We start from the raw sequence: 144,179 nt of genomic DNA on the forward strand, positions 1-144,179 counted from the left end.
TGTGTGCAGTGCAAGGGGAGGCTATATTGTGGTGTATCAGTAGTGTTGGTTGTTGGGCTGCCTTTTAAGGCTTCCTGACAGGCTGGCATTGCTGTTTACCCACTGCTCCGCAAACTGATTTTTTAAAAGCAATCCAATCTCCCTTATCCTCTAGTCACTTTGGTCACAGCTGTGCCATCGAGCCTGTCACATAGCGCTCAGATATTCATTGGGCCTCACACAATCCAAAAGTGTCCAGTGTCCAAAAGTGTGTGCAGAGATTCAAAATCTCCCTTATCCTCTAGTCACTTAGGTCACAGCTGTGCCATCGAGCCTGTCTCATAGTGCTCAGATATTCATTGGGCCTCACACAATCCAAAAGTGTCCAGTGTCCAAAAGTGTGTGCAGAGATTCAAAATCTCCCTTATCCTCTAGTCACTTAGGTCACAGCTGTGCCATCGAGCCTGTCACATAGCGCTCAGATATTCATTGGGCCTCACACAATCCAAAAGTGTCCAGTGTCCAAAAGTGTGTGCAGAGATTCAAAATCTCACTTATCCTCTAGTCACTTAGGTCACAGCTGTGCCATCGAGCCTGTCACATAGCGCTCAGATATCAGTGGGACTCACACAATCCAAAAGTGTCCAGTGTCCAAAAGTGTGTGCAGAGATTCAAAATCTCACTTATCCTCTAGTCACTTAGGTCACAGCTGTGCCATCGAGCCTGTCTCATAGTGCTCAGATATTCATTGGGCCTCACACAATCCAAAAGTGTCCAGTGTCCAAAAGTGTGTGCAGAGATTCAAAATCTCCCTTATCCTCTAGTCACTTAGGTCACAGCTGTGCCATCGAGCCTGTCACATAGCGCTCAGATATTCATTGGGCCTCACACAATCCAAAAGTGTCCAGTGTCCAAAAGTGTGTGCAGAGATTCAAAATCTCACTTATCCTCTAGTCACTTAGGTCACAGCTGTGCCATCGAGCCTGTCACATAGCGCTCAGATATCAGTGGGACTCACACAATCCAAAAGTGTCCAGTGTCCAAAAGTGTGTGCAGAGATTCAAAATCTCACTTATCCTCTAGTCACTTAGGTAACAGCTGTGCCATCGAGTCTGTAACATAGCGCTCAGATATCAGTGGGCCTCACACAATCCAAAAGTGTCCAGTGTCCAAAAGTGTGTGCAGAGATTCAAAATCTCACTTATCCTCTAGTCACTTAGGTCACAGCTGTGCCATCGAGCCTGTCACATAGCGCTCAGATATCAGTGGGCCTCACACAATCCAAAAGTGTCCAGTGTCCAAAAGTGTGTGCAGAGATTCAAAATCTCACTTATCCTCTAGTCACTTAGGTCACAGCTGTGCCATCGAGCCTGTCACATAGCGCTCAGATATCAGTGGGCCTCACACAATCCAAAAGTGTCCAGTGTCCAAAAGTGTGTGCCGAGATTCAAAATCTCCCTTATCCTCTAGTCACTTAGGTCACAGCTGTGCCATCGAGCCTGTCACATAGCGCTCAGATATTCATTGGGCCTCACACAATCCAAAAGTGTCCAGTGTCCAAAAGTGTGTGCAGAGATTCAAAATCTCCCTTATCCTCTAGTCACTTAGGTCACAGCTGTGCCATCGAGCCTGTCTCATAGTGCTCAGATATTCATTGGGCCTCACACAATCCAAAAGTGTCCAGTGTCCAAAAGTGTGTGCAGAGATTCAAAATCTCCCTTATCCTCTAGTCACTTAGGTCACAGCTGTGCCATCGAGCCTGTCACATAGCGCTCAGATACTCATTGGGCCTCACCCAATCCAAAAGTGTCCAGTGTCCAAAAGTGTGTGCAGAGATTCAAAATCTCACTTATCCTCTAGTCACTTAGGTCACAGCTGTGCCATCGAGCCTGTCACATAGCGCTCAGATATCAGTGGGCCTCACACAATCTAAAAGTGTCCAGTGTCCAAAAGTGTGTGCAGAGATTCAAAATCTCACATATCCTCTAGTCACTTAGGTCACAGCTGTGCCATCGAGCCTGTCACATAGCGCTCAGATATCAGTGGGCCTCACACAATCCAAAAGTGTCCAGTGTCCAAAAGTGTGTGCAGAGATTCAAAATCTCACTTATCCTCTAGTCACTTAGGTCACAGCTGTGCCATCGAGCCTGTCACATAGCGCTCAGATATCAGTGGGCCTCACACAACCCAAAAGTGTCCAGTGTCCAAAAGTGTGTGCAGAGATTCAAAATATCACTTATCCTCTAGTCACTTAGGTCACAGCTGTGCCATCGAGCCTGTCACATAGCGCTCAGTTATCAGTGGGCCTCACACAATCCAAAAGTGTCCAGTGTCCAAAAGTGTGTGCAGAGATTCAAAATCTCACTTATCCTCTAGTCACTTAGGTCACAGCTGTGCCATCGAGCCTGTCACATAGCGCTCAGATATCAGTGGGCCTCACACAATCCAAAAGTGTCCAGTGTCCAAAAGTGTGTGCAGAGATTCAAAATCTCACTTATCCTCTAGTCACTTAGGTCACAGCTGTGCCATCGAGCCTGTCACATAGCGCTCAGATATCAGTGGGCCTCACACAATCCAAAAGTGTCCAGTGTCCAAAAGTGTGTGCCGAGATTCAAAATCTCCCTTATCCTCTAGTCACTTAGGTCACAGCTGTGCCATCGAGCCTGTCACATAGCGCTCAGATATTCATTGGGCCTCACACAATCCAAAAGTGTCCAGTGTCCAAAAGTGTGTGCAGGGATTCAAAATCTCCCTTATCCTCTAGTCACTTAGGTCACAGCTGTGCCATCGAGCCTGTCTCATAGTGCTCAGATATTCATTGGGCCTCACACAATCCAAAAGTGTCCAGTGTCCAAAAGTGTGTGCAGAGATTCAAAATCTCCCTTATCCTCTAGTCACTTAGGTCACAGCTGTGCCATCGAGCCTGTCACATAGCGCTCAGATATTCATTGGGCCTCACCCAATCCAAAAGTGTCCAGTGTCCAAAAGTGTGTGCAGAGATTCAAAATCTCACTTATCCTCTAGTCACTTAGGTCACAGCTATGCCATCGAGCCTGTCACATAGCGCTCAGATATCAGTGGGCCTCACACAATCTAAAAGTGTCCAGTGTCCAAAAGTGTGTGCAGAGATTCAAAATCTCACATATCCTCTAGTCACTTAGGTCACAGCTGTGCCATCGAGCCTGTCACATAGCGCTCAGATATCAGTGGGCCTCACACAATCCAAAAGTGTCCAGTGTCCAAAAGTGTGTGCAGAGATTCAAAATCTCACTTATCCTCTAGTCACTTAGGTCACAGCTGTGCCATCGAGCCTGTCACATAGCGCTCAGATATCAGTGGGCCTCACACAATCCAAAAGTGTCCAGTGTCCAAAAGTGTGTGCAGAGATTCAAAATATCACTTATCCTCTAGTCACTTAGGTCACAGCTGTGCCATCGAGCCTGTCACATAGCGCTCAGTTATCAGTGGGCCTCACACAATCCAAAAGTGTCCAGTGTCCAAAAGTGTGTGCAGAGATTCAAAATCTCACTTATCCTCTAGTCACTTAGGTCACAGCTGTGCCATCGAGCCTGTCACATAGCGCTCAGATATCAGTGGGCCTCACACAATCCAAAAGTGTCCAGTGTCCAAAAGTGTGTGCAGAGATTCAAAATCTCACTTATCCTCTAGTCACTTAGGTCACAGCTGTGCCATCGAGCCTGTCACATAGCGCTCAGATATCAGTGGGCCTCACACAATCCAAAAGTGTCCAGTGTCCAAAAGTGTGTGCAGAGATTCAAAATCTCCCTTATCCTCTAGTCACTTAGGTCACAGCTGTGCCATCGAGCCTGTCACATAGCGCTCAGATATTCATTGGGCCTCACACAATCCAAAAGTGTCCAGTGTCCAAAAGTGTGTGCAGAGATTCAAAATCTCACTTATCCTCTAGTCACTTAGGTCACAGCTGTGCCATCGAGCCTGTCTCATAGTGCTCAGATATTCATTGGGCCTCACACAATCCAAAAGTGTCCAGTGTCCAAAAGTGTGTGCAGAGATTCAAAATCTCCCTTATCCTCTAGTCACTTAGGTCACAGCTGTGCCATCGAGCCTGTCACATAGCGCTCAGATATTCATTGGGCCTCACACAATCCAAAAGTGTCCAGTGTCCAAAAGTGTGTGCAGAGATTCAAAATCTCACTTATCCTCTAGTCACTTAGGTCACAGCTGTGCCATCGAGCCTGTCACATAGCGCTCAGATATCAGTGGGCCTCACACAATCCAAAAGTGTCCAGTTTCCAAAAGTGTGTGCAGAGATTCAAAATCTCACTTATCCTCTAGTCACTTAGGTCACAGCTGTGCCATCGAGCCTGTCACATAGCGCTCAGATATCAGTGGGCCTCACACAATCCAAAAGTGTCCAGTGTCCAAAAGTGTGTGCAGAAATTCAAAATCTCCCCTGTCCTATAGACACCTTGTACCTTGTTTTACATACTATATAGTTTGTTGGATTTTGTCTACATTTCTACCAAAAATGAGGAAGGCTGGTGGAAGAGGCCATGGAATTGGGCGGGGGTTGGCAGCTGGTAATGATGGTGTTGGTGGTGGATCTGATGGTAGTGGCAAGAGCAAAATAGCACCGAATGCAGGAGGTGTTGAGCCTGCGTCATCGTCTGGCTACATAAGGCCTCGAACGCTTAGTTTTCTAGGAGTTGGCAAACCGCTTTTAAAGCCAGAGCATCAGGAAAAAGTTTTGTCTTACATTGCTGACTCAGCCTCCAGCTCTATTGCCTCCTCTTCTTCAGTTGTAAAAAGTAAAAGCACTGAGTCGTAATTGGAGGCTCATGTTCATGAACCACACCTTTCCTTGTGTCCTTCACCCCAACCAAGATTGAAGGATGACTCAGGCCATACTACTGATTACTCCATGGAGCTGTTTTCACATACCATGCCTGGATTATCAAGTCAAATGGTGAATTACCCAGGCCAAGATGAATCTGACATGGAGTGCACTGATGCACAGCCGCTGATGGATGATTCTGCTGGTACATTCACTCAGAGCACTACATTGTCCTCGCAGTGTACAGAGCCAGATTCTGACCCTGATGAGACTCAGGTGCCCCTTCCCGCACACTATACCACCATACACCGTGACACAGAGGAAGGTGCACATGACATAGAAGAGGAGGTGATGGATGACCCAGTTGTTGACCCAGATTGGCATCCATTGGGGGAAGAGGGTGCTGCTTCCAATAGCTCAGATGAGGAGCATCCACAGCAGACATCGACATCGCAACAGCTGTTATCTGGCAGGCCCGGAGCACTCCAAAGACAGGTTCCAAACATCAAAAGAGTTGCTGGACAGCTTGTCCAGAGGGTCAAAAGATCACAGCGTGCTAGGCCGCAAAATGTCTGCCAAAGTAGGAAGAGTGCAGTGTGGCACTTTTTTGAACAAAATCCTCATGATCAGGCCAAGGTTATCTGTAAGAAGTGCGCAAAGACCTTTAGCCGAGGGAAAAATCTGAAAAATTTGAATACCAGTTGCATGCTTAGACATTTAACCAGCATGCACTTGCAAGCGTGGACACAACACCAAACCTCAAGTGCCACATGTGCAACTGATCACAACGAAGGTAGTCAGCAACGCTACATTGTTTCCCCCACTGTAAGCCCACCGGTTAGCACAGCAGCAAATGTTGAGGTGTCGTTGCAAGGCCACAGCAGTCAGGGAATCCCACTGTTATATCAACGAAAGACTGATTCTAGGCCATCAGAAAGAACACCAACTCCATCACCATCATCAACCCTCTCTCAGTCCGCCCTGTCCACCGCTACTTTCACCATATGCAGCTCTCAAGTCCAGCTCACCCTCCCAGACACTATGAGTAGGTCAAGAAAGTACTCAGTCTCTCATCCGCGTACACTGGGTTTGAACGCCCACATTGCCAAACTAATCTCGTTTGAGATGATGCCCTTTCGGTTGGTGGAAAGCACAGCTTTCCGCGAACTCATGGCCTATGCAGTTCCACGCTATGACCTACCCAGTCGCCACTTCTTCTCTCGCAAAGCCATCCCAGCCCTCCACCATCATGTGAAAGACCGCATTGTCCATGCACTCAAGCAGTCAGTGAGCGGAAAGGTGCACCTCACTACTGATGCATGGTCCAGTCGGCATGGCCAGGGCCGTTACGTGTCCATCACTGCGCACTGGGTTAATGTGGTGGATGCAGGGTCCACAGGGGACAGCGGTGGTGGGACAGTGCTGCCTAGCCCACGGTATAGGAAACAGTTGGCTGTAGGCGTTCCACCCTCCTCCTCCTCCTCCAGAAGTGAAAGCTCGTCCACAGAGCGCAGTCGTACGAGCACTCCATCTGCAGCTGCCACTGTTGCACACGATGTGTCCCCCTATCGAGCAGCTAGTGGAAAGCGTCAGCAGGCTGTGTTGCAGATGATGTGTTTGGGCGACAGACATACCGCCGAGGTGCTGGCCGAGTACTTGAAGCGACAAACTGAGTCATGGTTGGGCAGTGTACATCTTGAGGCAGGCAAGGTAGTTAGTGATAACGGCCGTAATTTTGTGGCAGCCATAGCCCTTTCAAAACTCAGCCACATACCTTGCTTGGCTCACACCTTGAACCTGGTGGTGCAGTGCTTCCTCAAAAATTATCCGGAGTTAACAGCCCTGCTCCAGAAGGTGCGAAGACTGTGCGCGCACATCCGCCGGTCGCCTGTACACTCCGTTCGTATGCAGAAGCTGCAGCGATTGCTCCACCTTCCCAACCACCGCCTCATTATCGACATTGCAACAAGGTGGAACTCCACCCTGCACATGGTGGAGCGGCTGTGCGAGCAGAGGCAGGCCATAATGCATTTGTGGGAGGATACACGGCCAGGCACTTTGAGAGCAGACATGGAGTTGACAGGTGTGCAGTGGTCGAAGCTGAAAGACCTCTGTAAAGTCCTTCAGTGTTTTGAGGAATGCACACGGCTGGTAAGCGCAGACGACGCCATCCTAAGCATGAGCATCCAACTTATGCGTCTGCTCATGCAAACTTTGACGCACCTTAAGGAGCAGGCGTCTGCAGCCAATGTTGATGAGGAGGAAGAGGAGGAGGGAATCCTTGATGACATTCAGCCATTGTCTGCTCAGGGACCTCTCCTGGACGAGGTGGAGGAAGAAGAGGAAGAGGAGGATGATGATGGGGATGATTACTTAGGGGAGGAGGATGCATCTCGTGGGGCAAGTGAAAATGTTGGCATGGCAAGGTCTGGTACAGGGTTTGTGCGTGACTGGAGGGATGTGGATTTGCCAGAAAGTGCTCCTCCAACCAGCACTCGCAGTGCATCATTGACACCGGGAACATTGGCCCACATGTCAGATTATGCCTTGCGGATCCTAAAAAGGGACCCCGCATTGCCAAAATGATGAACGATGACGACTACTGGTTGGCCAGCATCCTGGATCCACGCTATAAAGGCAAATTACAAAACATCATGCCACAGGAGAACCTTGACCTAATATTGGCTAATAAACAAGCAACTCTGGTAAATCGGTTGCTTGAGGCATTCCCAGCACACAGCAGCGGTGATGGTTCTCACACGAGCCGTACGGGCCGGGGGCAGCTTGGCAGAGGTGTTCGTGGTGCACACAGCAGAAGTGGCGTTGGAGACAGGGGTTTCATGACAATGTTTTGGACTGATTTTTCAAATACCGCTCACACAACTGGTAATACTGCATCGATGGAAAGTGACAGGAGACAGCAGTTGTCAACCATGGTTACAAACTACTTTTCCTCCCATATCGATGTTCTCCCACACAGGTCATTCCCCTTTGACTATTGGGCCGCTAAACTGGACACCTGGCCTGAATTGGCCCAATATGCCTTACAGGAGCTCGCTTGCCCAGCTGCAAGTGTGCTATCTGAAAGAGTCTTCAGTGCAGCTGGATCAATCCTGACAGAAAAAAGGACCCGTCTGTCAACCCAAAATGTGGATGATCTAACCTTCATTAAAATGAACCATGCATGGTTTTCCAAGGATTTTGTCCCACCTTCCCCTGGTGACACATAGGGTGACAGAAAAATGGCTTGCTTTGGTCCACCTCTTCCTGGGACTTGACCTATTTCGCCTTTTGCATCAGCTGAATGTCCAACATCAACATATGCCACTTTCTAAAACTCCCTAACTGTGCTGCCTCCCCCCCATGGCCGGGGTCACCACCTAGCGCACGACACCGTGCGAGTGCCGTTGCCCTGGACAGGTGGGTAGGCCGACTCTTGGGCGCGGGCACTGGCACAGGGTCCCTCATAGTGCAATCAAGTGTCTCTGACGGTGGTGGTGCACACCCGCCGTCAGACACACCTCTGTACTATGAGGAACCCAGTGCCAGTACCGACGCCCACGAGTGGGCCCCCCTTGCTTGGGCAGGGCCCCAGCATTTGCAATCTTTACCTCTCCCTGCTCCTCCGCTGTGTAATCTGGGCCGTCAAATCCATACTGTGCCTGACACCGTCTGAGCCTGCCTCCTGAGACATATATTTTGAATGTGTACGCTATCCATACATGTTATCCGGGGATATGGTACCCTTTCTAACCTTTGTGCAATCACGTGCAATCCATACTGGGCCTAACACCGTCTGAGCCTGCCTCCTGAGACATATATTTTGAATGTGTACGCTATCCATACATGTTATCCGGGGATACGGTACCCTTTCTAACCTTTGTGCAATCACGTGCAATCCATACTGGGCCTAACACCATCTGAGCCTGCCTCCTGAGACATATATTTTGAATGTGTACGCTATCCATACATGTTATCCGGGGATACGGTACCCTTTCTAACCTTTGTACAATCACGTGCAATCCATACTGGGCCTAACACCGTCTGAGCCTGCCTCCTGAGACATATATTTTGAATGTGTACGCTATCCATACATGTTATCCGGGGATACGGTACCCTTTCTAACCTTTGTGCAATCACGTGCAATCCATACTGGGCCTAACACCGTCTGAGCCTGCCTCCTGAGACATATATTTTGAATGTGTACGCTATCCATACATGTTATCCGGGGATACGGTACCCTTTCTAACCTTTGTGCAATCACATGCAATCCATACTGGGCCTAACACCGTCTGAGCCTGCCTCCTGAGACATATATTTTGAATGTGTACGCTATCCATACATGTTATCCGGGGATACGGTACCCTTTCTAACCTTTGTGCAATCACGTGCAATCCATACTGGGCCTAACACCGTCTGAGCCTGCCTCCTGAGACATATATTTTGAATGTGTACGCTATCCATACATGTTATCCGGGGATACGGTACCCTTTCTAACCTTTGTGCAATCACGTGCAATCCATACTGGGCCTAACACCGTCTGAGCCTGCCTCCTGAGACATATATTTTGAATGTGTACGCTATCCATACATGTTATCCGGGGATACGGTACACTTTCTAACCTTTGTGCAATCACGTGCAATCCATACTGGGCCTAACACCGTCTGAGCCTGCCTCCTGAGACATATATTTTGAATTTGTACGCTATCCATACATGTTATCCGGGGATACGGTACCCTTTCTAACCTTTGTGCAATCACGTGCAATCCATACTGGGCCTAACACCGTCTGAGCCTGCCTCCTGAGACATATATTTTGAATGTGTACGCTATCCATACATGTTATCTGGGGATACGGTACCCTTTCTAACCTTTGTGCAATCACGTGTAATCCATACTGGGCATGAGAACGGCTGGCGAGCTGTTAAGCAAGCTACAGCACCTGTGGTTTGCACACGTAAGTTTTTCATTTTTTCAGGAATGACGGTTAGGCCTAATTCCGGAACTGCAGTTGACCTGCACTTACTGGGAAATCATTGTTCGCGGGTAATAATTGTAATCAGTGATCCCCATCACTAACGTTGTTCAGCGGGTTATCTGCACCTGTAAGCGACAAACGCTGGCCTTTTCAGTGTAGCGCACATGCAGCCACGGACATGTAAGGGCATGACACACCAGTTATTGGCCAATCTCATGTTCCAGAGCCTCACGTGTCCCTCTAGTAAGCCGGACTCGGACCGCGGGGCATGACGGAGTCTCGCTCGTTAACGGAATTATGCTTGCAATGTGTGCATCTGTTCTGTAGCTGGCATGGTTGAGGTTTCCCAGGTGGAGTCGAATTTAACCATAGGCAACACTCCTGGTTGTGCCCTTCTGGACATTCCTTTAAGGTTCAGCTTTGCAACCATACTGCCCACGTAAAACAAACAATTTGCCTTCATGAACGCTGTTTGGAGGGTCATGACTCGTGGGAATAACGCCGCCCAATCAGTTAACCTGCGAGAGAGATCCTTCGTTGCTCCCAAGCATGACATCACACTCCCTAGGAGGAAGGTAATGCCACTGTGGCGACCGTACTCCTGGGGGCGACACAAGTGCACTGATGCCCAGCCACTGCTCGATGAATCTGCTGGTACATTGACCCAGACCACTACATACCCCTCGCACGCTACACGGCCTGAATCTGACCCTGATGAAACTCAGGTTACCCTTCCCATATACAGTTCCATCTTACACGGTGACAAAGAGGAAGCTGCAGATGAAAGTGCAGGTTCGGCCCACCCGCCATCAGACACACCACCGTACTATCAGGGGCCCTGTGCCAGTGCCGTCGCCAACGAGTGGGCCCCCCCTGCTTGCTCAGGATCACAGCACTTGCAAGGTTGAAATACTGTGCAGTGAGATGGATGATGGGGACGACGAGGAGTCCAGACTAGTACAGGGATTCCCTAGCGAGGAGACTTATTTGATTGTTTTCAATGTTGGGACAGCAATTTTTGGGGAGCACGTTACTCTGGAGAATGATAGATGGGGCCCACCATACACTGGAACATTCCAAAGGTGGACATCAGACACTGGAGCAGCATTTACAGGGCCCATTATACACTAGAGCATTAGAAATGGGGCCCATTATGTTTGGAGCATTATTTGGGCCCATAAGACAGTGGAACTTCATCCATGGGGACCAACATATACTGTAGCATTATGTGGAGCTCATCATATACTGTTTCAAACATTATATGGGACCAATGATTCTGTATGGAGAAATAGATGGGCCTCGTCATGAGATGTAAAAAGTGAAGTATTTTTCATTGTACTATACCGCTATTTCTCTGCCGTATCGGAGCATGATGAGTTTTGGTATGTGTTAAAGGGGCGCTCTTTCGCCCAGGGCACATGAAAACCTGGAGCCAGCCCCCCCCCACAACTTTAGCCAAATAACCCCCATTTTTCAGTGCGTAACTTGTATTATGAAGTTAATTAAGGTTGACAAGCTTAAGTAAGAAGAATTGATGCTTTTGGCATTCAAATGGGCACTGTAGGTGTGTTTCCTGTCCTCCTCTCACTGCCGACTTTTATTCCCCATTGACTTACATTGGGTTTCGTGTTTCGGGACGGCCCCGACTTTTCCCTATAATCGGACGATCTTGCTCGACCCGACTTTTGGAAAAGTCAGGTTTCACGAAACGAAGCTCGCCCCTAAAAAAACAAAAGTCGCTCAACTCTAATAGTGAGGGATCACTTTACTAATTTAAATGAATTTCAATTTCCTGGTCCAGATGAATTACATCCTAGGGTAGTGAAGAAGTTAGCAGAGGGAATTGCAGAACCACTTCCCAGAATCTTTGAAAAATCTTGAAGAATAGGAGAAGTCCTAGAAGATTGGAGAAAGGAAAATGTTGTCCTTATCTTCAGAAAAGTTAAGTAGACAGAGCCAGGAATTTACACGCCAGTGAGTCTTACTTCTATACCAGGAAAGATCTTTGAGCAAATTATTAAACAGCATGCATGTAAGTACTTGGATAAAAATACAATAATTAACCAGAGTCAGAATGGGTATGTAGCAAGCAAGTCATGACAGACTAATCTAATTTCCTTCTATAATGGAATCACTGACTGGGTGCATGCAGTAGATTTAGTATATCTCGACTTCAGCAAAGCATTTGATAAAGTATCTCATACTACCCTTATTGAAAAAATGACCAAGTATCGCATTGACAAGGCTATGGTTAGGTACACTCTTAACTAGCTCATTGATCGTACTCAAAGAGTGGTAATACATGGTTGGAAATCCAATTGGAAGAGTGTTTCAAGTGGGGTACCACGAGATTCTGTCCTGGCCCCAGTGTTGTTCAACATTTTTATAAATGATCTAGGTAAGGGAACTGAAGGTAAATCAAAATTGCAGACAATGCACAGCTAGGAGGGATGGCTAACAGTTGAGAAGACAGAAAAAGGATTTAGAAGGATCTAAATAAGCTTGAACACTTGGCAGCAACAAATAAAATGATATTTAAGAGGGAGAAATGCAAGATTCAACAACTGTTCAAGAAAAAGAAAACTGCATCTACAGAATGGGAGGAATAGAATTAAGCTCAAGCACATGTGAAAAAGACTTGGGTATACTAATAGATCACAGACCACATATGAGTCAACAGGGAGATGCAGCAGCAAAAAATGTAAACGCAGTTGTATGATGTATTAAGAGAAGCATAGAGTTTAGATCACATCCCCCTCTACCCCTCCTTGTTCAGGCCTCATCTGGAATACTGCGCCCAGTTGTGGGCAACACATTTTAAAAAAGACTGGAAGAAGTTCAGAGAAGAGCTACCCTACCAGGATAGTGAGCGGACTGCAAAATATGTCCTACCAGGAATGGTTAAAGGATTCTGGAATGTTTAGCTTGCAAAAAAGAAGGCTTAGGCTACTTTCACACTTGCGTTTTTTTGCGCATCATGCATTTTTATGCCTTTCTTTGCGCATGTTTTTTTTTAAAAAAACGCATGCGTTTTTTTTGCGCTGACGTGCGCATTACCGTTTTTTTTGAGACAGGTCGGACGCACAAAAAATGCAACAGGATGCATTTTTTGCATCCGGGCGCACACTACAAAAAACGCATGCGCATACAAACGCGTACAAACGCATGTCTATGCGCACCCATGTTAAGTATAGGGGAAAAAAGCATGCTTTTTTTGCGCAAAAACAGCGCAAAAAAACGCAAGTGTGAAACCAGCCTAAGAGGAGACTTAATTGCTGTCTACAAATATCTGAAGGGATGTCACAATGTAGAGGGATCATCCTTATGCTCATTTGCACAGGAAAATATGAGAAGCAATGGAATGAAACTGAAAGGGAGAACATACAAATTAGATATTACAAAAAACTTTTTGTCAATGAGGGTGATTAATGAGTGGAACAGGCTACCATAAGAGGTGGTAAGTTCTCCTTCAATGGAAGTCTTCAAACAGAGGCTGTACAGACATCTGTCTGAGATGATTTAGTGAATCCTGCATTGAGCAGGGGGTTGGACATGGTGACCCTGTGGCTCCCTTCCAACTCTAACATTCTATGATTCTATGATATTTCAGTAAAAAGAGCATTGAAAAGGTTGTGCTAAAAAGTGAAAATGATCATGAGTCCAAGTGTATTCAGTCTCCTCCCACGAAGCCTGACTGACCGCTGCAGCTTGTATTGAACAGTGCAATATCTCAGCAACATCAGGGAGGAGGGACACAGAAGAGATGTCAATCAGGCTTGGTGGGTAGAGACTGAGTCTTTACTTTCAAAAAGGATTACACAAACAGTCTGACATGGATTTTCTCATTAGTTACACCAGCCTCGTCAGATCTCATATGCAGTTTGTATTGGGAAATCTGGTGACAGATCAGCTTCAACTTCTAAGAATACAGGGAATATTGTGTCCATTTACAAGTCCTTGCTAATATGGCTCTACGTTAATAAAGCAAAATTAGCGGCAGATATATAAGTACCGTAGTTATCTTCCTGCTGCATAACCTATTTGCAATACTTTGGGGAAGTAAATTTCATTTATCTTGCCTTTCTTACGAGAATGATAAATGGGATATGTAGCAGTTGTGACAGATGTATCTCTAATAATTGATCTGCTTTAGACTATTCTCTGCTCCAGCAGATGCTGAGTCGGCGATCAGCTATAAGTAGCTTTCATCTTATGCATCACTAAGCTTACTGCTATAAGCCAGATCAGTATTTGGGTCCCAAACAGCCAGAACAGGATTTCTCCCATTAACTTCCAGTAGTATCTCTTATGCTAAGATTAATGAGCTTTTTACATAGAGTGAAATTAGAAATAATCTGTCAAGGCCACATAAAATTCTTCTACTAGGGGAAAGAATCTAACCTTGAATTAACAGGCTATAGCTCAAGGTCTAGAGCAGTAGGGCACATGTTTTGGCATTTCATGCCATAGTCTTTATTACTATGAATGAATATAATAACGCAGATGGCGCATTACACTCTTTGTTGGGCATCTTAAAAGCAAGGACATACTGTAATTGGTGTAGGGGTTGTCCAATGAAAGGATACTTACTAAGTGGTGGGGGTCCGACTACTGGGATCCACCACGGTTGACAGATTGGGGGATTTTTATCTCTAATGGGGCACTTTTATCCCTGTTACAAAATGGAGAGGCAGGTCAGATGCTCAATTTATTCTCCACAGAGCTGCCGGAAAGAGACAAGCTTGGCGAGTATACTTGTTGCTTGGGTCTACCCAAGCATGCTCGGGTGGTGTCCGAGTATTTTGGAGTGCTGGGAGATTTAGTTTCTGTATGATTTGTGACTGCTAGACAGCTTGAATACATATGTGGAATGCCTGTTTGATAGGGAATTCCCACATGTATTCAGCCTGTCTACAAGTCGCAAATCATGCAGCTGAGACGATGAATGCTAAATCTCCGAGCACGCCAAAATACTCGGAGACCACCCGAGCAACTATGCTACTCGCCCATCACTACTGTCTACACATCAATTTTATCAACTGTAAAAAAATAAATTCAGCTGTATGTCACAGGCGCTTGTTATAGCTACAAGAGACTCCGGAACCAATGACCTTTTTCAGAAGTCACCACTGTCTTCCTAGTGGTGGCGTTGGCTCTGATGCAGGATGAAGTGCAGACCTGTGTGGATCTGTGATATAATGCAATGCAGCACCATAATAATAGCACCTTTTATTATTTTTACACACTGCAAAGAAGGAGGGCTGTTTTATACTTCTTGGTCTCAATTTTGCTTCGTTTGTAAAATCCAGAAGATTGTGTGTCCGAGAAACTGTGCGTCTTGGCTTGTGAGATGGGCAAGCCATAATATTCTGAAACTTTCCACATTCCAGAAATTTAATCACAGCTGTCTACCACAAAAAGCGTGTGTGTAGTAAAAAAAAGCAAAACATTTAACACTTACTTGTTGTTATATTACAATATTAGACCAATACATGCGACCCAGATACAGATGTTGGATTACAACAGTTACCATCCATTTTCCCCAAGCAGATATGTTGATGTCACTTGAATATTTGCATTGAAAAGCTCAAAACTGGCTAAATACAGTCCTAGGAGCCCATAAAGTGTTATACTTGTGTTTTCCAGGCAATGAGAGACTTTACAGCAGGTTTCCCCAACCTGTAGCTCACAATTTAATAAGCCATCATGTACCTGTAACAGTTGAGGGTGGAGCGGTGCTCCACCTTTGGCTGTTAACATGTTAAGTGCTGTTGTTAACCTCTGATTGCATCATTTAATGGGTTGTCATAATAGCTGGGGGTCTGCTGATGATCCTCATGCCTTCCATTACTATCCTGTGAAAGCCAGCCTGTGGCTGGCGTTCATTGGCGATTGTTATTTTCTCTATAGTGTTGAAGCACTGCTATATATAGCACAGGCAATCAGACAATTGCAGCTTTGAGTCCCCTGAGGGGATTATTCAATACAATGAAAAGTAAAAAAAAAGTTTTTACAAAACAGGCTGGTTTTGCTCCTCAGGCGACCAACCAGAAGCAATTATGTGGACCCCGGTTTAAAACCACATTCCTTTAAAGAGGATAAAAGGTGAATGCCTGGGTTTCACTTGAATCAGCCAGATGGAGTGGCTTGTGCCAAGTCTGTCTGAGATACCAAGGTAGCCTTCTTGTGCCTGTGGCATCTGGCATACATAACACCAAGTGGAGCGCCCCGCGGGGCCTGGGGGTACTCGGTACCGGGCCCGTCGACTTCCTTGGGAGACTGTCACGGCGGTGGCAACCCAGTCCATGGTCCAGAGGCGTCCAGTAATAAAAATAGGGGAAATTTGCATGGTATTTATGTGGTAAAAATAAAGATAATGTTTATAGATGGTGAAATACGTGACGCCACCTGTGGTATTCTGGTCAGAGGTGACCAGCGCTGCGGTGTTGCTTCTCTGGGTGGATGTTGGGTGCAGCTATGATGTTGTAGCCCTCCACAGGTAGGGCTGTAGTCCCAGGGCAAAGATGTTAAATAGTAAAAGTGGCTGTAAACGTTGGGGTGCAGATAAATGAGAGAAAGGCACAGAGAGGTGCAGTTTCTTTACCTTTTACTGGTAATTGGTTGTAGTCCGGAGTACCACATGCAAGTGGTGGAATGAGTCCGGCTCGCCTGGAGGCATTCAGGGGATCCACCTTGCCAGGTGGGGATTTAGGATCTTCCTTTCTGCGCTTTGTATGTGGGTCTCCGCTGTATATTACTATGCTGCGGCCCTCTATTCATGATGGTTTCACTCACCTGTACGGCTGTCAGCGTGAGCCTATTCCACGGGTACCGTCCTTTTCACCACGAGCCCCGGGCTCCTTATTCGCTGACGTGCCCTCAAGTGTTCAATGTGCACAGGAATTTACAATCCCCTGTACCTTCAGATTCGGCTATCAGGGCGTACAGCTCCTGTCAGTCTAGGACTCTGATGTCCCTTTTCTCTTTATTAGCGCTTCACTCAGGGGTCTGCTTTATGCAGTATTTTAGCTGCCCTAGAGTCTCTCAGTCTCTGCTCTTGTCCTTTCCCTCTTCACAGATCAGCTCTGCCTATCGAGCTCCTCTCAGATCAGCTCCTTGTCTTCATCTGACAGGATCTTCCAGAAAGATCTCTTTACCTCACGTCCTCATGTTAAAACTGTCATTTCTTCTCACAGCTCACAGCTGCTTTGTTTCCATGACAACCCCCTCAGCTCACCTCTAGCTGACTCACCAACCCCCTCTGCTGGACATAATTTATAAGGCATCTCTCTTTTCTGACCTGCAGCAGGAAATTGTCATTAAATCTATACTGCCTGGCATGGGGGTCTCTTTCTGCCTCCAAGCATGACTTTACCCATTAGAGGGAGGTAATGTCACTGTGACAACCGGACTCTGGGGTGTCACACAAGGGTCTCTGAGCCGATAGCCAGATCAGTGCATAGTGATAAAGGATGAAAGCCATGCTTCTCCTGGATTCTGCTCGAATGAGTGGACAGTCCATGGGATCCCACTCTTGAGTTCAGAGATTATGTACAAAGTCTTAGCAGAACTCTTATGAACATTTGAGGTCAGAGGGATTCTTCTGCAGTTATTTGGATAATCATAAAATAAATTCAGCAAATTGTAATGGTTTGCCTTATAAAAGAAAGACAAAATGCAAGTATTTATGGAACAGAAAGTCCTGAACGTTGTCTGCCCTCTTGATTAATGCAATATCTGAAATGTCAAAATTAGAAAAACCATTCCCAGCACATTTACGTACTTGTAAGAATGATATTAGCTGTTATGTACATTGTATCCAATTTACAATAGGTTTTTGTGGCCCCTTAATACATTCATTACATGATCCCACAAATTGTAATTTCTAATGACTAAACAAAGCGTAACATTGTGTCGTTCTCGCATATTTAGACCTAGTGAGACACTGGTCACATGCTCCATTCACAAGGCTCAGTCCCCTCTGTCTTCATAGACTTTCTCAGTGTAAGCACATATGATGGAGCTCACAGGCAGCAGGATCCAGCTATTATTTGCTGATATTTTGGAACATCAAAGACTATGATTTTACCCCTGGGTAATATGCCAGAAGCATTGTTTTATTCTTCATGTCAGGAGGAGTTTAGGAGGCTCCGTCAAAATTGACTTTTCATGGTTTTTAATGTAACGTGTGTGGTCTACAAGTTCATGATCCTTTATTTAGCTGTTGTAAATTTTAAGCTGTAAGAGAAATAGCTTTCTTAAATCAAAATAGAAAGAATTGATTTGTACCATGAAGATGAAGTTCATCCAAAGCTATAAGTCAACAACCCCATATCCTCCCTTGGATACTAGCTGTCAAGTACTCAAGACCCCTGATGCTACTGTTACACTGAAATTTACCACTTGTTGCAAAATTACTTTCCTGCTACAAGAATGTTGAATATTTTGCTAAAAAAACAAATTAAAAACGTGTTAAAGAAAATTACTGTGTTCCTGAGATGCAGCTATAAGGGCTTCTGAGGTATCAGTTGCCTCTAAGCCCAGTAGTTGGAGAATATCCCAATGTCCAAGAGTCCCAGAAATAATTTGCGTCCTTTACGAGTGAAGACTTGTTCAGACCAGCTGTTCATGGACAAATCAAGAGCCTGAATAATCAAAAGTTCCAAGGTCAGAAGCCAGGAGGGTACATCATTGACAAAGGAATGAGACAAAGAATAGTCAAGTCATGGTCCAGGGGTCAAAACTCCAGAAAGATAGCGGACCAAATATACTTTCCTATGTTAATAATTGCAATGTATCTATAAAAATTGGATGCAATATGGATAATTCATATTAGACCTATTTTTTCATCTGCACCCATAGATTTCATTTAGGTTCTTTTAATTACTGTAAAACAGTTACTTAATTTTGCATTGCAACATCAGTTTGACTAAAAACCTGCATAACAGTTACAATCAAATGGTTCTGTGGGTCAAAAAGCAGTTTCCCTGCAAAATCAAGTGATTGCATGTTAAACAAAAGCACAACATCTATTGACTGCTATATGAAACTATAGCAAAGGTGCTAATGGAAATCAGGTAGACAGAGATAGATAGTTAGAACATGTAAATGCAGCCGACAGCACACAGATTTCTCAGTAGGATGCACGCTCCAAAGTCCCGGGACCCAACAGGACCAACAGCTTAAGTATGAACATGAAAAAGGAACAGCATCCAATCCGGGTGAAAAAAAACTCCAAAGGTTCTTTTATTCTGCCATCAGTATATCAGTACAACGTTTCGACCATAGCGCATGAATGTCTCTGGTGAATGAGTCATCATTATGAAACCCCTACCCTTGGTACACATGTGTTGTTCAGCCTTGCCTGTTAGCGCCTAGGCTGAGGTGCAGGTAGGAGGCAGAGTCAGGGACTGGCATCAGCGCCAAGTTGTGGCTTTGTCTGTACGCCACTGTGCACTTGGTCTGCACTCCACGGTAGCCAGTGTCTATTAGTGGCATCCACAGGTGCGACAGGGGCGGAGTCTAGTGACCGTACTCTAAGCACTCACTTTGTCTAGCTCTGTGAGCGTTAACAGGCTATGGCATTTATGTTCCGCTGTAGTGCGGTTCTGTGAAGGAACAGAGTCCACCTCTGTACTCACCGGGTGACGTTAACCCGCATGTGCTCTTTATTATACCGCCATATAGCGTCCGCCATTACCAAGCATCAGTTTACATCTCTGCACGGTGGACCCCGGGCTGCGAACGCAATCTTGTACCACCTCTTTATTATTTGGTGCGTTCCGGCAACCCTAACATATAATGGCCAAAATATAGTGTTATTTCTCATCTACCCATGATAGATTATTCTATAAAGTAATCAGATATACTTTAACCCCTTTCTGTCATGTGACGTACTATCCCATCCATGTGCCCTGGGACTTAATTCCCAGGGACGGGATAGTATGTCACAGCGATGAGCGGCGCCCACGTGGTGAGCGCCGCTGATCGCGGCCGGGTGTCAGCTGATTATCACAGCTGACACCCGGCACAATGTGTCAGGGGTGGTCACAGACCGTCCCCGACACGTTAACCCCTTGCACACCGCGATCAAACACGATTGCGGTGTACCAGGGGTTAAAGGGAAGCATCGGCAGGGAGGGGGCTCCCTCCGTGCTTCCCTGAGCTCCCCACAGCAGCGCAATGTGCAGCGCAGCTGCCGGGGGCTCCATCCCTGCAGGTCCACGAATCCAAGATGGCGACGGGGACCTTCCGGGACCTGCAGGGAGATGGCTTCCTCATGCCTGCAAAGCGCAGGTAAGGAGGAAGCCTTGTGCAGTGCCTGTGAAAGATTGCTGATCACATGACAGCTATGTCCCCCCTGGGACAATGTAATAAAGTTAAAAAAAAAAGTGTAAAAATAATTTTTTAAAAATCGCTAAATAAGTAAAAAAATATTCCCTAATAAATTCATTTTTTGGAAATAAAAAAGAAACAAAACAATAAAAGTACACATATTTGGTATCGCCGCGTGCATAGCAACCCGCCCTATAAAACTATCTCATTAGTTAACCCCTTTAGCGAACCCCTTAAAAAATAAAAATAAAAAACAAAGCAAAAAATAATGATTTATTATCATACCGCCGAACAAAAAGTAAAATAACGCACGATCAAAAAGACGCATATAAATATCCATGGTACCGCTGAAAACATCATCTTGTCCCGCAAAAAACGAGCTGCCATACAGCATCATCAGCAAAAAATGTAAAAAGTTATAGCTCGCAGAATAAAGCGATGCAAAAATAATTATTTTTTATATAAAATTGTTTTCATTGCATAAAAGCGCCAAAACATAAAAAAAGACATAAATGAGGTATCAATGTAACCGTACTGACACGAGGATGAGGTATCAATGTAACCGTACTGACCCGAGGAATAAAAATGCTTTATCATTTTTACCACACGCGGAACGGTGTAAGCGCACCCCCCAAAAGAAATTCATAAAACGCTGGTTTTTGTTCATTCTGCGTCCCAAAAATCGGAATAAAAAGCGATCAAAAGATGTGACATGCCCAAAAATGATACTATTAAAAACGTCAACTCGTCCTGCAAAAAATAAGACCTCACATGACTCTGTGGGTCAAAATATGGAAAAATTATAGCTCTCAATATGTGGTGATACAAAAACTATTTTTACAATAAAAAGCGTCTTTTAGCGTGCGACAGCTGCCAAAAATAAAAACCCGCCATAAATAGTAAATCAAACCCCCATTTATCACCTCTTTAGTTAGGGAAAAATAATAAAATTAAAAGAAAATGTAATTATTTCCATTTTACCATTAGGGTTAGGGTTAGGGCTAGGGTTAGGGCTAGGGTTAGGGTTAGGGCTAGGGTTGGGGGTTTGTTGGGGTTAGGGTTGGAGTTATAATTGGGGGGTTTCCACTGTTTGGGCACATCAGGTGCTCTCCAAATGCAACATGGCGTCAGATCTCAATTCCAGCCAATTCTGCGTTGAAAAAGTCAAATGGTGCTCCTTCCCTTCCAAGCTCTGCCATGCGCCCAAACAGTGTTTTACCCCCACATATAGGGTATCAGCCTACTCAGGACATATTGCAAAACAACTTTTTGGGTCCAATTTCTCCTGTTACCCATAGGAAAATAAAAAATTGGGGGCAAAAATATCATTTTTGTGGAAAAAAATGATTTTATTTTCACGCCCGGGCATTATAAACTTCTGTGAAGCACTTGGGGGTTCAAAGTGCTCACCACACATCTAGATAAATTCCGTGGGGGGGGTCTAGTTTCCCAAATGGGGTCACTTGTGGGGAGTTTCAATAGTTTAGGTAAATCAGGGGCTCTCCAAAGGCAACATGACACCCACAGAGCATTCCATCAAAGTCTGCATTCCAAAACATCACTACTTCCCTTCCGAGCCCCGACGTGTGCCCATTAGGGTGACCGGATCTCATATGGGGGGAAAAAATGTCGGACTCTTGTTCATCTGGACCTCACAAAACGATTCCCCTTTCCAGATATTGAGATAGCCAAAATTTCAGCTCGATCAAATGACGTTAACCCGTGCCGCTTGTTGCTCAAAGTTTGAAAAAATCCAAATTGAGGTATTTTAAGATTTAGGTATTTTGCATAGTCTGTTAGACTATAAAGAATGTGACAACAACATTGCAGAAATAGCCCTGACCAAATTTTCGAACCATTTGTGGTATTTGAATGCAGAGTTGGTGGGATTATCGTTTTTTGATCCCACCATTACAGACAATGAAAAGTTGTTAATGGCTAATAAATTGCTCAGTAGCACAGATGAACCATCAGAGCACGCTAACCTACATGAGTTGATAATTTTACATAGTTATCTAATCTATTCTAGAGCTTTTGTTAAAGTAGTTTTTGAAACGTCAGAATATAATGCTCGGCATTTGCTTACAACTTGCAGGACATATTGCTTTTGTTCTTCATCTTTTGTCAGAAGGTCGTTAAAGTCGGTTACTTCCTACCTCTTTTAATTTTTCTTTCCTAACTTTTGGATTTACAACCCTAGCGTGCTCTGATGGTTCATCTGTGCTACTGAGCAATTTATTAGCCATTAACAACTTTTCATTGTCTGTAATGGTGGGATCAAAAAACGATAATCCCACCAACTCTGCATTCAAATACCACAAATGGTTCGAAAATTTGGTCAGGGCTATTTCTGCAATGTTGTTGTCACATTCTTTATAGTCTAACAGACTATGCAAAATACCTAAATCTTAAAATACCTCAATTTGGATTTTTTCAAACTTTGAGTGACGAGCGGCACGGGTTAACGTCATTTGATCGAGCTCAAATTTTGGCTATCTCAATATCTGGAAAGGGGAATCGTTTTGTGGGGTCCAGACGGACAAAATTGCGACATCGATTTTTTGCGGTCACCCTAGTGCCCATACAGTAGTTTTCTCCCACATATGAGGTATCAACGTACTCAGGACAAATTGGACAACAACTTTTTGGGTCCAATTTCTCCTGTTACCCTTGGGAAAATAAAAAAATTGGGGACTAAATGATCATGTTTGTGGAAAAAATACGATTTTTTTATTTTCATGCCCGGGCATTCTAAACTTCTGTGAAGCCCTTGGGGGTTCAAAGTGCTCACCACACATCTAGATAAGTTCCTTAGGGGGTCTAGTTTCCAAAATGGTGTCATTTGTGGGGGTTTTCCACTGTTTAGGTACATTAGGGGCTCTCCAAAGGCAACATGACACCCACAGAGCATTCCATCAAAGTCTGCATTCCAAAACGTCACTACTTCCCTTCCGAGCCCCAATGTGTGCCCATACAGTAGTTTTCTCCCACATATGGGGTATCAGCGTACTCAGGACAAATTGGACAACAACTTTTGGGGTCCAATTTCTCCTGTTACCTTTGGGAAAAAAAAAAAATGGGGACTAAAATATCATGTTTGTTGAAAAAATACGATTTTTTTATTTTCACGCCCGGTCGTTATAAACTTCTGTGAAGCACTGGAGGGTTCAAAGTGCTCACCACACATCTAGATAAGTTCCTTAGGGGGTCTAGTTGCCAAAATGGGGTCACTTGTGGAGGGTTTCCACTGTTTAGGTACATCAGGCGCTCTCCAAAAGCAACATGACACCCGCAGACCATTCCATCAAAGTCTGCATACCAAAGCGTCACTACTTCCCTTCCGAGCCCTGACGTGTGCCCATACAGTAGTTTTCTCCCACATATGGGGTATCAGCATACTCAGGACAAATTGGACAACAACAAGAACAAGGGGTGTGTTGGGTTAGGGTTGAAGTTATAATTGGGGGGTTTCCACAGTAAAACAGTGTTTTACCCCCACATATAGGGTATCAGCCTACTCAGGACAAATCGCAAAACAACTTTTGGGGTCCAATTTCTTCTGTTACCCTTAGGAAAATAAAAAATTGGGGGCAAAAATATAAGTTTTGTGGAAAAAAATGATTTTTTTATTTTCACGCCCGGGCGTTATAAACTTCTGTGAAGCACTGGGGGGGTTCAAAGTGCTCACCACACATCTAGATAAGCTCCTTGGGGGGTCTAGTTTCCAAAATGGTGTGGGGAGTTTTCACTGTTTCGGTACATCAGGGGCTTTCCAAACGCGACATGGTGTCCGATCTCAATTCCAGCCAAAAACGTCAAATGGCGCTGCTTCCCTTCCGAGCTCTGCCATGCGCCCAAATAGTGATTTACCCCCACATGTGGGGTATCAGAGTACTCAGGAAAAATTGCACAATAACTTTTAGGGTCCTGTTACCCTTGGAAAAATAAGAATTGAGGGTGAAAAGATCATTTTTGTGGAAAAAATATGATTTTTTAATTGTACGGCTGTACGTTATAAACTTCTGTGAAGCCCTTGGGGTTTCAAAGTTCTCACCACACATCTAGATAAGTTCCTTGGGGGGTCTAGTTTCCAAAAATTGTGTCATTTGTGGGGGTTTCCACTGTTTTGGTACATCAGGGGTTTTCCAATCGTGACATGGTGTCCGATCTTAATTCCAGCCAAAAAAGTCAAATGGCGCTGCTTCCCTTCTGAGCTCTGCCATGCGCCCAAATAGTCGTTTACACCCACATATGGGGTATCAGCGTACTCAGGAAAATTGCACAATAACCTTTAGGGTCCTGTTACCCTTGGGAAAATAAAAATTGGGGGTGAAAAGATCATTTTTGTGGAAAAAATATGATTTTTTAATTGTACCGCTGTACGTTATAAACTTCTGTGAAGCCCTTGTGGGTTCAAAGTTCTCACCACATATCTAGATAAGTTCCTTGGGGGGTCTAGTTTCCAAAATGGGGTCACTTGTGGGAGGTTTCCACTGTTTAGGTACATCAGGGGCTCTCCAAACGTGACATGGCATCCGATCTGAATTCCAGCCAATTTTGCATTGAAAAAGTCAAACGGCGCTCCTTCCCTTCTGAGCTCTGCCATGCGCCGAAACAGTGGTTCCCCCCCACATATCAGGTATCAGCATACTCAGGACAAACTGCACAATAACTTTTGCAGTCCAATTTCTCCTGCTACCCTTGGTAAAATAAAAAAAATTGAACCTGAAGTATTTTTTTGTGAAAAAAAGTTAAATGTTCATTTTTTTTTTAAATATTCAAAAAATTCCTGTGAAGCACCTGAAGGGTTAATAAACTTCTTGAATGTGGTTTTGAGCACCTTAAGGCGTGCAGTTTTTAGAATGGTGTCACTTTTGGGTATTTTCTATCATATAGACCCCTCAAAGTAGCTTCAAATGTGTTGTGGTCCGTAAAAATAAAATGGTGTTGCAAAAATGAGAAATCGCTGGTCAAATTTTAACCCTTATAACTTCCTAACAAAAAAAAAATTGGTTCCAAAATTGTGCTGATGTAAAGTAAACATGTGGGAAATGTTATTTATTAAGTTTTATGTGTGCCGTATCTCTGTGACTTAAGGGCATAAAAATTCAAAGCTGGAAAATTGAAAAATTTTCGCCAAATTTCCATTTTTTTCACAAATAAACGCAAGTTATATGAATTAAATTTTACCACTAGCATGAAGTACAATATGCCATGAGAAAACCGTGTCAGAATCACCGGGATCCATGGAAGCGTTTCAGAGTTATTACCTCATAAAGGGACAGTGGTCAGAATTGTAAAAATTGGCCCGGTCATGAACGTGCAAACCACCCTTGGGGGCTAAGGGGTTAAGACTTGCAGAAAATCAGACACGTTAAGGTTTGCAGCTAATCGAATCACGTTTTATGCAGACTAAATATTACCTATTGGTCTGTAAAACCTGAACTTTTCTTTCTCGCTAAAGTCTCTACACAATATCCATGGGTTAAAATCTAGATAAATAATAAAAATTCTTGTCTTCGTTTGTGCTTTGTGTAATTTTGGCCAGCAGCAGTTTTGGCATGACTGCTGAACAGACACTCCCAAGTTGTCTTTGTGAAGGCAGCTAATGAAGAAGGTTTATTTCTAGTACTGTGTGTTCTTCTAACCATACGAACATCTCTGGATTGTCCTAAACTGTGAGCTTAAGCCGTTGGGTTTTTAACCCCATAAATTGCTGCAAATAGACTATTGGTAAAACTGCAAAACATAATCCAAATCTGTCAAAAATGTTAAATATCTTCAATTACATGAGTTTCCCAGGATTAATCTTTATTGATACATAGGTTTGGATGATGAAAATAGCGAGTACAGCAATAGTCATGCTTCCCAAGTCCAAAGAGGCTTCTTTGGCAATTGTTCAGTGACTGCAGTGGTGACATTAAGACTCTACTGCATGCTGCAGCCAATTACTGGGCTCAGTGGTGATGCCAATGCAGATGGCACGAGTCACTGACACTTGTGATTGGCTGCAGCTGTAACATGCGCTTCAGCCAGTCAACAAAGTCTAGAGTAGCAGTGTTGAGAAATTGTTGAATCCAGGGAGAATGAGCATAATTGTAGATATTTTTATCTTCCTCAAGCTGTTACTCCAATAAAAATGTATCCTATAAAACCCCTTTAATATCCTAAATGGTCAGATTAAGGCTAGGGCTATAAGAAAACATTAGCTGCAACACTTGTGGCGCAACAATTTTTCAGCACAACACAAATGAATAGGGTTACATACAGTCATGGCCAAAAGTATTGACACCCCTGCAATTCTGTCAGATAATATTCAGTTTCTTCCTGAAAATGATTGCAAACACAAATTCTTTGGTATTATTATCTTCATTTAATTTTTCTTAAATGAAAAAACACAAAAGAGAATGAAGCAAAAAGCAAAACATTGATCATTTTACACAAAACTCCAAAAATGGGCCGGACAAAAGTATTGGCACCCTCAGCCTAATACTTGGTTGCACAACCTTTAGCCAAAATAACTGCGACCAACCGCTTCCGGTAACCATCAATGAGTTTCTTACAATGCTCTGCTGGAATTTTCGACCATTCTTCTTTGGCAAACTGCTCCAGGTCCCTGATATTAGAAGGGTGCCTTCTCCAAACTGCCATTTTTAGATCTCGTCACAGGTGTTCTATGGGATTCAGGTCTGGACTCATTGCTGGCCACCTTAGATGTCTCCAGTGCTTTCTCTCAAACCATTTTCTAGTGCTTTTTGAAGTGTGTTTTGGGTCATTGTCCTGCTGGAAGACCCATGACCTCTGAGGGAGACCCAGCTTTCTCACACTGGGCCCTACATTATGCTGCAAAATTTGTTGGTAGTCTTCAGACTTCATAATGCTATGCACACGGTCAAGCAGTCCAGTGCCAGAGGCAGCAAAGCAACCCCAAAACATCAGGGAACCTCCGCCATGTTTGACTGTAGGGACCCTGTACTTTTCTTTGAATGCCTCTTTTTTCTCCTGTAAACTCTATGTTGATGCTTTTGCCCTAAAAGCTCTACTTTTGTCTCATCTGACCAGAGAAAATTCTTCCAAAATGTTTTAGGCTTTTTCAGGTAAGTTTTGGCAAACTCCAGCCTGGCTTTTTTATGTCTCGGGGTAAGAAGTGGAGTCTTCCTGGGTCTCCTACCATACAGTCCCTTTTCATTCAGATGCCGACGGATTGTACGGGTTGACACCGTTGTACCCTCGGACTGCAGGGCAGCTTGAACTTGTTTGGATGTTAGTGGCGGTTCTTTATCCAACATCCGCACAATCTTGCGTTGAAATCTCTTGTCAATTTTTCTTTTCCGGCCACATCTAGGGAGGTTAGCCACAGTGCCATGGGCTTTAAACTTCTTGATGACACTGTGCACGGTAGACACAGGAACATTCAGGTCTTTGGAGATGGACTTGTAGCCTTGAAATTGCTTATGCTTCCTCACAATTTGGTTTCTCAAGTTCTCAGACAGTTCTTTGGTCTTCTTTCTTTTCTCCATGCTCAATGTGGTACACACAAGGACACAGGACAGAGGTTGAGTCAACTTTAATCCATGTTAACTGGCTGCAAGTGTGATTTAGTTATTGCCAACACCTGTTAGGTGCCACAGGTAAGTTACAGGTGCTGTTAATTACATAAATTAGAGAAGCATCACATGATTTTTCAAACAGTGCCAATACTTTTGTCCACCCTCTTTGTTATGTTTGGTGTGGAATTATATCCAATTTGGCTTTAGGACAATTCTTTTTGTGTTTTTTCATTTAAGACAAATTAAATGAAGATAATAATACCAAAGAATTTGTGTTTGCAATCATTTTCAGGAAGAAACTGAGTATTATCTGACAGAATTGCAGGGGTGTCAATACTTTTGGCCATGACTGTAGCTACCCATAGCCTACTGCGACAAGCAAGTAGCAAAAAGTCCAACCTCGTTGGGTATTTTCCACGGTCGCAGTAGCCTCAGGGCTGCAATGTGGCCTTTTCACTTGTGTTGTGATGCAATGTAGCAGAGACACCTACCAAACTTTGACTGAGTGATATATGTTGCGGCCAAAGTCACAGTGGGGCCAGTACTGCAAGCCACAGGCTGTAGAGGGGAGGGCCTCATGACCAGGATGTATGCCAGGCCCTAATAGGGGTTAAGCAGAAGTAAGCTAAAATGGAGTTTTGGGCGGGGAAGTGGGGGAGTTATGATCTAAAATGGTGGAACAAGGGAAGGTAGGAGGGGTTTCGGTTCAAATTATGGTGGGAGTTAGTAAAAGGGGTTGTGAATGGGGCCATTTGATTGGTTAAGGGGACTAGGTATATAAGGGTGGATTGGAAGGGGCAGGGACAGTTTGTTAGTATATCTGAGTCAGGGACACCATACCATGATGGAGGTTCTATTCCAGGACTTTACAAAGCTGGAAGCAACAAAGAGCACAGCGTGGCTACAGGAGCAGTTGCGGCTTTTGAGTGGCAGCAGCAAGAGGTTAGCGGTGGACCCAAAGCCCCCAAAACACTCTTGGAGGTCGTGGCCTCCTGAGAGACCGAGCCCTGAACTGCCATCAAGTGGCGGAGGAAGGCGGGGAGCCCATCCAGGGACCATCCGAGTCGGGATGCGAGCAGTTGGGAGATGCAGGAGGCCTTGAATCTGCGCTGGAAGTCTGCTATGATTGCAAGTATGCGTAGGAGCCAGGAGGTGACGTCATCTTCCTGCGTGGAGGTGCCGACGTCATACACAGAGTTGAGGTCAAGAGGCACCGGAAGGAGGAACAGGGAAGTGGCTGGAGTATCTGGGGAGCGAGGACCTGAGTGGGCAGTCCAGCTCTCTGCCTCCTTGGGAGGACGGGGCATGGGGATTGGCCCTGGAAAAGAAGGAAAGACCGATAGGGCGCCTGCTGAACCACGCAGGGCCATCAAAAGAACAAGAAGCAGGCGAGCTCTAGGTCAAAGGGACGACAGATCTGGAGGGAAGGATGAAGGCATTCGGAGGATTGCTGGAGAGAGTCGTACAACTGAAGTGCCTTCCAGTGGTCGAATGGCATCATTGCCATTTTTGTTCAAATTGTCTGGCATGGAAAACGTTACCAAGGTTTTTGTGATACAAGCATTGAAGGGGTACAGGAAAGGAAGGTCGTTTCATGATTGGAGGCATCCTATCTCATTTCATATGATGGGTAGACTGTTAGCAGCGTTGAAAAATGTGTGTCGGTCTAAATTTGAGACATTGCTGTTTCAGACGACTTTTAGTTTAGCTTTCTTTGGCACGTTTTGAATAAGCGAATTAGTGAGTAAGAATTGTTGTCATCAAGGGGGTTTTCAATTCCATGATGTGGTATGTGAACCCTGGGTTATCCGTTGTATACTTCGGAGGTCGAATACAGATATCTATAGCAAGGGTTGTATGGTGGAACTGTGGGCGGTGGAAGGATTAATGGAGTGCCCGGTAGAATCATAGAATCATAGAATCATAGAATCGTAGAGTTGGAAGGGACCTCCTGGGCCATCTGGTCCAACCCCCTGCTCAAAGCAGGATTCGCTAAATCATCCCAGTCAGATGTCTGTCCAGCCTCTGTTTGAAGACTTCCATTGAAGGAGAACTCACCACTTCTCGTGGCAGCCTGTTCCACTCATTGATCACTCTAACTGTATATGAAACGTCTCAATTTTTGTTGGTAAGGGGCGGTGTCGGGGGTTCTTTGTTGATTCATCACGGTGGTTCGGCTTTCTCTAAATTCGAGGTTATAGCCATATTCAGGAGGTGCTTAAGTTTGATTGACATGGATGATTCAAAATTCGGGTCCCATTCATTTCGTATAGGGGCAGCGAAGGGAGATGGGAGTCTTTACGTTTTGTGTCACATGTCTGTACAGGAATGCTGGATATTTAACAGTGGAAAAGGTGGTTTGCCTGTGGGGTTGCAAGTTACAATTTTGGTTGTTTTCTTTTGCAGATGGTCCACTGTTGGTGTGGGTGTTAGGACACTTGTACGTGGTGTGGGGAGCTTTACGGGCTGACGTCAGACTGTCCGGCCGGCAGCTTGGGTTAAGACAGGATGAGGCGATGGTCCAAGTTGTTTCCATTGACCACCGGACGTTTTATTGATTCACCCCAGGAGGTAATGATTTGGGGGTCCGCATTTCCAGGGATTTAGTGCAGGATATTAAGCTTGACTGCTTGCGGCTCATGGATGCTCACTCGGGGATGGTGATTGTTTGGTCCGATATTGTGGCTCATTTGGCATGGAAATATGATCGTACAGTGGCGAATTAAAGTGAATCGGGATTCTTTTTTTTGGCTAGGCACAGGGTAGTGGTAGTGCCGCATCGTGATTTGGAAGGGCAGTCCAATGGGGTACATTTGACACCTATCGGTATAGATATATGGGCACTGGGTTTGAGAGAGGGTTTAGAGAAGACTGCTAAGGTGTGGAGGGACATTCATGCATAAGGTGTCATGCATGTCTGTCGTGGCGGGAACGGGTCTGTGGAGAGCCAAGTTATGGAAGCAGGGGGGGAGTAGGGGGCCAGTTTTGGTGGGGCAGTTACCTACCCCTCCCCTCTTTTGCTTCATTTGGTGGTCAGAGTATAATTTAAATAAAAGGGGTCCCTACAGGGCTGAGGTCTCAGCGGGACAATTTAATTGGTGGCACCATTCAGTAGGTGTGGTACGGTTGAGGGCATAAGCATGAGGGTCCTCAAACTGGTGTGGTGCGGCTGAGGGCCTATGGTGTGGCTGATAGCAAAACAAAGCTGGTGCACGGCTTCCATAGACTCCGTTCCTTATTGGTCAATGTTATAGTGATATGTTCATTTTTGCATGTAAATATGTCAATAAACATGGCTGCTGTGGCCTATTTATCCAAAAGGCAAGGAATGTGTCTGTGGTTATTGTAGGTGTAGGGGTTACATAAGATGGAAGTTCAAAGTGGGGCTGAGTCAAACATTCCTAGGTCAAGTGGGGCCCATACTGCAAGCCACAGGCTGTAGAGGGGAGAGCCTCATAACCAGGATGTATGCCAGGCCCTAATAGAGGTTTATATAGAAGTATACTAAAATGGAGTTTTTTGGGGGGAAGAGGGGAGAGTGTGAATCTAAAATGGTGGAATAACAGAAGGTAGGAGGGGTTTTGGTTCAAATTATCGTGGGAGTTAGTAAAAGGGGGTATGAATGAAGCCATTTAATTTGGTGGCGGCATTCAGTAGGGTCGTCAAACCGGTGTGGTGCGGTTGATGGAATAAGCAGGCGGGTCCTCAAACCGGTGTGGTGTGGTTGAGGGCCTATGGTGTGGCTGATGGTGCAACAAAGCTGGTGCATGACTTCCATAGACCCCGTTCATTATTTGACAATGTTATATTGATGTTTTCATTTTTATATGTAAATATGTTAATAAACATGGCTGCTGTGTGTTAGGCGTCAGGTTCCTGCAGCGGCACAGGAGGTATCCAGAGCCTCACATTCTGCGGTCTCCCATTCCCCATCGACCGCTGAGGAGCTTGCTCAGCAGCCCCGTCATTCCCGATGCTCTGCCCAGACCTGCTCTGTGGGTCTGGCTGGTGCTTCCATCTTTGGGCCAGCAATAGCAATGCAGGCAGTTCAGCAGCAAACCACTCCAGAGGCTAAGTCCTTCTGTCGTTCCACTGAGCATGCTCACGAGACGATATCCCATTGGAGATCGGGAGTCACGTGCCCAGGTCCTTCTCCAGATCTGATTGGTCCACCTTAGGGATCTGGAAGCTTCAGGAAGGTCCCGGCTATAAAAGGTTCACAAGGCTGCTCGGCCATGCGCTAGTATAGACTCTAGTTGCTACCTGTGTGAATGATGATGGATGCATGAACCTGCGAATGACTCATTAAGATTCCCCTCCCTCTGATATTACGTGTGTGGATAGGGACTTGGTCATAGACTCAGCGCCAGTCAGTGGCATGCTACAGACCACAGTGCATATCTCCACAGAACTACCGTCCGACAGTGCGCCCCCTCCTGGACATTGTCATATAGCGGCCTTGTCAGTCACCACGCAGCAGTCAGCAGTACTTGTCGGCATCTGCGGTAACGACCCCGCACACACGGTAGGTCTAGACGGACACTGTGCAATCCGCTGAGACCTGGGAGTCCAACAGGCTCGGTATTTATGTTTATTGCTTTGGCGCCTCTGTGAATCAACAGAGTACGCCCAGCGCACACCAGGTGACGTTCAACCCGCATGTGATATACCGCCATATTGCGTGTCCACCATTACCTAGGAGCAGTGTAACACCTTCTGCACAGTTGACCCCGGGCGGCGAACACACTTTCTATTATTTATTATTTAATGTGTTCCGCCATCCCTAACATTATACTAGCGCCAGGGTCTGGCTAGTAATGGCGGACCAGCAGCAGCAACAGCTTCTGCAGTACATTCAGCAGCTGGAGGGCAGGTTGGCGGGTCTCGGGAGTTCCACCTCAGCTGCGAATGCTACTGCAGCTGCTGCCCGGGCAGTCACAGAGGCTGTCTCGCGTGGGGCCACATCCACGCCTGCGCCGACAATATCCCGCCTCCCATTGCCAGATAAATTTTCTGGTGACAGCGCCACCTGTAGGGGTTTCTTGAGCCAGTGCTCTATCCAGCTCAAGTTACTGGCCGCGTGATTCCCTACAGAGCGGGCTAAGGTAGGGTTTATCGCCTCCCTCCTGTCGGGCAGGGCGTTAGAATGGGCCACGCCGCTGTGGGAGCGTGGTGACCCCGTGTTTCTGAGCGCTGCTCAGTTTCTCAAGACTCATTAAGATTCCCCTCCCTCTGATATTACGTGTGTGGATAGAGACTTAGTCATAGAGTCAGCGCCAGTCAGTGGCACGCTACAGGCCACAGTGCATATCTCCACAGAACTAGCATCCGACAGTGCGCCCCTCCTGGGCATTGTCGTATAGCGGCTGTGTCAGTCGCCGCGCTGCAGTCAGCAGTACTTGTCGGCGTCCGCGGTAGCGACCCCGCACGCATTGTAGGTCTAGAAGGATACTGACCCTGTGTCTTGGGCCCAAGTCCTGTGACCATATACCGTGCGTGCATTCCGCTGAGACCTGTGAGTCCAACAGGCTCGGTATTTATGTTTATTGCTTTGGCACCTCTGTAAATCAACAGAGTACGCCCAGCGCACACCGGGTGACGTTCAACCCGTGTGCGATATACCGCCATATTGCGTATCCGCCATTACCTAGCAGTAGTGTAGCATCTTCTGCACGGTGGACCCCGGGCGGCGAACGCACTTTCTATTATTTATTATTAAAAAGTCCCTAGTCTCACTTTATGGCAAAAGCTGCGTGGGAAATTTCTCACACAGCAATGCCATAAAATGAGACTAGGGACTTTTTTTTACGGTGGCGGAGGAATACAGTGCGGAAGGATACCTACCTCCTGTCATTGGTTTCCTGGAGCCCGTAGAGAACGGTAGCATCAGCTGATGCTGCTGTTCTCCACGCAAGATCATCGTGGGACACTCGTGGACTTCTGCAGATCAGGGGTAAGTATATTGGTGGTTTGTTATTTTAATATTTATTCCACAGATGGCAATGGCTTCGGGGATCAAAGTGACAAGTGATGGAGAGTATGTACTCTATGTTATATGAACTGTATGTCTATATGTATGTATTGTATGAATGTATTGTATGTAGTATATATGTGTGTTGCATGCATGTAGTATATATGTAGTATCTATGTAGTATGCATGTTGCATGCATGTGGTATATATTTAGTATGTATGTATGTTGCATGCATGTAGTATATATGTATGTTGCATGCATGTAGTATATATGTAGTATGCATGTTGCATGCATGTGGTATATATGCAGTATGTATGCAGTATGTATGTTGCATGTAATATATATGTATGTTGCATGCATGTAGTATATATGTTGTATATATGTATGCTGCATGCATGTGGTATATATGTAGTATGCATGTAGTATATACAGTGGGGCAAAAAAGTATTTAGTCAGTCAGCAATAGTGCAAGTTCCACCACTTAAAAAGATGAGAGGCGTCTGTAATTTACATCATAGGTAGACCTCAACTATGGGAGACAAACTGAGGAAAAAAAAAATCCAGAAAATCACATTGTCTGTTTTTTTTTCATTTTATTTGCATATTATGGTGGAAAATAAGTACTTGGTCAGAAACAAGCAATCAAGATTTCTGGCTCTCACAGACCTGTAACTTCTTCTTTAAGAGTCTCCTCTTTCCTCCACTCATTACCTGTAGTAATGGCACCTGTTTAAACTTATCAGTATAAAAAGACACCTGTGCACACCCTCAAACAGTCTGACTCCAAACTCCACTATGGTGAAGACCAAAGAGCTGTCAAAGGACACCAGAAACAAAATTGTAGCCCTGCACCAGGCTGGGAAGACTGAATCTGCAATAGCCAACCAGCTTGGAGTGAAGAAATCAACTGTGGGAGCAATAATTAGAAAATGGAAGACATACAAGACCACTGATAATCTCCCTCGATCTGGTGCTCCACGCAAAATCCCACCCCGTGGGGTCAGAATGATCACAAGAACGGTGAGCAAAAATCTTAGAACCACGAGGGGGGACCTAGTGAATGAACTGCAGAGAGCTGGGACCAATGTAACAAGGCCTACCATAAGTAACACACTACGCCACCATGGACTCAGATCCTGCAGTGCCAGACGTGTCCCACTGCTTAAGCCTGTACATGTCCGGGCCCGTCTGAAGTTTGCTAGAGAGCATTTGGATGATCCAGAGGAGTTTTGGGAGAATGTCCTATGGTCTGATGAAGCCAAACTGGAACTGTTTGGTAGAAACACAACTTGTTGTGTTTGGAGGAAAAAGAATACTGAGTTGCATCCATCAAACACCATACCTACTGTAAAGCATGGTGGTGGAAACATCATGCTTTGGGGCTGTTTCTCTGCAAAGGGGCCAGGACGACTGATCCGGGTACATGAAAGAATGAATGGGGCCATGTATTGTGAGATTTTGAGTGCAAACCTCCTTCCATCAGCAAGGGCATTGAATATGAAACGTGGCTGGGTCTTTCAACATGACAATGATCCAAAGCACACCACCAGGGCAACGAAGGAGTGGCTTCGTAAGAAGCATTTCAAGGTCCTGGAGTGGCCTAGCCAGTCTCCAGATCTCAACCCTATAGAAAACCTTTGGAGGGAGTTGAAAGTCCGTGTTGCCAAGCGAAAAGCCAAAAACATCACTGCTCTAGAGGAGATCTGCGTGGAGGAATGGGCCAACATACCAACAACAGTGTGTGGCAACCTTGTGAAGACTTACAGAAAACGTTTGACCTCTGTCATTGCCAACAAAGGATATATCACAAAGTATTGAGATGAAATTTTGTTTCTGACCAAATACTTATTTTCCACCATAATATGCAAATAAAATGAAAAAAAAAACAGACAATGTGATTTTCTGGATTTTTTTTTCTCAGTTTGTCTCCCATAGTTGAGGTCTACCTATGATGTAAATTACAGACGCCTCTCATCTTTTTAAGTGGTGGAACTTGCACTATTGCTGACTGACTAAATACTTTTTTGCCCCACTGTATGTGGTATATATGTAGTATGTATGTATGTATGTTGCATGCATGTAGTATATATGTAGTATGCATGTTGCATGCATGTAGTATATATGTAGTATATATGTAGTATGCATGTTGCATGTGGTATATATGTAGTATATATGTATGTTGCATGCATGTAGTATATATGTGGTATATATGTAGTATGCATGTTACATGCATGTAGTATATATGTTGTATATATGTATGTTGCATGCATGTGGTATATATGTAGTATGCATGTAGTATATATGTTGTATATATGTATGTTGCATGCATGTAGTATATATGTTGTATATATGTAGTATGTATGTTGCATGTAGTATATATGTAGTATATATGTATGTTGCATGCATGTAGTATATATGTAGTATGTATGTTGCATGTAGTATATATGTTGTATATATGTATGTTGCATGCATGTAGTATATATGTTGTATATATGTAGTATGCATGTTGCATGCATGTAGTATACACTCACTGGCCACTTTATTAGGTACACCATGCTAGTAACGGGTTGGACCCCCTTTTGCCTTCAGAACTGCCTCAATTCTTCGTGGCAGAGATTCAACAAGGTGCTGGAAGCATTCCTCAGAGATTTTGGACCATATTGACATGATGGCATCACACAGTTGGCGCAGATTTGTCGGCTGCACATCCCTGATGCGAATCTCCCGTTCCACCACATCCCAAAGATGCTCTATTGGATTGAGATCTGGTGACTGAGGAGGCCATTTGAGTACAGTGAACTCATTGTCATGTTCAAGAAACCAATCTGAGATGATTCGAGCTTTATGACATGGCGCATTATCCTGCTGAAAGTAGCCATCAGATGCCTGTTCTTAGCTGAGAGGAGTGGTACCCAGTGTGGTCTTCTGCTGCTGTAGCCCATCTGCCTCAAAGTTCGACGCACTGTGCGTTCAGAGATGCTCTTCTGCCTACCTTGGTTGTAACGGGTGGCAATTTGAGTCACTGTTGCCTTTCTATCAGCTCGAACCAGTATGCCCATTCTCCTCTGACCTCTGGTATCAACAAGGCATTTCCGGCCACAGAACTGCCGCTCACTGGATTTTTTTTCTTTTTCGGACCATTCTCTGTAAACCCTAGAGATGGTTGTGCGTGAAAATCCCAGTAGATCAGCAGTTTCTGAAATACTCAGACCAGCCCTTCTGGCACCAACAATCATGCCACGTTCAAAGGCACTCAAATCACCTTTCTTCCCCATACTGATGCTCGGTTTGAACTGCAGGAGATTGTCTTGACCATGTCTACATGCCTAAATGCACTGAGTTGCCGCCATGTGATTGGCTGATTAGAAATTAAGTCTTAACACACAGTTGGACAGGTGTACCTAATAAAGTGGCCAGTGAGTGTATATGTTGTATGTATGTATGTTGCATGCATGTAGTATACAGTCATATGTAAAAGTTTGGGCACCCCTATTAATGTTAACCTTTTTTCTTTATAACAATTTTGGTTTTTGCAACAGGTATTTCAGTTTTATATATCTAATAACTGATGGACTCAGTTATATTTCTGGATTCAAATGAGGTTTATTGTACTAACAGAAAATGTGCAATCTGCATTTAAACAAAATTTGACCGGTGCAAAAGTATGGGCCCCCTTATCATTTTCTTGATTTGAACACTCCTAACTACTTTTTACTGACTTCCTGAAGCACTAAATTGGTTTTGTAACCTCATTGAGCTTTGAACTTCATAGCCAGGTGTATCAAATCATGAGAAAAGGTATTTAAAGTGGCCACTTGCAAGTAGTTCTCCTATTTGATTCTCCTATGAAGAGTGGCATCATGGGCTCCTCAAAACAACTCTAAAAAATGATCTGAAAACAAAGATTATGCAACATAGCTTTTCAGGGGAAGGATACAAAAAGTTGTCTCAGAGATTTAACCTGTCAGTTTCCACTGTGAGGAACATAGTAAGGAAATGGAAGAACACAGGTACAGTTCTTGTTAAGCCCAGAAGTGGCAGGCCAAGAAAAATATCAGAAAGGCAGAGAAGAAGAATGGTGAGAACAGTCAAGGACAATCCACAGACCACCTCCAAAGACCTGCAGCATCATCTTGCTGCAGATGGTGTCACTGTGCATCGGTCAGCAATACAGCGCACTTTGCACAAGGAGAAGCTGTATGGGAGAGTGATGCGAAAGAAGCCGTTTCTGCAAGCACGCCACAAGCAGAGTCGCCTGAGGTCTGCAAAAGCACATTTGGACAAGCCAGTTACATTTTGGAAGAAGGTCCTGTGAACTGATGAAACAAAGATTGAGTTGTTTGGTCATACAAAAAGGCGTTATGCATGCGCTGTATTGTTGACCGATGCACAGTGACACCATCTGCAGCAAGATGATGCTGCAGGTCTTTGGAGGTGGTCTGTGGATTGTCCTTGACTGTTCTCACCATTCTTCTTCTCTACCTTTCTGATACTTTTCTTGGCCTGCCACTTCTGGGCTTAACAAGAACTGTACCTGTGTTCTTCCATTTCCTTACTATGCTCCTCACAGTGGAAACTGACAGGTTAAATCTCTGAGACAACTTTTTGTATCCTTCCCCTGAAAAGCTATGTTGAATAATCTTTGTTTTCAGATCATTTGAGAGTTGTTTTGAGGAGCCCATGATGCCACTCTTCATAGGAGAATCAAATAGGAGAACTACTTGCAAGTGGCCACTTTAAATACCTTTTCTCATGATTTGATACACCTGGCTATGAAGTTCAAAGCTCAATGAGGTTACAAAACCAATTTAGTGCTTCAGGAAGTCAGTAAAAAGTAGTTAGGCGTGTTCAAATCAAGAAAATGATAAGGGTGCCCATACTTTTGCACCGATCAAATTTTGTTAAAATGCAGATTGCACATTTTCTGTAGTACAATAAGCCTCATTTGAATCCAGAAATATAACTGAGTCCATCAGTTATTAGATATATGAAACTGAAATAGCTGTTGCAAAAACCAAAATTGTTATGAAGAAAAAAGGTTAACATTAATAGGGGTGCCCAAACTTTTACATATGACTGTATATGTTGTATATATGTAGTATGTATGTTGCATGCATGTAGTATATATGTAGTATGCATGTTGCATGTAGTATATATGTAGTATATATGTATGTTGCATGGAGTATATATGTATGTTGCATGCATGTAGTATATATGTGGTATATATGTAGTATGCATGTTGCATGCATGTGGTATATATGTAGTATGTATGTATGTTGCATGCATGTAGTATATATGTAGTATGCATGTTGCATGTAGTATATATGTAGTATATATGTATGTTGCATGCATGCAGTATATATGTGGTATATATGTAGTATGCATGGAGTATATATGTATGTTGCATGCATGCAGTATATATGTGGTATATATGTAGTATGCATGGAGTATATATGTATGTTGCATGCATGTAGTATATATGTAGTATGCATGTTGCATGTAGTATATATGTAGTATATATGTATGCTGCATGCATGTAGTATATATGTGGTATATATGTAGTATGCATGTTGCATGCATGTGGTATATATGTAGTATGCATGTATGTTGCATGCATGTAGTATATATGTAGTATGCATGTTGCATGTAGTATATATGTAGTATATATGTATGTTGCACGCATGTAGTATATATGTAGTATGTATGTTGCATGCATGTAGTATATATGCTGTATATATGTATGTTGCATGCATGTAGTATATATGTAGTATGTATGTAGCATGCATGTAGTATATATGTAGTATAAATGTAGTATGTATGTTGCATGCATGTAGTATATATGTTGTATATATGTATGTTGCATGCATGTGGTATATATGTAGTATGCATGTTGCATGTAGTATATATGTATGTTGCATGCATGTAGTATATATGTAGTATGTATGTTGCATGCATGTAGTATATATGTAGTATGTATGTAGCATGCATGTAGTATATATGTAGTATAAATGTAGTATGTATGTAGCATGCATGTAGTATATATGTAGTATGTATGTTGCATGCATGTAGTATACATGTTGTATATATGTATGTTGCATGCATGTGGTATATATGTAGTATGCATGTAGTATATATGTAGTATGTATGTTTGTTGCATGCATGTAGTATATATGTAGTATGTATGTTGCATGTAGTATATATGTAGTATATATGTATATTGCATGCATGTAGTATATACACTCACTGGCCACTTTATTAGGTACACCATGCTAGTAACGGGTTGGACCCCCTTTTGCCTTCAGAACTGCCTCAATTCTTCGTGGCAGAGATTCAACAAGGTGCTGGAAGCATTCCTCAGAGATTTTGGACCATATTGACATGATGGCATCACACAGTTGGCGCAGATTTGTCGGCTGCACATCCCTGATGCAAATCTCCCGTTCCACCACATCCCAAAGATGCTCTATTGGATAGAGATCTGGTGACTGAGGAGGCCATTTGAGTACAGTGAACTCATTGTCATGTTCAAGAAACCAATCTGAGATGATTCGAGCTTTATGACATGGCGCATTATCCTGCTGAAAGTAGCCATCAGATGTTGGGTACATTGTGGTCATAAAGGGATGGACATGGTCAGCAACAATACTCAGGTAGGCTGTGGCGTTGCAACGATGCTCAATTGGTACCAAGGGGCCCAAAGAGTGCCAAGAAAAAATTCCCCACACCATGACACCACCACCACCAGCCTGAACCGTTGATACAAGGCAGGATGGATCCATGCTTTCATGTTGTTTACGCCAAATTCTGACCCTACCATCCGAATGTCGCAGCAGAAATCGAGACTCATCAGACCAGGCAACGTTTTTCCAATCTTCTACTGTCCAATTTCGATGAGCTTGTGCAAATTGTAGCCTCAGTTTCCTGTTCTTAGCTGAGAGGAGTGGTACCCGGTGTGGTCTTCTGCTGCTGTAGCCCATCTGCCTCAAAGTTCGACGCACTGTGCATTCAGAGATGCTCTTCTGCCTACCTTGGTTGTAACGGGTGGCAATTTGAGTCACTGTTGCCTTTCTATCAGCTCGAACCAGTCTGCCCATTCTCCTCTGACCTCTGGCATCAACAAGGCATTTCCGGCCACAGAACTGCCGCTCACTGGATTTTTTTTTTCTTTTTCGGACCATTCTCTGTAAACCCTAGAGATGGTTGTGCGTGAAAATCCCAGTAGATCAGCAGTTTCTGAAATACTCAGACCAGCCCTTCTGGCACCAACAATCATGCCACGTTCAAAGGCACTCAAATCACCTTTCTTCCCCATACTGATGCTCGGTTTGAACTGCAGGAGATTGTCTTGACCATGTCTACATGCCTAAATGCACTGAGTTGCCGCCATGTGATTGGCAGATTAGAAATTAAGTCTTAACACACAGTTGGACAGGTGTACCTAATAAAGTGGCCAGTGAGTGTATGTAGTATATATGTAGTAGGCATGTTGCATTTAGTATATATGTAGTATGTATGTTGCATGCATGTAGTATGCATGTAGTATATATGTAGTATGTATGTTTGTTGCATGCATGTAGTATATATGTAGTATGTATGTTGCATGTAGTATATATGTAGTATATATGTATATTGCATGCATGTAGTGTATATGTAGTATATATGTAGTACGCATGTTGCATTTAGTATATATGTAGTATGTATGTTGCATGCATGTAGTATATACAGTATGTAGTATGCATGTTGCATGTTGTATATATGTAGTATGTATGTAGTATGTATTCTTTTTTTGTACATTCAACACATTAGCCGGATGATGGGACTACTACTGTCCCATCATTGGCTAATGTGTCAATCACCGTCATGGTAGCAGGCATTGCCCGATGGGACTTGTAGTCCCATTGGACGATCCTGCACAGACCCCCGCAGCCTGCACAGACCCCCGGACAGTCGGTACAGACCACCGGCAGGCCGGCACAGCCCCCCGGCAGGCCAGCACAGACCCCCGGACAGTCGGCACAGACCCCCGCAGCCTGCACAGACCCCCAGACAGTCGGTCTAGACCCCCGCAGCCTGCACAGACCCCCGGACAGTCGGTGCAGACCACCGGCAGGCCGGCACAGCCCCCCGGCAGGCCAGTACAGACCCCCGGCAGTCCGCACAGACCCCCGGGCAGTCCGCACAGACCCCCGGAAGGTCCGTACACACCCCCGAGAGGTTGTACAAGGACAGAAAAGGGTTTTTCTTATTCCGATACCGGAAGTCCCATAGACTTGAATGGGACTTCCGGTATCGGAATCGGCGATACCAGATACTTTTTTCTTATCGGGCCGATACCATCCGATCCGATATTTTAGGGTATCGGATGGTATCGCTCAACACTATTTATGACTTAACAATCATATGGGATGTCCATCCAACCTGCCACCCCTATAGATGCCATCATTATAAATACATCTGACACCAGAAATCCATACAACTTCTTTGGCCCCGTCCTAGCATGCATCTAACATATACTGTGCTCAAAATAAATGAGTACACCCCCTTTGAAAAGAAAGGTTTTAATCAAGATCTCATTGAACACAAGAAAAATTTGCAAAATTTTTATGAGACTGAGATTCATTGAACAATTATTTAACCCTGCACTCCTCTTGCCACTTCTTTGTCTAAAATCCCTGACTATACTTCTAACAATTTGATGAAAGACATTTAATATATTTTAGTATGAAATAGTTGTTTATTTGATTCTCAAGAGTTTTAATCACATAATAATGTAAATTTTGTGTGATGCAGCAGCATAGATGATTTGAGAATAGATATCTAGTGAATGAGCTGCTCAACAGTGTGACCCACACTCACATTCTCCTTCATTTCTTGGTGCATTAAAGGGTTCCCTGCCGCTGTCATAGACAAGCACTGACTCCCCCTCCTACACACATATGCTGAGTACTGAGACTGAATACATTAGACACGGAAAACAGCCATTATCTTGTTAGATCTCTTTTATCTCGCTGGGTAAATTTGATATCAAATGAAAAAAAGGGTACAGATATCTTAAAAAATAAAAAATTGTTGCTTCTCTAAATTATCATTTTGTTTCTAAGCAACTTTTAATAATATAAAATTGATTAGTATCTGCGGCAGATCAGAATATGAGCCCTGCTGGGGTAGAGATTGATGCGAGTGATTACAATCTGTATATAGAATTTAGAAATACACTGCTGCATTATAACCCAATGGAAATAAATGAAATGAGAAATGCTGGGAAACTTTATGAAAGTGGTGTTTCAGGACTTCATGGAAAAATATTCAAAGGGGGTTGTCTAAGCCCGTCTTGGCATTTCACTTATAAACACAAGTAGGTGAACAGAATTATATACTGTCTAGACATAAAATAAAAAGGATTTATAGTCACGAATGTATAGTAACAAAAAAAATGGGCAATCAGCTTACCTGTCTGGTGCACGGCAAAAAGTCAGGCCCGGTAGCCCGATTAGACCTGCGACCATTCTCTACCATTGTTATATGTTTTTAATCACTTTTGTTGCTGCCCTTTGCCACTCATGTTTTTAATCTGAACCATTAAACTTGATTCACAAATGTACTGTAGGTGCACCAAGGTCGTGATTCATCAAGAGCTTTTGTTAGTTTTCTGGTATAAAACTGCTTGAAATGTCGCAGATGTTCAGGTCAACTTGTAGTTGCTCAAAACTTTTGCAACTTTGGACGTTTTAAGCCAGTCCTTACAGCTCCATTAACTTTTTAAAAAGTTGGAGTAGAGTATCAGAAAGGGGCTTGGTTGATCCCAGTCAACAAATTCATCATCCGTTACATTAAAAAAAATGGCGTAAATTACGACAGAAATGTAAACAGAAACCAAACCAAATTCCATGATAGAATCTCATAAATATCTAAAAAGTTGGTCAACACACCTAAAAGCTGGTCAAGTTTGAAGGCCATGAGTTATATTTTGAGACTTTATGAATCTACAATGAAGTTTGTTTCTGTCTTTAACCAATCTTTGTGACTTTCATTTGCAAAACCTCTGGAAAGTAGCATGTTTGTCTAAAAATGCACCAAATTTAAACTACTGAGAAACATTACTCCAGGAGGGGATTGAAAAAAGATAGGTAAAAAAAGTGATATTTAGTAATAGCCGCATTTCATGACTCTGTCTAAAACATTTGGATAAACAAAGTTGTAAGAGATATATAAAAAAAGACTTAAAAATGAAAACTTAAATAGCACAAATCCTATGGTGAGTAAAGCGTAAAACCTAAAGCTACTAAAAGGGAAATTTACTCCAAGAAACAGGAGAAACAGCAATGATGACTCAGGGAGATGTATCATTTGTGCCTGTTCTTGTCCCATCTGTTTCCAATTCGACCACTAGACTTCGCTGCAGCTTTGTTGTGGTAAAAAGAGTGAAAGAGACAATTCTGTTTTATGCATGATACTTTTGGTGCCACTAAATTGGGGAGCTGTGAGACTAATTTTTGTTTGGTTTTATTACTCCTTCCTTAAATCCCTGCCTGGTGCTAAGGGGAGGAAATACCATTGATGCAAATTGTGTGGCCGTACAGGACAGGGGCCCAAGAAGTAACATGGCCCACTCCTACCTCCAGAGTAGTGATGGGCGAGCAATAAAATGTTCGGGTGCTCATTGCTCGAGTCGAACAAATTGGAATACTCCGGTACTCGGACAGAACAACGAGCCCAATGTAAGTCTAAGGGAGACCCAAGCATTTTTACTGCGATCCCCCCCGTGGGTCTTTTAAAGGTCTATAAACATCTGAAAATGATGGAAACACTGCTCAAATGACACGGAGACATTATGGGGATCGCCCCTGGATGCATTCCTGACTCCTAGTTCACAGCTTTAAACAATTTTTTCAGAGTTTCATGCCATTTTTACAGGTGCACCAAAAACATACCAAAACGAAACCAAAACGGATTTTGCTGGGAAATATGTTAAGGTACATCCTTTCCAGGTTAATGACTTATATATAAGGCAAAATAAATAACTCCAGACCAAAATGTTCCTCCACCACTTGGGCTATGTTCAGACGCAGCGTTTTTGAAGCATTTTTCAACTTTAACATTGCTTTCAATCAATACAAATGCATTCACTAGGAAATGTCATTGTAACATTTAACAACCCTAGCTGGCCATGAGGTGTGTGACACATAAGCAGTCACATCTTGATTCATTTGTGAAGGAGGGACTCTTAAAGTCACAGACCCTATTTTTACAAGGGCATCAGTCGACATTAATCTTCTTAAAGGGCCATTATTAATCAGTGGGTCTCCTATGCTGTTATTGCCTATGCAGTGAGAGGATGGGCTGCCAAGAATTACGATGCACCACAATACCCCTTTCACGAGAGGTACAGGAGGGCTTCCTGAAAAAATGGTGTATTGAATGCAAGGCCTGGCCTGCCCCAAAGTTACATGCACCTCAATAAGCTTTTCAAGCCACATACTGGATGTCCACCGGAAAATCCACTTCACATTATTCTTTTGATGATCCCAAACTATTTTCTTATGCATTGTCTGCAAGGCCTGCCCTGCTACCAAGTTACCTGCATCCCAATATGCCTTTGAAACCACATACTGGATGGAACCAGGAAAATCCACTTCACATTATTCATTTTGTACTCCCATTCTGTTTTCTTAAGCATAGACTGCAAGGCCTGCCCTGCTACCAAGTCATATGCACCCCAACAACCTATATCCCCCCCTTGGAAGAAACATGTAAGAGGGCCTCTTAACCAAAAATGTCCCATTAAAAAGGAGCTGGTCTCCTAGACTTGGAATGCCCATACACTAAGTGTGTTGACTGTCAAATATTTTCCGCTGTGGGGTACACCTTAACCGTTTTCACAACAAGTAGTTTACGCCCAGCAAAAACACCCACCCTTGTCCTGAAGTCGACCCTGGCTGTAGCAGCACAGAACACATTAATGCTGGTGATCTAGTGGTGGTGAATGATGAGAAGTGGAGGAAAGCCTGATTAAAAACTATGCCCAATGTAAAGGAGCGGGTCTCCCAGACTTGGGGGTAGATATCAACATAGTGTTTCCTTTTTTTAGGTATGGGGCATCATAAACACCATGCAAAACTGTAACGTGGTTTCATACACAGTTGCTGCTGTGAAGGTGCAGGTTTTTAGTAAAAATACGGCGGACGAATGGTTGGAAGAAGTGATCTGCAAAAGGGGCATGGTGATGACAGGAATTGGAAAGAACATGATGATTAACAGCAGTGGCTATGGGAGGTATGAGATCCATGATGCAGCCAACAATGATTTGTCGTTTAGCCACCATAAATTACCATAACTGGTTTAATGCCCGTCATAAGATCGGTGTACCAGATGCACGTCTGAGACTCGGACTAAAAAATTCACATCCAAAATATGTTGCCAAAGATGCACGTGTCTGTATAAAGGGTAAAGTACAACATGTTTGTGAGATGCTGATATAGAGAAAGCAGATCAGTGTTGGATGAAAACGAAACAAACTGATGTATGCTTGTGAAAAACTAAGTTTAAAGAGGAATGCACCGTCAGTAACTATAAACCCCCCCGTGCAACAAGATTCTTCATCCATAATATTAACAAAAATATACATATGTCAGAGTCTAAAATTAATTGTCCTAGTGTAAACAACACTGTTAAAGGAATACTACAAAACGTAAATAACCATGACCCTTTGAAAAACCTGATTTCCTCTTTACAACATATGGACGATGATGGTATTGATGACGACTTAGAAATTTTACACATCCACACCAATAAGATGAACACCACAGCTGCAAAAAATGGTCCAAAAAGGCAGTGAATATCTTGAAAATCATTTCCTCTAGGCCAAAGATTACCTCAAGATACTGAATGAGGCATAGACAGCTGTCTGATGTACTCAGCGTGAGGTGCTTGATAGATGATGTATTCTGATTTGTCTATGCCCACTTTTTGAAAGCAAGCAGAAAAGAAGGATGATTAAGCGGGAAGACATGTGATTTAGGTCAGTAAGGAGGTGAAGTCAGGTACAGATAGGTAGATCTGCATGTCATCGGCGTAATGATGATATTGAAAACTGTGCCATTACATCAGCTGGCCCAGGCCGAAGGTGTCAACAGAGAAAAGTAGGGGTCCTAGAATAGAGCCTTGGGGAATAATGAAAGACAGGTGTTGAGGTGAGGAGGTGGTATGGTAGAGGGAGACAATGAATGTCCCCCTACCAGTCTTCTTGTTTTTTAATGACTCTGCCTATAACCCCAAAAAGGACATTTGCACCATCGGCCATAGCCGCATCTGCAGGGGTAGTAAAACTTCCAGCCTTACCACCACCAGCATGATCAGGCTCATGACAGCAAAGCAACAGACTTTGTTGGTTCAACACCAGACTCCATGAACAGTGTCTGCGTGTGATGCCACTGCTTCTTCCGCTGTTGTGCGTGCAAGGCAATCTCCTGTCCACGGTGCATGTGAAGATACTTCTTGGCCTGCACCTGCTGTTGACCAAAGTCAAATTGCACCATAATCAAGCACGTCCATGTCCTTATCCCAGCACAGCCTTCAGTTGTTCATACCCCAGTCATTGAGCCGTAAGCGGAAAAACGCAGCCAACGGCCCACAGGCCACAGTACTAAATTCACAAATTTGTGCTCTGCTTGCTCTGGAAATGTAGCCTTCTAGGCTCTTGGGAAATGGACGCTTTCCGCAACCTGATGGCGGTGACTGTAACCAGGTATTCGGTCCCCACCTGGCACTATTTCTCCCGCTCTGCCGTCATGATATTAGACAAGCAAGCACGTGTCCCACAACAATACCCGTGCCATCAACAATGCAGGTACAGGGAAAGTGCACCTAACCACAGACACGTGGACAAGTGATTGTGGGCAGGGACAGTACATCTTGCTGACGGCACACTCTGTTTGTGTAGAAAAAGTCATGACCCATTTGGACACTGCGAGACCATGTCACAGGCTTTGTATGTCATATTTACGGTTTTGAACTGTAGCCTATGGGCAATAGGAAGACAGTGAAAGGCATTGCAGAGAGGAGAGGCTGTCAAATAATGGAGGGACAGTTGGATTACTCTGGCAGCAGAGTTTTGGATATATTTGAGTGGTGCAACAGTGCTAGGTAGGAGGGTACAGAGTATAACGTTGCAATACTCAAGGCGGGAGATCATGAGGGCATGCACAAACATTTTTCAAGTTTCTTGTAATGTACGGATCCAGGAAATGTTTTGAGTTGTAATGGACAGGAGGAGGCAAGGGCTTTGATATGTAATTTGAAAGAGAGGGCAGAGTCGAGGATCACCCCGAGGCCACAAACATGCAGGAATATTTGTCCCGGTGTGCCGTCTCGGCATTACACAGTCACGTGTCCCACAACATTACCCGTGCCCTCCACAATAATGGTAGTTGTAAAGTCCACCTAACCACAAACAAGTGAACAAGTGCTTGTGGTCAGGGACAATACATCTCACTGAAGGTACACAGGGTTAATATAGTGGAATCCGGGACACACTCAGACCTTGGTATGGTGGCCGTCCAAACAAACACAGAGTGTTGGGTGCTCTACGTCAATCTGGGTTGCCCCAAAAGTGTACAGCTCCTGCACCTCCTCCTCCTTCTTCACCTCCTCTTCAGTCTCCAGCTCCAAAAGGTAGCACATCAGTCACAAGCTGGAAGCACTGCAGCACTGCCTCATCAAAGCGGGAACAGGCTGTGCTGAATCTAATATGCTTCTGTGACAAATGCCACAATGCTGAAGAGTTGTGGACAGCTCTGAAACAGCAGGCATATCAGTGGATGAGACTGCTGAAACCACAGCCAGGCATGTTTATGTGTGACAATGGGTGGAACCTGGTGGCTGCTGTTTTTTGCCTAAATACTGCTGCATCTACAGTCATGGCCAAAAGTTTTGAGAATGACACAAATATTAATTTTTACAAAGTCTACTGCTTCATTTTTTCTAATGGCAATTTGCATATACTCCAGAATGTTATAAAGAGTGATCAGCTTAACAGCAATTACTTGCAAAGTCAATATTTGCCTAGAAAATGAACTTTATCCCCCAAAACACATTTCAACATCATTGCAGCCCTGCCTTAAAAGGACCAGCTAACATCGTTTCAGTGATCGCTCCATTAACACAGGTGTGGGTGTTGATGAGGACAGGGCTGGAGATCAATCTGTCATGATTAAGTAAGAATGACACCACTGGACACTTTAAAAGGAGGGTGGTGCTTGGCATCATTGTTTCTCTTCTGTTAACCATGGTTATCTCCAAAGAAACACGTGCAGTCATCATTGCACTGCACAAAAATGGCCTAACAGGGAAGAGTATCACAGCTAGAAAGATTGCACCTCAGTCAACAATCTATCTCATCATCAAGAACTTCAAGGAGAGAGGTTCCCTTGTTGCCAAAAAGGCTCCAGGGCGCCCAAGAAAGACCAGCAAGTGCCAGGACGTCTCTTAAAAGTGTTTCAGCTGCGGGATCGGGCTACCAGCAGTGCAGAGCTTGCTCAGGGATGGCAGCAGGCAGGTGTGAGTGCATCTGCATGCACTGTGAGGCGGAGACTCTTGGAGCAAGGCCTGGTCTCAAGGAGGGCAGCAAAGAAGCCACTTCTCTCCAGGAAAAACATCATGGACAGACTGATATTCTGCAAGAGGTACAGGGAGTGGACTGCTGAGGACTGGGGTAAAGTCATTTTCTCTGATGAATCCCCTTTTCGATTGTTTGGGACATCTGGAAAATGGCTTATTCGGAGAAGACCAGGTGAGCGCTACCACCAGTCTTGTCTCATGCCAACTGTCAAGCATCCTGAAACCATTCATGTGTGGGGTTGCTTCTCAGCCAAGGGAATGGGCTCTCTCTCAGTCTTGCCTAAAAACACAGACATGAATAAAGAATGGTACCAGAATGTCCTCCAAGAGCAACTTCTCCCAACCGTCCAAGAGCAGTTTGGCGATCAACAATGCCTTTTTCAACATGATGGAGCACCTTGCCATAAAGCAAAGGTGATAACTAAATGGCTCAGGGAACAAAACATAGAGATTTTGGGACCATGGCCTGGAAACTCCCCAGATCTTAATCCCATTGAGAACTTGTGGTCAATCATCAAGAGACAGGTGGACAAACAAAAACCTTCAAATTCAGACAAAATAAAAGCATTGATTTTGCAAGAATGGACTGCTATCAGTCAGGATTTGATCCAGAAGTTGATTGAGAGCATGCCAGGGAAAATTGCTGTGGTCCTGAAGGGTCAACACTGCAAATATTGACTTGCTGCATTAACTCATTCTAACTATCAATATAACCTTTTGCTACTCATAATATGATTGCAATTATATTTCTGTATGTGATAAAAACATCTGACAAACACACATAAAAACCAGAGGCCAGCAGATCATGTGAAAATATAATATTTGTGTCATTCTCAAAACTTTTTGCCATGACTGTAAGTCCAGTGACACCCAGAACAAAAAAAGAAATCAGCCGTAAACTGGCCAAGCTTTGAGCACGCACAGATATGAGCTGGCACGGAGATACCACTACGACAACTTTTTTTTTTTAATTTGGGGAGGTAAATACTGCTGTATCTAAGTCCAGTGAAACCCCGGACAAAAAACAAAACAGCCGTAAACTGACCAAACTTTGAGCACACACAGATATGAGCTGGCACGCAGATACCACACCGAAAAATGTGTGGCCTGTATTTTTTTAATTTTTTAGCTAAGTACTGCTGTATACAAGTCCAGTGACACCCCAGACCAAAAAGAAAACAGCCGTTAACATGTCCAAACGTTGAGCACACCCAGATATAAGCTAGCACACAGATACCACACCAAAAAATGTGTGTCCTGTATTTTTTTAGTTTTTTCGCTAAATATTGCTGTATCTAAGTCCAGTGACACCCAGGACAAAAAAGAAATCATCCATAAACTGGCTAAACTTTGAGCACACACAGATATGAGCTGGCACGGAGATACCACTACAAAACCAGGGGAAGAGTCTTGAGGGGATCATTTGCATATTCCCAGTGCCTTCTGGGATAAGTGAAGAGTCTCCGCGAGCTCAACGATCACTGGGTTTTGGCCGTTGCAGCTGAAAAGAGGAAATCGGAAAACCAGGGGAAGAGTCTTGAGGGGATCATTTGCATATTCCCAGTGCTTTCTGGGATAAGTGAAGAGTCTCCGCGAGCTCAACGATCACTGGGTTTTGGCCGTTGCAGCTGAAAAGAGGAAATCGGAAAACCAGGGGAAGAGTCTTGAGGGGATCATTTGCATATTCCCAGTGCCTTCTGGGATAAGTGAAGAGTCTCCGCGAGCTCAACGATCACTGGGTTTTGGCCGTTGCAGCTGAAAAGAGGAAATCGGAAAACCAGGGGAAGAGTCTTGAGGGGATCATTTGCATATTCCCAGTGCCTTCTGGGATAAGTGAAGAGTCTCCGCGAGCTCAACGATCACTGGGTTTTGGTCGTTGCAGCTGAAAAGAGGAAATCGGAAAAACCGCGCGCCGATAGGGGCTCATCTTTCATCGTTTTTAAGAAATCTCAAGATGGAAGAGGCCAGGAGCCATTTGGTGAGCTGCATTTCTTGCTACATGTTCACAGACTTACCAGTGGAAAAGCCAAACTTCACATGCCACAAATGCAAGCTTGTGTCCCTGTTGGAGGAAAAGTTGGAAAATCTCGAAGAGAGGTTAGCTACGTTGAAGATCATTAAGGAAGGTGAAGAGTTCTTGGACAGAGCAGAATTATCTCTTCATGTTACAGAAAGAAAAGAAATTCGAAGTGCACCTGAAGAAAGAGAGGAATGGAGACATGTGACCCAGAGAAGCAGGAGGATCAGGAGGCAGTCAGCACCCATACTGCTCAGAAACCAGTACCAGGCTCTCACGCAGGAAAACAATGAAGAAATACATCAGGATAAGACTTTGCCACCAAGCAGCAACCTTGTACGCCTTCAGAGTCCTCCTGGATGGAGAAAGAAAAATGTTGTAAAGAAGAAACGGAGAGTGGTGGTCATGGGGGATTCCCTGTTGAGAGGAACTGAGACCGCTATCTGCAGACCGGATATAACTTCAAGAGAAATGTGTTGTCTTCCAGGTGCAAAAATTAAAGATGTGTCTGACAGGATACCAGGACTCTTCAGACCTACAGATGACTACCCATTCCTGCTACTACATGTGGGGACAAATGACACTGCAAGAAACGACCTGGAAACCATCTGCAGAGACTTTGAAGACTTAGGCAAGAAAGTGAAAGAACTGGGAGCACAGGTGGTCTTCTCTTCCATCCTCCCAGTGGATGGCCATGGAACAAGGAGGTGGAATAAGATTCTGCAGGTGAATAACTGGCTACGTCGATGGTGCCGTCAGCAACGATTTGGATTTCTGGATCACGGAGTGAACTACTTATACGATGGACTACTTGCTAGAGATGGGGTGCACCTTACGAAGACTGGAAAACATGTATTTGGAAGTCGCCTTGCTACACTTGTAAGGAGAGCTTTAAACTAGAACAACATGGGAAGGGAAGCAAAAGACCAGAAAAAGCCATACACCTGACAAATGCTACTGAGAACTCTGCTATTAGAAGTGGAAAGGAAGAACAAAGACGAAAGAATCTAATTAATAAAAATATTGGAGAAAGAGAAACCAATCACAAACTAAAATGTTTCTATACTAATGCACAAAGCATGGGCAACAAACAAGGAGAATTGGAACTACTAACACAGGAAAAGAAATATGATGTCATTGGAATCACTGAAACTTGGTGGGACAATACACATGATTGGAATACAAGACTAGAAGGATACAACTTATTTGCAAGAAACAGACTTGATAAACGAGCAGGGGGTGTCGCATTTTATGTTAGAAACGCGTATATCTGCACAGAGATTGAAGCTTCAGAGACTGGGAGTTCTGTGGAAACTGTTTGGGTAAGAATACAAGGACAGAACAATAATAATAATTTATAATAATTTTTATTTATATAGCGCCAACATATTCCGCAGCACTTTACAATTAAGCGGGGACATGTACAGACAATAAATTCAATACAAGTTAAGACAATTCAAACAATGACATTAGGAGTGAGGTCCCTGCTCGCAAGCTTACAATCTACAAGGAAATGGGGGGACACAGTAGGTGAGAAATGCTTGTTAATTCAGGTCTGGCAATTATAATAGGGATTTTCAGAAAAAAGCTGCATGATCCGGTCATCAGCCCGTGTGTTTAAGTGCAATAGACAAGTATCAAGTGCAGTTATGTGTATGAAGGGTGTGGAGACAGATGAATAGTAGGGTGCAGATTCAGAATAATATTTGGAAGGAGGGAACAGGGCAAAGTTAGCTTGCTGAGTAGTTGATGTGATAGGCTTCTTTGAAGAGATGGGTTTTCAAAGCGCACTTGAATAGGTCAGGGCTAGGTATCAGTCTGATCGTCTGGGGAAGTGCATTCCAGAGAGCTGGAGCAGCACGAGAGAAGTCTTGGAGACGGAGGTGCGAGGTTCGGATTACGGGGGATGTTAGTCTTAGGTCATTTGTAGAACGGAGGGCACGTGTAGGGCGATAGACAGAGATGAGAGAGGAGATATAAGGCGGTGCAGAACAGTGGAGAGCTTTATGGGTGAGAGAGATGAGTTTATACTGGACCCTGTAGCGAATAGGTAGCCAGTGTAATGACTGGCATAAGATGGAGGCATCGGTGAAGCGGCTGGACAGAAATATGACCCTGGCTGCCGCATTCAAGATGGATTGGAGAGGAGAAAGTTTGGTAAGAGGGAGACCGATCAGAAGAGAGTTGCAGTAGTCCAGACGAGAATGAATAAGAGCGACAGTAAGAGTCTTAGCAGTTTCAAAGGTGAGAAAAGGTCGGATTCTGGAGATGTTTTTAAGATGCAGGTGACAAGAGCGACTGAGTGATCGGATGTAGGGAGTAAAGGAAAGTTCAGTGTCGAATATGACCCCAAGACAGCGGGCATGCTGCTTGGGAGTTATGGTTGAACCCTCCAGGGTTATTTCGATGTTAGGTAGAGTGAGGTTAGTAGAGGGGAGAAACACAAGAAGTTCAGTTTTAGAGAGATTTAGTTTCAGATAGAGGGAGGACATGATGCTAGAGACAGCAGACAGACAATCCCTGGTATATTGAATTAGGGTAGGGGTGATGTCAGGGGAAGAAGTGTATAATTGGGTGTCATCAGCATAGAGATGATACTGGAACCCAAATCTGCTGATTGTTTGTCCAATAGGGGCAGTGTATAAAGAGAAGAGGAGAGGGCCTAGGACTGAGCCCTGCGGGACCCCGATAGTAAGGGGACGAGAAGAGGAAGAGGAGCCGGAAAAAGATACAGTGAAGGAGCGGTCAGAGAGGTAGGAGGAGAACCAGGAGAGGGCTGTGTCCTTGAGGCCTATAGAGCGGAGCATAGTGAGGAGGAGCTGGTGATCCACAGTGTCAAATGCGGCAGAGAGATCCAGGAGAATCAGCAGGGAGCAATGACCTTTCGATTTAGCTGTTATTAAATCATTAGAGACTTTAGTGAGGGCAGTTTCAGTAGAGTGTAAAGAGCGGAAACCAGATTGTAAGGGGTCGAGAAGAGAGTTATCTGAGAGATAGCGGATTAGACGGGAGTGGACCAGGCGTTCCAGGAGTTTAGAGATGAAGGGAAGGTTAGAGACAGGTCTGTAGTTAGCAGTGCAGTTCTGGTCCAGGGATGGCTTTTTAAGTAAAGGGGTTATGATGGCATGTTTAAATGAGGAGGGAAATATACCTGAAGAAAGAGAGAGGTTAAATATTTTAGTCAGGTGAGTGGTGACCACTGGTGAGAGAGACTGCAGGAGCTGTGAAGGAATAGGGTCACTGTTGCAGGTTGTAGGCCGAGCAGAAGTGAGGAGCTTGGAAACTTCTTCTGAAACAGGCTCAAAGATGTCTAGTGAGCTTGAGGTGCGGCAGAGAAGGGGATCCAGGCACTGAGGAGATAGGGCTGAGATATCCTGATGGATGTGGTTGATTTTTTCTAGGAAATAAGTGGCTAGATCCTCACCGCTGAGGTTGGTGATGGGGGCCTGTACTTTAGGTTTCAGGAGGGAGTTTAAGGTTTCAAAAAGTCGTCTTGGGTTGTTGGATAGTGAGGTGATGAGGGTGGTGAAGTAGGATTGTTTGGCCAGATGAAGGGCAGAGTTATAGGTTTTGAGCATGAACTTATAGTGGATGAAGTCTTCTGCTAAGAGAGATTTTCTCCACTGCCGCTCTGCACACCTCGAGCAGCGCTGAAGAAAGCGTGTTTGCGTTGTGTGCCAGGGCTGCCGTTGTCTGTGTCGGGTCTTTCTGCGTATAGAAGGTGCTGCTTCATCTAGGGCATTCTTCAGTGTATTATTGAAGTGTGACAATGCTATGTCTGGACAGGAGAGGGTGGAGATGGGGGCTAAAGATGTGTGGAGATTGTCCCTAAGCTGTTGGGTATTAATGGTACGTGTATTCCGATAAGTGTGGTAAGTGGGGGTGTCCCGGGTGAGGAGACAATTCTTGACAGAGAAGGAAAGAAGGTTGTGGTCCGAGAGCGGGAGAGGTGAATTAGTAAAGTCGTGCAGCGAGCCGGGGCGGGAGAAAACCAGGTCCAAAGTATTCCCGTCCTCATGTGTAGGAGAATAAGTAAACTGTGAGAGGCCGAATGAAGAAGTTAGAGAAAGAAGATGAGAGGCAGACTGGGAGAGCGGATCATTGATGGGGATGTTAAAGTCTCCCATGATGAGGGTGGGGATGTCACAGGACAGAAAGTGAGTAAGCCAGGTGGTGAAGTGGTCTAGAAACTGGCGGGAGGAGCCTGGAGGGCGATAAACGACCGCCACTCGTAAGGAGAAGGGCTTAAAGAGTCTGACGGCGTGGACTTCAAAGGAAGGAAATGTAAGTGATGGAACCGGGGGGATGACCTGGAAAGCACATTGTGATGAAAGGAGCAAACCAACACCTCCACCCTGTCTGTTCTCAGGTCTGGGGGTATGTGAAAATTTCAGCCCACCAAACGAGAGAGAGGCAGCAGCGGTGGTGTCTGAATGCTGGATCCAGGTTTCTGTAATAGCCAGAAGGTTAAGGGAATTAGAGAGAAAAAGATCGTGAATGTAAGTCAGTTTGTTACACACAGACCGTGCATTCCAGAGAGCACATTGGAAAGTGAGAGGAGAAGGCATGCACTGAATGTTAATAAGATTAGCAGGGTTTCTATATGCAGCTGGAGGAGAGTAATGTATGCTGGTGGAGGGAGGCCCAGGGTTGGGGGAGATGTCACCTGCAACTATTAAAAGGAGAAAAAACAGAAAAAGCAGGTGGTGGGATGATTTGTATGAACGTTTTGAGTGCTGCATGGAGGTTTTGGATGGTTTGGTGTGGGTAAGAAATGTCAATAGAGCCTCAGAGTTAAACATGGGAGAGGGGAAAAGGGAGGGGTGGATATGCAGAGAGTGCACAGAATGTGTAAAAGGGCAGGCGAGTTGTTAAAAAGCAGAAGTGAAGACAAATAAGCAGCAGGTTAATATGATCAATGCATACGTAGTACGACTGACCAAGAAGCAAGCGTGCATGAAAAACTTATGCACCTTACCTGTCTCCTGCCCTGTCCAACTGCATTGTCTAACTGCAAAACACTTTATCCTGTTGCACTTAATCTGTTGCACGCGTAAGCCCGCACGCGTGCTATCCCAGCCAGAGCTAAATATATATGAAATGAAATGTCTGCTAGCTTCAGCCACCAAAAGGCCACAATCAGTAATTAACCAATTAGCACAAGGCCAGAGCAGGCATTACTATGCAGGGTAAATAACTAACGCTGGACAAGGCCATCAAACTGAGAAAGGGAGAAAAAAAAAAAAAAAAAACACCTTTCTACACTTCAAAGCAGAAACCAAATATATAAAAAATAAAGACCCACCACAGGAGTGATGGAATGAAATACCATAAAAATATCTGGCACTATATGATGCAGTTCACACTTGTCAGACAGCATACATGGATGATGGAATGAAATACCATAAAAATATCTGGCACTATATGATGCAGTTCACACTTGTCAGACAGCATACATGGATGATGGAATGAAATACCATAAAAATATCTGGCACTATATGATGCAGTTCACACTTGTCAGACAGCATACATGGATGATGGAATGAAATACCTGTGTGAAGAAGAGAAGAGAGGAACATCAGCTTCAATGCATTGTCTAACTGCAAAACACTTTATCCTGTTGCACTTAATCTGTTGCACGCGTAAGCCCGCACGCGTGCTATCCCAGCCAGAGCTAAATATATGGAAAGGACACCATTGTAGGCATTTACTACAGGCCGCCTGTGCAAGCTGAAGCTATGGATGAACTCTTTATGCATCAAATGGCCAAGTTCTCCAAAAAATATGACATAGTTGTCATGGGAGATTTCAACTATCCAGACATTTGTTGGGAATCTCTCTCAGGCAAAACTAACAGGTCAAGGAAATTCTTATCCTCTCTTGCTGACAACTTTATCTTCCAAAAGGTAAGGGAGAAAACAAGGGGAACTGCTACCTTGGATCTAATCCTTATAAACAGGGAGGAAATGGTTGAGGAGGTAAAAGTGGCTGGGACCCTAGGAGGTAGCGACCATGCTATTTTAGAATTTTGGATAACTAGAGGCGGAAGACCTGTGAAGACTCAGACATCAAGGTTAGATTTCAGAAAGGCAGATTTTAAGGGATTCAGAAAGAGAATTGGAGGGATCCAATGGCTGGATATCCTTAAAGACAAAAATGTCCAGTAAGGATGGAAAATCTTGAAAAATGAAATTCTCAAAGCACAGTTGTTAACAATTCCGAAAAGAGGGAAGAATAGGAAGCAGTTAAGGAAACCAGGATGGATGAACACAGAACTTAAGCACATGCTAAAAAGGAAGAAAAAAATGTTTATAAAATGGAAAGAGGGAGGCATATCTAAAGAAGAATATAATGCTGTCTGCAGAACCTGCAGGGCACAAATCAGATTATCTAAAGCTGAAAATGAATTGAGGCTTGCAAGAGATGTCAAAAGCAATAATAAAGGATTTTGGGGATATGTCAAAAGTAAAAGAAAAGTCAAAGATGCTATAGGATTTTTACAGGATGAAAATGATGAAATGGTAAGACAGGATGTTGAGAAGGCTGAACTTTTAAATTCCTATTTTGCATCTGTTTTCTCTCAGAAAGGAAATGTAACATCAACTGTTATTCACTGTCCTATTAAGGGAATAGAAGAATCCAGGATATCTATAAACAGAAAGATAGTGAGGAAACACTTAGCTAGCCTAAATGAATTCAAGTCTCCAGGTCCAGATGAATTACACCCCAGAGTACTGAAGGAGATAGCAGAAGAAATTTTTGAACCCCTCTCTATAATCTTTGAAAATTCTTGGAGAACAGGAGAAGTGCCAGAAGACTGGAGAAGAGCAAATGTTGTTCCTATCTTCAAAAAGGGGAAGAAGGTGGACCCAGGTAACTATAGGCCGGTGAGTCTGACTTCTATACCAGGAAAGATCTTTGAACAAATTATTAAACAACATGTATGTCAATACCTGGATAAGAATGAAGTGATTAAACAGAGTCAGCATGGGTTTGTAACTAATAAGTCATGTCAGACTAACTTAATTTCCTTCTATGACGGTATCACTGATTGGGTGGATCAAGGAAATGCTGTAGATATAGTATATCTTGACTTCAGCAAAGCATTTGACAAAGTCTCTCATACAATCCTTATTGAAAAAATGATTAAGTATGGAATGGACAAGGCAACTGTTAGGTGGATTCATAACTGACTTAGTGATCGGACCCAAAGAGTGGTCGTAAATGGCTGCACATCCAGTTGGAAGAATGTCTCAAGTGGGGTACCACAGGGCTCTGTCCTGGACCCTGTATTGTTCAACATCTTTATCAACGATTTAGATGAAGGAATTGAGGGTAAACTGATTAAATTTGCTGATGACACAAAGCTAGGAGGGATAGCTAATACTAGAGAAGAGAGAGAGAGGATTCAAAAAGATTTAAATAAACTGGAGAAGTGGGCAGCAACTAACAGAATGGTTTTTAACAGGGAGAAATGCAAAGTACTACATCTGGGCAATAAAAATGGAAAAAACATATATAGAATGGGAGGAATAGGGCTAAGTGACAGCACATGTGAAAAAGACTTGGGTATACTAATAGATCACAGACTGAATATGAGTCAACAGTGTGATGCAGCAGCAAAAAAGCAAATGCAATTCTAGGATGTATTAACAGAAGCATACAGTCTAGATCACGTGAAGTCATTATTTCCCTCTACTCCTCTTTGGTCAGACCTCATCTGGAATATTGTGTCCAGTTTTGGGCACCACATTTTAAAAAAGACATCAACAAACTGGAGCAAGTTCAGAAAAGAGCGACCAGAATGGTGACCGGTCTGCAAACCCTGTCTTATGAGGAAAGGTTGCAGGATTTGGGAATGTTTAGTTTGCAAAAGAGAAGACTGAGAGGAGACTTAATAGCTGTCTACAAATATCTAAAGGGCTGTCACATTGTAGAAGGATCAACTTTATTCTCATTTGCACAAGGAAAGACTAGAAGCAATGGGATGAAACTGAATGGGAGGAGACACAGATTAGATATTAGAAAAAACTTTTTGACAGTTAGAGTGATCAATGAGTGGAACAGGCTGCCACGAGAAGTGGTGAGTTCTCCTTCAATGGAAGTCTTCAAACAGAGGCTGGACAGACATCTGACTGGGATGATTTAGCGAATCCTGCTTTGAGCAGGGGGTTGGACCAGATGGCCCAGGAGGTCCCTTCCAACTCTACGATTCTATGATTCTATGATTCTATGATTCTATGAACAATTTTTTAAAATTTTTTTGGGGGTAAATACTGCTGTATATAAATCCAGTGACACCTTGGACAAAAAAAGAAAACAGCCATAAACTGGCCAAACTTTGAGCACACACAGATATGAGCTGGCACGCAGATACCACACCGAAAAATGTGTGGCCTGTTTTTTTAAACTTTTTTGGCTAAATAGTGCTGTATATAAGTACAGTGCCAGACAGCAAAAAAATGAATTTAGGGCTAAAAAGACCCAAATTTTTAGCAGACAGATGGATGAGGCGTGTCACAGATATACCACACTGTAAAAATGTGGCCTGTCTGTATTTTTGGGGGCTCAGCAAAATAGTGTCAATAAATTGTGTAAGACACTCAAAAAAAAAAAAACTACTCAACTGTGCCACATAAAAAATAAATATTTCTCTGCACACTCAAAACGGATGTTCGGGACCCCTTTAAAATTGCTGGATTTTCGCGCTGTGCTAAGAAAAGGATCTGGCTGTATTGTGCACTGTCAAAAAGCAAATGGAGGGAAAAAAAGGGCTCTGGATTGCTTTGAAATAAAAAAAAGCTCTATTAACCCTGGCAAAAAAAATTTTCAAAGCAAATTACACCTGGGGCTAGGTATATACAGCCAATATATCCCACAGGTAGAACAGCAGCACCAGAACACAGGATCCTCTTGATATATGCAATGATATGTATATGCAGGCCTTGCACTGATGTGTATACAGCGACGTACACTACCCTGCCTGCCTAGCACTTGAACCTACATACTCTGGAATTAGTCCTTTGAAGGACTGTTGGTTTAGCTGGATTTGAGTTGTTTAGGATGGTAGACCCCACACTCACTAATACATCCCCATTTCTGACTCTATCTCGGCAGCAGTTCTCCCTACACTATCTCAATCCGGAGCTGAATGCGGCGAGCAGGGCGACGTCCGGTCTCTTATACCCCTGATGATGCTGTGCGGCCAGCCAATCACTGCACGACCACAACAAAGATGGCTGTGGCATTTCATTGCCTGGCAGACAATCCCTGCATCGTGATTGGTTCTGTAAAGTCCGCCAAAAAAGCTGGGTGGAGACCCGAGTTCCTGCCGAGTAATCCCGGAAATGCTTGGTGCTCGCCGAGTACACTGAGTACAGTGATACTTGGGCGAGTACCGAGTAGTGGTGAGTAGAGTTGAGCGACTTTTGTTTTTTTAGGGTCGCGTTTCGTTTCGTGAAACCCGACTTTTCCAAAAGTCGGGTCGAGCAAGATCGTCCGATTATAGGGAAAAGTCGGGGTCGTCCCGAAACACGAAACCCAATGTAAGTCAATGGGGAATAAAAGTCGGCAGTGAGAGGAGGACAGGAAACACACCTACAGTGCCCATTTGAATGCCTAAAGCATCAATTCTTCTTTCTTAAGCTTGTCAACCTTAATTAACTTCATATTACAAGTTACGCACTGAAAAATGGCGGTTATTTGGCTACAAACTGTGGGGGGGGAGGGCTGGCTCCAGGTTTTCATGTGCCCTGGGCGAAAGAGCGCCCCTTTAACACATACCACAACTCATCATGCTCCGATACGGCAGAGAAATAGCGGTATAGTACAATGAAAAATACCTCACTTTTTACATCTCATGACGAGGCCCATCTATTTCTCCATACAGAATCATTGGTCCCATATAATGTTTGAAACAGTATATGATGAGCTCCACATAATGCTACAGTATATGTTGGTCCCCATGGATGAAGCTCCACTGTCTTATGGGCCCAAATAATGCTCCAAACATAATGGGCCCCATTTCTAATGCTCTAGTGCTAGTGTATAATGGGCCCTGTAAATGCTGCTCCAGTGTCTGATGTCCACCTTTGGAATGTTCCAGTGTATGGTGGGCCCCATCTATCATTCTCCAGAGTATAGTGCTCCCCAAAAATTGCTGTCCCAACATTGAAAACAATCAAATAAGTCTCCTCGCTAGGGAATCCCTGTACTTGTCTGGACAGGTGCTGTAGCTTGCTTAACAGCTCGCCAGCCGTTCTCACGCCCAGTATGGATTGCACGTGATTGCACAAAGGTTAGAAAGTGTACCGTATCCCTGGATAACATGTATGGATAGCGTACACATTCAAAATATATGTCTATACAGCATGAGGCAGGCTCAGACGGTGTTAGGCCCAGTATGGATTGCACGTCATTGCACAAAGGTTAGAAAGGGTACCGTATCCCCGGATAACATGTATGGATAGCGTACACATTCAAAATATATGTCTATACAGCATGAGGCAGGCTCAGACGGTGTTAGGCCCAGTATGGATTGCACGTCATTTCACAAAGGTTAGAAAGGGTACCGTATCCCCGGATAACATGTTTGGATAGCGTACACATTCAAAATATATGTCTATACAGCATGAGGCAGGCTCAGACGGTGTTAGGCCCAGTATGGATTGCACGTCATTGCACAAAGGTTAGAAAGGGTACCGTATCCCCGGATAACATGTATGGATAGCGTACACATTCAAAATATATGTCTATACAGCATGAGGCAGGCTCAGACGGTGTTAGGCCCAGTATGGATTGCACGTCATTGCACAAAGGTTAGAAAGGGTATCGTATCCCCGGATAACATGTATGGATAGCGTACACATTCAAAATATATGTTTCAGGAGGCAGGCTCAGACGGTGTCAGGCACAGTATGGATTTGACGGCCCAGATTACACAGAGGAGGAGCAGGGAGAGGTAAAGATTGCAAATGCTGGGGCCCTGCCCAAGCAAGGGGGGCCCACTCGTGGGCGTCGGTACTGGCAAGGGGCCCCTCATAGTACAGCGGTGTGTCTGACGGCGGGTGTGCACCACCGCCGTCAGAGACACTTGATTGCACTATGAGGGACCCTGTGCCAGTGCCCGCGCCCAAGAGTCGGCCTACCTCCAGGGCAACGGCACTCGCACGGTGTCGTGCGGTAGGTGGTGACCCCGGCCATGGGGGGGGAGGCAGCACAGTTAGGGAGTTTTAGAAAGTGGCATATGTTGATGTTGGACATTCAGCTGATGCAAAAGGCGAAATAGGTGAAGTACCAGGAAGAGGTGGATCAAAGCAAGCCATTTTTCTGTCACCCTATGTGTCATCAGGGGAAGGTGGGACAAAATCCTTGGAAACCCATGCGTGGTTCATTTTAATGAAGGTTAGATCATCCACATTTTGGGTTGACAGACGGGTCATTTTTTCTGTAAGGATTGATCCAGCTGCACTGAAGACTCTTTCCGATAGCACACTTGCAGCTGGGCAAGCGAGCTCCTGTAAGGCATATTGGGCCAATTCAGGCCAGGTGTCCAGTTTAGCGGCCCAATAGTCAAAGGGGAATGACCTGTGTGGGAGAACATCGATATGGGAGGAAAAGTAGTTTGTAACCATAGTTGACAACTGCTGTCTCCTGTCACTTTCCATCGATGCAGTATTACCAGTTGTGTGAGCGGTATTTGAAAAATCAGTCCACAACATTGTCATGAAACCCCTGTCTCCAACGCCACTTCTGCTGTGTGCACCACGAACACCTCTGCCAAGCTGCCCCCGGCCCGTACGGCTCGTGTGAGAACCATCACCGCTGCTGTGTGCTGGGAATGCCTCAAGCAACCGATTTACCAGAGTTGCTTGTTTATTAGCCAATATTAGGTCAAGGTTCTCCTGTGGCATGATGTTTTGTAATTTGCCTTTATAGCGTGGATCCAGGATGCTGGCCAACCAGTAGTCGTCATCGTTCATCATTTTGGCAATGCGGGGGTCCCTTTTTAGGATCCGCAAGGCATAATCTGACATGTGGGCCAATGTTCCCGGTGTCAATGATGCACTGCGAGTGCTGGGTGGAGGAGCACTTTCTGGCAAATCCACATCCCTCCAGTCACGCACAAACCCTGTACCAGACCTTGCCACGCCAACATTTTCACTTGCCCCACGAGATGCATCCTCCTCCCCTAAGTAATCATCCCCATCATCCTCCTCCTCCTCCTCCTCTTCTTCCTCCACTTCGTCCAGGAGAGGTCCCTGAGCAGACAATGGCTGAATGTCATCAAGGATTCCCTCCTCCTCTTCCTCCTCATCAACATTGGCTGCAGACGCCTGCTCCTTAAGGTGCGTCAAAGTTGGCATGAGCAGACGCATAAGTGGGATGCTCATGCTTAGGATGGCGTCGTCTGTGCTTACCAGCCGTGTGCATTCCTCAAAACACTGAAGGACTTTACAAAGGTCTTTCAGCTTCGACCACTGCACGCCTGTCAACTCCATGTCTGCTCTCAAAGTGCCTGGCCGTGTATCCTCCCACAAATGCATTATGGCCTGCCTCTGCTCGCACAGCCGCTCCACCATGTGCAGGGTGGAGTTCCACCTTGTTGCAATGTCAATAATGAGGCGGTGGTTGGGAAGGTGGAGCAATCGCTGCAGCTTCTGCATACGAACGGAGTGTACAGGCGACCGGCGGATGTGCGCGCACAGTCTTCGCACCTTCTGGAGCAGGGCTGTTAACTCCAGGTAATTTTTGAGGAAGCACTGCACCACCAGGTTCAATGTGTGAGCCAAGCAAGGTATGTGGCTGAGTTTTGAAAGGGCTATGGCTGCCACAAAATTACGGCCGTTATCACTAACTACCTTGCCTGCCTCAAGATGTACACTGCCCAGCCATGACTCAGTTTGTCGCTTCAAGTACTCGGCCAGCACCTCGGCGGTGTGTCTGTCGCCCAAACACATCATCTGCAACACAGCCTGCTGACGCTTTCCACTAGCTGCTCGATAGGGGGACACATCGTGTGCAACAGTGGCAGCTGCAGATGGAGTGCTCGTACGACTGCGCTCTGTGGACGAGCTTTCGCTTCTGGAGGAGGAGGAGGAGGAGGAGGAGGAGGGTCGAACGCCTACAGCCAACTGTTTCCTATACCGTGGGCTAGGCAGCACTGTCCCACCACCGCTGTCCCCTGTGGACCCTGCATCCACCACATTAACCCAGTGCGCAGTGATGGACACGTAACGGCCCTGGCCATGCCGACTGGACCATGCATCAGTTGTGAGGTGCACCTTTCCGCTCACTGACTGCTTGAGTGCATGGACAATGCGGTCTTTCACATGATGGTGGAGGGCTGGGATGGCTTTGCGAGAGAAGAAGTGGCGACTGGGTAGGTCATAGCGTGGTACTGCATAGGCCATGAGTTCGCGGAAAGCTGTGCTTTCCACCAACCGAAAGGGCATCATCTCAAACGAGATTAGTTTGGCAATGTGGGCGTTCAAACCCAGTGTACGCGGATGAGAGACTGAGTACTTTCTTGACCTACTCATAGTGTCTGGGAGGGTGAGCTGGACTTGAGAGCTGCATATGGTGGAAGTAGCGGTGGACAGGGCGGACTGAGAGAGGGTTGATGATGGTGATGGAGTTGGTGTTCTTTCTGATGGCCTAGAATCAGTCTTTCGTTGATATAACAGTGGGATTCCCTGACTGCTGTGGCCTTGCAACGACACCTCAACATTTGCTGCTGTGCTAACCGGTGGGCTTACAGTGGGGGAAACAATGTAGCGTTGCTGACTACCTTTGTTGTGATCAGTTGCACATGTGGCACTTGAGGTTTGGTGTTGTGTCCACGCTTGCAAGTGCATGCTGGTTAAATGTCTAAGCATGCAACTGGTATTCAAATTTTTCAGATTTTTCCCTCGGCTAAAGGTCTTTGCGCACTTCTTACAGATAACCTTGGCCTGATCATGAGGATTTTGTTCAAAAAAGTGCCACACTGCACTCTTCCTACTTTGGCAGACATTTTGCGGCCTAGCACGCTGTGATCTTTTGACCCTCTGGACAAGCTGTCCAGCAACTCTTTTGATGTTTGGAACCTGTCTTTGGAGTGCTCCGGGCCTGCCAGATAACAGCTGTTGCGATGTCGATGTCTACTGTGGATGCTCCTCATCTGAGCTATTGGAAGCAGCACCCTCTTCCCCCAATGGATGCCAATCTGGGTCAACAACTGGGTCATCCATCACCTCCTCTTCTATGTCATGTGCACCTTTCTCTGTGTCACCGTGTATGGTGGTATAGTGTGTGGGAAGGGGCATGTGAGTCTCATCAGGGTCAAAATCTGGCTCTGTACACTGCGAGGACAATGTAGTGCTCTGAGTGAATGTACCAGCAGAATCATCCATCAGCGGCTGTGCATCAGTGCACTCCATGTCAGATTCATCTTGGCCTGGGTAATTCACCATTTGACTTGATAATCCAGGCATGGTATGTGAAAACAGCTCCATGGAGTAATCAGTAGTATGGCCTGCGTCATCCTTCAATCTTGGTTGGGGTGAAGGACACAAGGAAAGGTGTGGTTCATGAACATGAGCCTCCAATGACGACTCAGTGCTTTTACTTTTTACAACTGAAGAAGAGGAGGCGATAGAGCTGGAGGCTGAGTCAGCAATGTAAGACAACACTTTTTCCTGATGCTCTGCCTTTAAAAGCGGTTTGCCAACTCCTAGAAAACTAAGCGTTCGAGGCCTTATGTAGCCAGACGATGACGCAGGGTCAGCACCTCCTGCATTCGGTCCTATTTTGCTCTTGCCACTACCATCAGATCCACCACCAACACCATCATTACCAGCTGCCAACCCCCGCCCAATTCCACGGCCTCTTCCACCAGCCTTCCTCATTTTTGGTAGAAATGTAGACAAAATCCAACAAACTATATAGTAATGTAAAACAAGGTAAAAGGTGTCTATAGGACAGGGGAGATTTAGAATTTCTGCACACACTTGTGGACAGTGGACACTTTTGGATTGTGTGAGGCCCACTGATATCTGAGCGCTATGTGACACGCTCGATGGCACAGCTGCCTGTGACCAAAGTGACGAGAGGATAATGGAGATTTTGAATCTCTGCGTACACTTTTGGACACTGGACACTTGTGGATTGTGTGAGGCCCACTGATATCTGAGCGCTATGTGACACGCTCGATGGCACAGCTGCCTGTGACCAAAGTGACGAGAGGATAATGGAGATTTTGAATCTCTGCGTACACTTTTGGACACTGGACACTTGTGGATTGTGTGAGGCCCACTGATATCTGAGCGCTATGTGACACGCTCGATGGCACAGCTGCCTGTGACCAAAGTGACGAGAGGATAATGGAGATTTTGAATCTCTGCGTACACTTTTGGACACTGGACACTTGTGGATTGTGTGAGGCCCACTGATATCTGAGCGCTATGTGACACGCTCGATGGCACAGCTGCCTGTGACCAAAGTGACGAGAGGATAATGGAGATTTTGAATCTCTGCGTACACTTTTGGACACTGGACACTTGTGGATTGTGTGAGGCCCACTGATATCTGAGCGCTATGTGACACGCTCGATGGCACAGCTGCCTGTGACCAAAGTGATGAGAGGATAATGGAGATTTTGAATCTCTGCGTACACTTTTGGACACTGGACACTTGTGGATTGTGTGAGGCCCACTGATATCTGAGTGCTATGTGACACGCTCGATGGCACAGCTGCCTGTGACCAAAGTGACGAGAGGATAATGGAGATTTTGAATCTCTGCGTACACTTTTGGACACTGGACACTTGTGGATTGTGTGAGGCCCACTGATATCTGAGCGCTATGTGACACGCTCGATGGCACAGCTGCCTGTGACCAAAGTGACGAGAGGATAATGGAGATTTTGAATCTCTGCGTACACTTTTGGACACTGGACACTTGTGGATTGTGTGAGGCCCACTGATATCTGAGCGCTATGTGACACGCTCGATGGCACAGCTGCCTGTGACCAAAGTGACGAGAGGATAATGGAGATTTTGAATCTCTGCGTACACTTTTGGACACTGGACACTTGTGGATTGTGTGAGGCCCACTGATATCTGAGTGCTATGTGACACGCTCGATGGTACAGCTGCCTGTGACCAAAGTGACGAGAGGATAATGGAGATTTTGAATCTCTGCGTACACTTTTGGACACTGGACACTTGTGGATTGTGTGAGGCCCACTGATATCTGAGCGCTATGTGACACGCTCGATGGCACAGCTGCCTGTGACCAAAGTGACGAGAGGATAATGGAGATTTTGAATCTCTGCGTACACTTTTGGACACTGGACACTTGTAGATTGTGTGAGGCCCACTGATATCTGAGCGCTATGTGACATGCTCGATGGCACAGCTGCCTGTGACCAAAGTGACGAGAGGATAATGGAGATTTTGAATCTCTGCGTACACTTTTGGACACTGGACACTTGTAGATTGTGTGAGGCCCACTGATATCTGAGCGCTATGTGACACGCTCGATGGCACAGCTGCCTGTGACCAAAGTGACGAGAGGATAATGGAGATTTTGAATCTCTGCGTACACTTTTGGACACTGGACACTTGTGGATTGTGTGAGGCCCACTGATATCTGAGCGCTATGTGACACGCTCGATGGCACAGCTGCCTTTGACCAAAGTGATGAGAGGATAATGGAGATTTTGAATCTCTGCGTACACTTTTGGACACTGGACACTTGTGGATTGTGTGAGGCCCACTGATATCTGAGCGCTATGTGACACGCTCGATGGCACAGCTGTGACCAAAGTGACTAGAGGATAAGGGAGATTGGATTGCTTTTAAAAAAGCAGTTTGCGGAGCAGTGGGTAAACAGCAATGCTAGCGTGTCAGGAAGCCTTAGAAGGCAGCCCAACAACCAACACCACTGATACACCACAATATAGCCTCCCCTTGCACTGCACACACAGTGACTTGTGTGTTGTGCAGGCCAAATCGCTAGCAGCAGAAGCAGTTCTTTTGTCTTCTTCCCTGCCTAACGCTCTCCCTACAGAATCAGCAGCAACCTCTCCCTATACTAAGATCGGCAGAAGTAAGATGGCGGTCGGCGTGCACGCCCTTTTATACCCCCTGTGACGCCCAGCAAAGCAAGCCAATCACTTGCATGCCCTTCTGAAAGATGGTGGTGACCCGTGCCTAGGTCATCACGTTGCCCACAGTGTCCGTGGATCCTGATTGGCTGAAAAAGAGCGCAAAACAAACTTTTGAAACGCGACTTTGGCGCGTAAGTCGCCGACCTCGTGGCCGACCTCATCCTAGGGTCGGGTTTCGTTTCTTGAAACCTGACTTTGCCAAAAGTCGGCGACTTTTGAATTTTTTCGACCCGTTTCGCTCAACTCTAGTGGTGAGCATGTTCGCTCATCACTACTCCAGAGCAGGTAAAATTGTGCATAATGAGGGACTGGAAATGACCCATGTTCTTTCATATGGGTCCTCTTCTGTCTGTGTCTGCTACTAATGGAGCTGTATGCTCCATTAATAGTGGAAAAATAAGATAAAAAAAAAGAAAAAAAGAGAATAGCATCCCCATACAGGTGACAATTGAGCAGCTGTCGGCTGTACACTATAGCTGACAACTTGCTGCATTAGCCATGATCAGCGTTGGCACCATCCATAACTGTTTAACCCATTAGATGCTGCTGTCAATAGTGACTACATCATATAGATGGTTAACAGAGCTACTTCTTTATCCCCACTGGCACACCGAGATCATGATTGTGTGATCCTGATGTTTGCCATGGCAATTCATGGCCAAATAGTGGCCTTAGAGTTTGCCGCTAGAGTGACCTGTTCAGAAATTAGCAACATTTATAAAACATTTAGAAAATGCACTTTTTCATTTCTGTCATGCCACTTTGCATTAATTCCTGAGAATTACCGGAATGGTTAATAAACTACCTGCCAGCAGTTTTCAATATGTTGAGGGTTGCGATTTTTAAAAAGGTATCACTTTTGGGGGTTTCCAATATATACAGTTGAAACTAGAAGTTTACATACACTATATAAAAAGACACATATGTCCACAATTCTCTTCTTGATATCTTGGCTGATTTCTTTAGACTTTCCCATGATGCTACATAAAGAAGTAGTGTGTTTCAGGTGTGTATTAAAATTCATCCACAGGTGTGTCTCTAATTAACTCCGTAATCTTAATGCATGTAAAATTTTGACTTTGCCATAAGTAATAAAAATGCATTAAAACATTCTCTCTCTCATTATTCTGGCATTTGGCAAATATTAATAATTATGGTAATCCTAATTGACCTAAAACAGGAAAGATTTATTCTGATTTCATGTCAGATATTGAAAAAAATATGCATATATGTTATTTTATATAGTGTTTGTAAACTTCAAGTTTCAACTGTAGTACCCCCAATGTCACTTCAAACTTGGATAGGTTCCTAAAAAAAAATTTTGTAATTTTTCTTGAAAAAATGAAAAACTACTGCTACATTTTTAAACCTCCTAAAACAAAATTAAATAACATTTTACAAATGGTGCTGATATGAGGCAGACATGAAGGAAATGTTATTTATTAATGTTTTTTTCTGTGGTATGACTATCTGGATTAAAGAGATAATCATTCAGAGTTTAAAAATTGCAATTCGTAAAATATTTGTCAAATTTTTGGTATGTTTTGTGTTTATTTGTAAAAAAATAATCAACCTAAATTTACTATTATCATAAATATAATATTCCACGAAAAAACAATGTCAAAAGCACTGTGATTTGTAGAAGTGTACCAGAATTATTACCATATAAAGTGATACTGGTAAGATTTCAAAAATATAGCCTGGTCACTAAGGGGTTAAACCCCTGAACCTCTGACAGTTCAGCTTACCTGGTCTATAGCTGTACTGCCCAGTAGAGTAAAAGATGAAGTTAAATTACTGTTGTCACTTTAATAAACTGTAATACTCTGTTAGTGACATTTAATGTAGTGATAGTACCATCTGGAGACATTTAATTGTATTACATGTTGTTTTTCCATAAAGTAGTCTGTTGCATTGTGGGAAAGTTTAATGAATGCTTTGTCAGAAGGTCCTTTTTGATCGAGAAGTTTATCAGACTCATGTGTGTCTTGTGATCCACCCTTGCATGTCATCTATGAGCTTCTTCAAGGGGCATGAACTCTGACAGCACTATCTATTTTAAAATCCTCATGATTTGCATATTCAACTGCATTACATATGAATTCCACAGTAATGCAAGAAATCCAGAAAAAAATATTGTAACCACTTTTACTAATTGTACAATAAACAGTTCTATAGCTTAGGTTGTACGACAATTGTTATAATGTTATAAGTGATTATTATAGTGTTACATTTTATCTGGATTTATTTTATTAAGGTAAAATATCTAATATATAAAGCTCAATTTGGGTGTGTATGTGTAATGATGTATAGTAGGTTTCTATGAAGACAGTGGCTAGATGATAGAGTCACAGACACAGGTATACGTGAAAGTAGTTTGTATTAAACAAGCAGCACAGAACAGCACAGGTGCTGGCGGAGCCAGATAATGACAGCAGTGGTAACAGCAGCAGAACTCAGTCCAGTAGATAGCAAGTTGTACACCGGCACTGTGTAGATGTAAGCAGACACAGTCTGAAGAATGCAGGCAAGGACAGTCACTTAGCCCTCTCCCTTGCGGGAGGGGAATCTTCGGGCACAGTGCAGTGGCAGAGAAAGTCACTAGGTAATTGATACTGGATGTGCAAAGGTAGCAGGGATAGTCTCTCAGGTGGAACGCACACAGCAGTCAAGATCTTCAGCGCATACCGTGAGTGCTGTAGTAGCGGTGAGCGGTGGAGGCAGGGCTGGAAGGAGCCTTCAGGCCGACCCCGTCAGAAGGTCCAGGCAGCGGCAGTTAGGCAGCAGGTAATCCAGGTGGATTCAGCAGGAAGGAAGGAGGTAGCACAGCGTGCAACTCCCAGCTAGCAGATCAGGTACAGGACGAGATATACAAGCAAGGTAGTCACGTCCAGGAAAGCTATTTAAACCCGGCGGGCGGGACCAACAGGCGGTGATGTCACAGGAACCAGTATGGCCGAACGAAGCCAGGCTTAAGGGCAACAGTAAGGGCAAAGTCCGGAACACAGCAGAATAGGAACGATGCTTACATTATTCCCCCCTTAAGGAATGTCCTCCGGACAATCTTCGACCAGGCTTGTCCGGGTACCTTAGATGAAACTGCTCCAGCAGCCGCGGAGCACAGATATTCTCCACCGGTTCCCAGGAATTCTCCTCGACAGAGTATCCTTGCCACTTGACCAGATATTGCAACTTCCTTCTGAAGATCCGTGAATCCAGAATCTTCTCCACGACATATTGTTCATGTCCATCAACGAGCACTGGAGCTGGAGGAGAGGAAGTACGCCCTGGGAAAGAATTTGGTACAACTGGCTTTAGTAGGGAAACATGGAACACCGGGTGAACCTTCCAGGCAGGGGGTAATTTCAGACGCACCGCTACCGAATTCACTAGAGCCACGATCTTGTATGGCCCTACAAACTTCTGCCCCAGCTTGACAGTCGGTGCCCTCACCCTCAGATTCTTGGTAGACAACCAGACCGTATCTCCCACCCTATACACCGGAGCCGGCCTCCTGGTACGATCTGCTGCTCTCTTATACCTTTCCTGCGCAGTCGTCAAGGTGGTCTTCAGAGCTTCCAAATTCTGCTGTAAGAAAGAAAGATGGTCAGACACAGCAGGCACTGCAGCCTCCTTGGGGAACTGCGGCAAGATGCTTGGGTGGTAACCCTGATTAGCAAAGAACGGTGACTGCTTAGTCGAGGAGTGCTGCGAGTTGTTATATGTGAACTCTGCCAGGGGAAGCAGATCTACCCAATCGTCCTGCAGATGACTTAAGTAGCAACGGAGGTACTGCTCCAGGGTCTGATTCGTACGTTCCGTCTGTCCATTAGTCTGTGGATGGTAAGCCGAAGACAGACTTACTCTAATATCCAGAGCCGCGCAGAAACACCTCCAGAACCTAGACGTGAACTGCACCCCACGATCCGAGATCACCTCATCCGGGACTCCGTGCAGACGGACCACCTCTTGAATCAACAAGTCTGCAGTCTGTTTTGCTGTGGGTAATCCAGCGCAAGGGATAAAGTGTGCTGCCTTAGTGAGGCGGTCCACGACCACTAGAATGGTGTTCTTACCTTTGGAGACCGGTAGTTCAACAATAAAGTCCATTGAGATGGATCTCCAGGGACGAGATGGTATAGGCAAGGGTTGTAACAACCCAGAAGGCGACGCACGAGGCGTCTTGAACCGAGCACATACCTCGCAGGATGACACATATCCCTCCACGTCCTTCCGGTACGAAGGCCACCAAAAGTACCGAGCCAGGAACTCTTGGGTCTTCGTTATTCCACGATGTCCCCCAATCTTAGAATCATGGATCAGTCGGAGGACTTCAAGTCTTGTCACCTCTGGTACATACAGCCGATTCTCCTGTAACCACACTCCTCCATTGTAATTTAGGCTTACTTCGGGGGTAGGTTGCCTTAGCAACGGATCTGCTGCGTATGCTGCTTTGATCTCAGACAGAAGATCCTGATGATGGATTGCAGAGATGAAATGAGCGGGAGACACAACAGTACTAGGAGACGACTTAATCACTTCCTCAGGAGCAGCAATCCTAGATAGCGCATCTGCCTTACCATTCCGTGCCCCCGACCTGTAGGAGATGATGAAGTTGAATTGGTTTAGAAACAAGCTCCAACGTGCCTGACGTGGGTTCAAACATCTTACGGACTGCATGAATTCCAGGTTTCGGTGGTCGGTAAGAACTGTAATCGGAGTTGAGGACCCCAGCAGCAAGTGTCTCCACTCCTTGAATGCCGTCACAATCGCCAGTAACTCCTTGTTCCCTACGTCATAGTTCTTCTGCGCCGGGGATAGCTTCTGAGAAAGAAGCCGAATAGGAACGATGCTTACAGTATGTATGTATGTATGTCCGGGATTGGCATCCGCACCGTCACAGCTACAGCCACAAAATTTGGCACAGTCACACCTCTGGACCCTGAGAGCATCATAGGCTCTGTTGTGAGGAACAATTTTAACCCTGCGCGTTCCAATTCACCAAACAATTTTGCCCCTATCTACATAATGGGGAAAAAGTGTATGTACATATTGGCATCTGCACCGTCGTAGCTACAGCCACAAAATTTAGCAAAGTCACACATCTGGACCCCGAGAGTGTCATAGGCTATGTTGTGAGGTGAAATTTTAACCCTGCACGTTCCAATTAACCAAACAATTTTGCCCCTATACATAATGGGGAAAAAGTGAAAGGAAAAGTGTTGGAGGCAAATTGACAGCTGCCAGATGTGAACCAGGGGGACTTCATAGAATCATAGAATCATAGAATCGTAGAGTTGGAAGGGACCTCCTGGGCCATCTGGTCCAACCCCCTGCTCAAAGCAGGATTCGCTAAATCATCCCAGTCAGATGTCTGTCCAGCCTCTGTTTGAAGACTTCCATTGAAGGAGAACTCACCACTTCTCGTGGCAACCTGTTCCACTCATTGATCACTCTAACTGTCAAAAAGTTTTTTCTAATATCTAATCTGTGTCTCCTCCCATTCAGTTTCATCCCATTGCTTCTAGTCTTTCCTTGTGCAAATGAGAATAAAGTTGATCCTTCTACAATGTGACAGCCCTTGAGATATTTGTAGACAGCTATTAAGTCTCCTCTCAGTCTTCTCTTTTGCAAACTAAACATTCCCAAATCCTGCAACCTTTCCTCATAAGACAGGGTTTGCAGACCGGTCACCATTCTGGTCGCTCTTTTCTGAACTTGCTCCAGTTTGTTGATGTCTTTTTTAAAATGTGGTGCCCAAAACTGGACACAATATTCCAGATGAGGTCTGACCAAAGAGGAGTAGAGGGAAATAATGACTTCACGTGATCTAGACTGTATGCTTCTGTTAATACATCCTAGAATTGCATTTGCCTTTTTTGCTGCTGCATCACACTGTTGACTCATATTCAGTCTGTGATCTATTAGTATACCCAAGTCTTTTTCACATGTGCTGTCACTTAGCCCTATTCCTCCCATTCTATATGTGCTTTTTTCATTTTTATTGCCCAGATGTAGTACTTTGCATTTCTCCCTGTTAAAAACCATTCTGTTAGTTGCTGCCCACTTCTCCAGTTTATTTAAATCTTTTTGAATCCTCTCTCTATCTTCTCTAGTTTTAGCTATCCCTCCTAGCTTTGTGTCATCAGCAAATTTAATCAGTTTACCCTCAATTCCTTCATCTAAATCGTTGATAAAGATGTTGAACAATACAGGGCCCAGGACAGAGCCCTGTGGTACCCCACTTGAGACATTCTTCCAACTGGATGTGCAGCCATTTACGACCACTCTTTGGGTCCGATCACTAAGGCTAGTTTCAGACTTGCTTTTTTTTGCAGCGCGTTTTTCCCGCAAAAAAACGCATTGAAAAAACGCATACAAAAGCATACAACTGCTGCGTTTTTTTCAAGCATTTTTATGAGCATGCATGAAAAAAACGCAGCGTTTTTATGCGTTTGTATGCGTTTTTAGTGCGTTTTTACCGCGTTTGCGTTTTTTCCCAACATTAGGTGGCCCCTCACACTAACCCAAACCATGACTTTACTAACCCTAACCCTGACCCTAACCCTAACCCTGACCCTAACCCTAACCCTAACCCTGACCCTAACCCTTAACCAAATCATACTTAACCCTAACCCAAACCCTAAACCCTAACTAACCCTAACCCTAACCCTAACCCTAACTCTGACCCTAACCCTAACCCTAACCCTAACCCTGACCCTAACCCTAACCCTAACCCTGACCCTAACCCTTAACCAAATCATACTTAACCCTAACCCAAACCCTAAACCCTAACTAACCCTAACCCTAACCCTGACCCTAACCCTAACCCTAACCCTGACCCTAACCCTAACCCTGACCCTAACCCTAACCCTAACCCTGACCCTAACCCAAACCCTAAACCCTAACTAACCCTAACCCTAACCCTAACCCTAACCCTGACCCTAACCCTAACCCTAACCCTGACCCTAACCCTAACCCTAACCCTGACCCTAACCCTTAACAAAACCATACTTAACCCTAACCCTGACCCTAACCCTAACCCTAACCCTGACCCTAACCCTAACCCTAACCCTAACCCTGACCCTAACCCTTAACCAAACCATACTTAACCCTAATCCTGACCCTAACCCTGACCCTAACCCTTAACAAAACCATACTTAACCCTAACCCTGACCCTAACCCTAACCCTAACCCTGACCCTAACCCTAACCCTAACCCTAACCCTGACCCTAACCCTTAACCAAACCATACTTAACCCTAATCCTGACCCTAACCCTGACCCTAACCCTTAACCAAACCATACTTAACCCTAACCCTGACCCAAACCCCAACCCTAACCCTGACCCTGACCCTAACCCTAAACCCCCTTAACTAACCCTAACTCTAACCCAAACCCCTAAATTCCATGGTTAAAAAAAAAAAACGCATATGCAAAAAAACGCATACATGAGCATGCCAGTGCGCATATATGCGCATCCATAGGCTATAATGGCCATTTTTAGCGCAAAACGTGCGCATATGTGCGCATGCGCTTTTTTGCAGGGCCAAAAAATGCAACATGCTGCGTCTGGAAAATACAAACGCACACCCCAAAAAAACGCAGCGCATGAAAATCGCATACATGCGCTTACAAGCGCGCAGGTATGCGCACCCATGTTAAATATAGGGGAAAAAACGCATGCGCACATATGCGTTTTTTTCCAGCGCTAAAAAACGCAAATGTGAAACCAGCCTAAGCCAGTTATGAATCGACCTAACAGTTGCCTTGTCCATTCCATACTTAGTCATTTTTTCAATAAGGATTGTATGAGAGACTTTGTCAAATGCTTTGCTGAAGTCAAGATATACTATATCTACAGCATTTCCTTGATCCACCCAATAAGTGATACCGTCATAGAAGGAAATTAAGTTAGTCTGACATGACTTATTAGTTACAAACCCATGCTGACTCTGTTTAATCACTTCATTCTTATCCAGGTATTGACATACATGTTGTTTAATAATTTGTTCAAAGATCTTTCCTGGTATAGAAGTCAGACTCACCGGCCTATAGTTGCCTGGGTCCACCTTCTTCCCCTTTTTGAAGATAGGAACAACATTTGCTCTTCTCCAGTCTTCTGGCACTTCTCCTGTTCTCCAAGAATTTTCAAAGATTATGGAGAGGGGTTCAAAAATTTCTTCTGCTATCTCCTTTAGTACTCTGGGGTGTAATTCATCTGGACCTGGAGACTTGAATTCATTTAGGTTAGCTAAGTGTTTCCTCACTATCTTTCTGTTTATAGATATCCTGGATTCTTCTATTCCCTTAATAGGACAGTGAATAACAGTTGATGTTGCATTTCCTTTCTGAGAAAAAACAGATGCAAAATAGGAATTTAAAAGTTCAGCCTTCTCAACATCCTGTCTTACCATTTCATAATTTTCATCCTGTAAAAATCCTATAGCATCTTTGACTTTTCTTTTACTTTTGACATATCCCTAAAATCCTTTATTATTGCTTTTGACATCTCTTGCAAGCCTCAATTCATTTTCAGCTTTAGCTAATCTGATTTGTGCCCTGCAGGTTCTGCAGACAGCATTATATTCTTCTTTAGATATGCCTCCCTCTTTCCATTTTATAAACATTTTTTTCTTCCTTTTTAGCATGTGCTTAAGTTCTGTGTTCATCCATCCTGGTTTCCTTAAATGCTTCCTATTCTTCCCTCTTTTCGGAATTGTTAACAACTGTGCTTTGAGAATTTCATTTTTCAAGATTTCCCATCCTTCCAGGACATTTTTGTCTTTAAGGATATCCAGCCATTGGATCCCTCCAATTCTCTTTCTGAATCCCTTAAAATCTGCCTTTCTGAAATCTAACCTTGACGTCTGAGTCTTCACAGGTCTTCCGCCTCTAGTTATCCAAAATTCTAAAATAGCATGGTCGCTACCTCCTAGGGTCCCAGCCACTTTTACCTCCTCAACCATTTCCTCCCTGTTTATAAGGATTAGATCCAAGGTAGCAGTTCCCCTTGTTTTCTCCCTTACCTTTTGGAAGATAAAGTTGTCAGCAAGAGAGGATAAGAATTTCCTTGACCTGTTAGTTTTGCCTGAGAGAGATTCCCAACAAATGTCTGGATAGTTGAAATCTCCCATGACAACTATGTCATATTTTTTGGAGAACTTGGCCATTTGATGCATAAAGAGTTCATCCATATCTTCAGCTTGCACAGGCGGCCTGTAGTAAATGCCTACAATGGTGTCCTTTCCATTGTTCTGTCCTTGTATTCTTACCCAAACAGTTTCCACAGAACTCCCAGTCTCTGAAGCTTCAATCTCTGTGCAGATATACGTGTTTCTAACATACAATGCAACACCTCCTCCTTGTTTATCAAGTCTGTTTCTTGCAAATAAGTTGTATCCTTCTAGTCTTGTATTCCAATCATGTGTATTGTCCCACCAAGTTTCAGTGATTCCAATGACATCATATTTCTTTTCCTGTGTTAGTAGTTCCAATTCTCCTTGTTTGTTGCCCATGCTTTGTGCATTAGTATAGAAACATTTTAGTTTGTGATTGGTTTCTCTTTCTCCAATATTTTTATTAATTAGATTCTTTCGTCTTTGTTCTTCCTTTCCACTTCTAATAGCAGAGTTCTCAATAGCATTTGTCAGGTGTATGGCTTTTTCTGGTCTTTTGCTTCCCTTCCCATGTTGTTCTAGTTTAAAGCTCTCCTTACAAGTGTAGCAAGGCGACTTCCAAATACATGCTTTCCAGTCTTCGTAAGGTGCACCCCATCTCTAGCAAGTAGTCCATCGTATAAGTAGTTCACTCCGTGATCCAGAAATCCAAATCGTTGCTGACGGCACCATCGACGTAGCCAATTGTTTACCTGCAGAATCTTATTCCACCTCCTTGTTCCATGGCCATCCACTGGGAGGATGGAAGAGAAGACCACCTGCGCTCCCAGTTCTTTCACTTTCTTGCCTAAGTCTTCAAAGTCTCTGCAGATGGTTTCCAGGTCGTTTCTTGCGGTGTCATTTGTCCCCACATGTAGTAGCAGGAATGGGTAGTCATCTGTAGGTCTGAAGAGTCCTGATATCCTCTCAGACACATCTTTAATTTTTGCACCTGGAAGACAGCACATTTCTCTTGAAGTTAAATCCGGTCTGCAGATAGCGGCCTCTGTTCCTCTCAACAGGGAATCCCCCATGACCACCACTCTCCGTTTCTTCTTCACAACATTTTTCTTTCTCCATCCAGGAGGACTCTGAAGGTGTACAAGGTTGCTGTTTGTTGGCGAAGTCTTATCCTGATGTATTTCTTCATTGTTTTCCTGCGTGAGAGCCTGGTACTGGTTCCTGAGAAGTATGGGTGCTGACTGCCTCCTGATCCTCCTGCTTCTCTGGGTCACATGTCTCCATTCCTCTGTTTCTTCAGGTGCACTTCGAATTTCTTCTCTTTCTGTAACATGAAGAGATAATTCTGCTCTGTCCAAGAACTCTTCACCTTCCTTAATGATCTTCAACGTAGCTAACCTCTCTTCGAGATTTTGCAACTTTTCCTCCAACAGGGACACAAGCTTGCATTTGTGGCATGTGAAGTTCGGCTTTTCCACTGGTAAATCTGTGAACATGTAGCAAGAAATGCAGCTCACCAAATGGCTCCTGGCCTCTTCCATCTTGAGATTTCTTAAAAACGATGAAAGATGAGCCAAAATTCGCGCGCCTATCGGCGCGCGGTTTTTCCGATTTCCTCTTTTCAGCTGCAACGGCCAAAACCCAGTGATCGTTGAGCTCACGGAGACTCTTCACTTATCCCAGAAGGCACTGGGAATATGCAAATGATCTCTTCAAGACTCTTCCCCTGGTTTTCCGATTTCCTCTTTTCAGCTGCAACGGCCAAAACCCAGTGATCATTGAGCTCACGGAGACTCTTCACTTATCCCAGAAGGCACTGGGAATATGCAAATGATCTCTTCAAGACTCTTCCCCTGGTTTTCCGATTTCCTCTTTTCAGCTGCAACGGCCAAAACCCAGTGATCGTTGAGCTCGCGGAGACTCTTCACTTATCCCAGAAGGCACTGGGAATATGCAAATGATCTCTTCAAGACTCTTCCCCTGGTTTTTTTAAAGAATGAGAGTGATGGCGCCAAAGAGTATATACCATACAGTTGCTAAGGTGGGGCCCTGACATGGGATACTCACCACACACGGGGATATGAACACACACACAAAATGCGCCACACATTACCACGTGCTTCAACACATATACCACCCTCAGCACACATTTCACCACACATACATCAACCTCGCCACATAAAAGTCGAAACACAAAAGTTGCCACTCAAAACTCGCCACGCTGTCCCAGAGCTGTTTAAAAGATGAAAAATGAGCTGTAATTGGTTGCTATCAGCAACAGTTTTCTTTGTAGACAGTTGTGGTAACTGAGGCGTATTATTGTTTCTATGGTGTTATCATCCTTCTGTAAAGCTGGAAATAAAACAATTTATTACCATGCCAACACAGACCACCCTCTGACACAGACTGCATGGGGAGCCCAGTATCACACAGGATAGGATTAGATACATGGCTCAGCAGTCAGTATCACACAGGATAGGACTAGATACACAGCTCAGCAGTCAGTATCACACAGGAGAGGATTAGACACATGGCTCAGCAGGCAGTATCACACAGGATAGGATAAGATACACAGCTCAGCACACAGTATCACACAGAATAGTATTAGATACACAGCTCAGCAGACAGTATCACACAGAATAGGATTAGATACACGGCTCAGCAGTCAGTATCACACAGGAGAGGATTAGATACCCAGCTCAGCAGTCAGTATCACACAGGATAGGATTAGATGCACGGTTTTTATGTGCAATATAATCATTATAATTTGTTATAACTAACCACAGTTGGTTGCTATGCTCAGGCAACGCCGGGCTCTTCAGCTAGTATACAATAATTGTTTTATGCAATTGAATATATGCATCATAAATATGTAAATCATGAGGATTTTTATACAGGAATTGCTGTGCCATAGGTCATGCCCCATGAAGGCAGGTAGGTGAAACTCTGAGTTGGGAAGATCACGTTCAGTTTGGATCTGATTTTACTTGAAATATTAAAGTGTTAACCCTTGTGAGTAGAATTAAATAATTTTGCAGTGAAGAGGATAGTCTGTCGGATGTCTTTTTGGATGCATCTTCTTTTTATATGTTTTAGAAACATGAGCAAAGAGTCAAGGCCTGATATTTAACTGAGTGGTTTTCAAGGAATTATTGCCTGTATCATCTGAATAAGTTCATGTGGAGTATAAGATACTATTGGCAAGTGTTCTATTCTATTTCGTGGCCGAAAGTGCTGGCAAATGTTACAGAGACTGAAGTATTTCTCCCAGAAAATTATTGCAATTACAAATGCTTTATTATACACATGTTTATTTCCTTTGTGGGTATTAGAATAATACACAAACCCCAAAAATGGGCTGTACAAAATTGTTGGCACTTTTCCAAAAATGTGGGTAAACAACTTTGGTGAGAAGTTGACTCAATCTTTGCATTGTGTGTCTGTGTGTGCCACACTAAGCATGTAGAACAGAATGAGGAGAAGAGAACTGTCTGTAGACTTGAGAAACAAAATTGTTTAAAAATGTCAATAATCTCAAGGTAACAAGTCCATCTGCAGAGATCTTCATGTTTTTACATCCACAGTGCACAACATACCGTTTATACTCGTGTATACTGTAAGCCGACCCGAGTATAAGCCGACCCCCCCTAATTTTGCCACAAACAACTGGGAAAACTTATTGACTCACGTATAAGCCTAGGGTGGAAAATGCAGCAGCTACTGGTAAATTTCAAAAATAAAAATAGATATTAATAAAAGTAAAATTAATTGAGCCATCAGTAGGTTAAATGTTTTTGAATATCCATATTGAATCAGGATCCACATATAATGCTTCATACAGGTCATGATGGCCCCATAAGATGCTCCATACAAAATACACCCCATATAATGCTGCATAAAGGTTAATAATGGCCCCATAAGATGCTCTATAGAATAATATGCCCCATATGTTGCTCCATAAAGGTTATGGCCCCATAAGATGTTCCATAAAATGCTCCATAGATTATGCCCCCATAAAATGCTCCATAAAATGCTCCATAGATTATGCCCCATAAGATGATCCATAGATTATGCCCCCATATGTTGCCCCATAAAATGCTCCATAGATTATGCCCCATAAGATGCTCCATAGATTAGGCCCAAAAAGATGCTCCATAGATTATGCCCCATATGCTGCCCCATAAGATGTTCCATAGAATAGGAATAGCTGCCGCTGCTGCAAATAAAAAAATGAAATACTCATCTCTCATCGGTGGGAGCCAGGTGCCAGTGTCACCGCTGGCTCAGGGCCCCGGCACCTGAGATATTCACATGTCCCCGGTCCACCGCTGCGCACCGCTCTGTATTCTGGTCCCTCTGTCAGTGAGGTTCAGGCAGCAGAGGCAGCACACTAACTACATCATTGTGCCCTCTGCTGCCTGAACGTCACTGGCAGAGGACCCGGCAGAATATTGCATATACTTACCCCCTCCTGGTGTGATCTCTGCAACCCCCCTGCTTCTCTCCGGCAGCTCTTCCTTCAGCGGTCACGTGGTACCGCTCATTAAAGACATGAATATGTGCATATTCATGACTTTAATGAATGGTACCACGTGACTGCTGAAGGAAGGCACCTGAGATCGTGGGGGAAGTGAGGGGGCTGCAGAGATGCGCCAGGGGGATAAGTATGATCTGACACCACCGCAACCCCCCTCCCACGCTGACCCCCAGGCATATATGACTCGCGTATAAGCCGAGAGGGGGACTTTCAGCCCAAAAAAATGGGCTGAAAATCTCAGCTTATACGGGAGTATATACGGTTATCAAGAAGATTAAAATCCATAGTATAGAAGCTAATCTTGCTGGGCATGGATGGAGAGAAAATTGATGAAAGATTGCAACATAGGACAATCTGGATGGTGGAGAAGCAGCCCCAATCAAGTTTCAGAGAAATTACACTGTCCTGCAGGCTCAGCATGCCTCAGTGTCAGCTTGAACTATCCGTCGACATTTGAATGAAATGCTATGACAGGAGGGAGGCCCAGGAGGACACCACTGCTGATGCAGAAACATAAAAAAGTTAGACTGCAGTTTGCCAAAATGTACATGAGTAAGCCAAAATCCTTCTGGGAAAGTGTCTTCGGAATAGATGAGACCAAGAGTTGTTTGGTAAAGCACATCATTCTACTGTTTGCCAAAAACGGAATGAGGCCAACAAAGAACACAATACCAATTGTCAAATGTGGTAGAGGTGCAAGGATGTTTTAGGGTTGTTTTGATGACCCTGACACTGGGGACCTTGACTGTGCGCAACCCATTATGAAATCTCAATAATACTAAAGGAATTTTGGTCACAATATAGTGCCTAGTGTCAGAATGTTAGGTTTACATCTTAGGTCATGGGTAGTGTTGAGCGATACCACCCGATATTGAAAAATATCGGATCGGATTGGATCGGCCGATATGAAAAAAGTATCGGGTATCGCCGATTCCGATCCCGGAAGTCCCATTCAAGTCAATGGAACAGAAATATTGGAATAAAAAAAACCCTTTCTTTCCATGTAGTTTTATTCTACATGAAGAAAAACAACTAAGAAAAATGTAGAATGTATTGGGGGAGGTGGAGGAAACATTAAAGGCATAGAGGTTTAGCCCAATCAAATGGAATAGCAGGAATAAATTTTTTTTTTTAAAGATGTTCGGAGTTACAAAGATATTGACTGTTAACCTTTTGTATATTTTGCTAGATATGTATGTTTCACTACTTCCATGCTCTTCACCTTCTTTTTTACTTCTCCAACACTTTCTCCTTCATCATCCTCAGCAGCAGCATCTTTTTCATCAACTTCTTCACCTTATTCATCTTCTTCTTCTTCACCTTCTTCCTATTATTCTTTTCTTTTGCATTCTTCATATTCTTCTTATACAACTATTATTCTTCTTCATATTCTACTTCTTCACCTTCTTCATATTTTTCTTCTTCATCATCATATTCTTATTTGTGACAGGCATTCCTGTAGTTGTTATCTATAAAATTTTGAAGATTACACCTTCGTTCAGTTTGGCCTGCAGCAGCAGGCATTTTCCAGGGGCACCACGAGGAGGAGCGGACTCACCCCCATACACTGCTTAGGCCTCTTTCACACATCAGGTTTTCGCCGTCAGGCGCGATCCGGCGCTTTTGACAGAAACCGGATCCGGCGAAATGCAATGCCGGATCCGGTTTCCCCCCCATTGACTTGCATTTGCGCCGTATCGCGCCGGATGGCCATGCGTTTCATCCGGTTTTCGCCGGATCCGGCAATGTGTCGCGATCCGGCGTCTGGAAAAAACGGCTACTGTAACGTTTTTTGTCTCCGGCGAAAAAGCCGGACACGCCGGATCCGGCGCGTCCGACTTTTTCACACAATGAAAGCCTATGAGCGCCGCAATGCGCCGGATCCGGTTTTTTGGTCTGAGCATGCTCAGTAGCTCAGCCCACAAGACATATATAAAAGCAAGACAGTGGGACCCACAGCCACACCCAACATGCCACCCAAGAAAGCAACCAAGCGAAGCAGGAGAAGGCAGGAGACCACTGCAGCACCATCAGCACCACCACCACCCCAAATGGAGCAGCAAATGGAACATGCTGAGGAGGGGAGGCCAGCAGCAGATGAGAGACGGTAATTATCAAATCCCCCATTCCTCCAAACTAGGGCTATTGAATATCAAGATATTCATTGGCCCTTTGTTTCTCTTTATTCAACAGCCGCACAATAGATGCAGCAGCAGCAGCAGCAATGGCAGCAGCTGGAACACCACCCACAGGCATGGAGTGTGGCCACCAGGAAGACAGCACATCATCTTCTGGGAGCCCTCCCTCGCATCGTCAGCGTTTGACGGTAAGTTTTTATTTCCAAAATCCATCTTCTCTGTAATATATGTCTATTCATTGCCTTTTATTTCAAAACAGGATTCACAAGATGAAGAGGAGCTCCTAGAAGAAGAAGGAAGGGGTGGACAGACACCTGGAGTGGGCTCACAATTGGTAAGTTTTTTGCATCAAACGCAGAAACACAACATCACACTACACACAACACATAGAAAACAATGTTCTGCAGACCACACACAGCAAACAAATGCCTACATCCAAAGACATAACATTTTTTGTTTTCTTCTCTAGTCTTCCCAATCTGGTGCTCGGCCAAGAGGTCCTCGCAGTGCCTCCCAGGGTCGTCGGCGACAGCAACGCGGCGGTCACCAGCGTGTAAGTATAAATATTTTTGCTTTGTTTTTTTGCACTTTTTATTTCATTTCTTATGTGGAGGCTAATTATGTTATTTTTGTCTTTTTCTTTAACAGCCTTCACAGCGTGCTCCCGACTCTGACGGTGAGGATGGAGGACTCGATGTGGACCACCTCATCGATCTCGTCAGAGAAAGGGAGCCGCTCTGGAATATGGCTGACCGCCGCCACGCTGACCTGATCGTTACCCGACGACTCTGGGAGGAAATCTGTTCGCTCCTTGTGGGCCGCTGGGAGGACCTCGATGCTCGGGCCCAGATTACAGAGCGTAAGTATATACAGTACCGGTTGCTTGATGTAAACCAGTGTTTCCTGAACTCCAGTCCTCGTGGTCCCCACGGATCATGTGTTCAGGATTTCTATTTACTATGGAAATCCTGAAAACATGACCCCTGGGGACCATGAGGACTGGAGTTTGGGAAACACTGATGTTGTATACTAACCACTCCTTTCTCGTTTCAGGGAACAGAATTGTGAATCGGTGGCGGTCTGTGAGGGATCGTTTCAAGAAGGAGTTCAATAAAGAGATGCGGGCCCCGAGTGGATCTGGAGGACGCAGGAGCAAGTACAAGTACGCAGAAGCCCTGTCGTTCCTCCGGGAAACAATGGTCACCAGAAGGTAAATATTACACACCACATGTGAAAAAAAATGTTAGATGTAAATTTTTTTTTCAGCCAGGGCCATACCATGTCAGTATTTTAATTGTTTTTTTTTCTCTTTATTCCACAGCACGGTGAGCAGCACTCGGGAGCCTGCACGATTGGACCCTTCTGAGGCGATCCCTGAGGAGACCGGCACCGAGGGACACTTCGACCGCCCCGGTACATCTGCACCTTCCCAGCCTTCCCACACATTCGACCCATCTGTCCCATCCACCAGCACAGGAGCATCGTGGCCGCCTACATTACATGAAGCTGCTGGTGAGGAGATCGCTTTCCCTTTACCCCACCCTTCTGCCCCTGCCACCTCTAGTACACCTGCGGGTACTGGGCGGCAGCGGCAGAGGGGTCAGGAAAAGACTTATGCGCCAGAGTTCTTGCATCTGAATGCATCTTTCCAGAACTGTCTAAAAGTCTTGTCAGAGCAAATCTCCGCAGGCTATCAGCAGATCAACTCCAGCATTCTGGAGGTGAAGACACTTCTGCAAACCATGCATTCAGAAGCAAGATCTTCGCCAAACCACACCTTTTTCAGGTCTGTTGTGGAGCGCATGGAAACGCTCTCTCCTGCCCAGCAGATGCATGTAATGCATTCATGCCACGCTGCTCTCCAGCAAGTTACCTCCCAACCTCCTCCTCCCACCACAGTAGTTCCTCCACCTGCACCCCCTCCAGCCACTTTCCATCCTCCCCCTCCTATTACATCTACACCCCCTCCAGCCACTTTCCATCCTCCCCCTCCTATTACATCTACACCCCCTCCAGCCACTTTCCATCCTCCCCCTCCTATTACATACCATCCACCTCCAGCCACTTTCCATCCTCCCCCTCCTATTACATACCATCCACCTCCCCAGCACCATCCACCTCCCCAGCACCATCCACCTCCCCAGCACCATCCACCTCCCCAGCACCAGCAACCTCCCCAGCACCAGCAACCTCCCCAGTACCAGCAACCTCCCCAGTACCTGCAAACTCCCCAGTACCAGCAACCTCCCCAGTACCAGACATCTCCCCACTTCCAGCAACCTGCCTCGTACCAGACATCTCCCCACTTCCAGCAACCTGCCCCGTACCAGACATCTCCCCACTTCCAGCAACCTGCCCCGTACCAAACTCCTTCCCCATACAACTTGCCATCAACATCATCTGCTCCTACAGTCCCTGCCCAACCCTCCACTCCACCACCCACCACCTCTTCTGCTTCCCACATGTCCACCCATTCTGTAGTTTTTTTCCACACCTTCACCTCTAACTGTTCCTTCCCCACCACGATCCCAGTCCTCTCTCCACACTCCCAGTGTCGAAGTGTCCCGCAGCCCCTACAGCAGTATTTCCACCACACACTACACAGATTTATAATGTGTGTATTTAAATAAAAATGACCAGTTTTATGGTTTCAGTTTTATAGTTTCAAAGTTTTATTAAACAAGTTTATTAAAATTTTTAAAAAGTTTACTAAAAAAAACATTTTTCAATAAAAGTTAAATTATTTTACACTGGTTGTCTGTCATTTCTTTCTGCGGCGAAAAAGGTTAAATACAGGGTATTTAAAAGGTGAAATGGTATTCAAAACTAGGTATATAACTGTGGGTAAATTTTAGCTTTTTGCCACAGTTGTGTTCCTGGTTGTGTTTGAAGCAAAGTATTTCACCTAAAAAGTTGTGTTTATTGTTGGTGATTTCCTAACAATGTACACAACTTTTGTTAAAAGGTGAAATACTTTGCATAAAACACAACCAGGTACACACCTGTGGCCTAAAGCTAAAAATAGAGACCATGACAAGATAGCCAACTTTGGTTGACAAAGGTATATACTGTTGGTACAGAAGGTAGACAAGTTTGGTTGGGCACAAATCTTTCACACTCTGTCATCCTGCCAGTGTACTCTGCCTTGAGGTGATATAAAGTATAGTGCAAAATTGTCCCTCATTACTGAAACCGTCACAGAACTTCTAGTGGTAATGTCATGGTAATCTTGCAAGGTGGTTTCTTCAGAGGTGTCCTCAATGGAAATGGGTTCCTTGCAGATAACAAAATTGTGGAGTACCACGCACGCTTTGATCACCTCATCCACAGTTTCTGTCTTGAGGTTGATCGCAGTCAATAGGACCCGCCATTTGGCTGTCAGAATACCAAAGGTACATTCAACCATTCTTCTTGCTCTTGTGAGGCGGTAATTAAAAATGCGTTTTGGTCTTGTCAATCCTCTGCTAGAGTACGGTTTCAAAAGGTGTTCTGACAGCTGGAAGGCTTCATCCCCTACACAGACAAATGGCATAGGTGGACCAGATGTTTGCGGCAGTGGTCTAGGTGGTGGGAACTGGAAGGTGTTTCCTTACAGTTTACGCCCCATGGCAGACAGTTTGAAAACTTGAGAGTCATTGGAGCGGCCATAGGCCCCAATATCAACCGCAATAAATTTGTATTCCGCGTCAGCGATGGCCATGAGGACAATTGAAAAATATTTCTTGTAATTGAAATATTCCGATCCCGATCCGGCTGGCTTTACAATGCGGATATGTTTCCCGTCCACAGCGCCCAAGCAGTTTGGAAACTGACATATCTGTTGAAACTTGTCAGCAATTTCAATCCACCTCTCTGTTGTGGGCTCTGGTAAAAACTCTTCAGCTAAGGAGTCCCACAGTGCACGGCATGTGTACTTCACAATTCCAGATATGGTGGAAATCCCGAGTCTGTACTGGAAATGCAGTGACGAAAGGGATTCTCCAGTTGCAAGAAATCTGTGGGGAATTAAAAAACAATAAATTAGTTTTAAATCACAGCATTACATACCAAAACTGACCTATAACACTTGGAGATACAAACTACCTCCAACAAGATTGCAGTGAAAGTGTGCTCTGATGCGAGCATATCCAATAAATGTGGCTTACCTTAAAGTCACCATCAGACGCTCTGCGGGTGAAACAGAGAAGCGGCAATAGGTGTCCGCTTTTCTTATGAGGTGTGCAATGCGCTCCACCAAGTAATCAAAATTCTCCATTTTCATCCTAACATATCCAAAAAATTTATCCGGGTTTCGTCGAAGGTCCATGCATAGTGTAGAATAGACCCCACGCGTCATTCTCTTGGCTGTGATGGGGTGGATCCACAAACGTCGTCTACGATGCCTGATGCGCTGCTGTCTCGCTCTCTCCTTCTCCATAACAATCACCCTCAAACGATTCGCCTCCTCTGTAAAATCCGCCAAATTCTTCAAAATATTTCCAATGACAACATCCATCTTCGCCAGTAACTTGCTCTTCTCTCCAACCTGCACTTTCTCCTCTACAACCTGTCAAAGAAGGGCTGTAGGAACATGCTATATATAGTTTTCCAGTAGCCAATCCCGTTCGGAAGGCCACAAGGGTCAATTTTAAAAACCGGATCCGGCGTAATCCGTCGAAAAACGGATAGAAAAACGGATGAACCGGATGAGACGGATCCGGTTTTGTCTGTCAAGAAAAAGACGGATCCGGCAGAAAACCGGATCCGTCACATCCGGTTTTACGAAACATTTGCCGGATCCGGCGTTCCGGCACGACGCCGGATCGCGCCTGACGCCGAAAACCTGATGTGTGAAAGTAGCCTTAGTCTTCTTCTGCTTAGAATTTAGATAACATCTTTTGCTCTGATTTTTAGTCTTATGCTTAATGTTCTTCTGCTTTTGGTCCTTCTGCTTTTTGTTTTTCTGATTCTTGGTCTTCTGTCTCTTGTTGTTCTGCATCTTGGTGGTTGTTTTCATGTTCTTTGTCATCTTGGTCATCTTCTTCAGGGTCATCTTTTTGGTCTTCTTCGGTGTGGTCTTCAGGGTCGTCGTCTTCAGGGCCGTCGTCAGGGAGATCCAGAGTGAGAACCAAAAACCATTTCCACAAGCGTGAACTTTGAAAAGTAGCAGAAGGTACAAGAAGGCTGAGGAACTGCCGAGAACCAGCTGATGGTACTGGAACCCGGAAGGGCAGCAGAAGGAACAAGAGCCAATGGCACAACCGTGGACCAGCTGACGGTGCTGGAAAACGGTTACTAAGCAGGAGGTACCTGTGCTACAAAGCACTACCATGGACCAGCAGACGTTGCTGGAACTCGGATACCGAGAAGGAGGCACCTAGGCCAAAGGCACTGCCGATAACCAGCTGACGGTGCTGGAACCCGGATGGGTAGCAGAAGCTACAAGAGTCAATGGAACTACCGAGAACCAGCTGACGGTGCTGGTACCCAGAGTGGCAGCAGAAGGAACAAGAGCCAATGGCGCAACCGTCGACCAGCTGACAGTGCTGGAACACAGTTACTAAGCAGGAGGTACCTGTGGTGCAAAGCACTACCAAGGACCAGCAGACGTTGATGGAACTCGGATACCGAGAAGGAGGCACCTAGGCCAAAGGCACTGCCGAGAACCAGCTGACGGTGCTGGAACCCAGATGGGTAGCAGAAGCTACCCCTGAAAAACAACGTTGCAAGGCCGCGAGCCGGCCGCAGTTACCGAAACCCACAGTCCTACAAGGGGTGCTTGTCCTATTGGCACTACGGAACCAGCCTTTATTACCAGAACCTGCAGCACACATAGGAAGCACATAAACTGCAGGCACCATAGACTCGGCTAACCCGACCGCAACACGACAGGACTATGTATTGGTGGCAAAGTGACGTTGACACTACCCGGAAACAGCAGGCGTGCTGGAACCAGGTTGGGCAGGAGGGAGTACCTATGCTAAAGACATTGCCGAGGACCAGCTGACAGTGCTGGAACACGGATGGGTAGCAGAAGCTACAAGAGTCAATGGAACTACCGAGAACTAGCTGACAGTGCTGGTACCCAGAGTGGCAGCAGAAGGAACAAGAGCCAATGGCGCAACCGTCGACCAGCTGACAGTGCTGGAACAAGGTTACTAAGCAGGAGGTACCTGTGCTACAAAGCACGACCAAGGACCAGCAGACGTTGATGGAACTCGGATACCGAGAAGGAGGCACCTCGGCCAAAGGCACTGCCGAGAACCAGCTGACGGTGCTGGAACCCGGATGGGTAGCAGAAGCTACCCCTGAAAAACTACGTTGCAAGGCCACGAGCCGGCCACAGTTACCGAAACCCACAGTCCTACAGGGGGGTGCTTGTCCTATTGGCATTACGGAACCAACCTTTATTACCAGAACCTGCAGCCCACATAGGAAGCACCGAAACTGCAGGCACCATAGACTCGGCTAACCCGACCGCAACATGACAGGACTAAGTATTGGTGGCAAAGTGACGTTGACACTACCCGGAAACAGCAGGCATCCTGGAACCAGGTTGGGCAGGAGGGAGTACCCGTGCCAAAGACACTGCCGAGGACCAGCTGACGGTGCTGGAAGCCGGATGGGTAGCAGAAGCTACAAGAGTCAATGGAACTACCGAGAACCAGCTGACGGTGCTGGTACCCAGAGTGGCAGCAGAAGGAACAAGAGCCAATGGCACAACCATGGACCAGCTGACGGTGCTGGAACATGGTTACTAAGCAGGAGGTACCTGTGCTACAAAGCACTACCAAGGACCAGCAGACGTTGATGGAACTCGGATACCGAGAAGGAGGCACCTAGGCCAAAGGCACTGCCGAGAACCAACTGATGGTGCTGGAACCTGGATGGGTAGCAGAAGCTACCCCTGAAATGCAACGTTGCAAGGCCGCGAGCCGGCCGCAGTTACCGAAACCCACAGTCCTACAGGGGGTGCTTGTCCTATTGACACTACGGAAGCAGCTTTTATTACCAGTACCCGCAGCCCACACAGGAAGCACATAAACTGCAGGCACCATAGACTCAGCTAGCCTGACCGCAACACAAAAGGACTATGTATTGGTGGCAAACTGATGTTGACAATCCCCGGAAACAGCAGACGTGCTGGAACCAGGCTGGGCAGGAGGGAGTACCCGTGCCAAAGACACTTCTGAGCAGCAACTGGCGATGTTGGAGCCCAGGGTCAACCATGCAGCAGGCTGAGGCCTACTTGGAGCGAGTAGAAAGTTAAGATGTAGTGTGATTTTGGAGGCAGCAGGAGACTTTGTCGTCCACACAGCAGGGGAGCAGCTGGCGTTACTTATCCCCACTAACACTGGAGCATGTGTTTTTCTCTGTGCAGACGGCACTTCCGAGCAACAACTTGCTGTGTTGAAGTCCAGGATCAATCATGGAGCAGGCTGAGGCCTACTTGGAGCAAGTTTTAAATCGGTTGTACACTACTACTGATTGTAACCGTGCTCCACTTAGGCCTGTGGCTCCACTGTCTCTAGTATTTCCCCCGGCCTCCAATCCCGCCAGTTGCTGCTCAGAAGTGGCGTCTGCACAATCCACAGTTGTTCCTGGGTTACAGGGGCTCAGTCACGTCAGTTGATCCCCTGATGTGTGTCCGGCAAGGTCTTCTGCTCTGTCCACATTCCCACTACTAGTAATGGGAATGTGGACAGAGCAGGAGACATTGCCGAACACACATCAGGGGATCAACTGACGTGACTGAGCCCCAGTAACACAGGAACAAGTGTAGATTGTGCAGACGCCACTTCAGAGCAGCATCTTGCAAGGTTGGAGGCCAGTGTAAATACTAGAGACAGTGGAGCCTGAGGCCTAAGTGGAGCGTGGTTAAAAATCAGTAGTGGTGTGACTGTGTAGGCAGCAGGAGACTTTGACATCCACACAGCAGGGGAGCAGCTGGCGTTACTGAACCCCACTAACACTGGAGCATGTGTTTTTCTCTGTGCAGACGGCACTTCCGAGCAACAACTGGCTGTGTTGAAGCCCAGGATCAATCATGGAGCAGGCTGAGGCCTACTTGGAGCGAGTAGAAAGTAAGATGTAGTGTGATTTTGGAGGCAGCAGGAGACTTTGTCGTCCACACAGCAGGGGAGCAGCTGGCTTTACTGAACCCCACTAACACTGGAGCATGTGTTTTTCTCTGTGCAGATGGCACTTCTGAGCAACAACTGGCTGTGTTGAAGCCCAGGATCAATCATGGAGCAGGCTGAGGCCTACTTGAAGCAAGTTTTATATCGGTTGTACACTACTACTGATTGTAACCGTGCTCCACTTAGGCCTGTGGCTCCACTGTCTCTAGTATTTCCCCCGGCCTCCAATCCCGCCAGTTCCTGCTCAGAAGTGGCGTCTGCACAATCCACACTTGTTCCTGGGTTACAGGGGCTCAGTCACGACAGTTGATCCCCTGATGTGTGTCCGGCAAGGTCTCCTGCTCTGTCCACATTTCCACTACTAGTAATGGGAATGTGGACAGAGCAGGAGACATTGCCGAACACACATCAGGGGATCAACTGATGTGACTGAGCCCCAGCAACACAGGAACAAGTGTGGATTGTGCAGACGCCACTTCAGAGCAGCATCTGGCGAGGTTGGAGGCCAGGGGAAACACTGGAGACAGTGGAGCCAGAGGTCTAAGTGGAGCACGGTTAAAAATCAGTAGTAGTGTGACTGTGTAGGCAGCAGGAGACTTTGCCATCCACACAGCAGGGGAGCAGCTGGCGTTACTGAACCCCACTGACACAGGAGCTAGTGTTTCTCTCAGTGTGGATGGCACTTCCAAGCAACAACTGGCTGTGTTGAAGCCCAGGATCAATCATGGAGCAGGCTGAGACCTACTTGGTCCGAGTAGAAAGTAAGATGTAGTGTGATTTTGGAGGCAGCAGGAGACTTTGTAGTCCACACAGCAGGGGAACAGCTGACGTTACTGAACCCCACTAACACAGGAGCTAGTGTGCTTTTCTCTGTGAAGACGGCACTTCTGAACACCAACTGGCATTGTTGGAGCCCAGGATCAAGCATGGAGCAGGCTGAGGCCTGATGGTTTTTGAATGTGGAGGCAGCAGGAGACTTTGTTGTCCACACAGCAGGGGAACAGCTGACGTTACTGAACCCCACTAACACAGGAGCTAATGTGTTTTTCTCTGTGAAGACGGCACTTCTGAACACCAACTGGTGTTGTTGGAGCCCAGGAGCTAGCATGGAGCAGGCTGAGGCCTGATGGTTTGTGAATGTGGAGGCAGCAGGAGACTTTGTCGTTCACATAACAGGGGAACAGCTGACGTTACTGAACCCCACTAACACAGGAGCTAGTGTGTTTTTCTCTGTGCGGACAGCACTTCCGAGCGACAACTGGTTGTGTTGAGGCCCAGGATCAAGCATGGAGCAGGCTGAGGCCTGATGGTTTTTGAATGTGGAGGCAGCAGGAGACTTTGTCGTCGACACAGCAGGGGAACAGCTGACGTTACTGAACCCCACTAACACAGGAGCTAGTGTGTTTTTCTCTGTGAACACGGCACTTCTGAACACCAACTGGCGTTGTTGGAGCCCAGGATCAAGCATGGAGCAGGCTGAGGCCTGATGGTTTTTGAATGTGGAGGCAGCAGGAGACATTGTCGTCCACACAGCAGGGGAACAGCAGACGTTACTGAACCCCACTAACACAGGAGTTAGTGTTTTTCTCTGTACGGACAGCACTTCCGAGCGACAATTGGCTGTGTTGAAGCCCAGGATCAATCATACAGCAGGCGGAGGCCAACTTGCAGCAAGTTTTATATAGGTTGCAGACTACTAATGATTGTAACCGTGCTCCACTATGGCTTCCACTGTCTCTAGTATTTCCCCTGACCTCCAACCCTGCCAGTTACTGCTCTGAAGTGGTGTCTGCACAATCCACACTTGTTCCTGAGTTACTGGGGCTCAGTCATGTCAGATGATCCCCTGATGTGTGTCCGGCAAGGTCTCCTGCTCTGTCCACATTCCCACTACTAGTAATGGGAATGTGGACAGAGCAGGAGACATTGCCAGACACACATCAGGGGATCAACTGACGTGACTGAGCCCCAGCAACACAGGAACAAGTGTGGATTGTGCAGACGCCACTTCAGAGCAGCAACTGGCTGGGTTGGAGGCCAGGGGAAATACTAGAGACAGTGGAGCCAGAGGCCTAAGTGGAGCACGGTTAAAAATCAGTAGTAGTTCGATTGTGGAGGGAGCAGGAGACTTTGCCGTCCACACAGCAGGGGAGCAGATGGCGTTACTGAACCCCACTAACACAGGAGCTAGTGTTTTTCTCTGTCCAGATGGCACTTCTGAGCGACAACTGGCTGTGTTGAAGCCCAGGGATTACAGTTCAGGTGGTAGAAACATGAACACAACAGGAGACCTGGATACTGTTGCCAACCAATTATTTATTCTGGTAGAGGACTGGCAAATTCTGGCGAGATCCAGGCCTTGTTCATTTTCAGAAAAGTAAGCCGGTCAACGTTATTGGAGGATAGTCGCATGCGACGGTCTGTTAGTAAACCACCTGCGGCACTAAAGACGCGTTCCGATAATACACTGGCAGCAGGGCAAGCCAGCACCTCCAATGCATTCTGGCTAAGCTCTGGCCATGTATCCAGCTTTGAGACCCAAAACTTGAAGGGGGAAGAGCCATCTGGGAGTACACTGACAGAGCAAGACATGTAGTCTGTCACCATCTGACGGAAACGTTGCCTCCTGCTGACTGGAGCCGTCTGTGATGGTGTAGACATTTGTGGTGGACACACAAAACTTTGCCACATTTGGGCCATAGTGGTCTTGCCTTGTGCTGAGGTGCTGCCTCTGCTCCCTCTTTGTGCCGAGCTTCCTCCACTGCCTCGACGCACAGAGCTGCTTTGTAAAGCACTAGCAGCACTGCTGTCGGGTGGAATGGAGAACATGATGGACTGCACCAGTGTGTCTTGGTACTCCCGCAGTTTACACTCCTGGTTCAACGGTGGTATGAGGCTTTGTAAGTTGTCCCGGTAGCGAGGATCTAGGAGGGTGTACACCCAATAATCAGTCATGTTGAGAATGTGGGCGATGCGGCGGTCATTTCTCAGGCACTGCAGCATGAAATCAACCATGTGCTGCAGACTCCCATCTGCCAAAGAAACGCTGTCTCCTGCTTGAGTTGTCATCTCACCTGCTCTGCATCACCCCACCCTCACTGTACATACTGACTAGAGCATTGTGTACCTCCCTCCTCTGGAGAGATGTCTTCCTCCTCCATTGACTCCACCTCATCCTCCTCACAAAGTGTCCCCTGCCTAGGCCTTTGTGAGGAACCACGTAGCGCAGACTGTCCAGAAGCAAATGGCATTTGTGACTTCTCATCCTCCACCTCTTCCAAAACCTCCTCCCTTAGTGCTTGCAGTGTTTTTTGAAGCAGGCAGAAAAGGGGGACAGTCATGCTGACTAGTGCATCATCTGCACTCGCCATCTACGTGGAATCATCGAAGTCACGCAAAACGAGGCAGATGTCCTTCATAGAGGCCCACTCAGTGGTGCTGAAGTGTGACCGGCGCACAGTGCGACTTGTTTGCGCCTGATGCAGCTGGTACTCCATGACTGCTGCTCACACAACCGCTCCAACATATGTAACGTTGAATTCCACCTGGTGGGTAGGTCACATATGATGCGATGTTCCGGAAGGCATAATCAGCACTGCAGAGCAGCAAGGCGCTATTTTGCCGTGCTGGAACGCCGCAAGTGAGCGCACTCTATGCGGACCTTGTGCAGCAGTGCATCAAGATCCGGATAGTCCCTCAGAAAGCTCTGCATGACCAAGTTCAGCATAAGTGCCAGACATGGGATGTGAGTGAGGTTGCCTAGGCCAAGAGCTGCCACCAGATTTCGGCCATTGTCACACACTACCAAGCCCTGCTGGAGATTTGCTGGCACAAACCACACTTCGCTCTCCTGCTTGATGGCATTCCAGAGCTCCTGCGCTGTGTGGCTTCGATTCCCCAAAGAAATTAATTTGAGTACGGCCTGTTGACGTTTGGCCATGGCTGTGCTCATATCGGTCGTAACAGGCTCCTGCAGCGCTGTTTCTGAGGAACTTGAGTAGGAGGAGGATTCAATGTGTAGAGACTGGATTCCTGCAATCCGTGGAGTTGGCAAAACACGTACAGCGCCACTCTCCAGATCTGTACCCGGCTCCACAACATTGACCCAATGGGCAGTGAGGGAAAGGTACCGTCCCAGTCGATGGTTACTGGTCCACGCATCGGTGGTCAGGAGGGCCTTGCTACTGACGGCGTTTAGTAGCTCATGTTTTATTTTTCCCTCCACATGTTTTTGCAGGGCAGGGACGGCTTGCCTGCTGAAATAAAAGCGGCTGGGCACGGTGTACTGTGGGACTGCCAATGCCATGAAGTTCCGGAAGGTGTCAGTCTCCACCAGCCTGAATGAGAGCATTTCAAGGGCCAGTAGTTTGGCAATGCCAGCATTCAGAGCCTGTGCTCGGGGATGGTTTGCCGAGTATGGCCGCCTTTTATCCCATGCCTGTGCTACCGATGGCTGTAGAGTGGCCTGGGAGTGTGAGGATGACTGGGAACGTGGTGCTGTGGGTGGAATGTCACTGGGTCACTGGACAATAGTGCCAGAGGTTCTTCCTTGGCGATCCTGTGAGGAAGCCTAACCAGCTGTGTGTGAGCTGGAGGAAGAGGCCCCAACACGAGCTGAAGAGGTGGTAGGTGGTGCTGTACGTTGGACTACGTCTTCAGTGTGTCTGTGTAACTCCACCTCGTGCTTGGTCCTCACATTTTTCCACATATTTGTGGTATTGAGGTTGCTGACATTTTTCCCTCTTTTACCTTTCTGATGACACAGCTTGCATTTGACAAAGCAAATGTCATCTGCAACTGTGTCAATAAAGGACCAAGCACTGCAAGTCTTGGGAGCGCCCGTTTTGGCTTTTGAAAGAGGAATGCTCCTAATGGGTGCCGAAGTGGAGGCTACAGGCAACCAAGTCTGCCCCCTCCCTCTCCCTCCTGTTTTGGCCATTCAGGGAATCTCTTCCTCAGAGCTGCTCCCACCACCTTCCTGTTCCTCACACCATGATGGGTCAAGGACCTCATCATCTACACTCCCCTCTTCAAACACCTGCTTCTCCTGGGTTGTCTCGCCAGCACCGTATGCACCAGAAAGTGGCACCTGAGTCTCGTCATCATCTGATGCGTATTGAGGTGTGCTGACCATAGGCACTGGCCCACCTGCCTCTTCAGATTCAGAGGGACAAAGAATTTGCGCATCACTGCATACTCCCTCTTCACATTTTTGAATGCTGCTTGGCTGGCCCCCTCTTTCCAAGCCAACAGATTCAGAGAACAGAAGTAGAGACTGTGATGGCTCCTGTCCAGGGCTCTCTGACTGCCTGGGCACTTTGGCAGGTGGTGAAGAGATAAATGGTTGCTCTTCAGTGCTCTGGCCCTGAGAGGACGTGGAAGTCATTGAAGTCGATGCGTTAGCTGCCATCCATCCGACAACGGCTTCAATTTGTTCCTCCCGCAGCAGTGGGGTACGGCGAGGTCCTACAAAGCTGCGCATAAAGGACTGTTGCCTGGTAAAACTGGGGGATGCTGACTCACTGGTGCCAGCAGCAGGCACAGAATCCCCACGTCCTCTCCCTGCAGAATTCCCATGTCCTCTCCCTGCAGAATCCCAACGTCCTCTCCCTGCTGAAACTCCACGCCCACGCCCACGTGCCTTACTCCCTGCCTTCTTCATCTTGGTAGACTGATAAAGATAGGCAGAAAAGTACAAAGGGGCGGCTTAGAGTGCTTATTCCTGAACAGCTGGTAACAGGTATAAGAAACACTAATTTTATGAAGTGTGTGTGTGTGGACTACACTTTAATAGGAGGTAATGTGGCCTACACAACTGTGAAATGGAGTGTTTGGTGAACTTTATTTTGTTTTTTGTTTTTTAAAAAAAACTAAAAGGATGTGACCAAAGATTTGAAAGCGATAGTATCACTAACTTTTTGGAGCTTTTACAATGCAGGAAGGTAACCTACAATGGAAAAGATGATGCTCCAAAAAATAGGGTAATACTAATCTGGCTGCAGCTGAAGGGCACAAGCCAGAAAAAAGGTTCCTCTATCTACTCCTATATAGTGTTTGCAACCAACCAATGTAGATGGATACGGATGGATGCACACTAATAGGAGAACAATAAATGAGCTGCAATAAAAGAAAAATATGCGTGAGGCAGTGATGCACGCTGAGTGGCCTACAACCAGTCGTAGCTGCAGTACACACTGCTCAGCGTGAGCTGAACTCACACACAGTCAGAGACCTCTCAGACAGCCGTGAACAGTGCAGATAAGTGGGCACTAGCACTGAAAGGCTGCAGAGAGGGTCCGCTGTCTTCTCCTATAGTGTTTGCAACCACCGTATATGGATACGGATGATGCACACTAATAGGAGAATAAAAAATGAGCTGCAATAAAAGAAAAATATGTGTGAGGCAGTGACGCACGCTGAGCGGCCTACAACCAGACGTAGCTGAAGGACACACTAATCAGCGTGAGCTGCACTCACACACAGTCAGAGACCTCTCAAACAGCCATGAACAGTGCAGCAAACTGGGCACTAGCTCTGAAAGGCTGCAGAGAGGCTCTCCTGTCTACTCCTATAGTGTTTGCAACCAACGCATATGGATACGGATGGATGCACAGTGCACACTAGTAGGAGAATGAAAAATGAGCAGCAAAAAATGAAAAATATGTATGAGGCAGTGACACGCTGAGCGTCCTACAACCAGACATGGCTCAGCGTGAGCTGCACTCACACAGACCTTGCAGACAGCTGTGAACACTTTTGCAAGGCAAAAGAAAGCTACACTTATTGAGAATGTAGCCTGGGTAAAGCACAATGTGATTTGTAAAATTGCTCTCTAACTGTCCCTCACAGTCTTGAACAGCAGCCTGTCCCTAACTGAATTCACAGCAGAGTGAACCAGAAATGGCAGCTGCGGCGACTTTTATAGTGAATCATGACATCATTTCAGCAGCCAATCACAGCCATGCCATTAGTTAACATGCCTACATGCCTAACAGGATGTGCCCACACTTCTGAGGATTGTCATTGGCTGAATCAAATCAAACTGGCTCATAGCATTATGGGAACTTCCGATTCCGTTATTCGATATAATAAAAGTATCGGAACTCAGTAACGGAATTCCGATACAGTGATTATCGGCCAATACCCGATACTTGCGGTATCGGAACGCTCAACACTAGTCATGGGTCTTAGAGCAGGGCAATGAACCCCAACATACTTCAATAAGCACTCAGAAATGGATAGAAACAAAGTGCTGGAGAGTAGTTATGAGCCAATTTGTTCAGAAAGCTATTGCCAAGCAAAAATTCGGTATTGACATGGCATTCGGATTCGTCATCTGAAACACGAGCAAAATTTTAAAAAATCGTTAAAAATTGATACGATTTGGTAAAAGTGCGAGAAAATATTTGTGTTGCCACAAAAATATTTTCAACACTTAAGCAATAATAATGGAATGGTGGTGTATCATGAACGTTTTGCCCGTGTTTGATGAAGGGAGGGGGTTTGCAGAGCTCAGAGACGCGGTGTTCTTGTAAGAAGCAGTCATTTTTTTTCCCTAACTTTATGTGTGCACATTGCGGCTAGCCAATCAGGGCGCAGGAAACACCTACAATGTTCTGACACAACGGTTTGTGTCAGTGGCTGCTCAAATCACGTGTCCCTCTCCATATAAATAGCAGACATCTTGTTTTAGTACCATTTTGACACTGTAACAGCGCAGTGAGGCTACTCCTGACACTGGCACTGTTAACAGCAAGATATTAGCTAGCTAGTTAGGCGGTTGTATATCAGTCATATAGTGTAGCTAGATAGTGTCCAGTGTGGCTGTAAAATTTACCTTCCGGAATTTTTGGGGGGCCATTACTGAGGTCCACAGACAAAGCCAGCAGGGCACATGTCCTACAAGTGTGTTGTGCACTGCTTCTATTGTGCTCCGTGCACGAGTATAGCACTCTAATATTTTTTCACTAGGTAAATGTGAAAAAGTCTGCTGCATCCCACATTTTAGTTAGTTAGGTAGGTGGTTGTATATCAGTCAGATTGTGTAGCCAGCTACTGTCCAGTGTGGCTGTTAAATTTACCTTCCAGCATTTTTTTTCTTTTTTGGACATTACTGAGATCCACAAAGAAGGGCATGTGTTGTGCACTGCTTCTATTGTGTTCCATGCATGAGTATAGCATTCTAATTCACATGTAGCTAGTGAAAAAAAATATTAAACAGACTGCTGTATCCTATGTTGTCATTTTGTGGCAGTGATATGCACCTGTCTGCAGACCTAAGGCATATTAACAAAAAATTATATTTTTTCAGCTGCAAAAAGTTAGACAACCCGCCGTAGCACACTGTGACAATTGTTTGGGTGGAAATTAAGCTGTAGAGGCCTGATCCATAGGCCACAAAAAATCTTCTGTTACTAACGGCATACAGTAAGGGACCTGAATTTAAAGATAGTTTGTAGCATCTAGCTTTATAGAGGCCTGATCCATAGGCTACAAAAAAGTCTTCTGTTATTAATGTCATACAGTAAGGCACCTGACTTTCAAAATAGTTTGTAACATCTAGTGTGTAATAGAGGCCTGATCCACAGGCCACAAAAAAGTCTTCTGTTATTAACGTCAAATATTAAGGGACCTGAATTTAAAAATAGTTTGTAGCATCTAGTGTGTTAGGCTGGGTTCACATGTAGCGGTTTTTTTTGCGTTTTCGTGGCGATTTTAAACGCGCTATTTTGCCGCGAAAATGCAAAAAAACAGCATCCTATGCATTCCTATGGGATTCCGCAATACTACGGATTTTCCCACGGCGGTATCGTATCGCGGTAAAATACGCAGCATGCTCAATAATTTTGCGGAATCGCGGCGATCCCACACACATAGGAATGTATTGTTCTGCTTACTTTCCGCATGTGGCTATGCCCACCATGCGAAAAGTAAGCAGAACATTTGCGGATGGTACCCACGGTCCGGAGCAGAGGAGACTGTCCTCCGGGCTGTGGGTACTATATCCCTGTAAAAAATAGAATTAAAATAAAAAATATTGTTATTCTCACCTTCCGACGGCTGGCGATCTTCTTCCCGCCTCTCTTCACGCTCCTGGCATCTTCCGGTCCCAGTAATCCTTTGCGCGAATGACCGCGATGATGTCGCGGTCTCGCGGTCATTTATGACGACGTCGGGGGAGCGCGACGTCTTGCGGTCATTCGCGCAAAGGATTACTGGGACCGGAAGATGCCGGGAGCATGGAGCGAGGCGGGAAGATCGCCGGCCGTCGGAAGGTGAGAATAACAATATTTTTTATTTTTTTAATTATTTTTTACATTTTATCTTTTACTACTGACACTGCATAGGCAGCCTCAATAGTAAACAGTTGGTCACACTAGTCAAACACTATGTTTGACGAGTGTGACCAACCTGTCAATCAGTTCTCCAAGCGATGCTACAGATCGCTTGGAAACCGCTAGCATTCTGCAAGCTAATTATGCATGCAAAATGCTAGTTTTTCAGTGGGAAAATCGCGTGAATTTAAAATGCGATTTTTCCGTGGAATGGAATTCCGGAATTCTCGCGGTAACTTCCGCGGGAGTTCTGCTACGTGTGAACCCTGCCTTTTAGAGGCCTGATCCATAGGCCACAAAAAAGTCTTCTATTATTAACGTCATACAGTAAGGGAGTGGGAACTGACTTTAAAAAAATAGTTTGTAGCAACAAGTGTGTTATAGAGGCCTGATCCATAGGCCAAAAAAAGTTTTCTGTTGGTTAATGTCATACAGTAAGGAATCTGACTTTAAAAATAGTTTGTAGCATCTAATGTGTTATACAGGCCTGATCCATAGGCCACAAGAAAGTCTTCTGTTATTAACGTCATACAGTAAGGGACCTGACTTTAAAATAGTTTGTAGCATCTAGTGTGTAATAGAGGACTGATCCATTGGTCACAAAAAAATTCTTCTGTTCCTAGTGTCATACAGTAGGGTACCTGACTTTAAAATTGTTTGTAGCATAACTTCGTTATCATACAGGCCTCATCCAAACTGAAACAATTCTTTTTTCTGTGACTAACGCGATACAGCATGCCATAGAGTTTAAAATCTAATTTTTGGTTGTTAATACTGTGCTCCTAGCACTCTATCTGAGCATGACGTTGGTATTGTCAAGTTGCTCCCAGCAGGGGGAGACGAGACCCTCCCAAAACCCCGCACCCCTCCCCACCCCAACTCAAATTAACCCCATACGCCGCATCATAAAACCAAAGACCAAAGGTTTCTTTTTGGAATATATATGGCCACAGCAGCCTTTTATTAAAACAACAAACAACAATAATAATAAAGTATTATAAATAACATAAATACAGTAAACTTGAACCCGGAGGAGGAGTCCTTGAAGCCACAAGATCTAGGTGAATCGACCCCAAAATGCTGTGGACAGAACCCAACATATTACTCCCAGCCGTTACCCCACAGGCTCGGGAGCACCAACCACTGACACGTCTGTCCACTAGGCAACTAGGGGATCCGCACTCTTTACGGAACTCCCCATTCACCTTTCACCAGATCACCACCACCAACTTATAAATGGAGGAGACCCTATACAGTGAATCTCCAAAACCAACGACTCCAAGGACTCCCCCCCCTTCCAAACCGCCACAACGAGGGACCTTGAACACCTCAAGGGCCCGAGACCCCCCGAACACGCCATGCAATGGCCCGTTCAATGCCTTCCTGAAGACCGAGAGTCCAAATATCAGAGCCAACCCCGTTCAAATGGACCCCATCAGCCAACCAAAAATCACCTTCACCCCTTTCGAGATCAAAATGATGCACAGCCACAAAGGAAGACACCGCCCTGTTAACTTTAATCCTGGCCTTGTTGACCTTCACCAGGGACCTCATGGAACGCCACCGCCTGCGTGGAACAATTTCGGACCACACAATGGTGACCCCCCGATATAACAACCACAACCACAAACAATCCTGCTTGATGTCCTTTATAAGTTCCCGAAAAGGCCTGACCGCCAAATCATTGCCCCCCACATGAAGAACAAGAATGTCCGGTGCGCGATCCAACTGGGCACACACATGAATTTCCTGTAAAACCCTTCGCCATTCCATACCCCTGAAGCCGAGCCACCGCACCACCGCCGTGTTCCTGGGGAAGCCCAGTTGTCTGCCTTCATGTCGGACATCAGCTCTCAAGGCTTCCCAATGAACGAAGGAGTGCCCAAAAATCCAAACCAGCAAAGGTTCGACACCTGCAACAAAAAAGGATGAGTGCTAACATCACAAATGAACGACTAAGGCCTAGCATAGCTCCGATATCGGTTAGACTTACAACCACCAATGTGCCGTATAGAAGCCGGATCCAAACCCCCCCACTGCCGCTTCCGTCGCCGTCCCTATCCTGAAATAATGAGGAACAAAGCGAGAGTCATCCAGGCCCAGCAACCGAACGGACTTCTTAAAAATGGCACCAAACTGATATCTGGACAAACTGCCGCCGTCAAGATGACACAACAGAGACCCAGTCAAGCTGGGATGCAAGTCCCAAAAATTCCTCAAGCACTGAGCAGGGCACATTGCAGAACCAGGCACCTTGCCCAACACCACCCGGCGACCTCTTCCCGACTGATCCGTCTTGGAACGTCGCAACCAAAATTCAACCCCGCCCAAAGTCAATACAACATCCCTGGCCAATAACCCCCCCGCCAATTTTTTACTGGAAGAAACAAGTTCACCAACACGTAAAGCCCCAAAAAATGCGAACGAGAAAGCCAAATGAAACAACAAGACCTCGTAATGCGTAGATCACACAGACTCCAGTGTAAGGCCCAATTGCTCCAATAAATTGAAGGATACCGGCCTCCTCAAATCCCCCTTGCTTCGGCGCCGACGAAAACCCTTCGCCGCCTGTTTGACTAGAAACGTCTTTGTCAAATCTCGACTGCCGCGCAAGTGAAAGCCAAAGGACAAGCCGGCTAAAATGCGAGAAACTTTTGCACACGCCGCGCCCCAACCAGGCCAACAACAACCCTTCCTGATCCTGCCCGAAACCATCGACCAGGCCAGCTGTAACAACTTCCTCCCACATCCGCCACACTGCCCGGTAAGCCTCCCAAGTTTTAGGCGCCAAGGAAGCTTCGATCAGTGACTCTGCGGCCCGTAGGCCAGGTTCCACAGTTCCTCGGGACAAGCTAAACCCTCGACCTCCGCTTCTGGCGCCAACGAGCGGAAACGATCCCACTGCGAACGAGAGAGAGAGTCAGCTATGTCATTCTTGGCTCCGGGAACATGAGACGCAGTCACAAGTGCATTCAAGGACAAGCATAGCAAAACCAACTGTTGCAACACTCGAACGACTGGAGGGGACGACGCGGTAAGACCGTTAATCGCACCCACAACGCCCATGTTGTCACAGTTGAAACGAACGCGCCGATCCCGAAACTCAGACCCCCACAAATGGACAGCCACAAGGATTGGAAAAATCTCCAACAACGTAATGTTACGCACCAAACCGATCGCAAACCACTCATTGGGCCAACGAGACGCGCACCACTGTCCTCTAAAGTAAGCACCGAAGCCAATACCGCCAGCAGCATCCGTGAACAATTCCAAGACATCATTCCCAACGACGTCCGACATCACCAAAGAGCGGCCATTGTAGCCGTCCAAAAAAGACTCCCATACCGCCAAATCCGCCCTGAGATCCGACGACAATCTGATGAAATGATGGGGGGCCTGAATCCCTGCAGTAGCGCTGGCCAGCCTACGTGAAAAAACTCGCCCCATCGGCATCACCCGACACGCAAAATTCAACTTCCCCAACACTGACTGGAGGTCACGCAACGATATCTTCTTCAAACGACGCGCCCGAACCACTTCCACCCGCAAATCCACCAACTTATCCTCAGGTAGCCTGAACTCCCACGCAACAGTATCAATTACAATCCCCAGAAAACGCAGACACGTACTGGGGCCCTCCGTTTTACCGGGCGCCAACGGCACGACAAATCGCTCAGCAACCCATTCAATAGCCTGGAGAATTCTCTGACAGCGCAACGAATCTGCAGGACCAACACACAGAAAATCATCCAAGTAATGGATAACTGAGTAACAACTGGAAACCTCCTGAACGACCCATTCCAGAAAAGAACTAATTGCCTCAAAATATGCACAGGACAATGAGCAACCCATTGGTAAGCACCTGTCCAGGAAAAACTTGCCGTCCCAAAAACAACCCAGCAGCCTCATGCTGTCTGGATGAACCGGTAATAAGCGAAACGCAGCTTTAATATCGGTCTTAGCCAGAAGCGCCCCCCGACCACAGCTCCGCACCCACCGAGCAGCCTCATCAAACGACGAGTAGACCACTGAACAAATCTCCGGATCAAACCCATCATTGACCGACCTCCCTCGAGGAAGCGACAAGTGCTGAATAAGCCGAAATTTATTAGGCTCCTTCTTCGGAACCACGCCCAGAGGGGAAACCACCAGATCCGGAAACGGGGGAGCCTCAAAAGGGCCCGCCATGCGGACCAAAGAAACCTCTTTTTCAATTTTTTCCGAAACAACAGAAGCATGAACCAGCGCAGAACGTAAATTTTTTAGAACTAGCGGAATAACGAAAGGGGGCTGAGGAATAACGAACCCATCCTTAAAACCTGCATGTAACAATGCAGCTTTCTCTCTGTCCGTGTATCTATTTAGATAAGGGACCATCTTTTCCAGATTCACCGGAGTCTCCCCCTTTGGAATTACCGCCCCCAGCTCCTGACTTCCCTTTCTTAAAACACTTAGATGCTCCATGTGATGCCCCGTTGCAGGTGGAGCAGAGATGTTTGAATTTGCAGTTCTGTCCTGTCAGGGTAAGAAGAGGAGGAAGGTGGCTCGAAGGGCAAGGAATGTGATAACACAAAGGATGATGATGAGGTGTTAGATCGCAGTTGGCGTAAACATAGAGGCACACAGCTGAGTAGGTTATCTGAGGAGGAAGTTGAGGAAGTTATGATGCGCCATCCATCACAGACACAAAATGATGCAGCCACGACGAGCGATGCATCCTCAGCCACAACTGTGCCTCTGATCAGCAGGATCTGCGGGTCTGCAGCTCGCAGGGGTAGAAAGGGTGGCCTAGCCTGGGCCTTTTTTGACACTGCAAAGGATGAGCCAACTCATGTAATCTGCCAACTTTGCAAAAACAAACTGAGTTGAGGTAAAAAGTGCAATAATTTGACTACTACATGAATGAACCTTCACATGCGCAATCAACATGCTTTACTGTGGGAATGACACTGCGCAAAACTGCTGACCTCAACAACCATCATCCGCCCCATCAATTGCATCTGCTGCTTCTTCCTCCTCCTCTGTCACTGTGCCAACTATTGAGACGCAGTTCTTCGACCGCAGAACCTTGGGTTCTTTACCCACTCCAGTCACGCTGACTGAAAGGCCACCTTCAGCTGTAACAGAAGCAAATATGCTTGCTGTTTTTGACCGATCTTAGAGAACAAACACACCACAAATGTTAGGCGTCAGATTTCTGCGTTTACTCCGCAGGGATCCAGACCCTCACATTCTGCAGTCTCCTGCTGTTTATCTACTGCAGAGGAGATTGCAGAGGAGATTGCCTTGCAGCAAATCTCTCCTGAGGCTAAGTCCTTCTGTCCTCCTACTGAGCATGCTCATGGGACCGGGAGTCATGTGCTCAGGTCCCGCTCCAGATTTCATTGGTCCATCTCAGAGATCTGGAAGCTGGCAGAAGGTCCCGGCTGCTATAAAAGGCATGCATGGCTGTTCCGCCATGCGCTAGTATAGACTTACTTGCTGCTGTGTGTATGAGGACGGATGTATGATTCTGGTGAATGACTCATTATAAAACCCCTTCCCTCTGATATTACGTATGTGGTTAGGGCTGAATTGGAATCAGCGCCAGCGCTCCTCTGCTGCAACATCCACAGTTGCTAGCGTCCGACATTGCGCTTGCGCCTTAGCCTTGTCGTTTAGCGACAGTGTCCACGCCGAGCTACAGTAGAAGCCCCTTTATGTCCGCAGTTGCGATGCTCCGCACACGGTAGGTCTAGACGGACGTAGTGCCGCCGTTTTGGGCTACTCCTGTGACCTGATACCATGTGTGCATTTTTACTGAGTACTGTGACCTCAACAGGCTCAGTCTTTTGTGTTTGTACTTATTGGCATCTCTGTGAATTAACTGAGATTGCTTTGCGCACCTGGGTGAATTTTAACCCTGTGCGCATTTCCGCCATATTGCTCCTGCCACCACTTAGCAGCGGTTATATCACCTACTGCACGGTGGACCCCGAGCGGCGAACGCACTTTATTATTACTTTTATTTAGTGCGTTCCGCCGTTCCTAACAACAAGTTTCTCAATCCACAGTAACATCTCCTCCTGCACCTTTCTCACGGTCCATCAGTTTGTCCAGTTCACCATACTCCACTCTCTCTCAGCACGGCAGCCAGCCCTCGGTACCGCAGTTATGGTCACGTAAAGATTATTTCCTCTTACACATGACACAGCTAAGAGATTGAACTCCACCATCTCCAATTTGTTGGCCACGGAAATGCTGCCTTTCCGCCTGGTAGATACAGACAGTTTTCAAAAGCTGATGGCCATCGCAGTCCCCCAGTACTAATTACCCAGTCACCATTACTTTTCTTAGAAAGCTGTGCCTGTGCTACACCAGCATAACCCGTTCCTTGACAAAATATCTGTCTGCCAGGGTGCATTTCACCACAGACACTTGGACAAGTAAGCATGGCCAAGGGTGTTACATCTCTCTGACTGGGCACTGGATGACTCTAGTGGCAGTGGGGACAGGCACTGCTCCACAAGACTTGGAATCCCCAAGACTTGCAGGACAAGCCTCCACATTTAATACTTCCTCCACTGCTTCTGCCTCCTCTATTTCCTCTAGGGTCTCCACCTGCACCCTCAACCTCTGCTATAATGAGACAAGTGTTCCAACAGTGCAGAGTGAACCCCCACCACCTCCGTACTGCGCAGCCAGGGATCAACGCAATCAGGCAGCCTTAAAATTGATATGCCTTGGAGATCACAGTCATACAGCTGAAGAGTTGTGGACAGCTCTCCAGGCTGAGTTTGGATAATGGCTGGCTGTCTCCACCGAATCTGCATCCAGAGAAGGCCGTGTCCGATATTGGTGCAAACCTGGTGGCGGCCCTACAGGGAGGCAAGCTCACACAAATGCCTTGCGTGGCCCATGTCCTCAACCTGGTGGTACAGCGTTTTCTCAGCCACTATCCTGGCCTTGGTGAGCTGCTCCAGAAAGCATGTAAGCGGTGTGCTCATTTCCGCCATTCGCACCCCTCTGGTCATTGATTTGCATCGATACAGAGGTCTTTGTTCATGCCAGCTAACAGATTGATATGCGATGTGCTGACACAATGGAATTCCACCCTGCACATGTTGCAGCGACTGTGGCAGCAGCAGCGAGTATGTCATGTCGTATTGCCTGGGTCGATGCAGTAAAGAGGTGGCACATATCACTTTTACAGAGTGAGAACAGATTAAGGACCTCTGCACCCTTCTGCACAGTTTTGAAATGGCTACTAAGATGTCTAGTGCTGACAATGCCATCATCAGCATCACTATTCCGGTCAGTTATATGCTGGAGCAGTCTTTGAATAGCCTGCGCCAGGAGATGGTGTTACCTAGCCTCCAGCACAGCATGGGCTTGGACCTCATGGTAGAGTCCGATATATGAGTGCCTTCTTGCTGCAACATGATCCCCGTATAGTTATGATTAGGAATAATGCTGACTACTGGATTGCCACTTTGTTGGATCCACGTTATAAAACCAAAATTTTTCCAGATGATTCCCTCCCTAGAAAGGGACCCGTGAATGCTGGAGTATCGAAACACGCTTTTACAAAACCTTAAGATTGCTTTTCCCCGAGACAGCAGTGAAGGACACAGTTCGCATCGCAGCTCTACACTTCCAAACACCAACACATCAATTCGTCAACGCCTCAAACATTAGCAGCAGCGGTGGTGGAAGTGGAAGAAGCAATTTCTGTGAGTCCTTTGACACTTTTTTAGACCAACTCATGCACCAGCACAACAGAATCCAAGTCTTACATGTGGTGAATAGTGTTGAGCGATACCGTTCGATACCCAAAAATATCGGATGGTATCGCCCGATACGAAAAAAATATCGGGTATCGCCGATTCCGATACCGGAAGTCCCATTCAAGTCAATGGGACTTCCGGTATCGGAATTTAAAAAAAGGCCTTTATTTCCTTGTTGGCTAATTCTACATAATTGAAAACAAATAAGAATCATGTAGAATGTATTGTGGGAGGTGGAGGAGACATTAAAAGCATAGTGGTTTATTCAAATCACATGGCATAGCATTAATTCCAATTTTTTTTTCAAGACGTTCGGAGTTAAAAAGATATTGACTATGTTAACTTTTTTATATTTAGTCAGATATGTATGTTTCGCAACTTCCATGCTCTTCGCCTTCTTTTGTACTTCTCCCACACTTTCTCCTTCATGATCCGCAGCAGTAGCATTTTTTTCATCAACTTTTTCTTCACCTTATTCATCATCTTCTTCTTCACCTTCTTCCCATTATTTTTTTTTTCCATTCTTCATATTCTTCTTATTCAGCTATTATTAATTTTCATATGCTATTTCTTCATCTTCTTCCTATTCTTCTTTTTCTTCATTTTCTTATGGTGACAGGCATTCCTGTAGTACTTATCTATAAAAGTTATAAGATTACACCTTACGTTCTGCCTGTCACAAAAGATTTACAACAGGATTTGTCCGCGTTCAGTTTGGCCTGCAGCAGCAGGCATTTTCCAGGGGCACCACGAGGAGGAACGGACTCACCCCCATTTACTGCTTAGTCTTCTTCTGCTTATAATTTTGATTTCTTCTATGCTGATTTTTTGTCTTATGCTTAATGTTCTTCTGCTTTCTGTTCTTCTGCTTTTGCTTCTTCTGCTTCTTGTTCTTCTGTCTTTTGTTCTGTATCTTGGTGGTTGTCTTCATGTTCTTTGTCCTCTTGGTCTTATTATTTAGGGTCATATTTCTGGTCTTCTTTGGTGTGGTCTTCAGGGTCGTCATCATCAGGGTCATCGTCATGGAGATCAATAAGGATTACCAAAGACAATTTCAAAAAGCTTGATCTTGGAAATGTAGCAGAAGGTACAAGAAGGCTGAGAAACTGGCGAGAACCAGCAGACAGTGCTGGCACCCGGATGGGTAGCAGAAGGAACAAGAGCCAATGGCACTACCGAGGACCAACTGACGGTGCTGGACCACGGTTACTAAGCAGAAGGTACCTGTGCTAAAAAGCACTACCAAGGACCAGCTGACGGTGCTGGACCTCGGATACCGAGATGGAGGCACCTAGGCCAAAGGCTGTGGCGAGAACCAGCAGACAGTGCTGGCACCCAGATGGGTAGCAGAAGGAACAAGAGCCAATGGCACTACCGAGGACCAACTGATGGTGCTGGACCACGGTTACTAAGCAGAAGGTACCTGTGCTAAAAAGCACTACCAATGACCAGCTGACGGTGCTGGACCTCGGATACCGAGATGGAGGCACCTAGGCCAAAGGCTGTGGCGAGAACCAGCAGACAGTGCTGGCACCCGGATGGGTAGCAGAAGGAACAAGAGCCAATGGCACTACCGAGGACCAACTGACGGTGCTGGATCACGGTTACTAAGCAGAAGGTACCTGTGCTAAAAAGCACTACCAAGGACCAGCTGACGGTGCTGGACCTCGGATACCGAGATGGAGGCACCTAGGCCAAAGGCTGTGGCGAGAACCAGCAGACAGTGCTGGCACCCGGATGGGTAGCAGAAGGAACAAGAGCCAATGGCACTACCGAGGACCAACTGACGGTGCTGGACCACGGTTACTAAGCAGAAGGTACCTGTGCTAAAAAGCACTACCAAGGACCAGCTGACGGTGCTGGACCTCGGATACCGAGATGGAGGCACCTAGGCCAAAGGCTGTGGCGAGAACGAGCAGACAGTGCTGGAACCCGGGTGGGTAGAAGAAGGTACCCATTGAAAGCAAAGTAGCCAGGCCGCAAGCCGGCCGCAGTTACCGAAACCCACAGTCCTACAGGGGGTCCATGTCCCATTGGCACTACGGATCCAGCCTTCAGTGCCAGTTCCCGCAGCCCACATAGGAGTCACCTAAACTGCAGGCACCGTAGAGTCGGCTAACCCGGCCGCAAGACGACAGGACAACGGATTGGTGGCATAGTGACCTTGACACTACCCGGAAACAGCAGGCGTGCTGGAACCAGGCTGGGCAACAGGGAGTCCCCGTGCCAAAGACACTGCCGAGAACCAGCAGACAGTGCTGGCACCCAGATGGGTAGCAGAAGGAACAAGAGCCAATGGCACTACCGAGGACCAACTGACGGTGCTGGACCACGGTTACTAGGCAGTAGGTACCTGTGCTAGAAAGCACTACCAAGGACCAGCTGACGGTGCTGGACCTCGGATACCGAGATGGAGGCACCTAGGCCAAAGGCTCTGGCGAGAACCAGCAGACAGTGCTGGAACCCGGGTGGGTAGCAGAAGGTACCCATTGAAAGCAAAGTAGCCAGGCCGCAAGCCGGCCGCAGTTACCGAAACCCACAGTCCTACAGGGGGTCCATGTCCCATTGGCACTACGGATCCAGCCTTCAGTGCCAGTTCCCGCAGCCCACATAGGAGTCACCTAAACTGCAGGCACCGTAGAGTCGGCTAACCCGGCCGCAAGACGACAGGACAACGGATTGGTGGCATAGTGACCTTGACACTACCCGGAAACAGCAGGCGTGCTGGAACCAGGCTGGGCAACAGGGAGTCCCCGTGCCAAAGACACTGCCGAGAACCAGCTGACAGTGCTGGAACCCAGATGGGTAGCAAAAGCTACAAGAGCCAATGGCACTACCGAGGAACAGCTGATGGTGCTGGACCACGGTTACTAGGCAGTAGGTACCTGTGCTAGAAAGCACTACCAAGGACCAGCTGACGGTGCTGGACCTCGGATACCGAGATGGAGGCACCTAGGCCAAAGGCTCTGGAGAGAACCAGCAGACAGTGCTGGAACCCGGGTGGGTAGCAGAAGGTACCCATTCAAAGCAAAGTAGCCAGGTCGCAAGCCGGCTGCAGTTACCGAAACCCACAGTCCTACAGGGGGTCCATGTCCCATTGGCACTACGGATCCAGCCTTCAGTGCCAGTTCCCGCAGCCCACATAGGAGTCACCTAAACTGCAGGCACCGTAGAGTCGGCTAACCCGGCCGCAAAACGACAGGACAACGGATTGGTGGCATAGTGACCTTGACACTACCCGGAAACAGCAGGCGTGCTGGAACCAGGCTGGGCAACAGGGAGTCCCCGTGCCAAAGACACTGCCGAGCACCAACTGGCGTTGTTGGAGCCCAGGGACAATCATTTTGCAGGCCGAGGCCTACTTGGTGGTAGTTTTAGATTGTTTGTAGGCTACAACAGACTGTCAACGTGCTCCAATTAGGCATCTGTCTCCACTCTTTTTCCAGGATTTCACGTGACTACCAACACCGCCAGTTTATGCATACAGTAGCCGTCTGCCCAGTCCACACGTGTTCCTGTGTTACTGGTGTTCTGTAATGTCAGCAGATCCCCTGATGTTTGTCTGCCAATGTCTCCTGCTCTGTCCACATTCCCACCACTTGCAGTGGGAAGGTGGACAGCGCAGGAGACAGTGTCGGACACACATTGGGGGATCAGCTCACGTTACAGAACACCAGGAACACAGGAACAAGTGTGGAATGCGTGGACGGCAACTGTGAGCAGGAACTGGCGGTGTTGGAGGTCAGGGGAAATACTAGAGACAGAGTGGAGACAGAGGCCAAATCAGAGAATGTTTAAATCTGAAGTTGTTACAATTTGGAGGCAGCAGCAGTTTGCCCTCCACACAGCAGGGGATCAGCTGACGTTACCGAACCCCACTTTCACATGAACGAGTGTGTTTTTCTGTGTGGACAGCACTTCCGAGCACCAACTAGCGTTTTTGGAACCCAGGGACAATCATGGTGCAGGCCAAGGCCTACTAGGAGCCAGGTGTAAAGCTGAAGTATTTTGACTTTGGAGGGAGCAGGACACTTTGCCCTCCACACAGCAGGGGATCAGCTGACGTTACTGACCCCCACTTTCACATTAATGAGTGTGTTTTTCTGTGTGGACAGCACTTCTTAGCACCAACTAGCGTTGTTGGAGCCCAGGGAGAACCAGGGTGCAGGCCGAAGCCTACTTGGTGGCAGTTTTAGATTGTTTGTAGGCTACAACAGACTGTCAACGTGCTCCAATTAGGCATCTGTCTCCACTCTGTTTCCAGGATTTCACGTGACTACCAACACTGCCAGTTTATGCGTACAGTAGCCGTCTGCCCAATCCACATGTGTTCCTGTGTTACTGGTGTTCTGTAATGTCAGCAGATCCCCTGATGTTTGTCTGCCAATGTCTCCTGCTCTGTCCACATTCCCACCACTTGCAGTGGGAAGGTGGACAGCGCAGGAGACAGTGTCGGACACACATTGGGGGATCAGCTCACGTTACAGAACACCAGGAACACAGGAACAAGTGTGGAATGCGTGGACGGCAACTGTGAGCAGGAACTGGCGGTGTTGGAGGTCAGGGGAAATACTAGAGACAGAGTGGAGACAGAGGCCAAATCAGAGAATGTTTAAATCTGAAGTTGTTACAATTTGGAGGCAGCAGCAGTTTGCCCTCCACACAGCAGGGGATCAGCTGACGTTACCGAACCCCACTTTCACATGAACGAGTGTGTTTTTCTGTGTGGACAGCACTTCCGAGCACCAACTAGCGTTTTTGGAACCCAGGGACAATCATGGTGCAGGCCGAGGCCTACTAGGAGCCAGGTGTAAAGCTGAAGTATTTTGACTTTGGAGGGAGCAGGACACTTTGCCCTCCACACAGCAGGGGATCAGCTGACGTTACTGACCCCCACTTTCACATTAACGAGTGTGTTTTTCTGTGTGGACAGCACTTCTGAGCACCAACTAGCGTTGTTGGAGCCCAGGGAGAACCAGGGTGCAGGCCGAAGCCTACTTGGTGGCAGTTTTAGATTGTAGGCTACAACAGACTGTCAACGTGCTCCAATTAGGCATCTGTCTCCACTCTGTTTCCAGGATTTCACGTGACTACCAACACCGCCAGTTTATGCGTACAGTAGCCGTCTGCCCAATCCACATGTGTTCCTGTGTTACTGGTGTTCTGTAATGTCAGCAGATCCCCTGATGTTTGTCTGCCAATGTCTCCTGCTCTGTCCACATTCCCACCACTTGCAGTGGGAAGGTGGACAGCGCAGGAGACAGTGTCGGACACACATTGGGGGATAAGCTCACGTTACAGAACACCAGGAACACAGGAACAAGTGTGGAATGCGTGGACGGCAACTGTGAGCAGGAACTGGCGGTGTTGGAGGTCAGGGGAAATACTAGAGACAGAGTGGAGACAGAGGCCAAATCAGAGAATGTTTAAATCTGAAGTTGTTACAATTTGGAGGCAGCAGCAGTTTGCCCTCCACACAGCAGGGGATCAGCTGACGTTACCGAACCCCACTTTCACATGAACGAGTGTGTTTTTCTGTGTGGACAGCACTTCCGAGCACCAACTAGCGTTTTTGGAACCCAGGGACAATCATGGTGCAGGCCGAGGCCTACTAGGAGCCAGGTGTAAAGCTGAAGTATTTTGACTTTGAAGGGAGCAGGACACTTTGCCCTCCACACAGCAGGGGATCAGCTGACGTTACTGACCCCCACTTTCACATGAACGAGTGTGTTTTTCTGTGTGGACAGCACTTCTGAGCACCAACTAGCGTTGTTGGAGCCCAGGGAGAACCAGGGTGCAGGCCGAAGCCTACTTGGTGGCAGTTTTAGATTGTTTGTAGGCTACAACAGACTGTCAACGTGCTCCAATTAGGCATCTGTCTCCACTCTGTTTCCAGGATTTCACGTGACTACCAACACCGCCAGTTTATGCGTACAGTAGCCGTCTGCCCAATCCACATGTGTTCCTGTGTTACTGGTGTTCTGTAATGTCAGCAGATCCCCTGATGTTTGTCTGCCAATGTCTCCTGCTCTGTCCACATTTCCACCACTTGCAGTGGGAAGGTGGACAGCGCAGGAGACAGTGCCGGACACACATTGGGGGATCAGCTCACGTTACAGAACACCAGGAACACAGGAACAAGTGTGGAATGCGTGGACGGCAACTGTGAGCAGGAACTGGCGGTGTTGAAGGTCAGGGGAAATACTAGAGACAGAGTGGAGACAGAGGCCAAATCAGAGAATGTTTAAATCTGAAGTAGATACAATTTGGAGGCAGCAGCAGTTTGCCCTCCACACAGCAGGGGATCAGCTGACGTTACCGAACCCCACTTTCACATGAACGAGTGTGTTTTTCTGTGTGGACAGCACTTCCGAGCACCAACTGGCGTTGTCGGAGCCCAGGGAAAATGAGGTAGTAGGTCGAGGCCTACTTGGAGCCTGGTGTAAATCTGAGGTTGTTTGACTGTGGAGGGAGCAGGACACTTTGCCATACACACAGCAGGGGATCAGCTGACGTTACCGAACCCCACTTACACATGAGCGAGTGTTTTGTCTGTGCGGACAGCACTTCTGAGCACCAACTGGCGGTGTCAGAGCCCAGGGAAAATCAGGTAGTAGGCCGAGGCCTACTTGGTGGCAGTTTGCGATTGTTTCTAGACTACTACTAACTGTCAACGTACTCCAATTAGGCCTCTGTCTTCACTCTGTTTCGAGTATTTCCTCTGGCTTCCAACCACGCCAGTTGCTGCTCTGAAATGCCGTCTGCACAACCCACACTTGTTCCTGTGTTACTGGGGTTCTGTAACAGCAACTTCTCCCTAGAGGTGAGTCATGCAATGTCTCTTGCTCTGTCCACATTTCCACTACAAGTAGTGGGAATGTAGACAAAGCAGGAGACATTGCCGTGCTCAACTCTGGAGATGAGCAGATGTTACAGGACCCAGGTACTACAGGAACAAGTGTGGATTGTGCAGACGGCACTTGACAGCAGAAACAGGCGGTGTTGTAGGCCGGAGGAAATACTCAAAACAGAGTGGAGACAGAGGGCAAATCAGAGAACATATTAAATCAGAGGTAGTCAGAAGTTGTAGGCAGCAGGAGAGTTTGCCGTACACACAGCAGGGGATCAGCTGACGTTACCGAACCCCACTTACACATGAGCGAGTGTTTTGTCTGTGCGGACAGCACTTCCGAGCACCAACTGGCGTTGTCGGAGCCCAGGGAAAATGAGGTAGTAGACCGAGGCCTACTTGGAGCCTGGTGTAAATCTGAGGTTGTTTGACTGTGGAGGGAGCAGGACACTTTGCCATACACACAGCAGAGGATCAGCTGACGTTACCGAACCCCACTTACACATGAGCGAGTGTTTTGTCTGTGCGGACAGCACTTCTGAGCACCAACTGGCGGTGTCGAAGCCCAGGGAAAATCAGGTAGTAGGCCGAGGCCTACTTGGTGGCAGTTTGCGATTGTTTCTAGACTACTACTAACTGTCAACGTACTCCAATTAGGCCTCTGTCTTCACTCTGTTTCGAGTATTTCCTCTGGCTTCCAACCACGCCAGTTGCTGCTCTGAAATGCCGTCTGCACAACCCACACTTGTTCCTGTGTTACTGGGGTTCTGTAACAGCAGCTTCTCCCTAGAGGTGAGTCAGGCAATGTCTCCTGCTCTGTCCACATTTCCACTACAAGTAGTGGGAATGTAGACAAAGCAGGAGACATTGCCATGCTCAACTCTGGAGATGAGCAGATGTTACAGGACCCAGGTACCACAGGAACAAGTGTGGATTGTGCAGACGGCACTTGAGAGCAGAAACAGGCGGTGTTGTAGGCCAGAGGAAATACTCAAAACAGAGTGGAGACAGAGGGCAAATCAGAGAACATATTAAATCAGAGGTAGTCAGAAGTTGTAGGCAGCAGGAGAGTTTGCCGTGCACACAGCAGGGGATCAGCTGACGTTACCGAACCCCACTTACACATGAACGAGAGTTTTGTCTGTGCGGACAGCGCTTCTGAGCAACAACGGGCGTTGCTGTAGCCCAGGAAATAAAGTTCAGGTCATAGAAACATGAACACAACAGGAGACCTGGATCCTGTTGCCAGCCAATTATTTATTCTGGAAGAGGACTGGCAAATTCAGGTGAGATCCAGGCCTTGTTCATTTTCACAAAAGTAAGCCGGTCAACATTATCGGCGGATAGTCGCGTGCGACGGTCTGTTACCACACCACCTGCAGCACTAAAGACACGTTCCGATAATACACTGGCAGCAGGGCAAGCCAGCACCTCCAATGCATACTGGCTAAGCTCTGGCCATGTATCCAGCTTAGAGACCCAATACTTGAACGGGGAAGAGCCGTCTGGGAGAACACTAACAGGGCACGACAAGTAGTCTGTCACCATCTGACGGAAACGTTGCCTCCTGCTGACTGGAGCCGTCTGTGATGGTGTAGCCGTTTGTGGCGGTCCCACAAAACTTTTCCACATTTGGGCCATACTGGCCTTGCCTTGTCCTGCGGCACTGCCTCTGCTACCTCTTTGTGCAGAGCTTCCTCCACTGCCTCTACCCACATGGCTGCTTTGAAAAGCACTACCAGCAACACTTGTGGGGGGAATAGAGAACATGATGGCCTGCACAAGTGTTTCTTGGTACTCCCGCATTTTTCGCTCCCGGTTCAACTGTGGTATGAGGCTTTGTAAGTTGTCCCGGTAGCGAGGATCTAGGAGGGTGTACACCCAATAATCAGCCGTGTGGAGAATGTTGGCGATGCGGCGGTCATTTAACAAGCACTGCAGCATGAAATCAACCATGTGCTGCAGACTGCCAACTGGACCGGAAACACTGTCCCCAGCTTGAGGCAGCATCTCTGCCTGCTCAGCATCACCCCACCCTCGCTGTACACACTGACTACTAGAGCCTTGTGTACCTCCCTCCTCTGGAGAGATGTGTTCCTCCTCCTCCATTGACTCCTCGTCATCCTCCTCACTAAGTGTCCCCTGCCTGGGCCTTTGTGTGGAAGCACGTTGCGCAGACTTGCCAGAAGCAGATGGCATTTCTGACTGCTCATCCTCAACCTCTTCAAAAACCTTTTCACTAAGTGCTTGTAAGGTTTTTTGAAGCAGACAGATGAGGGGGACAGTCATGCTGATTAGTGTATCATCTGCACTGGCCATCCGCGTGGAGTCATCGAAGGCACGCAAAACTTGGCAGATGTCCCTCATAGTGGCCCACTCAGTGGTGGTGAAGTGTGTCCGGCGCACAGTGCGACTTGTTTGCGCCTGATGCAGCTGGTACTCCATTACTGCTGCCTGCTGCTCACACAACTGCTCCAACATATGTAACGTTGAATTCCACCTGGTGGGGAGGTCACATATGATGCGATGTTCTGGCAGGCGGAATCGGCGTTGCAGAGATGCAATGCGCGATCTTGCCATGCTGGAACGCCGCAAGTGAGCACACTCTAGGCGAACCTTGTGCAGCAGTGCATCAAGATCCGGATAGTCCCTCAGAAAGCTCTGCACAACCAAATTGAGCACATGTGCCAGACATGGTATGTGAGTGAGGTTGCTTAGGCCCAGAGCTGCCACTAGATTTCGGCCATTGTCACTCACTACCAAACCTGGCTGGAGATTCGCTGGCACAAACCACACATCGCTCTCCTGCTTGATGGCATTCCAGAGCTCCTGTGCTGTGTGGCTCCGATTCCCCAAAGAAATTAATTTAAGGACGGCCTGTTGACGTTTGGCCACACCTGTGCTCATATCTGGCCTAACAGGCTCACGCAGTGCTGATTCCGAGGAACTAGAGTAGGAGGAGGACTCAATATGTACAGACTGCATTCCTGCAATCCTTGGAGTTGGCAGAATACGTACAGAGCCACTCTCCAGATCTGTACCCGGCTCCACAACATTGACCCAATGGGCAGTGAGGGAAAGGTATCGTCCTTGTCCATGGCTACTGGTCCACGCATCGGTGGTCAGGTGGACCTTGCTACTGACGGCATTTAGTAGCGCATTTTTAATTTTTCCCTCCACATGCTTTTGCAGGGCAGGGACAGCTTGCCTGCTGAAATAAAAGCGGCTGGGCACATTGTATTGTGGAACTGCCAATGACATAAAGTTCCGGAAGGTGTCAGTCTCCACCAGCCTGAATGACAGCATCTCAAGGGCCAGTAGTTTGGCAATGCCGGCATTCAGAGCCAGTGCTCGGGGATGGTTTTCCGAGTATGGCCGCTTTTTCTCCCATGCCTGTGCTACCGATTGCTGGTGAGTGGCCTGGGAGTGTGCTGATGACTGTGAACGTGGTTCAGTGGGTGGAATTTCACTGGGTCTCTGGACAACAGTGGCAGTGGTTCTTCCATGGCGTTCCAGTGAGGAAGCCGAACCAGCTGTGTGTGAGCTGGAGGAAGAGGCCCCAACACGAGCTGAAGAGGTGGTAGGTGCTGCTGAAGGTTGGCCTACATCTTCAGTGTGTCTGTGTAACTCCACCTCGTGCTTGGTACGCACATGTTTCCACATATTTGTGGTATTGAGGTTGGTCACATTTTTCCCTCGTTTCACTTTCTGATGACACAGCTTGCATTTGACAAAGCAAATGTCATCTGCAACTGTGTCAAAAAAAGACCACGCACTGCAAGTCATGGGAGCGCCCGTTTTGTGTTTTGGAAGAGGATTGCTCCTCACGGGTGCCAAAGTGGAAGCTACAGGCAACCAAGTCTGCCCCCGCCCTCTCCCTCCTCTTTTGGCCGTTCGGGGAATCTCTTCCTCAGAGCTGCTCCCACCACCTTCCTGTGGCTGACGCCATGATGGGTCAAGGACCTCATCATCTCCACTCCCCTCTTCAAGCACCGGCTGGTCCTGGGTTGTCTCGCCAGCACCGTACGCACCAGAAATTGGCAACTGAGTCTCATCATCATCTGATGCATACTGAGGTGTGCTGACCATAGGCACTGGCCCACCCGCCTCTTCAGATTCAGAGGGACAAAGCAGTTGCGCATCACTGCATACTCCCTCTTCTTCACGCTCTAGAATGCTGCTTGGCTGGCCACCTCTTTCCAAGCCAACAGATTCTGAGAACAGAAGTAAAGATTGAGATGGCTCCTGTCCAGGGCTCTCAGACTGCCTGGGCAATTTGGCAGGTGGTGAAGAGACAGATGGTTGCTCTTCAGTGCTCTGGCCTTGGGAGGATGCGGAAGTCATTGAAGTGGATGCGTTAGCTGCCATCCATCCGACAACGGCTTCAATTTGTTCGTCACACAGCAGTGGGGTACGGCGAGGTCCTACAAAGCTGCGCATGAAGGACTGTTGCCTGGTAAAAGTGGGGGATGCCGGGTCACTGGTGGCCGCAGCAGATACCGAATCCCCACGTCCTCTCCCTGCTGAATCCCCCCGTCCTCTCCCTGCTGAAACTCCACGGCCACGACCACGTGCCTTACTCCCTGCCTTCTTCATCTTGGTGGACTGATAAAGATAGGCAGAATAGTAAAAAAGGGGTGGCTTAGTGTTCTTATTCCTGAACACCTGCTAACCAGTATAAGAAACACTAACTTGGCTAAGAGTGTGTGTACTACACTTTAATATGATCTAATGTGGCCTAGACAACTGTAAAGTGGAGTGTTTGGTGAACTTTATTTCCTTTTTTTTGGGTGGGGGGAAAGGAAAGGATGTGACCAAAGTTTGAAAGCTATAGTATCACAAACTTTTTGGAACGATTACAATGCAGGAAGCTAACCTACAATGCAATTGATGAGGCTACAAAAAATAGGGTGATACTAGCCTGGCTGGCCCTGAAGGGCACAAGCCAGCAAAAAGGCTCCTCTATCTAATCCTATATAGTGTTTGCAACCAACCAATGACAATGGATTCGGTTGGAAGCACACTAATATAGGAGGAAAAATCTGGCTAAATTAGCTGCAAAAAAAGGACTATGTATGAGGCAGTGACGCACGCTGAGCGGACTACAGCTAGCGGTGGCTGTAGAACACACTGCAACGTGAGCTGCACTCACACACAGAGAGACCTATCAGACAGCCAAAAACAGTGCAGAGAAATGGGCTATAGCACTGAAAGGCTGCTGAAAGGCTCCGCTGTCCACTCCTTTAGTATTTGCAACCAACGTATATGGATACGTATGGAAGCACACTATACAGGAGAAAAAAAAAGCCGCAATAAAAGAAATATGTGTATGAGGCAGAGACACACGCTGGCCGGCCTACAAGCAGACGTGCCTGCAGGACACACTGCACAGCGTGGGTCTGCACTCACACAGCCCTTGCAGACAGCTGTGAAAACAGCGCTGCTAGGGAAAAGCAAGCTACAGTGGTGGTTTATGTAGCCTGGGTTAAGCACTATATGTTTTGTGGAATCGCTATTTCTAACTGTCCCTCACAGTCTTCAACAGCAGCCTGTCCCTAACTGAATTCACAGCAGAGTGACCAGAAATGGCGGCTGCAGCGCTTTTTATAGTGTATCATGACATCATTTCAGCAGCCAATCACAGCCATGCCAGTAGTTAACATGCCTACATGCCTAACAGGATATGCCCACACTTCTGAGGATCCCCATTGGCTGAATCAAATCGAGCGGGCTCCTAGCATTATGTGAACTTCCGATTCCGGTATTCGATATGAAAAAAGTATCGGAACTAAGTATCGGAATTCCGATACAGCTAATATCGGCCGATACCCGATACTTGCGGTATCGGAATGCTCAACACTAGTGGTGAACGAATGGAAAGGATGGTGCAGGAGTATCTAGAACTAAATATCAATACCAACAGGGAGGGTTTGGACTCTTTCTCATTTTGGTCTTTCAAAATTGATGAGTGGCCTGAGCTCCCCTCATACACCTCGGAGGTTTTATAGTTCCCGTGTCTTCAGCGCTGCTGGTGGTGTCCTGACGGATAAGCGCAGCCGGCTGTCCCCTGAAAGTGTAGAGCACCTAACTTCATTAAGATGAACAAGTCATGGATTTCGAAGGACTTTTGCACCACAATCGCAGACTGTACAGACTAGGTGATATTGCATTTTTTGTGTGATGCATTAATGTCAAGTAACTGGACTCTGTGATATTTTTAGTGTGGATTATGTGCCTGCTGTGGCTGCTGCTGCTGCTGATATTAACACAAATTTATGGAAATGTGAACATTCATGGTTGGTCTACATCTGCTGGTTTAACTCTAGTGCAAGATATCTCGGTCCCAATTATACTATTCCTTTTCTCGTGACAGTTATTCCACTTCGGTGGTGTCAGGCCCTCATTTTTGAAAATGTGAACACTCTTTGTTGGGTGTCCATGTGCTGGATTGGGTGTAGTGGAAGAACTGCCGATCCCTATTATACTATTTCTACTGTGGTGAAATTGATGCCACTTCTGTGGTGTAAGGCAATCATTTCTTTAAATGTGTACACTCTTTATTGGGAGTCCATCCGCTATATTGGGTGTAGTGGAAGAACTGTTGGTCCCTATTATACTATTTCTACTGTGGTGAAATTGATGCCACTTTGGTGGTGTCTGCCAATAATTTTTGGAAATGTGAACACTCCTTGTAGGGTGTCCATCTGCTGTATTGGATTTAGTGAAAGACCTGTCGGTCTCTATTATTCTATTTCTACTGTGGTGAAATTGATGCTACTTTGGTGATGTCTGCCAATATTTTTTGGAAATGTGAAGATATTGTGAACATCCTCCCACCCACTCTTTAGCTTTTCACCAAAACCTAACCCTAATGTGGCTGATTAAACCCTCTCAGCACATAACCTGCTGGAGAATACTACTGGGCTCATATCACGGAGGCTAACATTCTCAGTGACACATATCTCCACTCCAATATTTTACTAGTGACCTTCTTACACCACAAAATACAAAATAAAGTGTAAAGCACATACTGTTAGATGATATGCTGCCTTCTTCCTAAAAAGAAAAAGCAGGTAGGTGCAAAGTAAAGAACAAAAACAGCGAGGAGATAAACCCTATGTCACGACTCTGTTGTCGGGTGTCCTAGGACCAGTGGCTCTGTCCATGTCCCCAATGCTAGGGGTGCCCTTGCTTGCCCTGTTCCCCAGATTACTTCTGATGATGAAGCCATGCCTTGCCTTAGCTCCCTCAGCCTGTACTCTTCCCCCACCCAGGGAAGAGGAGAGAAGTAGTGTACCGTAATACACCAACCAGACTAACAAGGTAATATGAACAGGGATAAAGGAAAATACCAATCATTCAAATATACACACATAAACAACAGAGGTAAACACCAGTGACCAGTGAGTGGAGGATGGTCTTAAACCAAAGTAGGAGAAGAAAGGGAATTATCACACACTCAAAGCCTTGCAACAGTTACAGATAAATCCACCAAATGCATTCTCCAACAATCACCTGCCATGCAACAAAAGATATCTCTCACAATAAGTGCTAGCCATGGCCCAGATTATATCGGAGATGGGAGTGGCTAACAGTGCACAGCTGGGAGCCTTAATGCAGGTAAGCTTCCAGGAGCTCTCAGCTGAGCCGATTAACCCCTGAACTGCTAAAAGAAATTTACACCGTTTAGCATGAAGGTGAAGTGCTTCTAATCAGTGCAGGAGTAGGAGAAATCAGACGCTGCGCTCTTCTGACTCCTCTCTTTCGCGGTAAACCCGTGACACCCTAACTGGAATTTCACTGATTGGTTTTAATCTATAGCAGAATAGCTAAACACCAAAAAGAAACTTTCACCGGCAGGAAATACCCACCGGGGAAAAGTATATATAGCCACACCCTAAAGTTTATAGGGCAGACAAATGAGGAAATTAAAACATATGTTAATCTAAAAAAAAAACTAACAGGCAATAAACACCAAAAGAAAAGGTGCAACTGCTGTGGAACAGCAGATAAATCAACTGACAACAAAGCCAAAACTTAAGTTTTCGAACTCAGATGCATGACAGGTGGAAAGTGCTTGTCATGTATGGTCCGACCATCATTATGATAAACAGGGAATTTCAAATAAGCTGCAGAAGTCAGTCCCCAGCTAGTATGTGTACAAGTACAGGTACCAAGTGCTATTGGGCGCACGGAGGATGTGGAAACATATGAAAAGGAGAGCCAGATTCTGAGGAAAATTTTGAAAGAAGGAAATAAATAGGTTAGTTAAGTGAGGCAATAGGCCTGTCTTAGCAGGACTTAAAATGTGTGAAACTAGGTGTTAACCAGATGATCATCTGGGGTAGTGCATTCCAGAAATCTGGCACAGCACTAGAGAGTTCTTGGAGATAGAATTGTGAGGTTTGGATTATGGAGGATGTTAATCTTATATCAGTTGCAGAATAAAGAGTATGTGTAAAGTGACAGAGATGAGGGAGATGTAGGGTGGTGCAAAACTGAGGAAAGTTTATGTACTATTGCCGATGGGTAACCAGTGTAATAACTGGCACAAGGTGAAGGCATCAGTAAAGTGGCTGGACAGAAATACAACCCTATACCTAGATAGATAGATAGATAGATAGATAGATGGATAGATAGATAGAGATAAATTTAACAATGCACTTCCAGAGCTCACGTCTGTAGAAATAAATGATAAAATTCTGTTGGCCTGTAGCCACCTTGGTTTAGAACAATATGTTTTTTGTGCTTCACTTGTACAAGTAGTACGACTGCACTGCAAATCAGTGGTGATTTACAGTACAAACTCACATACTTTCATTGGTTTGCCATGCACATCACTGCTAATAATTTTATAGTTGGGAATGACCTTCAACATCATGAAGCTTTTTGCCACTGCTTGTTAATGTGGTTTTGGTCACATGCCAATACTCTACCTAAATATATCTTCAAGTAAAAGCTGACTGCAGGCATCCAGAACTTAATCATTTATTTATATTGCTAAAGATTGAAAGCATCAAGTACCGTAAATGTCTCCCTGCATGTTCTAATCCTCCTCACAATTCTGGATGAATTGTGGAGGGAATTCAGTAATATTGAGAAACAATTCACAATGTTACACTCACCATTTAATAAAGATCCTGGAAAAAAATTGTATTTATAAAGTTTTACAGATCAAAATTTAAAAAACGAACAGTCCCTTGAAGAGAAGGTTCAGTATCTGAAAATCAAATAGACATATCGGTAATGTAATACTTCGTTTTATGTAATACTAGCTGATGAGCCCGGCGCTGCCTGGGCATAGTAACTAACTACGGTTAGTTATAACAAATTATAATGATTACATCTATATATATAAAGCTGAGTTTATAGCCGCCCCCACATCATCCCATCATCCAGAGCTACTGGACTATTACCCCTAATATCCCACATCATCCCATCAGCCAGAGCTACTGGACTATTACCCCTAATATCCCACATCATCCCATCAGCCAGAGCTACTGGACTATTACCCCTAATATCCCACATCATCCCATCAGCCAGAGCTACCGGACTACTACTCCTAATATCCCACATCATCCCATCAGCCAGAGCTACCGGACTACTACTCCTAATATCCCACATCGTCCCATCAGCCAGAGCTACCGGACTACTCCCCCTAATATCCCACATCGACCCATCAGCCAGAGCTACCGGACTACTACTCCTAATATCCCACATCATCCCATCAGCCAGAGCTACCGGACTACTACTCCTAATATCCCACATCGTCCCATCAGCCAGAGCTACCGGACTACTCCCCCTAATATCCCACATCGTCCCATCAGCCAGAGCCACTGGACTACTCCCCCTAATATCCCACATCATCCCATCAGCCAGAGCCACTGGACTACTAATATCCTACATCATCCCGTCAGCCAGAGCTACCGGACTACTACTCCTAATATCCCACATCATCCCATCAGCCAGAGCCACCGGACTACTACCCCTAATATCCCACATCGTCCCGTCAGCCAGAGCCACCGGACTACTACTCTTAATATCCCACATCATCCCATCAGCCAGAGCCACCGGACTACTACCCCTAATATCCCACATCGTCCCGTCAGCCAGAGCCACTGGACTACTAATATCCCACATCATCCCATCAACCAGAGCCACCGGACTACTACCCCTAATATCCCACATTATCCCGTCAGCCTGGGGTAAGAACCAGAGCACTGAGTGGATTTGCCCTGACTTCCATACCAATGATCCCTTTAACAGAAGCCTGGGGTGAGAATCAGAGCGCTGAGGGATTTACCCTAACTTCCATACCGGAGATGCCTTTAAGAGAGCCTGGGGTCAGTACCAGAGCATTTGAAGGCAATTGCCCTGACATCCATACTGGGGATCCCTTTAAGAGAGGCCTGGGGTCAGTATCAGAGCGCTGAGGGTTTTGCCCTAACTTCCATACCAATGATCCCTTTAAGAGGGAAGATGTGCCTATAGGATCGAGGATGTGTGATGTGTATATGGGCACGGGAGGGGGAATTCATTTCTGTCATGTGCTCTCTGCTCCTTTTTGGGGGGCAGACAATGGCTGGGAGCTTATATTTCCGGGAATGCTAGATTTCTCCCACCATGTCAGTGTCTGCTTAGGTGTTTTCTGGAGAGGGAAAACTGTTGCTCAAGCAACCAAAACAGCTCTGGTGAAATGAATGATACTTAGTGATTGGTTGCAAGGAAAACTGTTGACCATAGCAACCAATCACAGTTCATCTTCTTTTACACAGCTTTGGTGAAATGAAAGATGCTTCATGATTGGTTGGTGATACACAAACACACACACACACACATTCAGAAATATATATATAGAGATATGGGGCTGCCTTTGTTGTCTGGTCGACCCCCACACAGACATTAGTGGGCAAATATTGGGCAGTCAAGGATACAAAGTCTAACTATTCACACTAGTATGTCAAAGTCAACTCATTTTTTAAGCATGCAATTAAGAATGTGAATGTGCAGAAGACTCCTTATAGTATAGTCTGATTTACTTTATTCTGTCATGGTACAGTATGTTACATTTCTTGCCCGCTTTGCCTGTCTAGTATAAATCTATGGTTCGGGAAGAACAGCATACACTGCCAGTAAATGTATTTTCCTAAATCAACAAGTTGCAGTAACAATGCTGCTAGCTATATTCCAGTAGCATCATGAATCTGAATGCCATGTACCAGGTTGGTGTCGTAACTATATACTATAATGTAAAGGGAGAAATGAAACGCAGTAACACATGTTCAGCAAATCAATATAACTCCTGCTATGCTGACTTGGATATTAAAGGACTCAAGCTCTTTAACCTCTTAACGACCGCCGATACGCCTTTTAACAGCAGTAATTAAGGGTACTTAAACCACATCGCAGTGAATTCACGGCGCTGTGGAGTAAGTAAATAGTGCCCCCAGTGTCGGATTTTCTCCGGGATCTCGGCTGCAGGGGGTAGCCGAGACCCCAGAGAACATGAATCGGGTCGTTTTTTACCGACCCCGCTTTTGCGATCGCCGTTATTAACCCTATAACGGCGATCCCCCCAAAAAAGCCTCCATTTTGCATTTAAATTCTCTTTCCTATGATGTGATCGCACATCAAAGGAGAGAGAAATAGGGTCCCCTATCCCCCCGGTACTTCTCCGTGCTCCAGGGTCCCCTCCCAGTGGTCCTGCGTCCCACCAGCGTCCTCCGGTGGGCGCCGCCATCTTGGATCCAGAGAAAATGGCGGGCGCATGCGCAGTGCGCCTGCCAGGAATCTGCAGGCTTCGGCTGGCAAATTCCATTCATTCATTTTGATCAATATGATAAACTATCATAGTGATCAAAATAAAAAAATAGTAAATAACCCCCCTGTTTATCACCCACTTGGTTAGGCAAACATAATAAAATAAAGAAAATATTTTTTTTTCCATTTTTCCGTTAGGGCTAGGGTTAGGGCTAGGGTTAGGGTTAGAGCTAGGGTTATGGCTAGGGTGAGGGCTAGGGTTAGGGCTAGGGTTAGGGTTAGAAATAGGATTAGGGCGAATTAGTATTATGGTTAGAATTAGGATTAGGGTTGGGATTAGGGTTGGGATTAGGGTTGGGATTAAGGTTAGGGTTGGGATTAGGGTTAGGGGTGTGTTGGGGTTAGGGTTTGAGCAATAATTGAGGGGTTTCCACTATTTACCAACTTTGGGGGTCTAAAAATTGGGGGCTAAAAAATCACTTTTGTGGAATTAAAAAAGACTTTTTATTTTCACGGCTCAGCGTTATAAACTTCTGTGAAGCACTTGAGGATTCAAAGTGCTCACCACACATCTAGATAAGCTCCTTGGGGGTCTAGTTTCAAAAATGGGGTCACTTGTTGGGGGTTTCCACTGTTTAGGCCCATCAGGGGCTCTGCAAACGTACATGACGCCCACAGACCATTCCATCAAAGTCTGCATTCTAGAATGGCACTCCTTCCCTTCCAAACTCTCCCATGCGCCCAAACAGTGGTTCCCCCCCACATATGGGGTATCAGCGTACTCAGGACAAATTGCACAACAACTTTTTTGGTCCAATTTCTCCTGTTAGCCTTGTGAAAATAAAAAATAGCGTGCTAAAAAATCATTTTTGAGGAAAAAAAAATTATTTTTAATTTTCACGGCTCTACGTTATAAACTTTTGTGAGGCACTTGAAGTTTCAAAGTGCTCACCACACATCTAGAAGGGGTCTAGTTTCCAAAATGGGGTCACTTGTTGGGGGTTCCGCTGTTTAGGAACATCAGGGGCTCTCCAAACGCAACATGGCATCCGATCTCAATTCCAGCCAATTCTGTGTTGAAAAAGTCAAACGGCGCTCCCTCCCTTGCGAGCTCTGCCGTGCGCTGAAAAAGTAGTTTACCCCCACATATGGGGTATCAGCATATTCAGGAGAAATTGCACAACAAATTTTGTGGTTCATTTTCTCTTTTAACACTTGTGAAAATAAAAAAAATTGGTTCTGAAGTAAATTTTTTGCAAAAAAAAGTTAAATGTTAATTTTTTCCTTCCACTTTGCTTTAGTTCCTGTGAAGCAAGTAAAGGGTTAATAAACTTCTTGAATGTGGTTTTGAGCACCTTGAGGGGTCTAGTTTTTAGAACAGTGTCATTTTTGGGTATTTTCAGTCATGTACACCCCTCAAAATGACTTTAAATATGATGTGGTCCCTAAAAAAAATGGTTTTGTAAGTTTTGTTGTAAAAATGAGAAATCGCTGGTCAACTTTTAACCCTTATAACTTCCTAACAAAAAAAATTTTGCTTCCAAAACTGTGCTGATGTAAAGTAGACATGTGGGAAATGTTATTTATTAAGAAATTTGTATAACACATCTCTCTGATTTAAGGGCATAAAAATTTAAAGTTTTAAAATTGCAAAATTTTCAAAATTTTTGCCATATTTCCATTTTTTTCATAAACAAAAACACCAGACTTATCGAATAAATTTTACCACTAACATGAAGTAGAATATGTCACGAAAAAACATTCTCAGAATCAGCAGGATCCGTTAATGCATTCCAGAGTTATAACCTCATAAAGTGACAGTGGTCAGAATTGTAAAAATTGGCCTGGTCATTAAGCTGCAAACTGGCTCTGTCGCTAAGGGGTTAAGGATAATTTTCCACTATGAGTATTTGGTGAGTTGCTGACAAAAAGCACAGCATCCTACAATTGCAGCAAAGTGGAAGGAATTTTAAGAAATCTCATACCCACTGTCCTTTTTTTTATTACTTGGCGTAAACTGACCTGCGGTGCCTGTTACGAATCCGCAATCTTGCAGGTGCGCTCAGTTTTATGTGCAAATTTTTCCAATAGACTTGTATTAGATGGGGAAATTCAGAAGGTAAAAAATGCATGAGATCCACACATGACTGTAACAATAAAGCTTTGTCAAAGCCAAATATCAGGAAGCATCAAAAACAAAGCAACTTTATTAAAACATGACATAGCAAAAAGAAACAAAACTGCAGTGTAAAAAAACAGTCAAAAACGCATTGAAATAGCCCAAGTAACCTAAGTTACCTTATAGGTGCAGAAATTCTGCAACATCAAAAACTCACCAAAATCCCATCCTGGGAATGTAGCCTTTTTACGCCAAAAATTATGACAGAAGCATAAACCAGTACCTAACTACAGTACTTTTCTTACAGAAGAAACTGACTGAAAGATATGCCAAACTCTTTAGGATTCTTCAAGCTGACTACAATAAATGATCCAGAGCACTGTGCAAGCAAATATGACAGCACCTGATGCAGTGTTCTTTTTAGCAGAAATAAAGAAACTTTATTAAAGGGAGTGTGGTGCCCCTGCAGTCTCAGTTGCCACAGGGTACTGCACTTCATTCAGAGGTGTAGTACTCAGCCCTCAGGTAAGGAGGGGGGGCATTTCCAGGACTCACACACTTACATCCAACACCAGACCTCTCAGGGCCCGGGAGGGACTAGGTAGAGGGTGTGGGTGGAGGAAGTTAGAGGGGGAGGAGTCAGAGTGTGTTAAGCAGAGAGTTATCAGACTAGAGGAACAGTCTAGAAGGGGAGCTGAAGCTGAGTGCAGCTTGTTCCCAGACTACAGAGGGAGAAGCAAGAGGGAAGTAAAAGCTCCAGTTGTGGAGAGGAAGAAGAGGTCTCTGGGGCACGGATAGTGAAAATCCATCCATGAGGCCTGTATCCACCTGTCCTCACCAGGTGGAAGGACCAGGTCGTAGTAAGGGGATCAGCCATAAAACTAGTGGAGAAACTAAGGACTCAGCTAGGAAACTGGAGGCTGCAGTATTTGAAGGTGTTGCAGCCACAGCCATACATATTCGCTGAAAAGGCAGACGTATAGGATCCTGGGGTCTGGCCAACATCGCCCAGCAAGATCTGAGTCTGCTGGTTCGGGACACTATGTATGAAGACGCAGGGCAGGAGAGGCAGTAGCCAGCATAGTTAATGCAGAGACAATAGGATCATGAACAGTGAGTGATCAAAACTTTTATTGTACACTACCGTTCAAAAGTTTGTGGTCACCCAGACAATTTTGTGTTTTCCATGAAAACTCATACTTTTATCAAATGAGTTGCCAAATGAATTTAAAATCTAATCCAGACATTGACAAGGTTTGAAAAAAAGATTTTTATTTGAAATAATAATTTTCTCCTTCAAACTTTGCTTTCGTCAAAGAATGCTCCCTTTGCAGCAATTACAGCATTGCAGACCTTTAGCATTCTAGCAGTTAATTTGCTGAGGTAATCTGGAGAAATTTCACCCCATGCTTTCAGAAGCCCCTCCCACAAGTTGGTTTGGCTTGATGGGCACTCTTTGCGTGCTATACGTTTAAGCTGCTCCAACAATAGCTCAATGGGGTTGACATCTGGTGGCTGCGCTGGCCACTCCATTACACATAGAATACCAGCTGCCTGCTTCTTCCCTAAATAGCTCTTGCATAATTTTGAGGTGTGTTTTGGGTCATTGTCCTGTTGTAGGATGAAATTGACTCCATTCAAGCGCTTGTCCACAGGGTATGGCATGGCATGGCATTGCAAAATGGAGTGATAGCCTTCTTTATTCAAAATCCCTTTTGCCTTGTACAAATCCCCCACTTTACCAGCACCAAAGTAACCTCAGACCATCACATTACCTCCACCATGCTTGACAGATGGCATCAGGCACACTTCCAGCAACTTTTCAGTTGTTCTGCATCTCACAAATGTTCTTCTGTGTGATCCAAATAGATCACAGATTTGGATTCGTCTGTCCCTAACACTTTTTTCCAATCTTCCTCTGTCCAATGTCTGTGTTCTTTTGCCCATATTAATCTTTTTCTTTTATTAGCCAGTCTCAGATACGGCTTTTTCTTTGCCACTCTGCCCTGAAGGCCAGAGTCGCCTCTTCACTGTAAAAGTTGACACTGGCATTTTGCATGTACTATTTAATGAAGCTGCCAGTTGAGGATCTGTGAGGCTTCGATTTCTCAAACTACAGACTCTAATGTACTTGTCTTGCTGCTTAATTGTGCACTGGGGCCTCCCACTTCTCTTTCTACTCTGGTTAGAACCTGTTTGTGCTCTCCTCTGAAGAGATTAGTACACACCATTGTAGGAAATCTTCAGTTTCTTGCCAATTTCTCGCATGGAATAGCCTTCATTTCTAAGAACAAGAATAGACTGTCGAGTTTCACATGAAAGTTCTTTTTCTCTGGCCATTATGAGAATTTATTGGGACCAACAAAAGTAATGCTCCAGATTCTCAACTAGCTCAAAGGAAGGTCAGGTTCATAGCTTCTCTAATCAGCCAAACTGTTTTCAGCTGTGCTAACAAACTTGCACAAGGGTTTTCAAGGGTATTCTAACCATCCATGAGCCTTCTTACACAATTAGCAAATACAAAGTACCATAAGAACACTAGAGTGATGGTTATTGGAAATGGGTCTCTATACACCTATGAAGATATTGCATTACAAAACAGACGTTTGCAGCTAGAATAGTCATTTACCACATTAACAATGTATAGAGTGTATTTCTGAATCATTTAATGTTAGCTTCATGGGAAAAAACTGTGCTTTTCTTTCAAAAATAAGGACATTTCTAAGTGACCCTAAAACTTTGAACGGCAGTGTGCATAGTTAGCACTTCTTAAGGTGCTCATTATTGGTTTTACACATAACCTGTGAAAATGCCATTTGCTATTTGCACTAAATTTACTTGCCTTAAAAGACTGTGAAGTACAGTATTCACATGTATGGGACATCTTGTTCTCCGGGATCCATTTTTGTGCTTGCGACGCCATTTTGTTGTTTACGAGTTAAATTTTGTAACTTAACTAGATGAAAGTTCACAGTTGTTATGAAACCAGACTGTTCGAGCTTGTACAAGATATGAGATATGAGATGAGACCCTAAAAGAATGCGCTATTGTTCTATTTTCTACGTCACGCAGCTGGGGACATATTCCGATTTTCTTGCAATACTATTGGCTTAAATGTATTACGATTCTATTGGTAGCTGTATACTTTGCATAATTAAGCAGAATGCTATGTAATTTGAGATTCAATAAATGGGGTTAGTGGTCTGCTTTTATCCTCCCATACAGAGACACATCTCCGTGTGGTCATTCTCAGTTGCTAGCAACATCCTGTGAATTAATTTGGAAATCACTGGATCAACCGTCAAGGGTTAATTTAGCCCTACTTCAACAAGACCAAAGAACAAAAACCATCTGGCGTGGCCGAAGAATTGGTCCAACGAGGAGACCAGCCATGCCTTGTAGCACGCCCAAGGCCTACGTTGGGGGTTTGAAACGGGTCCCCCATATTGCACTAAAGAAGAGGACTATCATTCATTCACTGAACTTTGTTGTATCTGATAGAAAATGTTTATTGCCAATACAGTAGTATTTATTGCAGAAGGACTATATTTAACATCCTGATAATTTCCTATTGATGTTATAGTATATCTCATGTTTATTGCACTAAAGGAAAGGAAAGTACTACCTCAGTTATTGCATATTGCTAAGAAAAGTTTATTTGATAGTAGAGCTGTATTTAATATGTCTGATAGTTTCTATTTTCATAAAGCTACTTTTCACACCTGCGGATAGCTTAGGATGTTGTTAAAGTTGTCTCTATATTTATATAATAGTTATTTGTAACATTCAAGAAAAAGTGCCTCCCATAAAGGGAAGAGTTCCTGCTAATTGCTATCTTGTTGAGATGCATCTCGTAAAATTTTGCATATCTTAGCATAACGTCTGTTTGCTTTGTTCCAGCCCGATAACGTGCTGTGTTTAACGGGTGGGGTATGTGGTGCCCCTGCAGTCTCTGTCACCACAGGGTACTGCACTTCATTCAGAGGTGTAGTACTCAGCTATCAAGTAAGGAAGGGGGCACTGCCAGGACTCACACACTTACATCCAACACCAGACCTCTCAGGGACCAGAAGGGACTAGGTAGAGGGTGTGGGTGGAGGATGTTAGAGGGGGAGTAGTCAGAGTGTGGTAAGCAGAGAGTTATGAGACTAGAGAAACAGTCTAGAAGGGGAGCTGAAGCTGAGTGCAGCTTGTTCCCAGACTACAGGAGTAGAAGCAAAAGGGAAGTAAAGGCTCAAGTAGTGGAGAGGAAGAAGACCCCAGACGACTTCATCCACTTCAAATTCATGTTAAGAACCTATAACTCTGCCCTTCACCTCACCAAACAGACCTACTTCACCACCCTGTTCTCCTCACTAGCCAACAACCCCAAGAAACTTTTTGACACTTTTCACTCCCTCAGGCCAAAAGTACAAGCCCCTATCACAGCCATTTGTGCTGATGACCTGGCCTCCCACTTCACAGAAAAAATAGATAATATCCGTCAGGAAATCTGCTCCCAACCACCAAGTGCTGTGACTCCCATCCCTTCCTCCATCTCCCCTGGCTCACTTTCCACATTTGATCCCATCACAGAAGAAGAAGTCTCCAGACTCCTCTCTTCCTCTCGTCCGACCACATGCACTACTGACCCCATTCCCTCACATCTCCTCCAGTCTCTCTCTCCAGTCGTCACAACTCGCCTAACTACAATCTTTAATCTCTCCCTCTCCTCGGGCATTTTCCCATCCTCCTTCAAACACGCCATTGTTACTCCATTACTAAAGAAACCCACTCTCGACCCATCCTGCACAAACAACTACAGACCAGTTTCCAATCTCCCCTTCATCTCTAAACTTTTGGAGTGCCTAGTTTACTCCCGCCTTACCCGTTACCTCTCCACTCACTCCCTCCTAGACCCTTCACAATCCGGCTTCCGCACCCTACATTCGACTGAAACTGCACGCATCAAAGTGACCTATGACCTTCTGACAGCAAAACGTAATGGTCACCACTCTCTGCTCATTCTTCTTGACCTATCTGCAGCTTTCGACACCAAGGGTGCACCATAGCCTCGTCATCTGCATACGAATTAACAGTTATTTTTTCAGGCACTGTACCAGTAACAAGTACAGTGCTAGTATGGTTTTACATCCCCTACAACACTGCATAGCCCATTTAAAATGTATTTGAGGGGGTGACAGACTCTCTTTAATGTGTCTTAATGAATTTGTTGCATCTTACTCCAGCACGCTTCATCAAGTGTGGTGAACAAAAAGCAAGTCTTCATGAATCGGGGCCAAAGTGTTTCAAATGGGAAATGAAAAAGTTACTTTAATTTCTGGTAAAAGTTGTTTATTGGAGCAGATGCAGTCAGATTTGCTTGTACAGAACCCCAGATTATTTTCTGCAGTCTGTCTGATGACAATATAATTGTCAGTACATTTTAGGCAAATGATCTATTAGCTGTAATGCGGAGATTTACTTGGATCTCCACTCTGTGTGCAGGCTCTTCTTTCAGCACAGCAGGGCTGCTTCAATTAATGGGAGTAATTTAATTTTACAGTTCATCATTTTGGCATTTCAGCATGTTAAGCAGTTACATTTTTATGTCATGCTGCACTAATAAGAACACAAAGTGCTGAAGTGCTAGATCTTTGCCAATGTTTTTGGGTGACTTGCAGTCCCACTTTCTAAATGCATCTTTTTAGTTTTATAGACGACTGATTCTGCTTTCTAATAATAGTAGTCAAATGAATAAAATGAAGCCTTACATTTCACATTCTTATTCTAAAACCGGTGTAAATGTAGGTGTAGGTTGACTCTCCTTAAAGAAGACCTGTCGCAAGGTGTCTAAAGTGTCCAGTTTTTGCTCTTATTCGCCCCGCTCATCTGAGCATTTTATTTTTTGTTACTTTTAAATCTGGGTCCACAGCCTTTTTATTCATTGATAATTTTTATTTTCTTTACCAAAGAGGTGTGGCTCATAGAGTAATAATGCGAAGCAGCCTAAAGTCACGCCCAAGAGAATTCTGAGCTTTTAAGACCAACATCCTCAATAATTCAAATCTCCCACTCCCGTCTCCAAGACTTCTTTCATGCTGCGCCAATTCTCTGGAATGCACTACTACCAGAACAATTCGATTAATTCACCTTATTGGCAGTTTTAGGCTCCCTTCATACATCCATTTAAAAACATGCAAATGTGAGACGGATTGTTTTTACTATCTGTGTTGTTTTCTGTTGGCCATTCATTTGTAAGTTTGTACCGTGTAAGTGTGTAACAGCTTACTGTACCTCTATTAACCTAATAAATAAATTTAAAAAAATGACATGGAGTTCCCAACATTTTTGGTAACCAGCAAAGGTAAAGCAGACAGCTGGCTGGGAAGGTCCATAGCTATTGAGCCCTTTCCAGCTTAAAAATACCAGACCACAGCCACCGTATAAATGGAATATCAAATGAGATGCTTCAATTCTGGTGCTTCACCTTGGCTTTTCTCGATGACCTGATGCGTTGGCAATCTGGGTAATAGGGCTTTGCAATTAATGTCAGCTGTGACGTGTCCAAAAACACAGCTGACATCAAGCCCCGGGCTAGTAATGGAGAGGTGTCTATCAGACATCCCCGTTACTAACCCACTAATAAAAAGCGAACACGCACAAAAAAATACTTTATTTAATACTTTATTTAAATAAATATTCCCCGACACTTTCCCTGGCTCACCACTTTATTTAAAAAAAAAAAAATCCCACTAAGGTCCGACATATTCCAGTGAATTCAACGTAGTCCAGTGAATGGAAACCTGAAAAGAGCATACACACAAAACACAGAGAACTGAATCAAAGACACTTTCTCTAGTTCACTATTTTACTAAAAAATAATGTTCCCACACATGTCCGACATAGTCGAAGCAATTCTGATGTACAAAGCCTATGGAGCCTCATTCTAAGGCTAGTTTCACACTTGCTTTTTTTTGCAGCGCGTTTTTCCCGCAAAAAAATGCATTGAAAAAACGCATACATAAGCATACAACTGCTGCGTTTTTTTCAAGCATTTTTATGAGCATGCATGAAAAAAACGCAGCGTTTTTATGCGTTTGTATGCGTTTTTAGCGCGTTTTTACCGCGTTTGCGTTTTTTTCCAACATTTTTAGGTGGCCCCTCACACTACCCAAACCATGACTTTACTAACCCTAACCCTGACCCTAACCCTAACCCTAACCCTGACCCTAACCCTAACCCTAACCCTGACCCTAACCCTTAACCAAATCATACTTAACCCTAACCCAAACCCTAAACCCTAACTAACCCTAACCCTAACCCTAACCCTGACCCTAACCCTAACCCTAACCCTGACCCTAACCCTGACCCTAACCCTAACCCTAACCCTAACCCTAACCCTGACCCTAACCCTAACCCTAACCCTGACCCTAACCCTTAACAAAACCATACTTAACCCTAACCCTGACCCTAACCCTAACCCTAACCCTAACCCTGACCCTAACCCTGACCCTAACCCTAACCCTGACCCTAACCCTTAACCAAACCATACTTAACCCTAATCCTGACCCTAACCCTGACCCTAATCCTTAACAAAACCATACTTAACCCTAACCCTGACCCTAACCCTGACCCTGACCCTAACCCTAACCCTGACCCTAACCCTAACCCTAACCCTAACCCTGACCCTAACCCTTAACCAAACCATACTTAACCCTAATCCTGACCCTAACCCTGACCCTAATCCTTAACAAAACCATACTTAACCCTAACCCTGACCCTAACCCTAACCCTGACCCTAACCCTAACCCTAACCCTGACCCTAACCCTAACCCTAACCCTAACCCTGACCCTAACCCTTAACAAAACCATACTTAACCCTAATCCTGACCCTAACCCTGACCCTAACCCTTAACCAAACCATACTAAACCCTAACCCTGACCCAAAACCCAACCCTAACCCTGACCCTGACCCTAACCCTAACCCTAAACCCCCTTAACTAACCCTAACTCTAACTCAAACCCCTAAATTCCATGGTTAAAAAAAAAAACGCATATGCAAAAAAATGCTTACATGAGCATGCCAGTGCGCACATATGCGCATCCATAGGCTATAATGGCCATTTTTAGCGCAAAACGTGCGCATATGTGCGCATGCGCTTTTTTGCAGGGCCAAAAAATGCAACATGATGCGTCTGGAAAATCCAATCGCACACCCCAAAAAAACGCAGCACATGAAAATCGCATACATGCGCTTACAAGCGCGCAGGTATGCGCACCCATGTTAAATATAGGGGAAAAAACGCATGCGCAGGTTAGCGTTTTTTTCCAGCGCTAAAAAACGCAATTGTGAAACCAGCCTAACTCTCCTTAGACTTTGCTAACAGACACTCACAAGAGTTGAAAGGTCATGTTGCACTCTGCATGATTTGGCAACTCTGGTGAGTGTCTGTTTGCAAAGCCAAATTAGCGTCAGAATGAGGGTCCATAGGCTTTGTACGTCAGAATTGCTGGACTTCGTTGGATTAGACTGGAGAATGTCGGATTCTTTGTGCTACATACTATGTTGTACCTGTGTGTGAACATTTTTTTTATAATAAAGTGGTGAACAAGGGAAAGTGTCTTTGTTTTATTTCTTTATGTTTTGTGTGTATGTTCTTTTCAGGGTTTCATTCACAGTTCTATGCCGGACTTGCATGTGATTTTTTTTTTTTATATAAAGTGGTAAACCAGGGAAAGTGTCGGGGAGTGTTTATTTAAATTATTGATGGCTGTATTTTGGGGGCTGAGATGGGTGCAATAGCCAAGAACTAGAAAAACAAGAGAGAGAGGAGACTACTATTACTGTGGTGATGTCTAGCAAGCTTCCATTACAGTTTCATAGTGACTAATAATGTCACGATATGCATGACCCAAAAGTGTCTGTTTGCAAAGCCCATTGAGCATCAGAACAAGGCTCCATAGGCTTTGTACGTTTGATTTGCTGGACTTCGTTGGATTCACTTGGACCTTCCCAGCCTGATAATATCAGCTCTCAGCTGTATGCTTTACCTTTACTGGTTACAAAAAATGGGACCCTATGTCATATTTTTCATGTGTTAATTAGGGTAATATATGCACAATAATCTACATATGCAAGGCACAAATTTTTTATCTGACGATATATAGCTATCTATCTAAAAAGACAAAGACAAAAGTAGCATCAGCAAAATTGGGTGCAAAGCCTCCCAGGTACATACCAGTCCTTTAAGGTGAAGGGCACCACCTTGGGTTTTTCCATTTTTGCATTTTCGTTTTTTTGCTCCCCTTTTTCCCAGAGCCATAGCTTTTTTATTTTTACGTCAATATGGCCATGTGAGGGCTTGTTTTTTGGGGGACAAGTTGTACTTTTGAACAACACCATTGGTTTTGCATATAATGCACTGGAAAATGGGAAAAAAATTCAAAGCTCTCTGAAATTGCAAAAAAAATTGCAATCCCACAAATGTTTTTTGCTTCGCTATTTTACCATGTTCACTAAATGCTAAAACTGACCTGCCAGTATGATTCTCCAGGTCATTATGAGTTTCCAATACCAAACATGTCTAGGTTCTTTTTCATTTAAGTGGTGAAAAAAAATTCCAAAGTTTCTTAAAAAAACAACAAAAGTCGCCGTTTTCCGAGACCTGTAGAGGCACAATTTTTCGTGATCTCTGGCTGAGTGAGGGCTTATTTTTTGTGTGCCCAGCTGACGTTTTTATTTACCATTTTGGTGTAGATACGATCTTTTAATCATCCACTATTGCATTTTAATGCTATGTAGAAGCAACTAAACAAATGTAATTCTGGCATTTTGACGTTTTTTCTCGTTACGCCGCTTATCGATCAGATTAGCTATTTTTATATATTGATAGATCGGGCAATTCTGAAAGTGGTGATACCAAATATGTGTTTTGTTTTTTTTTCTTTATGGTTTTATGTTGAATGGAGTGAATGGGGGGTGATTTGAACTTTTATATTTTTTATATTTTTAAAAGCAATTTTTTAACTTTTTGCTTGCTTTGATATTTTCCATGGGAGACTAGAAGCTGCTGCAGACCCCGGATTGCGGTTCCACCTACAGCTGTTAGGGGCACATGTCAGGTGTTCAAAGCAGCTGACGTGTGCTGGAAAAGTTGTGGGCTCACCGCCAGAGCCCACAGCAAACAGGGAGAGCACACCATAGACGTACCTATACGTCTAAGGTGGGAAAGGGGTTAAGTGTATATCAGACTTGAGAAAGGGTCACAAATGGAGCCGAATCATTGCATGATGGACTATTAAATAGCATTTTTCTACTTGAGATGGTGTGCTGCTTACAATTTTTCACTTTATCTATTATCTATCTATCTATCTATCTATCTATCTCTCTATTCTATCTATCTATTATATATCTATCATCTATCAATATATTGCTCTATTCTATCTATTACCTATCTATCTATCTATCTATCTATCTACACATGTGGTGAAAATTGTTGGTACCCCTCGTTTAATGACAGAAACCCTTAATGGTGACAGAAATAACTTGAATCTGACAGAAGTAATAATAAATAAAAATAATCAATGAAAATGAACAAATGAAAGTCAGACATTGCTTTTCAGCCATGCTTCTACAGAATTAAAAAAAAAATAAAACTCATAAAATATGCCTGGACAGATATGATGGTACCCTGAAAATAATGTGACAAAAGGAACATGTTAAATCGCGGTGTGTCCACTAATTGGCATCACAGGTGTCTATAATCTTGGAATCAGTGAGTGGGAATGTATAGAGGGCTACAGATACTCACTGTGCTGTTTGGTGACATGGTGTGTATCACACTCAACATGGACCAGAGGAAGAGAAGGAAAGAGTTGTCTCAGGAGATTAGAAAGAAAATTATAGACAAATATGTGAAAGGTAAAAGTTATAAGACCATCTCCAAGCAGCTTGATGTTCCTGTGACAACAGTTGCACATATTATTCAGAAATTTAAGCTCCATGGGACTGTAGCCGGCCTCCCTGGACTTGGCCGCAGGAGGAAAATTGATGACAACTCAAAGAGACGGATAATACGAATGGTAACAAAAGAGCCCAGAAAAACTTCTAAAGAGATTAAGGCTATGTGCCCACCCTAGCGTTTTTAAATGCTCAGGAAAAGGATCCCCTTCCCAGAAAACGCGCGTCTTTTTCCGCGCGTTTTTTGCGCGATTTTTGATGCGTTTTTGACGCGTTCTTTGACACGCGATTTCTGGGATCATTGGGGATGGCTAAAAATGCTGAGCAATGCGGGAATTAATGAGCATGCTGCGTTTTTAGCTGCTAAGCGATTCCTGAGCGGTTAAAAACGCATGCATTGGCACAAAAATGCATGCTAATTAATTTGATGCATCTTTTAAGCGTTTCTGCAGCGTCTGATCCGGCTCAAACGCTGCGGAAACGCTTAACAAAACGCATCATGGGCACACAGCCTTAAGGTGAACTCCAAGCTCAAGGAACATCAGTGTCAGATCACACCATCTGCCATTGTATGAGCAAAAGTTGACTTCATGGGAGACGATCAAAGAGGACACCATTGTTGAAAAAAATAATATAAAAGCCAGACTGGATTTTGCAAAACTACATGTTGACAAGCCACAAAGATTCTGGAAGAATGTCCTATGGACAGATGAGACAAAAATGGAACCTTTTGGCAAGACACATCAGCTGTATGTTCACAGATGGAAAAATGAAGCATATCAAGAAAAGACCACTGTCTCTACTGTGAAACATGGAGGAGGCTCTGTCATGTTCTGGGGCTGCTTTGCTGCAGCTGGCACAAGGTGTCTAGAATCTGTACAATGAAATCTCAAGACTATCAAGGGATTCTAGAGAGAAATGTGCTGCCTAGTGTCAGAAAGCTTGATCTCAGTTGCAGGTCATGGGTCTTGCAACAGGATAATGACCCAAAACACAACTAAAAATACCCAAGAATGGCTAAAAGGAAAACATTGGACTATTCTGAAGTGGCTTTCTATGAGCCCTGACCTAAATCCTATTGAGCATCTTTGGAAAGAGCTGAAACATGCCGTCTGGAAAAAGCGACCTTCAAACATGAGACAACTGGAGCAGTTTGCTCTTGAGGAGTGGGCCAAAATACCTGTCGATAGGTGCAGAAGTCTCATTGACAGTTACAGAAATCCTTTGATTGCAGTGATTGCCTCAAAAGGTTGTGCAACAAAATATTAAGTTAAGGGTACCATCATTTCTGTCCAGGCCTATTTAATGAGTTTTAGTTTTTAAAAAATTCTGTGGAAGCATGGTTGAAAAGCAATGTCTGACTTTCCTTTGTTCATTTTCATAGATTTTTTATTTACTATCACTTTTTCAGATTCAAGTTATTTCTGTGACCATTGTGGGTTTTTCTGTCATTAAACAAGGGGTAAAAACCGCAAGAGCAGACAAATATGAATTTTTCAAGATCTGATCATCTTTACCTGTGAGGTATAAAGCGCCCTCTTGGAATATATAAAGACAGTAGTATTATAAAGACACATGGTAGTTGGGGCTCTGCTACAGATTTTGCAGTGGGGGCCGAAAGCTTCAAATTTTCATCAGATATCTTTCTATGTAGCAGATGGTGCCATTATTAGTCACTATGAAACTGTCAGGGAAGCTTACTAGATATCACCACAGAAATAGTAGTCTCCTCTCTATCTTGTTTTTCTAGTCCTTGGGATTTCTGCAAATCAAGTCATGTAAGAACAGGAGAAGATGCCAATTTCCCCTGCTGCAGTTGTAGCCATAGCTGATCAGACCCCACCATGTGGAGAAAACAAATTTGGCATATTCAAAATCTTAAACCAAAGTGACTATAGCCCTGATTTACTGAAGGCATATCCATCTCCAACAGATGCAGCCCATGGTCCAGATTGTCAAATTTCTGTCAGTTGGCGGACACATGCCCGTGTAACCCGATATGTGACATGCATTAATTTTTCAACCCATCTGATATGTATTTGATATCACATTGTGACCGTTCTCAGCTTTAAAACCAACATTCTAATAGGGACACACATGGACATTTGGATATTTTGGCTATTGATATAGAGTTATTCTGATCTTTTAGTCAGCGGTGACATGAAGTGAAACGAATTACCAATCGCTAATTAAAAGTTCCAGTTCTGCAGTGATTTCTCAGCAGGGAACCAATATGTTGTTTTAGTATGCATGATCATGCTCCATCTGTCACACACATTTCAACATAGACCAAAATGTCATCCAAGCAGCAATCTCCGCTTTGTTTTTGCATCCCTGGGTAAAAATATTCTTACTCATAAGAAATGAGATGGTGCCAAGAAAGTGAAAAGAAGACATTTCAGGATCAGGAGGAAAGCACCCCACTTATCACTTGTGGGTGGATGAGACATGTCTGACTTGCTAAAAGTCTGTTTGATGAGAAAAAAACATTCTTCTGGCAATCCTACTGTAATTGATATGAGTTTCCTTAAAAGGCTCCAACCACCATCACATTCTTCGATGTGTTTGCTCCTTGGACCTTGATCCAACTTGTTTTAAAGGAATGTAAGGAAGTGGGAGTTTAATATGTCATAGGCTTTACATGCCAAAAAGATGACGGCCTATACATGTAGGTATAGGTAGCTCCTGCAAAACCATATTCAACATTCTGAGTAACTTGTCTATTATCTATACATACATATATTTGTATAAATCTGTGTATCAGTATTAGATAATAAAAGGTATTCTTACTCCTTAATGTAATCCATAGGGAAACGGGCTTCTGTAGGGGTCATGGTTTGGAAAATGTACAGTAATATATTGTGAATACAGTGTCTACTACTATTTCCTAAAGTGATGGTCTACAACAATGGAACGAATAGAAGCTGAGCTGCTCTATCAAACAATAGTCACTACACCGAGCACAGGGCTGTATTATTCCGACTTCATACAATTTGTACATCTGGCAGCTGTGGGACCTGGGCTGTGAGATCCCATGGATATTATATTGATGACCTATCCCAAGAGTAATCATCAACAGAGAT

The sequence above is a fragment of the Dendrobates tinctorius genome, unplaced genomic scaffold (assembly GCF_039654945.1).
Source record: "Dendrobates tinctorius isolate UK_male_01 unplaced genomic scaffold, ASM3965494v1 ptg000083l, whole genome shotgun sequence".
Classification (NCBI taxonomy): domain Eukaryota; kingdom Metazoa; phylum Chordata; class Amphibia; order Anura; family Dendrobatidae; genus Dendrobates; species Dendrobates tinctorius.